The sequence below is a fragment of the Bufo bufo genome, chromosome 4, assembly GCF_905171765.1.
Source record: "Bufo bufo chromosome 4, aBufBuf1.1, whole genome shotgun sequence".
NCBI classification, from domain to species: domain Eukaryota; kingdom Metazoa; phylum Chordata; class Amphibia; order Anura; family Bufonidae; genus Bufo; species Bufo bufo.
The window spans coordinates 236,031,874-236,176,052 of NC_053392.1; the positions used below are offsets into that span (position 1 = coordinate 236,031,874).

At 43.4% G+C, this 144,179-nt stretch overlaps 1 protein-coding gene across 2 annotated transcripts; it reads right to left on the reverse strand.

Moving 5' to 3' along the window:
• Positions 1-3,928: 3,928 nt before the first annotated feature.
• TPRG1 (tumor protein p63 regulated 1) lies at positions 3,929-118,553 on the reverse strand. 2 transcript variants are annotated; one of them, XM_040428382.1, is made up of 6 exons: positions 118,455-118,553; positions 94,624-94,806; positions 89,066-89,157; positions 73,028-73,204; positions 9,733-9,886; positions 3,929-4,244 (listed from the first exon to the last, which is right to left on the reverse strand). In XM_040428382.1, exons 2-6 carry the CDS (start codon positions 94,801-94,803, stop codon positions 4,050-4,052), a joined length of 798 nt encoding a protein of 265 aa, XP_040284316.1. In that variant the 5' UTR covers positions 94,804-94,806; positions 118,455-118,553; the 3' UTR covers positions 3,929-4,049. The 2 variants fall into 2 exon arrangements, with proteins under 2 accessions (XP_040284316.1, XP_040284315.1); XM_040428381.1 differs by having other exon boundaries at positions 94,624-94,812; positions 118,453-118,543.
• Positions 118,554-144,179: the final 25,626 nt, after the last annotated feature.

A 144,179-nucleotide genomic window follows, 5' to 3' on the forward strand; every position in this document is an offset into this window, starting at 1 on the left:
GCCCAGTACCAGCGACGTCACTGACATCATTGCAAATCCTCAGGACCCAAAGCAGATTTGTGCAGCCGATTTATTGTATTTATGTCACCGAGGATTAACAATTCTGGCTACAGGTATGATTGCTTCGATATGTACAGTATATATGGATTTAAATAAGAATATTTACCTTCACTGTCAACAAGAATATCTTTTTAAACGTTGGAACACATACAGCAGATTTTCTAAGACTGGCATTTCATATTCCAGTCTTAGGGTGCTACCACACATTTAGGTTTATGATGCAATTTTTGCAACCAAAACCAGGTATGAAAACACGTCATGCTACAGTCACGTCTTCGGTGAACGTTTCCAGCCTGTTGGCGTTTACCCGATTCGGCGTTGCTGGATTCCACAGACCACCATCGTATCCCTATTGACTATAATGGGATCCAGCGGTGGTCCGGAAACTTTCCAGCATAAATGCCGGGTTTTGGCAGGACAAATACAGCTGCGTTTTGTCCGGCCGACAGCTGGCATTTATGTTTGATCATTTCTAATAGAGATGTGAATGCAGACTAAGATAGTATCTATCATTTATACTTTGTCTCCCTTTATAATCCACTCCTGATTTTGGCTTTAAAAACCTGACCGTATGGCAGGACCCTTGGTAATAGTCTGGTGGAGCGAGATGCATCATGTTTATAAGAGGAGCAGGCATCTTAATGAATTTGGTGCATTTTCTGGAAGTCAGCGTGCCAGAAAATCTAATTCAAAACAACACCCTTTACATTGGGCACTGCCAATACATTATACATGTTGAGGACATAACGTATCTTCTGGCCGAGTGTCTGGAGAAGTGGTGGATGGGGTGTTTATTTGTCCAAGGTTCCTCACTTTGAGGTTTTACTAAAAGCAACCAGGGTATGTGAATGACAGAAATCTGTGCAGTTGTCTCTCTCTGGATTAGGGTTTGTTGAAAACCCACTTTTAGGGCCTGTGTTGCTGGAGTGGGGAGAAGAGGGTGGGCGCCACTCCATCTGGACAGTCAGGGTCTTGGGCTGTCCATATTAATTAGTCCACAGGTATGCTGGACTTATTTAAGGTCAGGAGCCCAGTCACACCTCGCTCTCAGCCTGGGAACAGGTCATCTGCTTGGAGCCTGAGAGAACACATCAAGTGGTACGGACGTGCTGTTGCGTGTGGTGCCTGGTATTAGGCCGGCGCTGGGTCAGCGAGGTTATGCTGTTGTATAGTTAGAGCTGGACAGGCAGAGGATTTTTGTTATATTTTATTTTATGTTCTGTACCACAAACTGACAAAATTCAGTTCAAAGGTCAGTTGAACGTAATTCCCATTGTTTTGACTGAAATTTCTACGGTGTCCCTGGTAAAGTGTGCCAGTATATCCAGGAGACGACAACCCTGCTACCTAATCCCTTATAATCTATCGTTTGGTTTATTGGCATCTCATTTTTGTGGAGAAGTTGTGAGCATGCTGGGACACATACTGCACGTTATCTGTGCTGAACTACATATATAAAGCAGGATCATTATTCTTACCCCATGCTTGATGTTTAGGTTTATCTGTTTTGAAGTGGATGACGAAATGCAATGAGGCTCTACTTTGCTGTATTCAGCCCTTAAGCATTGTGTGAAACACAATTAGATCATATTTCTAGATCTATACTTTTATGTGGTTTTCTCAGGTTTTTGTAATCATCTATTTTCCCATAATATAAAGTTATAATAAATGTAGATTAAATTCTCTACAGTAGAAAATCAATTTCACAATAGTTATCTGAAATCATATCCTGTTCAGTGGAGCACCTGAGATTTTACATGGATATCACAGTAGAATGAATCATCCATATGCACAGAGCCAAAAGATTTACATTTGCATTGTGCTATTGACTCCCGAGGGCAGGGATGATTTTTCCTGTGAAACAATCATAATAAAACAGGAATGGCATCAGTCACTATAAATCAACATTACTCAAAAACATTTCTACATTCAGGAAGATTGCCTTCGCAATACCATGTAAAATCTATGCCATGGGATTGCCTTATGACAGGCAAACTTACCGCCAGACTGTACTAGGTTTAAGGATTTGCATAATCTATTTTCTTTATCAGTAAATTGGTATATAGCCATTAACTACATTTTAACTATAGAAAAAGGCTGGCTATTTCCATAGCAAACATTGCAGGCTTTATTCACACTATTTCTTTCTCATCATTTTTCCATTGCTTCTTCTGTTTTGAAACCAAAAAATTAAACAGAAACCGGATGGACCCCTTATATGTAAATGGTTGCAAAATGGACCTAATCAAGTCATGATGGGCAGTTTTTAAATTAGTTAAACACCCACTGGTTAAAAAAAATACACCAAAAAAGGCGCATACAAAAAACTGCTCCATAAATCAGTGCGCAATCCGCACCAATTTTGGAAGCGGATTGTCAAATTCCACCGTGTGAATTAAATAAGCCAGCACAGCCGTCTGCAGATGAGGTGCTGGCTTATTTAATATCCGAGTCATGTCTCAAGGCTTATTTAAAGAGCTGAACATTGACTTATAGGATAGCTGCCTTACATCTGGTGGCATCAGAGGCAGAGCTCGTTAAGAGCTCATTTGCATCCCTTCCCTCCCAGAATTTTGGAGGAGCATGAATGGCCTATAAGTCAAACGCCGATTAAGGCGCTCTGTCCCCAAGGAGAGATAGTACCCCCTTAAAAATGCTATGTACCATCATGCTGCTTTTTGGGCACAGTATGAAGGTATAATCTATTAAACTATTTTCAAGAATAAAAAAGATTATAGAAACAGATTTGGAAAGCGAGATATTGGAATTGCAATTTCAAGTGGAACAAAGAACACACAAAAAACACACCAAGAAATATATATTTAGTTTTATTAATTGAAAACATATTAAACATGGCAAATGTTTTATCGATATATAAATGATTAATATTAAAAATAAACTAAGCATATCAGATGCAGTGGTTAAGGGCTTTTCTACAGCGATGTGCACACCCTTCAGTGGTCCCCTAGCATTAACATTCAGCTAGTCATCCCTGGCTTTAAAGGGAATCTGTCACCTATTTTGAGCCTATAATACTGTTAACATAGCAATGTGCAATAAAGTACCTTCATTCCAGCATGTGTCCTCTTTCTTTTATTACATTTTTCATTCAGATGAAAAAGCGATTTTTCTGATATGCAAATTCAGCCTCAAGGTGCCCAGAGGGGCGTTATTACTCTGCTCTAGTGCCCAGTAACGCCCCTCTGCAGTGCCCAGCACGCCTCCTAAGAAATAAATGTACTCCTACATCCTTGCCGAACGGCGCCGCCCCCTCCACTATGTCATTTAATTTATTCACTGCACCGTCCTTGCTTCCTCCTCTCTTGGCCTCCGAAATCCCACGCAGGCGCAGTATCGCTGAGTGCATGTACGATACTCCTGCTCCTGAGGGCAACAGCGCTCTCATTACATCACTGGGCTCGGCGCATGTCCAGTGACACTATTGAGGCTGTTGGTCCTCAGGAGCAGGAGTATTGTACAGGCGCAGGCACTCAGCGTTACTGCGCCTGCGTGGGATTTCGGAGGCCAAGAGAGGAGGAAGCAAGGACGGTGCAGTGAATAAATTAAATGACGTAGTGGAGGGTGCGGCGCCGTTCGGCAAGTATGTGGGAGTACATTTATTTCTTAGGAGGCGTGCTGGGCTTGGAACAAAGGCGGGCTGGGCACTGCAGAGGGGCGTTACTGGGCACTAGAGCAGAGTAATAACGCCCCTCTGGGCACCTTGAGGCTGAATTAGCATATCAGAAAAATCGCTTTTTCATCTGAATGAAAAGTTGAATAAAAGAAAGGACACATGCTGGAATGAAGGTACTTTATTGCACATTGCTATGTTAACAGTATTATAGGCTCAAAATAGGTGACAGATTCCCTTTAAATGAAGCATCAGCGTCCGAGACTGATCTCTTCTATACATTAACAAGTAACAAGATAATGTGTACAGCAAGGAAGAATATTTGAAACACTTGACGCTTTAACAATATTGGCTTTACTTAAAATCCAACACTGCCTCTTGCAAGCGAATAGCCAAGTTTGTTGCGGTTTCCGATGAAGGACATGAATCCAACGTATGTCTCAATCAGAAGTGGTTGATTTAAGATCAAGGCTCCATTTGCTCGCCCTGGCACAGGGTTAGTCTTGTGTGATTCTTGGACAGCTTTTACCAATTGATCATTAAAGAGTGAAATCTGCAGACATAAGAAGCAAGACAATGTTTGAAAATTACATGTTCAGATCGCTATTCATACAATTCATATGATGTGTCCATCCATCCATCTAGATAGTGAAGGAGTTAACATTAAGTTTAATTCATAGTTCTTTACATGTTCCCTTTTAATTCTTCCATTGGACATGCTGATAAGGCACACACCGCCCTCTAGTGGAAATGTTAAAGTTCACATTTTTTATGTCAATCTGTTTTAAAGTCCATAAAGATAAGTAAAACTAACATGAATTTATTTAAAATAGTGGTGATCCGTGCTGTAGTATGACCCTGAAGAGACACGATTAAAAGTATGTGCTTGTTTCTATTTGCAAATGCTCCAGAGTTCATGTTTCAGGAAAAATGTCATCCTCCTACAGAGTATAGTGGGTGAACACTCCAAACAGAGTTTTCCAGCCCACATAACTAAATTCCACACGGCACCTGTCATATGAGCAGCACTGCTCTATACCAAATATGTGACTTCATTGGAAGAAATTCACTTAGAACTCACTTTCACCTACTCAGCAACTTAAGAGATTTACTGTTCTGGAGAACACCCCCTGATAATTCACTATGGGGGATACTTCACTAGAGTATCTTTGATAAGTATATGTAGAACATAAATATGTGGAGTAAAATCATCTATATGGCTAATATCTGAGGACAGCATACAATTGTGATAAAAAACTCTGATGAAAATACTTGGCCACTTACTTAACCACCTCAGCCCCCAGTGCTTAATACTTGGCCACTTACTTAACCACCTCAGCCCCCAGTGCTTAAACACCCTTAATGACCCGGCCACTTTTTACACTTCTGACCTACACTACTTTCACCGTTTATTGCTCGGTCATGCAACTTACCACCCAAATGAATTTTACCTCCTTTTCTTCTCACTAATAGAGCTTTCATTTGGTGGTATTTCATTGCTGCTGACATTTTTACTTTTTTTGTTATTAATCGAAATTTAACGATTTTTTTGCAAAAAAATGACATTTTTCACTTTCAGTTGTAAAATTTTGCAAAAAAAAACGACATCCATATATAAATTTTGCTCTAAATTTATTGTTCTACATGTCTTTGATTAAAAAAAAATGTTTGGGTAAAAAAAAAATGGTTTGGGTAAAAGTTATAGCGTTTACAAACTATGGTACAAAAATGTGAATTTCCGCTTTTTGAAGCAGCTCTGACTTTCTGAGCACCTGTCATGTTTCCTGAGGTTCTACAATGGCCAGACAGTACAAACACCCCACAAATGACCCCATTTCGGAAAATACACACCCTAAGGTATTCGCTGATGGGCATAGTGAGTTCATAGAACTTTTTATTTTTTGTCACAAGTTAGCGGAAAATGATGATTTTTTTCTTTTTTCTTACAAAGTCTCATATTCCACTAACTTGTGACAAAAAATAAAAACTTCCATGAACTCACTATGCCCATCACGAAATACCTTGGGGTCTCTTCTTTCCAAAATGGGGTCACTTGTGGGGTAGTTATACTGCCCTGGCATTCTAGGGGCCCAAATGTGTGGTAAGGAGTTTGAAATCAAATTCTGTAAAAAATGACGAGTGAAATCCGAAAGGTGCTCTTTGGAATGTGGGCCCCTTTGCCCACCTAGGCTGCAAAAAAGTGTCACACATCTGGTATCTCCGTATTCAGTAGAAGTTGGGGAATGTGTTTTGGGGTGTCTTTTTACATATACCCATGCTGGGTGAGATAAATATCTTGGTCAAATGCCAACTTTGTATAAAAAAATGGGAAAAGTTGTCTTTTGCCAAGATATTTCTCTCACCCAGCATGGGTATATGTAAAAAGACACCCCAAAACACATTCCCCACCTTCTCCTGAGTACGGAGATACCAGATGTGTGACACTTTTTTGCAGCCTAGATGGGCAAAGGGGCCCATATTCCAAAGAGCACCTTTCGAATTTCACTCGTCATTTTTTACAGAATTTGATTTCAAACTCCTTACCACACATTTGGGCCCCTAGAATGCCAGGGCAGTATAACTACCCCACAAGTGACCCCATTTTGGAAAGAAGAGACCCCAGGGTATTCGCTGATGGGCATAGTGAGTTCATGGAAGTTTTTATTTTTTGTCACAAGTTAGTGGAATATGAGACTTTGTATGAAAAAAAAAAAAAAAAAAAAAAAATCATCATTTTCCACTAACTTGTGACAAAAAATAAAACATTCTAGGAACTCGCCATGCCCCTCACGGAATACCTTGGGGTGTCTTCTTTCCAAAATGGGGTCACTTGTGGGAAAGTTATACTGCCCTGGCATTTTCCAGGGGCCCTAATGTGTGGTAAGTAGGTAAATGACCAGTGAAATCCGAAAGGTGCTCTTTGGAATGTGGGCCCCTTTGCCCACCTAGGCTGCAAAAAAGTGTCACACATCTGGTATCGCCGTATTCAGGAGACGTTGGGGAATGTGTTTTGGGGTGTCTTTTTACATATACCCATGCTGGGTGAGATAAATATCTTGGTCAAATGCCAACTTTGTATAAAAAAATGGAAAAAGTTGTCTTTTGCCAAGATATTTCTCTCACCCAGCATGGGTATATGTAAAATGACACCCCAAAACACATTCCCCACCTTCTCCTGAGTACGGAGATACCAGATGTGTGACACTTTTTTGCAGCCTAGGTGGGCAAAGGGGCCCATATTCCAAAGAGCACCTTTCGGATTTCACTCGTCATTTTTTACAGAATTTGATTTCAAACTCCTTACCACACATTTGGGCCCCTAGAATGCCAGGGCAGTATAACTACCCCACAAGTGACCCCATTTTGGAAAGAAGAGACCCCAGGGTATTCGCTGCTGGGCATAGTGAGTTCATGGAAGTTTTTATTTTTTGTCACAAGTTAGTGGAATATGAGACTTTGTATGAAAAAAAAAAAAAAAAAATAAAATCATCATTTTCCACTAACTTGTGACAAAAAATAAAAAATTCTAGGAACTCGCCATGCCCCTCACGGAATACCTTGGGGTGTCTTCTTTCCAAAATGGGGTCACTTGTGGGGTAGTTATACTGCCCTGGCATTTTCCAGGGGCCCTAATGTGTGGTAAGTAGGTAAATGACCAGTGAAATCCTAAAGGTGCTCTTTGGAATGTGGGCCCCTTTGCCCACCTAGGCTGCAAAAAAGTGTCACACATCTGGTATCGCCGTATTCAGGAGACGTTGGGGAATGTGTTTTGGGGTGTCTTTTTACATATACCCATGCTGGGTGAGAGAAATATCTTGGCAAAAGACAACTTTTTCCATTTTTTTATACAAAGTTGGCATTTGACCAAGATATTTATCTCACCCAGCATGGGTATATGTAAAATGACACCCCAAAACACATTGCCCAACTTCTCCTGAGTACGGCGATACCAGATGTGTGACACTTTTTTGCAGCCTAGATGCGCAAAGGGGCCCAAATTCCTTTTAGGAGGGCATTTTTAGACATTTGGATACCAGACTTCTTCTCACGCTTTGGGGCCCCTAGAATGCCAGGGCAGTATAAATACCCCACATGTGACCCCATTTTGGAAAGAAGACACCCCAAGGTATTCAATGAGGGGCATGGCGAGTTCATAGAAATTTTTTTTTTTTGGCACAAGTTAGCGGAAATTGATATTTTTTATTTTTTTCTCACAAAGTCTCCCGTTCCGCTAACTTGGGACAAAAATTTCAATCTTTCATGGACTCAATATGCCCCTCACGGAATACCTGGGGGTGTCTTCTTTCCGAAATGGGGTCACATGTGGGGTATTTATACTGCCCTGGCATTCTAGGGGCCCTAAAGCGTGAGAAGAAGTCTGGAATATAAATGTCTAAAAAATTTTACGCATTTGGATTCCGTGAGGGGTATGGTGAGTTCATGTGAGATTTTATTTTTTGTCACAAGTTAGTGGAATATGTGACTTTGTAAGAAAAAAAAAAAAAATTCCGCTAACTTGGGCCAAAAAAAAGACTGAATGCAGCCTTACAGAGGGGGGGGGGGGGGGGGGGATCAATGACAGGGGGGGTGATCAATGACAGGGGGGGTGATCAATGACAGGGGGGTGATCAGGGAGTCTATATGGGGTGATCACCCAACTGTCATTGATCACCCCCCTGTAAGGCTGCATTCAGACGTCCGTATGATTTTTACGGATCCGATCAGTCTATCAGTGGATCCGTAAAAATCATGCGGACATCTGAATGGAGCTTTACAGGGGGGTGATCAATGACAGAGGGGTAATCAATGACAGGGGGGTGATCAGGGAGTCTATATGGGGTGATCACCACAGTCATTGATCACTCCCCTGTAAGGCTGCATTCAGACGTCCGTATGATTTTTACGGATCCGATCAGTCTATCAGTGGATCCGGAAAAATCATGCGGACATCTGAATGGAGCTTTACAGGGGGGTGATCAATGACAGGGGGGTAATCAGGGAGTCTATATGGGGTGATCACCTCCGTCATTTATCACTCCCCTGTAAGGCTGCATTCAGACGTCCGTATGATTTTTACGGATCCGATCAGTCTATCAGTGGATCCGTAAAAATCATGCGGACATCTGAATGGAGCTTTACAGGGGGGTGATCAATGACAGGGGGGTAATCAATGACAGGGGGGTGATCAGGGAGGCTATATGGGGTGATCAGGGGTGATCAAGGGCTAATAAGGGGTTAATAAGTGACGGGGGGGGGGGGGGGGTGTAGTGTAGTGGTGCTTGGTGCAACATATTACTGAGCTGCCTGTGTCCTCTGGTGGTCGATCCAAACAAAGGGGACCACCAGAGGACCAGGTAGCAGGTATATTAGACGCTGTTATCAAAACAGTGTCTAATATACCTGTTAGGGGTTAAAAAAATCACATCTCCAGCCTGCCAGCGAACGATCGCCGCTGGCAGGCTGGAGATCCACTCGCTTACCTTCCGATCCTGTGAACGCGCGCGCCTGTGTGCGCGCGTTCACAGGAAATCTCGCGTCTCGCGAGAGGACGCACCGGCGCGTCCACCCAGAACAACAGGACCGCCGCAAAGACGCAATCCTGCGTACGGCGGTCCTGAGGAGGTTAAATCGACACCATTTTTTTTGTAAAATCCCAATATTCATAAACCCTTGGCTGCCCCGTCCACACGCAGATGATTGACAACTTTCATAATACTGTGTAGAGGAAGAATGCTGACAGTGGAAGGGGGGGAGCTAGGACCTCAAATATCGGGACTCTTAGCTTGTGCAGAGTGAACTCCTGCGTCCAACAGGGATTTTAAGAAAACAACTGGGTCAATTCAAATAATTGAACCAAGAGTTTTCATCAGTGTATGCGGTCCTCAGTGCAGGAGAAAACTGGTGACAAATTCACTTTAAAATGTACTGTAACTTCAGACTATTCAACAGGGTGTATTATTTAGTACCGTGTCATTTACAGTATGGAGTACATTAGGTCATATATAAAGCTAAGATTATATTTTTTACGCTCAACCATTTACCTGGCTGAATGCAGAGAATTTTTCAGAAGTCGGACTTAGAGGGTGATCGATGAAGGTAGTGTATGGCAGATCACCAGACAAAGGGTTCCAGCGAGACAAAAAGGAGGCCTCACGCAATTTATCCCAGTGGATACGCAGACCTTCTCCATCTCTCCTGAAAAGATGAAATAACAGGTCTTTAAATACTTATGAAATGTGTCATTATAAAACAATTCTAACATGATCCACAATGAGGGACATTTATCAATAATGCCGTAATTTGCGCCAAAAAAATACTAAATTACAAATCGCAAGTAGTGATTTATTTCATCTCATATATCAAAAGTCCCACACCACTTTTAAAATATAAACCTGATTAGCCGCCTATTTCTATTTGCGACATCTGAACACCAATGCCACTAAAATGCAACTTTTTTAAACCAAAATGCTCCATTTCAGCCAACCCCTGCCAGACCGCACTTGAGACTTTTGAAACACATTTGTGACTTTTAAAGCATATTAGCAACATTTTCACTAGTAAATTGCGACTTTTGTCTCAAACTCAGGACTTTTTTGTTATTGTTTTGTTTTTATTAAATGTCAATTTGCTCACAGAATCCTGTCGTTTAGCTCATTTATATTAGATGCCTCCTGTTTTAATATTTACCTATCACTTGTTCCCACAATGAGTTGGTTTTCTTTTCTATTTATTCCATAAATGCGAATTTTTACAGAAAACACCACCACATAGGCTGGCTTAATTGTCCGCAACTATTTGACCCATTTCTGCAGTTAAGAGGATGATAAATGAGGCGAAATATGCGCCAATTTGATAGCCCCACCCACTTTGACATTTATAATTCACTTCTGGCATGATGCATTCTTTATGGTGAAAATTCTGGAGAAAACAGTTGATATATTTGGAGCAAATCAAAACGCCATTCTTTTTGGCGCAAAAAGATTGGCAGGCATTTATATCACAATGATCATTCTAAAGTCAATAGAAATCGACTGCTGTGCCACTTAAAGGGAACATGTCACCATGAAAATACAACGTAATATGGCAGCAGCATATTGCAAAGCAGAAGGGGCTGAGTAGATTAATATACAGTTGTGTGAGAAAAGATTCAGTATACGGTAACTTGTATTATACGGATTTACAGGAGGCAGTCCTATTGTAACACCTGGCGAAGCTGCACTCCCCCTGCATGCAGGACTTGCAGCTAGAGTACCCAGGTGGGAGGTGGAACCAAAGTTCAGGAGATAGTTGAAGAAGTTTTAGGAGTGCGCACCACAGGTCCTGGTCTGCAGTAGAGAGATAATCTGTAAGGTGTCCTGGACTGAGAAACAGGGGTTATCTACAGACCTAAAAAATTGGAACAAGCTGAATTCTGAGAGGAAGAACTGTGCAACAGGCTGCAGGTTAAAGACATAAGCTGTATGTCAGCCCTAGAACCGGGGAAGTAGATTGCGATAGAAGAACAGCCTGATCTCAGTACAAGCACCGGATTACAGTGGAGTGTAAAGCCTCATTCACATGTCAGTGTTTCTAGGTCGTGTGCTGTACGTGTTCTCCATGGACAGCACACGTTCCCATTCATTTTAATGTGAGTATTCAGACATAAGTGTTTTAGCACGGTCCCTGCTTTCAAGCATGAATGCATGTTCTATTTTGTCCGTGTTCACGGATCCATCACGTCCATTATAGTCTTCCGGTCCGTGAAAACCATGGATGCAACACAGATCATTAAGAAGAGATGCTTTGAAAATTATTTTTCAGCTGTTCAGTGACAGTGAAACACGGGTGCAACACAGACAGACAACAAAAAACGGACACATGGACCCAACACAGATCTTTCACGGACAGCTGACCACCTTCATCACTGACCACCTTCTCACGGATTTGAGCACAGATGTGTGAATGAGTCATCAAGTATAAAGGGGCACCTGGTATAAGAACTGTTGAACTGTATCCTAAAGAGAATATTTACTGCTGTTCATTGCTATGGTTGCCCATGCCCACAGAGTAGTGTTTCCAGAGACTGTTCACAATCAGAAGTTTAAAACTGTTATCTTCAGTAAAGAACTGTCAAATTACACCACCAGCCTCAGTGGTCACCATTAACTGCAATGCTAAACTATGGCCTCTTTCACATGGGCGAGATTTCGAAGCGCGGGCTGTGCACATGAGCGGTGATTTTCACGCATCACTTGTGCATTGCGTGAAAATCGCAGCATGCTCTATATTGTGCGTTTTTCACTCAACGCAGGCCCCATAGAAGTGAATGGGGCTGCGTCCAGGGGCTTTGTTAAGTCAAAACATTGTTTTGTCCAGTCCCGCGAATGATATGTTATGCTGGTAGCATTTTTGGCTATTCCAGTGCCCTTTAAGGCCTCTTTCACACTACAGGTTTTTTTTTCCGTTTTGCGGGCCGTTTTTTGCGTCCCGTATACGGAACCATTCATTTCAATGGTTCCGCAAAAAAAAACGGAATGTACTCCGTATGCATTCAGTTTCTGTATTTCCGTTCCATTGAAAGATAGAACATGTCCTATTATTGCTTGCAAATCACGTTCCGTGGCTCCATTCAAGTCAATGGGTCCGCAAAAAAAAAAACGGAACACATACGGAAATGAATCCGTATGTCTTCCGTATCCGTTCCGTTTTTGTGGAACCATCTATTGAAAATGTTATGCCCAGCCCAATTTTTTCTATGTAATTACTGTATATGCCATACGGAACGACGGAACAGAAACGGAAACGCAACGGAAACAAAAAAACGGAACAGATCCGTGAAAAACGGACTGTAAAACACTGAAATAGCCATAGGGTAGTGTGAAAGAGGCCTAATATTGATTGGACCTGGGCAACCGCACAGATTATCCCCCACCCCCCTTGTACTTGTTACGCTGATCCCGCTACTTGCGGGCTGCGCGGGCATGAGTTCAGTCACTTCGGTGCGCAATCTTGTCCTGCGGCGCGGGAAACAGAGACCCGCCACGGGAAATCACGGTTCTCGCGGGATCATGCGCCGCATGACGGGATTGCGCACCGAACTCATGCCCACGCAACCCGCAAGTAGCAGATCAGCGGAACAAGTACAAGGTGTGCACACATCTTCCATGACACCAGCCTGTAAGTGTAAATGTAGTTCTTCACCTCCACTAACAAGCAGCAGACAGTTATCAGCAAGGAACTGTTCCTTCCTGATAATTGTATGCAGAGTTGGCGAGGGACACAAAATGCACCTTTACATTTTTATTTTTACAAATTTTATTTCAGCATTAAAGGATTATCCCAATTTCCAGCTAAAGAAAGTAGTCCCCTATCCACTATTGCATTGGTGAGGGTCCTATGGGTTCCCCATCCGCCTCTTTACTCAGATCACTCACGATAATGGAAGCTCTGTATCCTGTGAAGCCCACCTGAAATGAACGGAGTGGCTGGTCAGAAATTGAATTGTGCACAATTACTCTATTCTTTTCTATAGGAGTGCCAGAGATAGCCAATTGCTGTACATAGCTATCTCCGGAACCTCCATAGAAATAAAATCTGTTATTTAAGTACGTTAGCTTGTATGTTAATGCTTATTCTGCAAATTTTAACACAGTGGGCTTGTGCCCCGGATGTTTTCAGACCCTAGCAACGCCCCTGCAAGCATCCGCAAGCAAGTGCGGATACGGTGCGATTTTCACGCATGGCTGCTAGGAGATGATCAGGATGGGGACCCGATCATTATTATTATCTTATAACATGGTTATAAGGGAAAATAATAGCATTCTTAATACAGAATGCTAAGTAAATTAGGGATGGAGGGGTTAAAAAAAAATAAAAATAAAAAATTATTAAACTCACCTTATCCACTTGTTCATGCAGCCCGACTTCTCTTCTTTCTTCTTTTTTGATGCCCAGGAAGAAAAGAACCTTTGGTGACGTCACTGCGCTCATCACATGATCCATCACCATGGTGATGGATCATGTGATGGACCATGTGATGTGCGCAGTGACTTCATCAAAAGGTCCTTTACCCAGGTCCTGAAGAAAGAAGAGGAGATCCGCTACGCGACCAAGTGGATGGGGTGAGTTAAATTTGTTTATTATTTTTAACCCCTCAATGGACATTTTACTAAGCATTCTGTATTAAGAATGCTATTAATTTTCCCTTATAACCATGTTATAAGGGAAAATAATAAAATCTACAGAACACCTAACCCAAACTTCTGTGAAGAAGTCTGGGTTCGGGTCTGGGTACCAAACATGCCGATTTTTCTCACGAGCGTGCAAAATGCATTAAAACGCTTTGCAGATGCACCCGCATCCTATCCGGCCCTCACACGCGACGCCCGTGTAAAAGAGGCCTATCAGTGATTGACAGCTACAGAGGCACGCAAAAATTTGGGCAACCCAGGTCGAAATGACTGTCACTGAACAGTTAAGCAAGTTGAAGATGAAATGATCCCCATAAAACGATTACAAGCTGTGATACATTCCCAAGGGGGTGTTACTAAATACTAACCATGCGGGGTGACCAAACTTTTGCTTCTGGCCCTTTTCCTTTTTTTATTTTGAAAATGTAAAAGATGAAAATAAAAAATTGTTTTTGCTGAAAATACAAAAGGTGCTTTATTGAGATAATTTCATCTTCAACTTGCTTAACTGTTCACAGTAACAGTCATTTTGACCAGGGATGCCCAAACGTTTGCATCCCACTGTAACTCTAACTCTGTATGCACAGCCATAGAGGGAAGGCTGTCAGTCACTGAATATGACAGTCCCCTTAAGTTCAAAGAATAGAATGAACCAAGAAATAAATGAATAAATTACAAGTTATTCTGCTGCCTGCAGCTCAAAAACCATGTTTAACCCGAGTCATTTCAGGTGATTTTTCAGAATAAACTGTGATGTGTGTACATGGAACATATCACTATTTCTGGCCACTATGACTGCATCCAGGCTGCTCTGAGACCATATAGTAACTTTTCATTTCTATAATGATTAACATAAAATGGACCCCCCTTCACGCATTATGATGTACCTGTACGTTATAATGTGTGAGGGGATGTATGGAGCGGGCCCGCTCCATATGCGGCGGATGCCGGCTGTATCATACAGCTGGCACACGCTCACACTGACAGGGAGCGGCAATCGACCCACCCCGTCATTTAACCCCTCTGGTGTCGCGATCAACGCTGATGGCAGCACCTGTGGATGAAGGCAGAGGGAAGCAGTGAAATTGCGGGGCTCCAATCGGTTATTATGGCAGCCTGGACGCTGTTGAAGTGATCCTGGCCTGCCACGGCATCTCCATACTGAGCAATGCACGAGGCATAGCTCTGAATGGAGAGAGTAAAACTCCTATTTACCCTAATAGATCTCTATTAGGGTGAATAGGAGAGGGGATCAAAAGATATCTGTACTAGCACTCTATGGGGGATAATAGAAAAATAAAATAAAAAAAAATATTAAAAAAGGAAAAATGTAAAAAACAAAACAAAAAACAACAACACCAATATATTAAAAGTTTAAAACAAACCCCCTTTCCAAATTTTTCAGATAAAAATATGTGACTTCCGGTTCCGGTGCCATCATAATCGGCAGCACGCGCTGAGAGCTCCGCTACCCGAAGCAGAAAAGCTACTAAATCCCCGACATACTGACTGTTAATTCAGCGTTGACAGTCAGGAAAACCTCACTTCACTTCCAGAGTCTGGTCTATGGACAGATTCGTCGTATTAATGGGGAGCAGAGCAAAGAAAAACCCCGGGAAAACGCACAAGGAGCCAGCAGACTCCAATATGGCGACCCAGCCAGGAGGGAGGGGGAGGGGGAGGGGGAGGGGGAGAGGGAGAGGGAGAGGGGGAGAGGGAGAGAGAGAGAGAGAGAGAGAGAGAGAGAGAGACACAATTTGGGCATAGATTATAAAACATCTAGCGGTAGAGGTTGCAGCGCGTATCTTACCTGACCTCCAGGAAGCCCTGTCATCTACAGTTGCGCAATCGTTCGCGCTCTGCAAACAGAGGTGACCCACCACACCACTAGGCTGGAAGAGCTAGAAGCCAGAATGCAGGTCCTGGAATCCCACACTGAAGAGGTACAGTCGCAGCTATCTAACGCCCTAGCTGAAAACAACAGGCTATGAGACAAGTTGGATGACCTCGAAAATCGCTCAAGGCGTAGCAACATCCGAATAGTGGGCCTTCCGGTAAATATCCCTGCCAAAGATCTGGCTAGAATTTGCGAGCATGAAATTCCAGATGCTCTGGGAACCAATGCTCGATGCAAAACAGAACGAGCCCACAGAGTGGGCCAAAACCCACGACTGAACAGGAGTGGAGCTGCAGATAAAAGCCCGCGAAATAACAGGCCAAGACAGATCATTGTAAAGTATCTGGACTTTTCGGACAAAGCCGCCATACCACGAGCGTATAAGCAGGGGGGAAGCCAGCTGTTGATACGCAACCATCAAATCCTACTCTTCGGGGACTTCTCCGCAGAAGTTACCAGACGGAGGAGAGCGTTTGCCCCCATCTGTACTACACTCTTCAAGGAGCAAGTCCGATTCTCATTGATGTTCCCGGCCATCTTAAGGATTTTCCACCCATATGGGACGACGACATCGTTCACAAATCCAGCGGAAGCAGAGCGGGCCCTGCAGAATCCGAAGCAAGCAACTCCCAGTGCTGACATTCCTGGAGGCCTCTTCATCACCCGGACATTCTGATGCTCAAAAGGCGGACTGAATATAGAAAGGGCAATATCGCAAGACAGATAAGTAGTATTGAACGAAGAGCTCATATTACTGCACTGTTTGTTTACCGTTAAGTTTGATGAGACTCTCTTCTTATCAGAGACTCAGATGCACACCCATATTTGGCGAACATCGTATACAGTACCCGAGTCTCACAAAAAGAGCAAATTTGATGATAAACCAAAGGTTACTATGATAGAGCTACGTCCCAGTGACTCCTAACAATCCCACTAGCTGGGGAAAATTGCACTGGGATACTTGTGTCGGTTATGTAGGACTCAGGGCTATCGCAGAAATAATGTCTTTATATGTTGTTTTTCAAACTTATAGTATGCTAAATGATTGAAGGGTATACACTGGTATATAAGCCGATTGATGGCAAAAAGTGAAGCCCTAAAAGAAAAATTATCCAGTTCTACTTTGGGGGGGCAGCAATGGGAGGAAGTTTTCCCCCAACTGCTCCTTAACAAAGCTACAGTTCAAGGTTCAAGTTCAGTTATTAGTTATGGGTGGGGGGGGGGGGGGGTTCACATGCTATCCTCATTAGCACCATAAGGCAGTTGAAGTCAAATAGAACAGGAACAAATGGCTGACTCTTTAAAAATTATCTCCTGGGAACATGAAAGGGCTGAGATCACCATACAAACGTACGATGGTACTAAAGCATCTAAAGAGGTTGAGGGCTGATGTAGCCTTATTACAAGAAACGTATCTAACGCAAGATGATTTTATAAGTATGAAACGTCTGTGGGTGGGTGAGGTTAATGGATCGCCGGCCGTAGGGAAGAAAGCAGGTGTCATCACTTTGATTAAGAAGGGATGCCCTTACTCAGTAGTGGCCCATACTGCAGACGATGTTGGGCGTATATCACATTTGCACCTAACGTCGCCTAGAGGAGACGTCAGTCTTTATAATGTATATGGGCCGAATGAACCTGACACACGATTCTACACATCACTAGGCCAACGCATCATATGTGATCTAATAGAATTAAGAATCCAAGGAGGCGACTTAAATGAGGTAGTCAACCAGGAGGAAGATAGGAAAAAAGAAGGACCGAGGCGCAATAAAACAAGCCCCAAGGAAACTAGACTTTCACAATTTATGAAAGACACAGATCTCATAGATGCTTGGAGGACAGATAATCCTGAAGGCAGGGAGTTCACATACTTCTCTCATACACACCACTCTTGGTCGCGGATTGATTATATCTTGATCAATAGAAGTAATATGGGTCGTTTATGTAATCCCATGATTGAGGGCATGGTAATCTCCGATCATGCCCCTATCTCAATCTTATTACTCCAAAAGGGGTCAGACAAAACTCCAAAACTATTAAGACAAAACTCCAAAGGGGTCAGACTTCCTCTGGCGCTTCTCTTCAAATATGATGAAGGATGAGAACTTCAGAGACCTACTGCGGGGTTGGTGGCTGGAATATAAACAAGATAATGAAAACTCAGCAGGCCCCCCAACTCTTATGGGATGCGGGGAAAACTGTACTTAGAGGTAGAATTATGGCTCACATGTACACCATGAAACAGGGGACTAAAAAGAAACTTGCCCAGATGAGTGATACGCTAAGGGCGACTTACACCGCTTTCTGTACAGCTCCATCGCCCCTCCTACAGAAACAATGGCAGATTGCCAAGTTAACATACGAAAACTGCCTCTTGACTTGGGAAAAGATATTGCATTCTAAATGGGAAGCTCAATTATATCGACATGGAAATAAAGCAGGAAAATTATTGGCTAGATTGGCTTGTGGGCAGCGACCAGCAAATAAAATAACAGCTCTTAAAGATAGCTTGAAACGTTTAAAAACCCACCCAAAAGATATCAACAAGATCTTAATGGACTCCTACACTAAACTATACGAAAGCCCGGGATGTTCCTCTTCAGGGAGACAAATATGGATGGGTAATAACGCAATGCCAAAGTTGGGAGAAATAGACAGGGAACGGTTAAATGCGCCAATCACACCAGAGGAAGTAGCTAGTGTCAACAAATATATGCCTTTGGGAAAAGCCCCTGGCCCGGATGGGTTCACAGGAGAATTCTTCAAAACATTATCAAAAGATATAGCCCCAACGCTTTCCCAAATTTACAATGGCTACTTACAGGGTCAAGGTATACCACAACAAACCAACATTAAAGTGCTACCAAAACTAAACAAAGATCCCTCCTCTGCATCCTCAGATCGCCCAATATCTCCAATTAACATAGATCTTAAAATGGTCTCAAATATCCTAGCCGATAGACTAGCATAACAAGCATTCTACCAAAATTGATCTCGCCAGCGCAGGTAGGGTTCATACAAGGAACAGCTGCATTTACAAATATTCGGAAAGTACTAGCGGTCCTAGACGAGGTTAAGATACGCCCGGCGATTCATCCATCCCCAGCCATAATATCCATGGACGCTGAAAAAGCATTTGATAATGTTGACTGGGGATGGATGGACTATGTTTTAGACAATGTGGGACTAACAGGTTATTTCAGGGTATTCCTTAAGGCATTATATACATGCCCAAAGGCTAGAATAAGTACACCGGGTTATATCTCTGCTCCGTTTGCACTACAAAAAGGGACAAGACAGGGGTGTCCTCTATCCCCGCTCTTATTTAATCTGGCTAATGAACCGCTATCTCGTAGATTGGCTTCACACGAAGCAATCAAAAGGTATAAAAGGTAGGCAACTCACAGATAAAACATGCCCTCTTTGCGGACGATTATTATTTTTGGAAAATCCTCAAAGTGACTTAAAAACAACCTTCGATCTCCTTGAGGAGTTTGGCAAGGTGTCGGGTTTCAGGATCAAGCAATCTAAATCTGAGATTTTGTTCCTCAACGGTAACATTACTAGAAAGGATACCCCACAACTAGAGGTCCCTATTCAAATCGCACAAGTATCTCTAAAATACTTGGGCATCCATATAGGTAAACGTCCCAAGTCTCTCTATTTATTAAATTACCCCCCACTTTTCAAGAAAATAATGTCAGAAATAGATAGGTGGATGACCCTCCCGCTGTCATTAGGAGGTAGATGGCAGCTTTTAAAGATGATTTCTATCCCAAAACTATTGTATCCCATCCAAACCATACCCCTGCTTATTAAACATGCAGATATCAACAAGCTTGAGTCAGCATTTAGAGCTTTTTTGGGCAGGTAAAAAAATCCAGAATAGCTCTAAATAAATTACAGCTACCCAAGAATATGGAGGGATTGAACTTCCCCAGTATACGCCTTTACAATCTGGCGGGTGTCGTCCGTCATTGTATAGATTGGATCTTTAGTTCCCGCTTTTACTCAAATATCACACTAGAATCTCACTTGGTTCACCTATGGTCATTAGGGGCACTGCTACATACGAAACTGGCGGCGATATCTTTATCTGTGAGAAATAGTCTATTAGTAAAAGATACACTTGCCACATGGAAAGAATTATGCAAAATATGTCATCAACCTGCTAGATTATCAAATCACATGAATATATGGGGTCATCCAGCGTTTCCAGCAGGATTGGAGTCACAATTCTTTGTGCATTGGCGGGAAAAGGGGGTGAGAACGGTGAGAGATATGTGGAACTCACAGGAGCGACGACTCTACTCATACCTCGAAATCCAGGCAAAATATGGCTTAAATCACACACAACACCTACTTTCCTATCTTCAAATCACAGGTTTTCTTAAGGGCAGGGCACACGACATACGGGAAAGTTTATCCTCTAACAAACTAAATCAGCTGATAGGGTTCGTCTCGCTCACCTCTGCCTATCAGAGATTCATCAGGGACTCAGGGAATTCAAACTGAAAAAAGGTTTCGGAAAACCTCTTTCACCACCGGCAGAAGGACTTTCCCCACATTACAGTCAAACAAACTATCCCACAAGGGTGGGACAAAATACGAAAGGTAACATAGTAACATAGTACATAAGGCCGAAAAAAGACATTTGTCCATCCAGTTCGGCCTGTCATCCTGCAAGTGAAGTATGGAGAGAAACGCATTTTCGCATGATCCATAAAGCTATATATGGTTTTCAATTCTTGAGTCGTAATGCAGACCAATCAAGAATTAGGGGATGTCCGAAATGCCATTTAACAGGGTCAGACATGCTACACGGAATATGGTCCTGCCCGGAGACACCAAAATTTTGGAAGCAAATTAAAACCCAAATTAAGAATCACTTGAAGGTGAACATACCATTATCACCTGATCTTATCCTATTCCATGCTCCCATGAAAGGGACTTATTTTGCGCCGGTGGTCCATATAACGTTACTAGCAGCCAAGAGATGTCTCTTTAAGGAATGGCTTCAGCCACGACTCCCATCAATGTGTTCAATCACCTAAAAAAATGCTTTGATATGGAGAGAGTCGAGGCAGAACAAACTAAAGGGAGACAGATTTCCACTTTTCTTGCCAGATGGGAAAACTTTATTAAGGCAGTTTATTCGGGAGCAGAGTTGGAGAAGGTGATGAAACCTTTCATACATTCGGAATGGTATCTGAAAAGGAAGGTAGCAGGAACACTAGATAAACTTCAGATAGACTGAGGCTATGTCGAAGTTTTAGCTATTTATGTTCAAGTGTTAATGGGATAGCATAATTTGGGGAATGGGGGATGGGTGGGGGGAAAGGTTTATAGTGCAAAATATTGATATTGTACATCTATTGACTAAAGATTGTTAATATGTCAATATTCTCTGAACATGTAAAAAAATTTATCATAATTGATTGTACTACAGATAATATTGAGTATGGTTTGCGGAAAACTGAATAAAAACTATATTAAAAAAAATATGTAAACGATGAAAAATAAACATATGAGGTATCACTGCGTCTGAAATATATACAGTCATGTGAAAAAATTAGGACACCCTTTGAAAGCATGTGGTTTTTTGTAACATTTTTAATAAATGGTTATTTCATCTCCGTTTCAACAATACAGAGAGATTAAAGTAATCCGACTAAACAAAGAAAACTGAAGAAAAGTCTTTTCAAGATCTTCTGTAAATGTCATTCTACAAAAATGCCTATTCCAACTGAGGAAAAAGATAGGACACCCTTGCCCCTAATAGCGAGTGTTACCTCCTTTGGCTGAAATAACTGCAGTGAGACGGTTCTTGTAGCCATCTACCAGTCTTCGACATCGGTCTGAGGAAATTTTACCCCACTCCTCAATGCAGAACTTTTTCAGCTGTGAGATGTTTGAGGGGTTTCTTGCACGTACAGCCCTTTTCAAGTCACCCAACAGCATCTCAATGGGATTCAAATCTGGACTTTGACTTGGCCATTCCAGGACTCTCCATTTCTTCTTTTTCAGCCAATCTTTGGTTGATTTACTAGTATGTTTTGGGTCATTGTCATGTTGCATGGTCCAGTTCCGCTTCAGCTTTAATTTTCTAACTGATGGTCTCACATGTTCTTCAAGCACCTTCTGATACACAGTAGAATTCATCGTGGATTCTATGATGGTGAGCTGACCAGGTCCTGCTGCAGCAAAGCAGCCCCAAACCATGACACTTCCACCTCCATGCTTCACAGTTGGTATGAGGTTCTTTTCTTGGAATGCTGTGTTTGGTTTACGCCAAACATGTCCTCTGCTGTTGTGTCCAAATAATTCAATTTTGGACTCATCTGTCCAAAGAACATTATTCCAGAAGTCCTGGTCTTTGTCAACTTTATCGCTGGCAAATGTCAGTCTGGCCTCGATGTTTCTCTTGGAAAGCAAAGGTTTCCTCCTTGCACACCTCCCATGCAAGTTAAACTTGTACAGTCTCTTTCTGATTGTAGAGGCATGTACTTCTACATCAACAGTAGCCAGAGCCTGCTGTAGTTCTCGAGATGACACTTTAGGGTTTTTGGATACCTCTTTTAGCATCTTGCGGTCTGCTCTTGGGGTGAACTTGCTGGGGCGACCAGTCCTGGGCATGTTGGCAGTTGTTTTGAAAGCCCTCCACTTGTAGACTATCTTCCGGACAGTGGAATGGCTGATTTCAAAATCTTTTGAGATCTTTTTAAATCCCTTCCCAGACTCATAGGCTGCTACAATCTTTTTTCTGAAGTCCTCTGACAGCTCTTTTGCTCTCACCATGGTGCTCACTCTCACTTCAACAGTCAGGAGCACACCAAACTAAATGTCTGAGGTTTAAATAGGGCAAGCCTCATTCAACATGCAGAGTAACGATCTACTAATTATGTGCACCTGGTGTGATATACCTGTGTGAGATCTGAGCCAATTTAAGAGGGAATACATGTGAGGGTGTCCTATCTTTTTCCTCAGTTAGAATAGGCATTTTTGTAGAATGACATTTACAGAAGATCTTGAAAAGACTTTTCTTCAGTTTTCTTTGTTTAGTTGGATTACTTTAATCTCTCTGTATTGTTGAAACGGAGATGAAATAACCATTTATTAAAAATGTTACAAAAAACCACATGCTTTCAAAGGGTGTCCTAATTTTTTCACATGACTGTATATATATATATATATATATATATATATATATATATATATATATATATATAAAAATCTATATAATTCCTGTACGGTAGACGAAAAAAAAAAAAAATGAAAAACACGCGTTTCGTCATTTTTTGTGAACTTGTCCCTTCAAAATTTCTTTTAGAACCATGATCAAAAAGATGAACATACCACAAAAAATTTATAAAACAAAAAAAAAAATGCATTCGTATTGAGCCGCAGAATAAGGAGATCAAGTCATTTTTAGCACACAGTGAACGCTGTGAATTCAAAACCCCAAAAACCTTGGCAGAATTCAGTATATTTTTAATAAATTTTGCCACACAAATAATTTTTTCTAGTTTTCCAATACAAGACATTTAAATGGCGGCATTAAAAAATGCATTGTGTCCCACAAAAAATAAGCGCTCATATAGCTATGTCAACGGAAAAATAAAAAAGTTAGATATTGGAATGTGTGCAGGAAAAATCCAAAATGCAAAAATGAAAATAGGCCTTGACATTAAGAGGTTTAAGTAACACTAAACTCTGAAAAACAAGAAAAAACAAAACATTTTTCTTCAGCGACATCTGGATTCTGCTACAGAAAGCCGTTTTAGAGATTTTCTGCAGTCAGAGAAGTGCCTCCTTCCTCCCAGCCCCTACATCTTCAGCTGGGTACCAAGTCTGTGAACTAACATTACCTCACAGTAAAAACAGGAAGTAAAAAAACAAGGGGTGTGGCTTTACTCCCACGCATTTCAGTGAGTGGACACCCAGAGCACTATGAAAGGGTAGGAAACTAAAAAGCTTAGCAGCTGCTTGCAAAACCTCCTCCTGTGTTTGTGCAGGTATACTATACAGTAGTAGTGCGGTGAAAGAAAGTGCTACCCAGATTTTCCAGGTGCCTGAATGTCAAGTTTGCCTATATAGGCAGGAAGAATTTATCACTGTCTATCTGGGCAAATTTGACATTCATCAGTGCTTGAAAGCTGGATTACAAGTCATGTGGATCTGTGCACTCTGTATAATGTTACAATTACACTATGCAAGTAACCCAGCTTTCCAAGGACCCTGAAATTCAAATCTGCCAGCTATGGCACTATTTAGGAATGAGGAGATGGATTTATCTTTATAAATTTAGAATTCTGCAGTCTCCATTACTCCACATGGTTGTAACACAGCCTTCCCAGGACCCTGAAAGGCAAATCTGCCTAGCTGTGACACTATGTAGGTAGTTGATCTCCAGCATACCTCCACATGCTACCCAGCTATCCAAAGCTGCTGACAGACAAATCTGCACAATTACGCAGTGAAGGGCAAAATTACCGCTGCATGACTAGGCAGATTAGCTAATTAGCTGTCTAGAAAAGTTGAGTGATATACCCTGTACAGCTGTAAAAGAGCAGCGATTACCTGCATAAACACTACTTGGTACAACTTGTACTATGACTGGTTCTATGTATTGTATAAATTACAGCTGACACTTACCACATTTATGTTATACTATTGGTAACTAGGAGATATCTTCCAACAAAATTTCCACATTCGCTGTGTAGATAAAAATTACGTAGTCTAATCTCATCCCCCTCCTCCTAAACGTCCTGCATCACATGCACTAGCATCAGTAAGGGGAGAGGGAGGGGGAGAAGACATATGGCAGCCTGAGAGAAGAATACACTGCTTTTCTAATTTATCTATCATTATCTGTAGTTGTGATATCGGACAAAACCGGAGCAAGAAAAATAAGGAGATTATGTTATGGTTTGTTGTTCTTTTTTTATTCTGTGTTTAGAGAGGATGTTGAGGATTAGAAAAACATGGCTGCTTCCTAAACAGCTCTACACCTGTTCAGGGGTTGAGTTTGTCCTGCAGCTCAGCTCCATTGAAGTTAATGAAGTTGAACTAAAATATCACAGAAAACCTGTGGACAAGTGTGGCACTACTTTCTGGAATAAAGCAGTAATTGTTATTTTTTTTTTTCTCCTGGACAATTCCTTTAAAGGGAATCTGTTACCTCAGAAAAGCCCCATAATGTGCAGTAATATATGTAATAGAACACCTGCAGCGGACTCCAGATTAGTAATTTGTATGTTGTTACTCAGTCCCATTACTCTGCTTTGCGCCAACAAACCGGCTGTGGAATACATTAAGAACACTTCTCCTGGAGTCCTCTGCATTATGTGTGCATGCACTGTATTCTTCTCAATGCATTGCATGACTGGCTTACACGCGCACGGCAACGGTAAAGGGGGTGCATATCAAAATAAAAATCACTGATCTGGAGTCAGTGACCGGTGTTCTATACATGTATTTTATTGGGCTTGTCGGAGGTGAAAGATTACCTTTAAAAGGGTATCCACTACCAGACATACCCTTTAAAACCAACCTGAGCCCGTAAAGCCCAAAGCAGTCAACTTATGAGCCGTCTTGGTGCTTCTAATTGGCCAAACAGGCCCCAGTGTGGCACTTTATACATGTTTTTGTGCACAATTTACTAGCCATTCTTAATAGTGTTAATCATACACACTGGCACAGTTTACTGATGTGTCTGCTCCTAGAATCTGTATGAATACACTTTTTTCCTGACTTGCACAAAAAAAGGTGGGGCTAAATGCTCTATTTTGTGCCAAAACTGCGCTACAATTCTGGCATAAAATTCTGTCTTAACATAAGCCAACCAATAGTTGGCATAGAGTTAGGGGGTTATTTATCATGCTGAAATACGCCTAAATCTGCGACTTCTCCCTGCTCTAAAAAGTGGGTTAGGCGTGGGTGGGGAAGGCGGCGGCCCGTCTCATTCATCATTTTCTTTGCCTGGTTTAGGCGTAGAAAAATGGTCTAAATGTAAGACAGCTACTGTAGGAAGCTGTCTTACGTTTAGAAACGGCACCGGATCCACCACCAGCAATGGGGCTTTAACGCCAGTCTTAATAAATTACCCTTCTTAGTGTCTATCCCTGCACCACATTTATCAATCAAGCCTGAGCCAGTGTGATAAATCTGGTGCGGGTCTAGACAGTCTAAGTTTACGCCATCTATAGGATTAGTAAATATGGGCAACTATGTTTTGCTACCAAAACCTAGTCAGCACAATTGAAGGAGAGTGGTACATTGCTAATAATGATATGGTTGTAACCACCCAATGTGTTACCACAGTGAATTCTTCTAAGTTCTTCCCTTACCTAAGAGACACACTATACTATCCATCAGGATATTTACAATACATTAGCTATAATAAAGTATATATAGTTATTGTATGAGATCCGAAACCTAATAATTTCTGCATGTAATCCTCTTTAAAAGATTAGATATCTTGCTGGAAAGAAATAATGAATTGCGATGCATGCCATTCCCTCTCCATAACACAGCAGTTTTATTTCAACATCGCCGTGTTTTCTTTGCATCTGGTAACAAAACCCCAGCTTAGTGAAAACGCGGTATGTGCGGTTAATGGAAACTCTTGGCAGCAGTCCACTGAAACAATACGCACAATGGGGAGTCAGCAGCTTTGTGTGCAAGTACGCTATTGTACAAATTTACTTACCGCCACACTCTTCAGTATTTGACCATCTGTCCTGAAGTACAGGCATGTGTTATGTTACAAAGCCTTCCATTACCAGTAATATTAAAGAAATGTTTCTGGCAAGGACCATATTATCAAGCTTCATTATAAGACACTTGACAAATGGAATTTCTCCATCTTGGAATGTTATGGGGCTTGTCTCAATTTCTGTTGCAGAAAGATTCATTTTCGGAAAGTTAAAACTAATATCCAGCAACACCACTGGTCATTAACCTAAAATGTATGTGATCAAATGCAAAGTGCTTCTGAAAATTGACTTTTCTAAAACAGCAATAGTCCAGGAACATGGTGACATTTATACCAGAGATGAATTAGTCATGTAACCACTTCTGCTGCACATCATGATATTATATGTTATATCATTGCACATCTGTCCAAATGAAAAACAAATGCAGCCAATATAACAGATAGGAATTGGTAATTGAACCATAATACTCTAAGAATTAGGATCAATGTTCCCCCTAAGCCTTTGTAATTAGTGAGTGGAGCAGTTAGGGACCTGGCCATTGTTCCCTGTAATACAGAACTGAATATTGAAGGGTTTATCCAGTAATATATAATGCTGACATATCCTCAGGATAGATCATCATCATCAGATTAGTGGGGGTCCAAGTCCCGGCACTCCGCCTATCAGCTGTTACGGGGAGCCTCTGCGCTCACCGGAGCTCTGTTGAACGCAGCCGGCTCCCAGCATCTCTCCCAAGCACAGTGCTGTACATAGTACAGTACACCGGCTGTGCTTCGTATTGCACTTTAGCCCTAGTCACTTGAATGGAGCGGAGCTGCTACTAGGTCATGTGACTGATGTACAGTGACATCACATTGCCTAGGAAAAAGCCACAGCGCTCATGGAGTGCCGGCCTCTTCTGACAGAATGCAACCGGGGCCCCCGCTGATTTGATATTAATGACCTATCCTGGCAAGTAGTATTAAACAGCTTCTAACTGTAGGACAGTTACTCTCCGCATTCCTGGTGGTTTTCGGCAGATAGGAAGTTAATGTCAGAATAGTCATAGCTGACGTGCAGCAAGTAAGGCTAGTTTCACATTAGCGTTGAAACTATCCGGCAGAGGGACAGCCTGCCAGAGTTCACCATATCCAGCATAGCTGGAAGAGGCCGGAGCCTGTTTCCGGCCGAATCCCGGCACACATGCAGGATCCCCACCAGGTCCCATTATAGTCAATGGGCTCCAATGTGAAAAGGCAGTATCCAGCTATAAACTCCTCTGCCGGATAGTTTTAACGCTAGTTTGAAACTAGCCTAAGTTTACATCCAATTCTATGGGGAAACCACCCAACACACTGATATATCAGAATGATAATCTCAAATGTACAGTCCTGATCAAAAGTTTAAGACCACTTGAAAAATGGCAAAAAATCATATTTAGCATGGCTGGATCTTAACAAGGTTCCAAGTAGAGCTTCAACATGCAACAAGAAGAAATGGGAGTGAGACAAAACATTTTTTTGAGCATTCAATTTAATGAAAACAATGAATAAACTGAAAATGGCTTTTTTTCAGCTGATCAAAAGTTTAGGACCACACCTCAAAAAAAAAAGAAAAAAAAAAAACGAAACCCCCCCCAAAACAGAAAATCCAACTTCCAAACATGAACTCAGTAATGAGTAGCTCCGCCGTTATTGTTTATCACTGTTTCGGCATGCTTGATGCAAGCGTTTCCATGAGGGGAGTGGGAACATTTCTCCAAGTGGTGAAGACGGCCGCACGAAGGCCATCTACTGTCTGGAACTGTTGTCCATTTTTGTAAACTTCCCTTGCCATCCATCCCCAAAGGTTCTCAATTGGATTTAGATCAGGGGAACACGCAGGATGGGCCAAAAGAGTGATGTTATTCTCCTGGAAGAAGTCCCTTGTCCTGCGGGTATTGTGTAGCGTTGTCCTGTTGAAAAACCCAGTCGTTACCACACAGACGAGGTCCCTCAGTCATGAGGAATGCTCTCTGCAACATCTGGACATAGCCAGCGGCCGTTTGATGCCCCTGCACTTCCTGAAGCTCCATTGTTCCACTGAAGGAAAAAGCACCCCAGACCATTATGGCGCCCCCTCCACTGTGGCGCTTAGAAAACATCTCAAGTGGGATCTGCTTGTCATGCCAATAAACGTTGGAAACCATCAGGAGCATCAAGGTAAAAAAAATTCTCATCAGAGAATAAAACTTTCTTCCACCTTTGAATGTCCCATGTTTGGTGCTCTCTTGCAAAGTCCAAACGAGTAGTTCTGTGGCGTTCAAGGAGACGAGGTCTTTGAAGACTTTTTTTTGTTTTTGATGCCCTTCAGTCTCAGATGCCGTCTGATGGTTATGGGGCTGCAGTCAGCACCAGTAAGGGCCTTAATTTGGGTCGAGGATCGTCCAGTGTCTTGACGGACAGCCAATTGGATCCATAACCCTTGACTGACTTTTTTGTTCCATAACCCTCAGGATCATTTAAGAAATTCCAAATGACTGTCTTACTGTGTCCCACCTCAGCAACGATGGCGCGCTGTGAGAGACCCTGCTTATGCAGTTCAACAACCCGACCACGTTCAAAAAGGGAGAGTTTTTTGCCTTTGCCATCACGTGTGACTACCTGACAGAAAATGACAATGAATCCACATCTTTGCACAGATTTGGCCTTTTAAAAGGCAAGTGGTCCTAAAATTTGGATCAGCTGAAAAACAGCCTGTTTCAGTTTAATCGTTATTTTCAATTAATTGAATGCTCAAAAAATGTTTTGTCTCACTCTCATTTCTTCTTGTTGCATGTTGAAGCTCTACTTGGAACCGTTAAGATCCAACAATGTAAAATATGATTTTTTGCCATTTTTCAAATGGTCTTAAACTTTTGATCAGGACTGTACAAAAAGATTTAAAGTCCAGATACACCTTTAGTCAATTTACTAGAATACCTTCGGGAACATCAGTTATTGCTCAAATCACTTCGTATGAAAGCCACTGCATTTCCACAATCCAGATGGATGCGAGCAAGGTCCCACATCTCAGTCCTACAAATTCCTTAGCAGAGATGGGTTTTCAACATCCTCTTCTCTGAAGTCCTTTGACAATCTACCGGCTTATGTAATGCTGACAGATTTGCAGGGTAAAAGTCTAAATCCCCACAGCTCTGCTCAGCATCCAAATGCTTTTTACGATTATGGTATGCAAAGAGGTATTTTCCAAGGAAAGAGAAATGTGTTTCTAGCGCCACCTTGCGGAAGTGGCTCTCTACGAGTCAAAATCCGACTTTTTAACAATCCTTGGGATATGACCAGGGAAAATAGCCTAGCCAAATAGCTATCCTTAGACAGCTGTTTTGTGGTGCTTGCCCCTCATCTGTACAGAGTAGGATTCTGTCTCTCTGAATGCTGCTTTGACAGAGTGCTGAACCTCCTTAAAGGGAGTCTGTCACCACATTTGAGCATATTAGACTGATCAAATAGCGTTATATGTGCCACCCAGAACTTAAAAACGGTACCTTTGTTGTATCTAATGGAGTTTTCTTTCAGCCAAAAATGAACTTTTAAGATTCTGTAAATGCGCCCTCAAGTGCCCAGGGCGGCGTCTCAATCGTTCGAGCCCCAGGCAGCACCTCCTCAACGGCTCATAACCCCGCCCTCCGTGTGCCTCTGCCCGCCCGTTTACTCTCCTCCTCTCTCCTTTTCCACTGCGCTACGAATTTGACCGCACAGCCGCAGTGGAAAAGGAGAGAGGAGGAGAGTAAACGGGCGGGCAGAGGCACACAGAGGGCGGGGTTATGAGCCGTTGAGGAGGTGCTGCCTGGGGCTCGGACGATTGAGACGCCGCCCTGGGCACTTGAGGGCGCATTTACAGAATCTTAAAAGTTCATTTTTGGCTGAAAGAAAACTCCATTAGATACAACAAAGGTACCGTTTTTAAGTTCTGGGTGGCACATATAACGCTATTTGATCAGTCTAATATGCTCAAATGTGGTGACAGACTCCCTTTAAAGAGACCAGCCATGTATGGAGACTTACTGGAAGTACTCCGTGGCAAGAAGACTTAACCCCTTAGTCACCACACACATTTTCTAAAAATCGCATTCCAAGAGCTATCACTTTTTGTTTTTTCATCAATGTACTTGAACGAGGTCTTATTTTTTGCAGGACAAGTTAGAGTTTTCAATGCACCATTTTGGGTACATGTAATGATTGATTAAAGCAAGTTGTTTAGCTAAAACCCCCTATGTTTACGTCAGTAAAAAGGCATATTAGTGGTCACTAAGGCGAGTTGAAACACAGTCCTGACCACCAGCTGGCCAGGAAACAGCAGAACACTCCGACGCTCTGCTGTTTCCCAGCCGGCTAGTGGTCGGGACTGTGTTAGTAATGGTGAGATGAGACAACCCCTTTAATGGCAGTTCTCCATGGTACTTATAGGGAACCATTTCCACAGGGTGGCAATAGGAAGATGGTTCTCTTTCCTTGAGATATACTTCTTTGTTTATTGTTTTCCCATAGAGCATCAATAAGTCACCATACCATGGAGTCTCCATACAGGACTGGTCTCTTTAAGGACAGACAGTACCCTATCATTACACTTAAAGGAAATTACTACAAGAATGAGACTATATTAGCCATCGGTAAATAATCTACATTGCATACACCACACTCAAAGTATTTTTTTTTTCCAGATCTATGTTAACAAAACATATTCACTGTTAAAGAGGACCTTTCACCTGTATAAACTATGTGAACTGAGTATGCTGCCATATAGAGCGGCGCCCGGGGATCTCACTGCACTTACTATTATCCCCGGGCGCCGCTCCGTTCTCCCGTTATAGGCTCCGGTACCTTTGCTTTTTAAGTTATAGTAGGCGGGTCTTCCCTTGTCCTGTGGGCGTCTCCTTCTCCTAGGCTGCAGCGCTGGCCAATCGCAGCGCACAGCTCACAGCCTGAGAAGTTTTTTTCTCCCAGGCTGTGAGCTGTGCGCTGCGATTGGTTAGCGCTGCAGCCTAGGAGAAGGAGACGCCCACAGGACAAGGGAAGACACCGCCTACTATAACTTAAAAAGCAAAGGTACCGGAGATAATAGTAAGTGCAGTGAGATCCCCGGGCGCCGCTCTATATGGCAGCATACTCAGTTCACATAGTTTATACAGGTGAAAGGTCCTCTTTAAATGAAAAAGTATTCCATTTTCTGGTTTGTTTTATTTCAAGATTCTTGCTTGATGTCAGTCCATGAAGATAAGCTGACATTTTTCCATCATCTAGAATGTCCTGGAGGCAGGAGACTTGACAGTTGGGAAAATATATGTTCCTTTATTATCTCTAAATAATGGCTCATTATTTCTGTCTAATTTAGCTTACACCTAATAGTTAAAGGGGTTATGCAGGATTCTAATACTGATGACTGGGGGTCGAACTGCTCTGCTGCTGAAAGTGCGACAATGCCAAGTATTAGATTGGTGAGGGTCCAACTCTCAGTGCTTTCACTGATCAGGAGTTGCAACCCTAAGGCGAGAGCTGCGGCCTGTTGTTTTCCAGGCACAGTGCCATATATTTTGGAGTGGCTGTGCTTGGTACTACATATAAGTCTGTCCTGCTCACTTAAATAGAGTGGAGCTGCAGTACCAAGCACAGCCACTACAAAATGTATGGCACTGTGCCTGGTGAACAGGCCACAGCTCTTGCCTCAGGGTTGCAACTAAAAAGCTGATCTGTGAAGGTGCTGCGAGTTGGACCCTCACCAAGCTTATAATAGCCTATCCCACGAATAGGACATCAATACCAAATTTCTTTAAAAACTTTCATCTAAGGTTGGGTTCTCATGTGTCGGTTGTGTTGTGACTACAGAGAAAAGCAGTTTAATTGTTAATAAATGGATTCATGTCATCAGAAAATATCCAAAAAGTTGTTAATTAAGTTTTTATGTTAAACATATTTTTAGAGAATTTTTGTAGATTTTTATTTTTAATTTTTCATGTCACTATATATATATATATATATATATATATATATATATATAAAAAAAATCCTAAAGTGCTGCAATTTAGGCCACTATGCCTCCTGCTCTGTATAGATTACTTTTCAGCCTAGGTAATGGTCACAGCTTATCTATTACCCCTCCCTGCACAATGAACTCTGTACAGGTCACAGAGCATGCCTAGAAATCTCTTCCATAGCCAATGAGTTCCCTCCAGTCTATTGTGTCTATGGTCCATGTGGCCGCTGTAAAACAATCTTTAAAGGCTGTTAACAATCACTCAGGCAAGAAGGCAGCCCCCATAATCATGTACAGAAAATAGAATAAAAAAAATGTACAATAGGAAAATATTCTTGGCTTCCACTACTTTGGTGCAGGTGCTTAAAAGTAAGTGGGCATGTCAAGTACACGCACAGATACAAGCTGCAGAATCCCAAGTATCTGTACATGTGCTGGAAGCACCCACCTTGGCCTCTTTCACACGGGCGTCCCGGATGCAACGTCTGTGCATTGCGGGAAACCGGCGCGAGCAGGCACACAATTTCAGTCAGTTTTGACTGCAATTGCGTTCGGATGTTCAGCTTTTTCTGCGCGAGTGCAATGCGTTTTGCACACACGTGAGAAAAAACTGAATGTCATTTTATTATTTTCCCTTATCTTCTATATTCATTTAGCAGGACCTGCGTTGACATCAAAGGTCCTTTTGCAAGTCCTGAAAGAAGAAGAAAGACGACGATGCCGGCTGCGCCAACAAGTAAATGAGGCGAGTTATTATTTTTTAACCCCTCAAGGCACATTTTAGTAAGCATTCTGTATTAAGAATGCTATTTTCCCTTATAACCATGTTATATAGACTTTAATGGGGTTGCTCGTCCCTATCATCTCCTAGCAACCATGCGTGAAAAATCGCACTGCATCCGCACTTGCTTGGAACCCAATGGATACGGATGATGCCTGGTCTCTCTCTTTACACTGCCAATACCACGGAGCCAGAAGCCTTAACTGTCACACCTGGGTTGCAGGACAATGTTATTTAGGTTTGCAGTGAGCAAACAGGACTGTTGGCATTTTTTAAAATTTTGGGAAACTTTGGGCAAAATTCTTTTGACAACATAAATTCAGTATTCTTTTCTTCTTCACCGAGACTCTTTTCTGCACCGCATTCTCTACTATTTACAAACAGTTAAAAATAAATAAATAGATAATTTAGTAAAAAAAACAAATATACAGCTGATTTTAGTTTTTTAAAGCATTCACCAGAAGCAATGAAATAAAATCATGGCCAAAAGGTAAAGAAAGAGCTAGATTTATGACAAAGGTGCTGGGTGTGTACAGAAAGGTATGCAGGCAGATAGAGACGCTGGAATAAAGTGCTGTGTGGGGATGACCAGCATCTGTAACCCTGCCCAGCTGTAAAAAAGAAGGTCTTCCAGCTCCACCTAAAGAAATGTGACTCCTTGTGTACATTAAGAAGACAAAGGAAGGAACAGAGCTGGCATCTCTGAGGGTATTAAAAGCTGTTTTGCTGACTGAATGACCTCAAAATGAAATATTTTCCATGACGAGAATAAAAGACGCTGGCACGGTGTCAGACACCAAGATTGCACAGTGTCTCGAGTCTATCCATGCCCTCAGGCTCTTACAAACCTTACAGGCAGGTGCTCCTTTATCTACTCTTTGCTCACCTGGCTGTAAACCAGCATGCTCCCAAGACCTCACCTCTTCTCCATTAACTGTTTGTTAGCTTTGGCCAGCAAGGAAGTGAGTTATTAAGTGGAGTGAGTAGCCCGAGGCTGCAAGATCTGGCTCCAATATAAAGTCCTGGTGCCAGAAAACACTAACCTGGAGCAATATGCTTATCTTCACTTTAATCTAGTATAGGGAAACACTTTGGATATTCGGTAATAGCTACAAGAGTCCACTTATGCGCCATCCACTCACCATCATACATCTTTCCATATTTTGTTCTGCACAAGCCACTTGCAATATAATTGAGATACAGTACCTGGCCTACAGATATGAGCACTCAATACACCCCCTTTTTCTCACTTTTCAAAAGTTGATGAAGGTGCAAAAGTATTTAACACAGGAAATACATTTCATGCACAACATGCACTCCACTTTTTGGTAGAATTTCCACCAAAAATGTGGTGCATTTTCCTTAGGAAAACTCCCCCATTATGTTCTTACTTTTTTATAAGCATCGACACTGGAGTTAAAGGGGTTTTCCTAGAGTGGAAACTAATTTCCAATGGGCTGGGCAATTATTAAAAACAAACAAACATTCACTTGTTCAAAGTGTTCCAGATCCAAAACTGAGCTCCCATCTCTAAGGCTTCTGGTCCCCACTGGGCTGAAAGTTTGATGTCCTGTTAAATGAGCCCATCGCCTTGGTGGGCCAATCAATGGCCTCTGCAGTGAGGAGTCAGAAATGGCACCTGCCTGCTGAGTCGCAGCGTTTATGTGCTTTTCTTGCACAGGTCACAGCTGACAACCACTCTCGGAAAACCCCTTTAAATCCATTCAAAACAGGGTACCAGTATTGTATGATGTCAGAGATGGGATTTGTGCAGGTCTGAAGCTGGCCTTCCCAATGTATTAGCCACTTCACAGGCTTAAAAGGTATCTATTACTACCACCAGTGATCCCAATCATGATCCTTGGCTCTATCTTCAACACATATGGTGTGTAAGAGACAGTTTATACGTGCAGCACACAGATCCAGGACTCAGAAAACACATTGCCATTAGGGCTTATGCACACGACCGTATGTATTTTACGGTCCGCAAAAAACGGATCCACAAAAAAAAAAACAGATGACATCCGTGTGCATTTCGTATTTTGCGGAACGGAACAGCTAGCCCTTAATAGAACAGCACTATCCTTGTCCGTAATGCGGACAATAATAGGAAATATTATATTTGTTTGCGGAATAGATATATGGAAACGGAATGCACAAGGAGTAACTTAAGTTTATTTTGCTGACCCAATGAAATGAATGGTTCCGCATGCGGTCCGCAAAGAAAATGGAACACGGACACTGAAAGAAAATACGTTCGTGTGCACGAGCCCTTAATGTGGGGAAAATAATTGCAGGTCACAGAAGACAGATTATTGGGGGGGAAAGATCCAAAACAGAAAGACACAATGATGGGTTTATGGATTGTGTAAACTGATGTAGAATCAGTCCAGTGAGGGCTGCTGACTAATAAGCTAAAACCAACACATGTAGAGGCACTTAAGCACTTAAAAGATAAATTCTATTATGACTGGAGTAAGTGATGTAGTTACTATGTACTGGAGAGAACATGTGGCCGTCATACCCAGAAAACAGCAGTCTGAGATGCTGAGCATTCTTTAGTGTTCAAGCACTGAGCCCTGGATGGGGAAGGGGCCTCTGCACTGAGCTCAGAAGGACAGGATTCACCTAGTAACAATAAGTGGACAGCAAAATTGCTAGAAGGGAGACCCCTAGTGGCAGAGATTTCAGGTGTTTTTTGGGTGGATAACATGAAAATTTTTAATCAAAGTGATTTGCATATTCAGTTTCACCTTTGAGAAAAGTGGTTTGAAACGTGTGCGCCCATTTAAGGACGGTGGCTACATTATTTCGATGTAAGCTTAGTTATAAAACAGATTTACACAACAGGCTAGATACATGCAGCATTCTACCTGTCTGTAGCCCTGTAAAATGATGCTGTAAGACAAGGACACTCTGTTAGTACATCAGGTAAAGTACACAGTGTTTTCAGTTCAGCTCTAACTGGGCAATGGTCCAAGTGTTAATCCTGCAGATAGGCTATCACTGTCAGGATGAAGAATTCTTTTTAGGACGTACCACAGGCTTGTAACACACTACACTGCTAATCCAATAAATCAGACTTCAGGGCTTCCGCCAGTATTTTCATTACATTGCCTGTAAGGTTCAGAGAATGGATAAATATCTATAGGAAGGTAATCAGATTTTTCTGTGGAAATGTACGATGCTTTGTACTTTTCAGATCCACCTTATGAATGCATATGATGATTATCAGAAATGATCTGTAAAATACCTTCCATCTGACAGCGCTCATGTTTATTTTCTAGAGAGATAAGTATCATATGGCACAATACAGTGAATTATTATTCACACAAGAGCTCTACAATGTTATAGATGACCAAAAATTTCATACGTCAATAGGAGAAAACGGATATAATAACACAGAGACGTATACACAGAAGATATAATTCAGTCTTTAAGATACGCCATGATCTATGGCAAGGGTCACCAACCTCTGGCACTGGATATGGTCAAGCTGGATGTTAACATTTTTAAAGCAGTTTTTGCAGGCAGAAGTAGATTCAAAGAGATGAGAAGACTCAGGGAGATTAACAAAGAACGGAATTTTAAACTGGTTTATGAAATCTTCTGCACTGCTAGATGATGCACCTAGTTCATGATGAGGCATAGGCCTCGTCATATAATTTGCGCATTGTCCAGTAGGCAATGCGCCAGAATGAATTTCTATCTTCATTTGTGCCTAAAAACAAGCACAACTTAAGATAAATTTGTTGGGCCCGCTGACCTAGTCCACTCCCTGCCCTCACCACACCGCCTATTCAGAAAGTGGCAAGGGTGGTGCAGACTTTGTTGCGAATGGCATTTAAAAAGTTCCAAATTTTTTGCAATTTTTTTTATGCCACAAAAGTGGTGCATGGGTAAGGCATACCTCTCTCTCAGGGTTTGGTCAGTGATTTTCTTCAGTAAGGCCTCTTTCCCACGAACGTATTCGTTCCGTGGCAGTATTGCGGGCCGCATATGGTGGTTCCGCAATACACGGGTCACCAGCCGTGTGCATTCCGCATCACGGATGCAGACCCATTCACTTGAATAGGTCAGCAAATCCAGAGATGCAGTGTGGAACGGAAGCACCGAATGGAACCCCACAGAAGCACTATGGAGTTCCGTGCTTCCGTTCCGCAAAATATAGAACTTGTTCTATCTTTTTGCGGAACAGATGGATCACAGACCCCATTCAAGTGAATGGGTCCACGATCCACATGCTGCTGCCTTACGGTCGGTGCCCGTGCATTGCAGACCACAATTTGCGGTGCACAGCACGGGCCCGGCCAGCACACGGCCATGTGAAAGAGGCCTAAATGTGAGCCAAAACCAGGTGCGAGTCAAAAACCTAGAACAGGAGCAAATCTTTCCATATAAATTGGACATTTGTGTGGAATTTCTGCAAAACAGCCAACACCCATGTGCAGGTAGCCTAAAGGGGTTTCTCAGCATTAATAAGTCAGAGCAATTGGACTTGTATTTTCTCTTGATGTTTCGCTAGTCATCCAACTGGCTTTCTCAATTAAAATTCTAAATGAGAAAACCAGACTAACAAAGCGCCTTCAAGAGAAAATACAAGTCCAAGTCCAGTTGTTATGACTTATCACTACTGATATACCATGACCTGGATGAATGAGCACTTTCACAAATTTAAAGGGGTTGTTACTAGCTCACACAAAACATACATTTTAAATAGCCCTCATAAAAAATAAATTAAAAAAAATTCTTTGTTTTGATATTGGCGTTATATATACTTATGGCGCCCCCTGGTGTTCATTTGATTCTCTCAGAATGTCCATCTATTATGTCCAGAGGTAGTGGTCACATATGCTCAGTAGCTCAGTCCCAAAGGATATCCCTGTGACGGGATCAAATGGAGAGGTCTTTGTTTTGTATGCTGCATCGTGCTTTGAATGAAGCATAGAAGGGGTTAAACGGAAATAAAGCATCAAAGTGACTTGTTATGTTGACCCCCCCCCCCCCCCCCCCTCCAAGGTATTTATCTTGGGGAAATTTGGCCATTTTAAGCTTTTGTCTTTTCTTCCCTTGTTTGTTTGCATAAATGAAAAAATGTGTGCGTTTGTATATTTTACACACAGAAAACCCCTGCTATACTAAATATAGCTTAAATGAACATCTATATTTTTACATTACATGCCAGCTATTAAAAAATACAAAGCTCATATCTCTAGCCGATACCAAACCAGAGATAGGAGCAGCTAAAGAAGCCACCTCCTCTCCCCTTCAGTCTGGAGGAGAATGAGGCCTCCTGCACATGAACACATCACACAGGCGCAGGCAGTAGGCGGTACTGCGCCTGCGCGAGATTTCAGCCGGACTAACTGAAGATTCAAGGTGCCTGGTTTCAATTAATTAACTGACGTAGCAGAGGGGGCAGTGCCGTTAAACTAGACTGTGGGACATTACTACATTGCAAGGAGGTGTGCTTTGGCTATAAACTAAGGCGGGCTAGGCACTGCAGGGGGCAGTTAATGGGCTCAGAGGGTGAAGAATAACGCCCCTCTGGGCACCTTCAGGGTTCATTTGCATAACACAAAGATTGCTTTTTTAGCAAAATGAAAGCATAAAAATAAGAAAACCACTGCAGGAGAAAAGGTAATTTATTACACATGGCAATGGTGAGATCTTAATATGGTCAAACCAGGTGACATATTCCCTTTAAGGCTAAAATTAATTATGTCACCAAGTGGTTAAAAATAAGATAGTGTCCCTGAGTTGTGTGCCAACAAGATTTATTGCAGACACATATTAAAAATGTACAATAAAAAAAGTGACATTTTTTGGGAGGGTTTTAACGTGACTGTTAAGAGGTTAAGGGAATGTGCGCCCTACAGGCATACCGAGTTTCTTCAGGTATACAGGTGAAAATTTGAATATCGTGCAAAAGTTTATTTATTTCAGTAATGCAACTTAAAATTAGAATAATTGTGAAAAGGTTCAATATTTTAGGCTCAAAGTGTCACACTCTAGTCAGCTAATGAATCCATATCCCCTGAGCAAAGGGTACCTCAAAATTGTGACTTTGGGGTTTCATAATCTGTAAGCCATAATCATCCAAATTATAACAAATAAAGGCTTGAAATATCTCGCTTTGCATGTAATGAGTCTATCTCATATGTTAGTTTTACCTTTTAAGTTGCATTACTGAAATAAATGAACTTTGCCCGATATTCACATTTTTCGAGTTTCACCTGTAGGTTCAGGCTGTAGTTCGTGTGGAGTGGACAGAGCAGTGCTACTCTAGGCAGTCAGATGAACACTTTGGTAACTGTGCCTGCCGGGTGCAGGAAAATGTCGGCGGACACGAACTGCTGTTGTCACAACAGAAAAAAAAAAAATAATGTGTATTCCATACACAAACTCAGAATAATGCTGCAGATAGTAAAGTGCAAAAAAACTAACAAAAAAAAACCATAAATGCAGAACATCAGATACACAGATCTGGTATTAATCAAAGACAGTGAAGAAAAATCAGTCTCAGAATCTCATTGTAAAGAGTCAAAAAGTACAAAAAAATAGTATTAAACAGTCAAGAAACACAAAATGAAAATGACACATAAAACAAAAAACACAGAAGGGAAGAGAGGAGGGAATTTAAAGGGGTTTTCTGGTTCTAAAAAAAAAAAAATTACACCAGCATTGAACCTTACTGCATTATATGTCAGATGATGATGTTCTGAGTGCATTTGGACTCCTCCAGGGTAATTGCGATATGTGACCCACATCCTGTGGGAGTGTCTGTAGCATCAGGTCTCTGACTCTCCTTCCACTCCCAGCTTGAATGTCACAGATCCAGGCCTGCTTGAAGCCCTGCCCGGAAAATCCTGTCCTAAGACACAGGGTCGGGTCCAGGAGAATGAGAAAAACACCAACCTCAGATGCAAGGTCAATGTTGTGTCGTCAAGGCACAGCATAATAAACCTTGCCAAGTCTCTTTTGTCGACATGATGCCATTGGGATAGGGAACTAACAGCAGTAAATGTCGTATGACCATGACAGAGTGCAGGAAAACGGTCACCATTAGTAAGCGATAACGTGTTGATTCCCGTCAATTGATGCTGAAAATGACAAAACCAGAATACCCCTTTAAGACGGCAAAGTACAACAGAAAGCACTTAGGTATGTATTCTATAATGTCTGACATTGGTTAGTCACTATATAATCATCCCAGGGGATCCATATAAGGTACAACCAATCCATCTAGTTAGGTGTGCCATATGATGGACGTCGGATTCTGGAATGGAGCTCACTCAGAGGGAGCTTTCTGCTCTTCCAGCGATTTCGCCGCAGTCAGCATGTGAAATACTTTGGCATTTTTAAGATCCATCCTTGCTGTTTATATCAAAAGGCTGAAAATGCATGTTCATGTACTCCTGTTCACAGCTTTGTGATGACGGCTGACCACGACTGCAACTTCACGGGCAAGAGACAAGAACATCTCTGAAACACAACAGGTGGCTCTAACAAGGCAACCGTGGTGCACATGGCGTGGAAGATTTATGGTACATGCAAAGGTCTGCACCCTGACTCTAATAATGCGTTATGGTGTTGAAGCTGGAAAGCCCCTTTAGGTTCTCCTCTGTCAGGACTCTGTTGATGGCACAAATAGGTCAGTTGCGCTAATCTTCCTTTAAAAAAATAAATAAAAGCAAATCCGGAAAAAAAGAATCCCGATTGCTCCAATTTGTCGTTTGGATCCGTTTCACGACACATCCATCACAACAGTCATAGCTCAGTTAATTTTTATTTGAACAGGACTATGCTTTATGATTTTTAGTATCAATCCAACAATATTACACCCTTTATATATTTTTTTTTCATATAACCACAGATTTCTTTTTTACTTTTTCAGATAACCATGTCATTTACAGCAGGCTTCACGCTATCCCACATAAAACAAATTGGGAAAAATGGGACTAATATTGGGATGGCTGCTTTACATCATACCTAACGTACAATCAATGCTATTAGTGGGTTAAACCTGTATTTGCTCGGATAATGACAGACGTTGAAGAGAAATGCCAGCTTTTGGATTTAGCTGGGGTGTGTAAATACTGTAGCTTCCATTATTATTATTTTTTCAGTTTAGTTAAGTATTATAATAAAAACCCACAAAATTCCAAAGAAAAGGTGTCATAGCTGGACCAGTCCTGACATGCTGTTCTCGCAGCACACGGCCCTTCTTCAGCATGCACCTCTTTTCTTAGTTGGAGAATGGTCATTAGCTAACATGACAGGATTTCCTTTACTTGTCAGCAAGTGGAAAACCAATACAGGCCCACAGAATGTTTTCGCTGAATAGACTGCATACATGGCTCATATTTATCTTTCACTCCTCAGGGAGACTAACCTGTGCATTGTACCTACATCCTGAACATCATGGATAGATCAATTACAATGAATATACATAACCAGCAGAGCTTTTCATTTCATCGGCTCGGGACCTTTACATATCACTAAAGGTTTTCTATTAGGCTCTTTTCACATTGCGTCTGCAGTGTTCATCCGACTGACGGCGAGAAGCATCCATCACAGATGTTAGAAAAACTTATATTGCGTGTTATATACAGTATTTGTGTACAGGATGCCTCTGTATGGCATGGCAGTCTGTTGCACTACTCCATAAAGTAATTTAAATAGAAACCACTGTGTATAATGCAGTGTAGAACACTTTGGGGGACATTTAATAAGCATGTTGCGCCAGAATTATGGCACAAAATACGTAAAAAAATACACTGCCTGTCCCAAAAAAAAAAAAAAGTCGCCACCTGGATTTAACTAAGCGAATAGTTATGAGCCTCCTATTGGATAATTACTGCACGGGTGATTATCTTTTAGCTGGCAACAAGTTATTTAACCCCAACTGGTGCAAGGAGTTGCTTCTCCTTTCTTAAACAACCATGTCGAAAGACACATCTCGTGGTCGTGGAAAAGATGTTAGTCTGTTTGAGAAGAGTCAAAACATTGGCATGCATCAAGCAGAGAAAACATCTAAGGAGATTGCAGAAACTACTAAAATTGGGTTAAGAACTGTCCAACACATTATTAAAAACTGGAAGGATAGTGGGGACCCATCGTATTCGAGGAAGAAATGTGGCGGGAAAAAAATCCTGAATGTTCGTGATCGGCGATCACTTAAATGTTTGGTGAAATCAAATCGAAAAAAAAAAACAACAGTAGAACTCAGGGCTATGTTTAATAGTGAAAGTAAGAGCATTTCCACACGCACAATGCGAAAGGAACTCAAGGGATTGGGACTGAACAGCTGTGTAGCCGTAAGAAAACCACTAATCAGTGAGGCAAACAGAAAAAAAGGCTTCACTTTGCTAGGGAGCATAAAGATTGGACTCTGGAGCAATGGAAGAAGGTCATGTGGTCTGATGAGTCCAGATTTACCCTGTTCCAGAGTGATGGGCGCATCAGGGTAAGAAGAGAGGCAGATGAAGTGATGCACCCATCATGCCTAGTGCCTACTGTACAAGCCTGTAGGGGAAGTGCTATGATCTGGGGTTGCTGCAGTTGGTCAGGTCTAGGTTCAGCAACAGTATGTGCTCCAAGAATGAGGTCAGCTGACTACCTGAACATACTGAATGACCAGGTTATTCCATCAATGGATTTTTTCTTCCCCGATGGCACGGGCATATTCCAAGATGACAATGCCAGGATTTATCGGGCTCAAATTGTGAAAGAGTGGTTCACGGAGCATGAGACATCATTTTCACACATGAATTGGCCACCACAGTGTCCAGACCTTAACCCCATTGAGAATCTTTGGGATGTGCTGGAGAAGGCTTTGCACAGCAGTCAGACTCTACCATCATCAATGCAAGATCTTGGTGAAAAATTAATGCAACACTGGAAGGAAATAAATCTTGTGACATTGCAGAAGCTTATCGAAACAATGCCACAGCGAATGCTTGCCGTAATCAAAGCTAAAGGCGGTCCAACAAAATATTAGAGTGTGTGACTTTTTTTTTTGGTTGCGATTTTTTTTTTTTTGGGACAGGCAGTGTATATCAACTGTCTTCTCCAGAATTTTCACCATAGAGAATACATTATGCCAGAAAATGAGTTATAAATGTCAAAGTGGGTGGGGCTAATAAATTGGCGCATATTACGCCTCATTTATCATCCTTTTATCGGCAGAAATGGCTCCAAATGTTGCGGACAATTAAGCCAGCTTATATGGTGGTGCTTTAGGTAAAAACAAATTCACATTTATTGCAGAAAAATTTGACTGTGTCAAAAAGTCGCATTTATGAAAAGAAAAAACAACTCGTCGTGGGAACAACTGACGGGTAAGTAATAAAACAGAACGCATTTATTTTTAGTTTTGTCAGTAATTTGACATTCAACAAAAACAAAATAATAACAAAAGCATCCCGAGTCTGAGACAAAAGTTGCAATTTACCACAGGAAACGTCGCAAGTATGCATCAAAAGTTGCAAGTGTGGTCCGGCAGGATTGTCTGAAATGGCGCATTTCAGTTTAAAGAAAGTCCTATTTTTGTGCCATTGGGGTTAAAATGTCACAAATTAAGAGAAATAGGTGGATAATCAAATTTATATATTTTAAAAAGTCTGATTTTAAAAGTGGCGTGTGTCTTTTGATATATGAGGTGAAATAAATCACTTAATTTGTAATGTTAGTATTTTTTTTTGGTGCAAATTACTCCATTATTGATAAATGCCCCCCTTTGTCTTCCACTGGTATCATGGGGTCCTATGGGTCGGTTTAACATATGAGCCAGGAGCTTTCCTGATGTCTAAGCCTTCATAGCCAGATTCCATAAGAAAGGAAAGCTTATTCCATTCTCATTTATTACTGCCCATTTATTCTGTGAAATTTTCATATACAATGTTGAAAGCAGTAGGACTTATGATGCCATACATATGTAAAGATGCAATGCTTCTAGGGGAGAATATATTTGTACATAGGTCACCTGAGGGGTCCTATACAACACCACACTAATTCGTACAGGCTTCATGCACACCCTTAAAGGGTTTGCCCAGATTTTCAATTTTTTTTTTACCTCACGTGTCTGCCTCCGCTGTTTCGGCTCCATGGCTACCCTGCTCTCTTCACTGGACTTCCGCTCCCCATCTGTCAACAGCATGGATGGAGTGTCACTTGTGCAGTGAATGGCCTCCGCAATGAAGTGTCCCAAAGTGGCATGACACGTCATCGCTGAGGTCACTCTCTGGCTGCAGGGGTGCACGTGACCCTATCCATGTGGAAGTTGACAAATGGGGACCAAAAGTCCAGCGCAGACAGCCTTGGAGCCACCGAGTTGGAAAAGAGCAGGGAGCAGGGAAGATTTTACCGCTGGCTGGAGCGGAATTTAAAAAGGGAAAAAACTAGACAACCCCTTTAATGTCTTTGGATTAGTTCTCTTTCAAACATTGAAGAATGACTACATGTAAATTATAGCGGACATGATTAAAGAGAAGAACTGGTGCAAATGAAACAATATGAACGGTAGCTATGGGAAACTCCACATTTCCTACCCCCTAGTATGACTATGGTAGGGTAACGGGCGCTCCCAATGAAGTGATGATTCAGCAGATTGTTCAGGTATATGCATGCTCAGCATAGCGGCAGAGCTTTAATAAGCAGCACATTCAGGGTGATGGAACAACCAGTCATGCTAAACACATTTCCCGGCCTCTACTATTTCATCTAATCGTCTGCCAAACCACTACAGCCGTGCTAAACCCCTCTGACACCGTAGCACCGACTGACATAGCAATTTCTCTGCATGCAAAGACAGCAGATTTCCACTCCTGCCATGAAACCGCTACAAGACTTCTATATGGCACTATACAGGTTATTCTGAGTTTTAGAAATATCTAATAACTGATTTCTATTGTTATATTATTCCTTCTACAAATAGCCCATCATTGTAACTTTAACTGAGGGAGATTATGACTGCTGAACATTACTAAGGTTCAAATACTGGTCAAACTAGATTGATAGGAGGAATAAGTTGTTGGCATTTGTGATGCTCCATAAGGAATGTAATGAAATGGCCAACAATCCAGTATATGATGAGCCCTGTCAGCAGACTACACTGAGCTGTAGTGCTCATACCACGCCCTGGAGAAACATGGGGCATTCTTGGAGCTGTGCCATCAAGGCATGGTCATTAGGGACTGCGAGGAATTTGTTGCTTGAAATCTCAATAGTGGCATCTGGAACCTGATCCCATGTGGACGGCTTTAACTCATAGCCCTCTTAGCGACCATGCAATACAAACAGTATATTTAATATTTGTTAGGGGAACAGGAACAAGCAAGCTTAGAGATTTGACTTCCACTCTTAAAAGAGCTCATGGACATGTCTAATTCACGGCAAATGTTGTAACTATGGCCAACATTTGTCACATGGGGCTATTTTAGTCCATTTCTAGATTTAAAGGGATTATCCAAGTGATTGCTAAATGGGGAGGAAGGGGTTAAATTGATAAAACAAAATATGCTTAACAGTTCAAAACCCCTCCACTCCAATCCTTCCCACCGCTGCAGCCATGACATCTTTTGATTTTATTACATTGCACAACATCAATTCTGAAAATAATGATTCATGTCAGAGATCTGCCAGATTAAGTTGCACACAGGCTTGAAAATATAGTCCTTTTTTGCCCTCCCGGGCTTTCTCACAGTCACATGCAGAGGAAGAGAGTCACAGAAGGCTTATAGAGCTGTTTCGGAACAACAAAGGCCCGGGAGGGCCAAAACATCTTTGTTTTCAAGTCGTGTGCAACGTAGCCTGTCAAATCCCTGACTCGTGAGTATTTTCAAAGCTTATGTTGTGCAATACAATAAAAATCTATTGTCATGCAAGGCAATAAAAAAAAAGTCTATTGAGAATCTATTTGGAGAGTGCTGTAGTTTAGATTTGGATGAATTATGGGCATTAGCCTCAACCCCGAAACATCTCCATCCATCACCTGAACAGCAAGCCATACATTTGGAATCTGATATTAATACTCTACCCTATCATTTAGGATGATTAAGCTCACCTTATATAGTTGTGCAACTACCCAGATATAGACTGGGAAACTGAAACTTGTATATCTCATAAAGGAAACAGATTCTTGGCAATAACCAAAGACAATTATCTCTCCCAACTGGTTCAGGACCCGACTAGAGGGACGGCCATACTGGACTTAATATTAACCAATAGACCTGACAGAACAACAGACGTGCAGGTTGGGGGACACCTGGGAAATAGTGACCATAAAGTAATAACCTTCCAATTATCATTCAAAAGAGCGTTTCTACAGGGAGAAACAAAAATACCAAACTTCAAAAAAGCTAAATTTAGCCAACTAAGAGAGGCCACAGCCAAAAAATGGGATATCTTTAAAAACATCCTAAAATCTCATTGTGAGAGGTACATACCGTATGGGAATAAAAGGTTAAGGAACAAAAAGAAACCAATGTGGATAAACAGAACTGTAAAGAAAGCAATAAATGACAAAAAGAAAGCATATAAAACCCTAAAACAGGAGGGTAGCACGGAAGCACTGAAAAACTATAAGGAAAAAAACAGAACATGTAAAAAACAAATAAAAGCGGCCAAACTAGAGACCGAGAGATTAATTGCCAAAGAGAGTAAAACTAACCCTAAAATGTTCTTCAATTATATAAATGTTAAAAAGTATAAATCTGAAGGTGTCGGCCCTTTAAAGAGTAATGAGGGGCTAGTCGCAGAGAGCGACGAGGAGAAAGCAAAGCTGTTAAATATTTTTTTTCTCCAATGTATTCACTGAGGAAAATAAACTGTCAGATGAAATGCTGAATGCTGAAATAAATTCGCCATTAAAAGTGTCCTGTCTGACCCAGGAAGAAGTACAACAGCGACTTAAAAAAATCAAAATAGACAAATCGCCAGGACCGGATGGCATACACCCCCGTATCCTAAGGGAATTAAGTAATGTCATAGCCAGACCCTTATTTCTGATATTTGCGGACTCTGTACTGACAGGGAATGTCCCACAGGATTGGCGCATGGCAAATGTGGTGCCAATATTCAAAAAGGGTCCAAAAACAGAGCCTGGAAACTATAGGCCGGTAAGTTTAACATCTGTTGTGGGAAAACTGTTTGAAGGTTTTCTGAGAGATGCTATGTTAGAGCATTTTATGGGAAATAAGCAAATAACGCCATATCAGCATGGCTTTGTGAGGGATCGGTCATGTCAAACTAATTTAATCAGTTTCTATGAGGAGGTAAGTACTAGACTTGACAGCGGCGAATCAATGGATGTCGTGTATCTGGACTTCTCCAAAGCATTTGACACTGTACCTCATAAAAGGTTAGTATATAAAATGAGAATGCTCGGACTGTGAGAAAATGTCTGTATGTGGGTAAGTAACTGGCTGAGTGATAGAAAACAGAGGGTGGTTATTAACGGTACACACTCAGATTGGGTCACTGTCACTAGTGGAGTACCTCAGGGGTAAGTATTGGGCCCTATTCTCTTCAATATATTTATTAATGATCTCGTAGAAGGCTTGCATAGTAAAATATCAATTTTCGCAGATGACACTAAACTGTGTAAAGTAATTAACACTGAAGAGGACAGTATACTACTACAGAGGGATCTGGATAGATTGGAGGCTTGGGCAGATAAGTGGCAGATGAGGTTTAACACTGAGAAATGTAAAGTTATGCACATGGGAAGGAATAATGCAAGTCACCCATACATACTAAATGGTAAAACACTCGGTAACACTGACATGGAAAAGGATCTAGGAATTTTAATAAACAGCAAACTAAGCTGCAAAAAACAGTGTCAGCGGCTGCCAAGGCCAATAAGATAATGGGTTACATCAAAAGAGGCATAGATGCCCGTGATGAGAACATATTCCTACTACTTTACAAATCACTGGTCAGACCACACATGGAGTACTGTGTACAGTTCTGGGCTCCTGTAAACAAGGCAGACATAGCAGAGCTGGAGAGGGTCCAGAGGAGGGCAACTAAAGTAATAACTGGAATGGGGCAACTACAGTACCCTGAAAGATTATCAAAATTAGGGTTATTCACGTTAGAAAAAAGACGACTGAGGGGAGATCTAATTACTATGTATAAATATATCAGGGGGCAGTACAGAGATCTATCCCATCATCTATTTATCCCCAGGACTGTGACTGTGACGAGGGGACATCCTCTGCGTTTGGAGGAAAGAAGGTTTGTACACAAACATAGAAAAGGGTTCTTTACGGTAAGAGCAGTGAGACTATGGAACTCTCTGCCTGAGGAGGTGGTGATGGTGAGTACAATAAAGGAATTCAAGAGGGGCCTGGATGTATTTCTGGAGTGTAATATTATTACAGGCTATAGTTACTAGAGAGGGGTCGTTGATCCAGGGAGTTATTCTGATTGGAGTCGGGAAGGAATTTTTTATTCCCCTAAAAGTGGGGAAAATTGGCTTCTACCTCACAGGGTTTTTTTTTGCCTTCCTCTGGATCAACTTGTAGGATGACAGGCCGAACTGGATGGACAAATGTCTTTTTTCGGCCTTATGTACTATGTTACTATGTAAACGTAGGCACAACCCTAGTGTACACAGGTGGTAGTCGAAGGTTGGTGATGCCAGTGTCGTCTAATCTTTGCGTGGATGGGTTGCCAGCCCCTGAGAGGTAAATGGTAATTTTGGAAAGGATGGGGCCCACGTGGAGATCCACACCCTCAATGAAGACACTAAAATCGGCGCAACTGAACGACCAGGCGAATTCGAATTTCTTTTTATTCAAGGATGACAACGCATTTCGGAGCATATAAAACTCTTTTCAAGTCTAAAAAAAACAACATGGATATGTATATATGCATTTAAAAAGAAAAAAGACAAAAGTGCATATACAAAGAACTAATAAAAAAAAATAACAAATGCATCTAGAGGAAATTCCTCATCATAAAACTAGCAGTATGGAAATAAATAAAATATAATAAATAAAAAAATTAGATATATATTTTTTTATATTTTCAATGTATATATTCTTCATACTTTTTTGCGATCATCCGCTCAATTAGTAACCATAGATCAATAATCTTTGATTGAATCCCAAAAATTTATTGAAATATCCATCTAATTAATTTTTCGCCTATACCATATAATTTATTTATATATATATATATATATATATATATATATATATATATACACACACACACATACACACACACACATATTTCATTTATGTATTTTCACTCTGCAAGTAATCACTATAATTTCTTTAATCAGTTCAATGTAGTAATTTATATCAATTTTTATTAATTTATGCATCCTTTTTGCAAATACATATTACCACAGTTTTTTTTAACGAGTATTGGCCAAAGAGCTAATCTCATTCTTATTTTTTTTTATTTATTTATTATATTTTATTTATTTTGATACTGCTAGTTTTATGATGAGGAATTTCCTCTAGATACATTTGTTATTTTTTAATAATTCTTTGTATATGCACTTGTCTTTTTCCTTTTAAATGCGTATATACATACATATGTTTTTTAGACTTAAAAAATAAGGTTTTACATACTCCGAAACGCGTTGTCATCCTTGAATAAAAGAGAAATTCAAACTCGAATTTGCCTGGTCGGTCAGTTGCGCCGATTTAGTGTCTTCATTGAGGGTGTGGAAGCAGAACCACCACCTGCAGATCCATAGGCACAGTAGAGTACAGAAATGTACAGAATCAGAGTCGAGGAAGGCCTGTTCAGAGAAACAGATGTTACGGAAGGATAGATGAACATGTTCTAAGTCAGGGGTGCACAACCTTTTCTGGTTAGGGGCCACCTCATCAGCCTGAACCATATCCAAGGGCCGAAATTAAAACTTAAAGTGGTATTACCAACTGAAATACTATGTTTACAGCATATTGAACATACAGTATATGTCAGAAATATCTAGTTACACTTCCAGGATTCCAATCTGATGGAAGAATACATGAAAGATACATGTGAGCAGCCACAAGACCTAGACATACATTTCTATTACCAGAGGGTTGGGGGCCGCACGCTATGGTATCGAGGGCCGTAGGTTGTGCACCCCTGATCTAAGGTCATCTCTTCTACCAAAGGTGCTGTAATTTCCTGGCCTGAGAGGGCAATTACTCTCATAATGAGCCCTACCAGTAGAGGCACAATTTTTTCCCCGTTTGTGCTGACACTCCTCCTCAGACACCTTGACTAATTCTACTTGAAAGTGTGCCTCTTGAGAAGCGGATAAGGAAGCAAGTAAGGGCTTCTGGAGCGAATGCATCAGCTATGGAATTCTATTCTCCCAATTAGATTCTCTGAGGTTTTCTCTAAAGGCATAGATCTATGTAAGATGCCAGAGTGAGTACATTTTCCAGAGTGGTTCTCTTTCTATTCAAGCTTCTTTTTGACTTGACCTGCCAGACTGTCCCAGACGGCTGATACTAGGGCTTCATTATCTCAGGACAATTTTAAAGACAGGGTGTTGAGCTGGATGACATACTGGCCCACAGTCACGTTTCCCTTCTAGAGATGCAGCAAGGATGATGCAGCTAAGCAGTTTGACCAGGATCCTCAAAGACTGGAAGGTAGTCAGGAATTTGCGCAGGTTAGTAGTCACGGAATCTCCAGATTGTCAGAGGGGTTTGGTCCAAGCAAATGCTTCACCAGATAGATGGGATACTATTAAGGAAGGACACATTGGCAAGTCTGTAGGTAACTGGTGGGCTTGTAGTTCAAAATGTATGGTACTCCGATTAAGAAAGCTTTGGCAAGTCTTGGGGTCTCCTTTATAACATGACAGCAGTGGCAGGTGCAATCTGGTACCACTGAAATGAGATGCAGAGGTACAGGAGCTGAAGCCTGAGGAGACTGAGCTGGAATAGAGACAACCATGCAGTCTTGAATTCTAGCGATGGCGTTTATATATTGGAGCAACTGTTCCTGGAGATGACAGATCTGGCAAACCCAGCTTGGGGATGCCAGCAGCTTCCCTAGCCAAACTAACACCTCAGGTGTGGACCAATTGTGCCCTTAAATGGATTTGGTTTGGGGCTACTCCTGAGGTCTCTGGTTTTCACTCTTTCACCTCTGTATAGGTATCTGGACATCCCTACAAGGGTCATAATGCTGCTGCCTCTAGCAGTAGTCTCCTCAGAGGCTGCTGACCCAGGCAGATCAAGAGACACCAGAGTGTGGCTGTAAGGGTACAGGCAAAACATGGTGAGAGTAAACAGAGTGATCGGGCAGAGGTTAGGACAGGCTGCACATGGTCAATACGGTAAACAAGAACAATACAGTAGCACACCTTTGCAGGACTAGATAAGCGTCCCATGGAGGAAGGCATCCTATATACTTCAGGGAATGCCGACATCGGCTAGTGACAGATTTGCCCGTGAGTACTTGCTTTTAAGAGCTGGGAAGAGTGTGCGCACCATAAAGGGGAAAGCACCAGGAACCAGGTGGGGTTCGGTAAGTACACTGGAGGCTGCGAGATGCCAAAGTAACATTTTTATGATATACCGGTATGTGGAAAATGCATTTTGTAATTTTACTGTCTTCACTCTAAATGGTAAGCTATATTTTGGTCAGTATTTATCATTGTTTTCCCTATTAATAGATGTGAACAGTACACACAGTATTAATATTTAGATTAATCAGAATTCACGCAAATGTACACCATTATGTACAAAGATTGCAAAACTGCCTCTCTGATGACATGTAGCAGCCCAGAGGCAAAGTACATTGATGCCAACCATATGACCACAAGATAATATTTTTGTTAGAAAGCATAATGTAGCCAGTATAGTTCACACACAAAACAGTTATTGTCATAGTTAGTGGTGCTATTGGAAGACAATTAAAGGGCAAATTGCAAAAACAAATACTCTTTGGTAAATACACAATGGAAAATAAATATAGAAGGATATTGCAAAATAATATGAAAAGGGAAAGAAAAACAGTTTACACCCACAACAGTGAAGGGAGCTAGGGAAATATTAGGAGAACATTTGGTCAGACTATCTAAATCATACCACAAGTGTGTCATGCTTGTCCCCAGCATTGTCCCCATGCTGCGTGTGGCTAGCCACAATAAAATCATGAAAAGCCACAAACTAGAAGCTTAACTTGTTCTGTGACACAGTGGACTTAGAAATCATGTACAGTGTCGGACTTGGGAGCCAGTAAAATTCATTCTGGGATTCTACTGTAAAGCTACATGCAAATATTATGTGCGGGAGACATCAAGATGCTACAAGATCATTGATAATGGGGGCCCCTACTGTGACTTTAAGAGGGCAGGTCCCGGGGAAAGAGGATACAGGCTAGCCTGCTTCTGTACCTAGAAATCATCTCAGCCACCGGATGCGTCTATAACGGTGAACTGGGTAGTTTGCTAAATAATCTACCCAGCTTTTATATGGACGCATAGGCTGGTTGTGATGTGCAATCAGTTTACTGTGCCATCTTCCACTTGTGCAGGAAGTGGGGGAACTAAGGGCCTACTGTGGGAGTCACCTGTTCCCCTATGGGCCAGTCCGGGCCTGCTGATGTACACTTTCAAATTTTCACTATTCACAGTTAAAGAAAAAAAATAAAAATGTGTTCTTGCTAAAAGAAAGTGGTAACCAGATGAATGAATCTAATTTATCTTGAATATCCCCAAAAATTGGATTCCCCGTGAATCAGAAACGTTTGCGATTCCATTAGGACAAATTGCTTAAAATGGCATCTGTCGTTTTACAGATAATGAGCTAGTACAGCAAGGAAGATCATATGACTCTTGGCAGTGTTCTGGCTCTAAAGCTTGCAGTCAGCCTCAGCCAATCTGTTGGGACGATACCATCGTGTCTTAGGCACTATATACGATACCAGCCAGGGAATACATATGTATACTGAGCTTGTTCTCTGATGTGACAGGACGCCTGTCAGAAAGAGAGCAAAGAAAGCTTTATCTTTAGACACATAATAGTGTACGGTCTGAAAGGGACAGTTTTAGAGAAGATATCAGACAGTTAGATTTAATTTACTGATAGAGAAGTTTTAGCTAGGGATAAAACATGGTCAAGTTTGTCACTGAACCATTTCCACAGCTATATATGTTGCTGTCACAGACATTAGTATTGTTGTCAAAGATATACAGGGTGGGCCATTTATATGGATACACCTTAATAAAATGGGAATGGTTGGTGATATTAACTTCCTGTTTGTGGCACATTAGTATATGTGAGGGGGGAAACCTTTCAAGATGGGTGGTGACCATGGCGGCCATTTTGAATCCAACTTTTGTTTTTTCAATAGGAAGAGGGTCATTTGACACATCAAACTTATTGGGAATTTCACAAGAAAAACAATGGTGTGCCTGGTTTTAACGTAACTTTATTCTTTCATGAGTTATTTACAAGTTTCTGACCACTTACAAAATGTGTTCAATGTTCTGCCCATTGTGTTGGATTGTCAATGCAACCCTCTTCTCCCATTCTTCACACACTGATAGCAACACCGCAGGAGAAATGCTAGCACAGGCTTCCAGTATCCGTAGTTTCAGGTGCTGCACATCTCGTATCATCTGAAGGCAATCGTCTATGCTGTGAAGATACGAGATGTGCAGCACCTGAAACTACGGATACTGGAAGCCTGTGCTAGCATTTCTCCTGCGGTGTTGCTATCAGTGTGTGAAGAATGGGAGAAGAGGGTTGCATTGACAATCCAACACAATGGGCAGCACATTGAACACATTTTGTAAGTGGTCAGAAACTTGTAAATAACTCATGAAAGAATAAAGTTACGTTAAAACCAAGCACACCATAGTTTTTCTTGTGAAATTCCCAATAAGTTTGAGGTGTCAAATGACCCTCTTCCTATTGAAAAAACAAAAGTTGGATTCAAAATGGCCGACTTCAAAATGGCCGCCATGGTCACCACCCATCTTGAAAAGTTTCCCCCCCTCACATATACTAATGTGCCACAAACAGGAAGTTAATATCACCAACCATTCCCATTTTATTAAGGTGTATCCATATAAATGGCCCACCCTTTAGTTGGATATAGTCCTAGGTGACCTCAGAGTATCATACACAATTTTTAAGGGCAATCTGAGCACTTTCGATTTGGGTCAAATTTATTTGTACACAAATCAAAACTGACAACCAGTTTGTTTTAACCAGACCCCAAACAAAATTCAAAATTTCCTTATCTCTAGTAATTACTTTGCTCAGTGAATAGTGTAGTCTACAGTTAGTCACTGGTGTCACAGTGATGCAAATCCTAGAAGAAAAAGGTGAACATCTGGCATTGTATAATGGTAAAGTTTAAGACAGTAGATTTGGCTTAGGTCCTGCAAAGTGGAGGTATAAAATGAAAGTGTCTCATGAAGTCAACCTCTCATTTACAAGAAGTCAGATGATTGCCGCAAGTCTGGCTCCCCCTTTCTAGGCATTCTAGAATTCTGCTATCATCTGGAAAGACATGCCGCTGGGAAAGTGGTAGCTACAAGGGAAACATGTTGGCCATGCAAATTTATTGCTGTCCGTGTAACACCGTACATGTATTGTGCTGGACCGTAGTCCAAACCACTTTATCTCTGGTTTCTATTCCTCCTAGATCGTATGCAGGGCCCTTGCTATCACACTAGATGTGATACACTTGTAGTGTGGATGTCAAGTCAACTGGTATATTAAATCTTTTGGGATTTTAGGCACCTTCCCCTATGGGAAGATGCCAGAGTAATAGGTTATCTAGTTTGCTAGTTCCTGCAAGGGTGTGCCGTATCTGTTTATTTGCCCGTGTACCTACTCCTGCTTGATTTCTGGATTGTGACCACCCCCTGTGCCGGACATCCCTACTGATGACCCTCCACTGCCTTGACCCTAGACCCTTTACGGCATTGCCTGTACACCACTTGCCCTGACCTCAGACTGTAACTGACAATGGATTTTGCCTGACCTCTCAGTGCTATTGTCAACCACACAGAACCATACTATTCCAGCAGATAGCAGCCTGGTGGCTCCCCTGCAGTGGAGTCCAGATCCTTGTATAGGGGTTAAAGGCTAAATAGCAGGGGACTGCAAGGATAACACCCTTTATTTCAGCCCAAAGTTAAATATGTTGGTAAGTTCAGTGGTTCACACTCACTGCTGTAACATGCACATGATCCATGGATATCCCCATGATATGATCATTAGGGGTCTCACCTCTGGGACCCCCTCAGTTCTGAGAATGATGGGGAAGCAGCTCTGGGTTGGTGCTGCCAAGCCCTGTGCTGTAAAGTTAATGTGGCCAAGTTGTAGCTCCCTGCAAAGCCAGGTGGTCAAAAGCACTACAGTGAAAGTAGAACTTAAGAGGGGATTTAGCACTAGACCATCACTACACCCCCTTTATTTTTAGGATCTCTGGGGATCCTAGAAGACAGACAATAAAATCGATGACAAGTTTTACACAGCCCAGTCTGAGGAGACCCTGATTTAAATGTTTGCCCACATAATAAATTTTTTTGCCCAGTCATTTTCTTAAAATCCCTGATGAGCAGCTCCAGCAGGACCTGAGCACTGGATTCTGCTCAATGTAATGTACGCTCTTAGAGTCCTTGTATTCATGAGCTGCCAGCTCCCCCTTTGATTGGCAGATTTCAGAGGCCAAGGGGAACCACAGCTCATGAATGCTAGGACTCCAGTAGGTCAGGTGTTCAGGTCTCCACTGGAGGAGCTCACCACTGATATATATATATATTTTTTTTTTTATGATTTTGATTCAGGATCTGTCACCAGTGTATGCACAGATAGGGCAGCATAAAATTGGTGACAGATTCCCTTTGAGGAATGTTTCCCTTTGCATATTTCTGCCTTTTGATAAAAAATAAAAAGATTTCCAGGACACGCCATCTCCCAGATGTAAAGTAAAGCTATTTTGCTTCTGAAAGAAAATATAATCTTGAACGTAGTGTCCAGTCTGTTGTCAGCGAGATACTGTGGAGGAGAAGCTGAGCAGATTGATGTATACTGTAGTTTTGTGGGAAAACATTCAGTAGAACTAGCAATTGTTCATTTAGGATACCGGTGGATTGACAGCTATTTTGGTTTGCACAGTCACACAAGGAAGACAAAGAAGACTGTCAATCAATGCGTAGGACCACCCACAGAAGAAGTAGAAGTTTAAAAGTAGGTTTCAGTTAGTTATCCCATGTCCACTGGTTAAGGAATAATTGTTATATCTGTGATGGGACCCCCACCAATCAAGAGAACTGGGATCCCGATTCCACTGTGAATGAAACGGCAGGTTAAGCAGCAGCATCTGCTGAATGGAACAGCAACATGCATGCTTGGTATCATTGGGGGTCCCAGTGATCAGACCCACACCAATCTAACAGTTATCCTCTATCCAGCAGATACGAAACAACTTCTTATAACTGTAATACCCCTTTAAATGAATACATCACTAGTTCTACCGACTCTGTTCTCACAAATATGTATCCCCATCTGCTCAGCTCCTTCTGCTCAACAACATGCAGTCTGTAAATTGGACTACAGGTGAAAAATTAGAATAATCGGGAAAAGTTCATTTATTTCAGTAATGCAACTTAAAAGGTGAAACTAACATATGAGATAGACTCATTACATGCAAAGCGAGATATTTTAAGCCTTTATTTGTTATAATTTGGATGATTATGGCTTAGGCCTCTTTCACACTTGCGTTGTCCGGATCCATTGTGCACTCCATTTGCCGGAGGTGCCCGCCGGATCCGTAACACCGCAAGTGAACTGAAAGCATTTGAAGACAGATCCGTCTTCAAAATGCGTTCAGTGTTACTATGGCACCCAGGACGCTATTAAAGTCCTGGTTGCCATAGTAGTAGTGGGGAGCGGGGGAGCAGTATACTTACCGTCCGTGCGGCTCCCGGGGCGCTCCAGAATGACGTCAGAGCGCCCCATGCGCATGGATGACGTGATCCATGCGATCACGTCATCCATGCGCGTGGGGCGCCCTGACGTCACTCTGAAGCGCCCCGGGAGCCGCACGGACGGTAAGTATACTGCTCCCCCGCTCCCCACTACACTTTACCATGGCAAACAGGACTTTAGTGTCCTGGCAGCCATGGTAACCATTCAGAAAAAGCTAAACGTCGGATCCGGTAATGCGCCGAAACAACGTTTAGCCTAAGGCCGGATCCGGATTAATGCCTTTCAATGGGCATTAATTCCGGATCCGGCCTTGAGGCAAGTGTTCAGGATTTTTGACCGGAGCAAAAAGCGCAGCATGCTGCGGTATTTTCTCCGGCCAAAAAACGTTCCGTTCCGGAACTGAAGACATCCTGATGCATCCTGAACGGATTTCTCTCCATTCAGAATGCATGGGGATAATCCTGATCAGGATTCTTCCGGCATAGAGCCCCGACGACGGAACTCTATGCCGGAAGACAATAACGCAGGTGTGAAAGAGCCCTTACAGCTTATGAAACCCCAAAGTCACAATCTCAGGTACCCTTTGCTCAGGGGGTATGGATTAATTAGCTGACTAGAGTGTGAAACTTTGAGCCTAGAATATTCAACCTTTTCACAATATTAATGCAACTCCTTTTAAGTTTCATTACTGAAATAAATGAACTTTTGCACAATATTCTAATTTTTCGAGTTTCACCTGTAGATGTTCAAAATGACAGGCTACCATTAACTAGTGTCATAGCATTAGCATCTACACTGAACAGTGCATTCAATGTGCTACAGTTATGTACATGGTGCAGAGGCAAGCCAACGTATTGGTACCGATATGGTGCTCCCCTCACTTTAGTGTCCAGGTTCCTAAATTCATGTTTGAGACACACTATCCTCTTTCCCAGGATTTGAAATCACAAGACTGGACACATGTGGCACTGAATACCATATTATCACATCTTTATGTAGAAACATGCCTGGTATCAAAATTTATAATAATTATAATTTTAGCTAGCTTTAATTATGGTTGTTGTGTTTTCTGTCTTTTTTAATTAGTGTTAGCCATATTAAGAGCTAAAACATACACCTCTTTTATACAAAGGTTGTCTTATATCCTTCTCCGCATGTCATCATATTAAAGGTGCCAGTTCTCCTCCCATTTCCCTATGGCAAGTCTGGAACTTCCACAAATATAGCAGGAGTAGTAGGTAATTTATTTAGGATTACATCTAAACCCAGTGATACCGTAATAGTCACACTATGTATATATTGTACCTTTGTAGTATTAATACAGCTACTATGTCTTGAAAGGGGTTGAGTCATCAATGGAAAAGTAATCGTGTATATTACAGTATACCATTATGCCCTGTTGCACAAAACACAAATCGGCGATTATCCTATGTTCCCAATAAAAAAAATTAAAAAAAAGCTTTTAGGTCCTTTCTGCACACCACGGATACGCAAAACACAGATGCGGTCCATGTTCTATCTGCGTTTTTTTTTTTTGCGGACCCCTGCACTTCAATAAATCCGTGGCACGCATTTTGATCCATATGTTCGTTCCAAAAAAGGACAGAACATGTCCTATACTTGTCAGCAAAATGCAGACCATGGGCCATGAAGTTTAAGGGGTCCACAAAAAATCCAAATGGAACATGGACGATGTCTATATTTTGCGGATCCGCAATTTGCAAAAAGCAAAATACATAGGATCGAGTGGATGAGGCTGCACTTCAGAGCGTCTCTCCCTCAAGAAGATCCAGCATGTCTATGTGTTACCTGTAAGTCCCCTGTAACAAAATTTTAGGCCTTTTGGCATATGCACCCTGCATGGATTCCACTAGCGAATCTGTCAGACTGGCTGCCTAAAGGCTTGGTCTCCAGTACCTCTTCTGAATGAGCTTTTAAGCTGATTTATGACCACTCTGGTCATAAATCAATTTAGGAGAATGTTCAGGAGAACTTTGATTTGATCAGCTCCACCTAAGGCTACTTTCACATATGCGTTTTGCATGCCGGTTTTGAGATCCGGTAGGTACATCCCGATGCATCCTTTTCTTTCGGATGCGGTTGTATTAAATTGAAACCGAACAAACCGGATCCCACACTAAAAACATTCATTAATCAAAATGGATCAAAACAGATCCAACACCATTGACTTACATTGTTTTAAGAGCCGGATCTGGTTTGTTCGGTTTCGCAGACCAGACACAAAACCGCAGCTTGCAGCGGTTTTGTGTCTGGTCAGAAAACTGAACTGATCTGGTTTGTTCAGTTTTGTCCCAATTGACAATGAATGGGGACAAACCGGAAGAGTCTTCCCCCGGTTTTGAGATCCTATGCTGGATCTCAAAACGAGAATGCAAAAACGCAGATGTGAAAGTAACCTAATCTACAGTATCTCACAAAAATATTTACATTTTTGTAAATATTTTATTATATCTTTTCATGGGACAACACTGAAGATATGACAATTTGATACAATGTAAAGTAGTCAGTGTACAGATTGTATAACAGTATAAATTTGGTGTGCCCTCAAAATAACTCACACAGCCATTAATGTCTAAACCTCTGGCAACCCCTTAGTGAAAATGGCCAAATTGTGCCCAAAGTGTCAATATTGTGTGTGGCCACCATCATTTTCCACCACTGCCTTAACCCTCTTGGGCATGGAGTTCACAGTTTGCCACTGGAATCATCTTCCACTCCTCCACGACAACATCATGGAGCTGGTGGATGTTAGAGACCTTATTCTCTTCCACCTTCAGTTTGAAGATGCCTCACAGATGCGCAATAGGGTTTAGGTCTGGAGACATGCTTGGCCAGTCCAGCACCTTTACCCTCAGTTTCTTTAGCAAGGCAGTGGTCGTCTTGGAGGTGTGTTTCAGGTCGTTATCATGTTAGAGTACTGCCCTGTGGCCCAGTTTCCAGAGGGAGGGGATCATGCTCTGCTTCAGTATGTCACAGTACATGTTGGCATTCATGGTTCCCTCAATGAACTGTAGCTCCCCACAGCCGGCATCTCATGTAGCCCCAAACCATGACACTCCCTCCACTATGCTTGACTGTAGGCAAGACACACTTGTCTTTGTACTCCTCTTCTGGTTGCCGCCACACACTCTTGACACCATCTGAACCAAATATGTTTATCTTGTTCTCATCAGACCACAGGACATGGTCCCAGAAATCCATGTCCTTAGTCTGCTTGTCTTCAGCAAACTGCAGGCTTTCTTGTGCATCATCTTTAGCAGAAGCTTGCTTCTGGGACGACAGCCATGCAGACCAATTTGATGCAGTGTATGGTCTGAGCACCCGACAGGCTGACCCCACACCCCTTTAAACTCTGCAGCAATGCTGGTGGCACTTATACCTCTATTTTGAACAGACAACCTCTGGATAGGACGCTGAGCACGTGCACTCAACTTCTTTGGTCGACCATGGCGAGGCCTGTTCTGAGTGGAACCTGTCTTGTTAAACCGCTGAATGGTCTTGGCCACCGTGCTGCAGCTCAGTTTCAGGGTGTTGGCAGTCTTATAGCCTAGGCCATCTTTATGTAGAGCAGCAATTCTTTTTTTCAGATCCTCTGAGAGCTCTTTGCCATGAGGGGCCATGTTCAACTTCCAGGGACCAGTAGAGTGTGAGAGCGACAACACCAAATTTAACACATCTGCTCCCCAGTCACACCTGAGACCTTGTAACACTAACGAGTCACATGACACCGAAAAGGGAAAATGGCTAATTGGGCACAATTTGGCCATTTTTACTTAGGGGTGTGCTCACTTTTGTTGTCAGCGGTTTAGACATTAATGGTTGTGTGTTGAGTTACTTTGAGGGCACACCAAATGTATACTGTTATACAAGCCGTACACTGACTACGCTGAGGGGGTGTACTCACTTTTGTGATATACTGTACATGTAGTCTATGCTATTCACTATTATTTTCTTTATTCGTCTCATAAGCAAAATATTGAGCAACACTGGCGGCCACAAATGCACAGATTCAGATTTACACTATATATATATATATATATATATATATATATATATATATATATATAGACACCATTAATGAGCAATGCTGAGTGCAGGGCAGTCATGTGTAATGGATTACTGGAATAACTCTTTCCTCTGAACTACATCTCTGCCTATAATAAAGAAGTACAGAAACCCTCCATACAGCACTGATATACAACAAAGCATTTTCTCCATGACATCGTACCTGCAGCACAAAACAGCCCAGGTACATTTTCAATAGCCAGATCTCAAATCTGCCAGTTCCTTGGAAGAAAACGTGTGACAGCTTTAGTGGAAGGAATGTGGGACAGGCAGAGACACGCAGAGCCTCCATAACTTACATATATACACGTATTCATTCACAAGCTTCTTCGTAATTATCTTCCTTTGGGGAGGTTGCACTGAGCCAGTGGCACAGTATATTAACAAGATATAATTACATGATAAAAGCACATCCCTCAGACCCCACGCCCCATAAAAAAAAAAAAACACAGCCCTAACAACAGGGTGCCTGGAGTTATCCTAGTTCTGACTGCACAATTACAGAACTTGGAAGAGTCAAGTATTTAATTTGAGATTACCTCCTGCCTGTAGTACACTCAGCCTCCCCCACCTTAGCTCAGGGATAAATGCTTGGAAAATCTGATATGCTGACTTCAAAGCTACCAGACCACCATAAAAGATGACCCATTTTTGCCCTGCTGCGCCAACGCATGCAAGATGAATCTACAGGTGGAAAGTATGTGCCCTATGCAAACAACTCATTCCTCGCTTCAGACAAACCCCACACAAGAGACCTTGTTAACACACGGGTAATAAAGGGTCAAACAAACATTGGTTGTTAACCGAATGCTGGCTTGCACGGAGGTATAATATTTCAGTAGGACGAGATTCACATCTGCACTGGTTAGGAGCCTTCATCGCAGATGGCATCAAATTTGCCAGAAGAAATAGAGTGTGGGCAGTGTTATTTTTCTGGGGTAAAATCGCGGGCATCATGATGGAACACAACGGACCCCATTATAGGTCCAGCAGGTGGTGCAGGTGCCCGTTAAGCGATGGATTCAGCTATTTTTTTGAGCAGTGCATAATGTGATGGGAAAATTAATCCAGCCAGCAAAGGGAGCAATATGGATAATAACAATACATTAGTGTCTTGTATTAACTTTCTCTACATGATAAAAGCCACTTGCTGAAGTGAGACAACCCCTTTAATGGAATTTTACTGTATATTGATGGCCTATCATCAGGATAGGCCAGTGATGGCGGACCTTTTACAGACCGAGTGCCCAAACTGTAACCCAGAACCCACATAATCATCGCAAAGTGCCAACACGGTAATTTACCCTGAACACTACAGTCCAATGTATTATATCTTCCATGTACTTTATCCTTTAGCTATAATAGCCTGCCTATATTCAGTGCGCTGCTTGTGCCATTCATAGTGCATCCTGTGCTGATGAATGGCAGGAAAAGTCTAAGCCATATTGGTACACCATAGACTTTTTCCAGGGCATGAGTGCCCACAGAGAGGGCTCTGAGTGCCACCTCTGGCACCCATGCCATAGGTCCACCACCACTGGGATAGGCCATCAATATCTGAATGGCAGAGGTCGGACTCCCTGCTATCAGACACTGGAACTACACAGCTGCATCTCCTGGATAGAGCTCCTTACTGCAGCGCTGCTACTATGGAAGTAAATTTGTGTAGTTCTGCTATTGACTTCTGGCACTGGTGCAGAACAACAGATTAGCACCAATAAAATACTGATGGCTTATGCCAAAGATAGGCATCAATATAAAAGTACTGGCAAGTCTCTTTAAAGGGGTTCTATACTGTAATGTAATGGTGTCCAAAGGCCCGAATAAAACCAGAGTACAACACTGTAGTATACATGGAGAAGGTCTACTAGATAAAAATCCAAAGATATTTTGCATGGATATAACTAGTGTTGCTATATTACAAAAGTTTAGACGTTTTTTATGGTCATCCTCTCCATCAAACAGCATTATCAACACCTTTGGGAAGCAGGGGGCATAGGAGACTATATGGAAGAAAGTTTAGTATTTGGACCATGCATGTAATTAGGCTGCTTTCACACTAGGGGAGAGTTACTAATCAAAATGTAAAATCTGAGCGCAAACTAAGCGGACAAATAAGAGGTGTCAAATTAGACTAGACAGTCTAAGGCTACTTTTACACTTGCGTTCAGAGCGGGTCCGTCTGATGTCTGCTCAGACGGATCCGCTCCTATAATGCAGATGTTTGGATCCGTTCAGAACGGATCCGTCTGCATTATAGTTAAAAAAAAATTCTAAGTGTGAAAGTTGTTCAGACGGATCCGTCCAGACTTTACATTGAAAGTCAATGGGGGACGGATCCGTTTGAAAATTGAGCCATATTGTGTCAACTTCAAACGGATCCGTCCCCATTGACTTACATTGTAAGTCTGGACGGATCCACTTGCCTCCGCATGGCCAGGCGGACACCTGAACGCTGCAAGCAGCGTTCAGGTGTCCGCCTGCTGAGCGGAGGCTGAACGCTGCCAGACTGATGCATTCTGAGCGGATCCGCATCCACTCAGAATGCATTAGGGCTGGACGGTTGCGTTCGGGGCCGCTTGTGAGACTCTTCAAACGGAGCCCAAACGCTAGTGTGAAAGTAGCCTAAGGATGCGCCAGATTCATCAGCCAGCATCACCCAAGCTGTTTAAGTTTACTCTCTTACTTTTAGACAGTACTACTAATTCTGCCATTATGTGTTGTCATGATTTCCCAAATTATACATCCAACAGATGCCACTGCATAGGAATACATTGGTATCTGTCATCCATAGGCTACCACATGGTATATAGTCTTTTAGTGGATGGGGTAGCACAATTGTCTACACAATTTTAAACAGCAGAAAAAGAGGTATCCCAGTGGACGCACACCAGCCTGGCAGAGGCCAAAAACAACGCTCTTGGCTTCTGTAGGGTAAAGGAGGCCTATGGATATGTGTCAGGACACATACAGCAATTGGACACTGCTAATGCTAAACATGGTGGGAAAGCAGTGCCAGCACTATTATGATGGCGATTACACAGGTGGGAGAACATACAGTGCACATACTTCTACTAGCTGTGTACTACAGAGTCTGGTTCTGCAATGGATTCTATGTGCACAACAGATGAATTTTAGGACTTTAGTGACCTCTGCAGGAAAGAATCGGTAATACATAGCAGAGAACACCAACATGTTACAAGATGGTCATTCCCATTTTGCTTATGCTTGTTGCACAAGTACATATATGCTTACCTGGTGCTTGTCGTATAGTTGGTTCTGGAAAGGCAAATTATTCTTAAAGAGAAAATCACTTTAAATTTCTTTTTAATACCGCCTGATCTGCAGAAGTGTATGTAGAATAACCTGCTCTACAGTTACTTATCTGCACCACTGGAACATCCCAGAACGACATACCTGTGGTTGTTTAAGGGGGCTTATGAGCTTAAGAAAAACACAGAGAAGTACCTACTGTACGTGTGACTGAACGCTCACCACGTGATGCCACCTTTATCATGTTCCTTCTCTTCCCCAGCTCCGTCCACCACCCCTGTTTACAGCATTTCATCAGTTTTGTGCTGCCAGGCTTGCTGTGGTGGGACTACCATGTCAAGGACTACAGTTCCCATGATTCTTCACCCCTCTCATAGACATTGCCTCAATTTACAGCTGCCTGCATGAGGTGGATTCAGGAGTTTGCGCATGTGCCAGAGAGGGGGACAGTTCTGACCTCGTCCACAGAAGAAGGAACGTCCCACCAATAGCCAGGGCCGGAAACCTGGTGAAGGACGTGACATCGGCTGAAGGTGAAGGTGGAGTTTTTGGACAAGGTTCCAAAAACAATCTACGCAACTTTGAGCAACTTCAGAACGGTAAGCACATTACAACATTTCTCCTACCGGTGTGTTCTGCGTAATTAACCCTGTAGGGACGGGCCCAATTTTTGCTTTTGCGCTTTCAATTTTCCCAGCTAAGAATTTTAACATTTTCCATTCACATAGTAGGAGGGCTTAATTTTTGTGGGACAGGTTGAATCTGGTTATCGAATATTTAATTTACCAACCCTGTATTGGAAGGGGGGGAGGGGGGGGAGAGAGGATGTGGGGTGAAATAGAAAAAAAAAAAATAAAAAGTAATTCTGCCTTTTTTTTTTTTGTTTTGTGGGTCAGTGTCATTATACTTTACATATTGATAAAAAAAAAGGTAAAAAAAAAGATAGTGGCAGAGAAAACACAAAAGACATCTGCCCCCCCCCACACCCCCTCTACTTGGCAAAGTTACAAATGGCGATCACTAAATACATTTCCAGACTTTACCAGGGTTTCTAGTTAAAGGGGTTTTGTCACTTCAGCAAATGGCATTTATCATGTAGAGAAAGTTAATACAAGACACTTACTAATGTATTGTTATTGTCCATATTGTCTCCTTTGCTGTCCGGATTCATTTTTCCATCACATTATACACTGCTCGTATTCAGGGGTTATGGCAGATAACAGGCGGACAGAATGGGAGCAACTGCAGGTTTGCCTATGTGCGCTCCCATGGTCCCAGCCTTTTCTTATAGTGACAAGCACGGCCATTGCTGGAAAGAAGCAGTGTAGGATGAGACTGCAAAAAGCCAGCAAAGGAGACAACATGGACAATAACAATACATTAGTAAGTGCCTTCTATTAACTTTCTCTACATGATAAATGCCATTTGCTGAAGTGAGACAACCCCTTTAAATATAATCACGCTTTGCAAAGGAAATTCTTTCAACCCTTTTTTGCTGGAAATTCATTTAAAGGGATTCTGTCACCTCGTATAACACAAATTCAGATTTTAAACCAGTCATGCTCCACAGTTTACCTTGAATCGGCTGTGCTGTTTTTTTTATTGTAATCCGTCCAGCAGTTTTGCAGAAAAACGACTTTTATAAAACCCTGAAGGTGCCCAGAGGGGCGTTATGTTCCCCTTTGTGTGCCCAGTAACGCCCCTCTTACAGTGCCCAAAACGCCTTCCTCCAGAATCCCAAACCGCCCACAGCGTCTCATCCCTCTCCTTCCCCTCCCTGACGGCCGAGCAAAGTCTCGTGCAGACGCAGTACCCACTGAGGGCTGCGCCAGTGCGATTTCGCTAGCCTCCCATTTGTAAGACAGGCTTTCTTTTTTTTTTACTTGGGTAGTCTCAGGGAATACCCCTAAATTTACTAGTCCAAATGTCAAACAGGGGGTATTCTTCTGAAGAGGCCTACAGGCTTCAGACCCAGTCGGATGAGGAATGGGAACCCTCATCTGACGAATCTAGCGGGTCAAAATATGAACCTGTAGAAAGCAGTGGCAGTCTGACCCAAAGTTCGGACGAGGAGGTTGAGGTCCCTGATAGCACCAGGCGTACCCGGCCCCGTGTCGCTAGACCACAGGTTGCGCAGGATCCGTTTCAAGGGCAGCAGAGTGGTGCTGGCGCTGTCGGATTACGTGGTGAGGCATACACCAGCAGCGCAGCCCATCCTGGACCTAGTACCAGCACTGCCGTACAACATGGTGAAGTGGCGAGCACCAGAAGGGCAGTTGAAGCTGGTACGGTGGCACGTGCAGTAGTCACACCGTCGCAGCCACCGCAAAGACAGGCCCGTAGAGCCCCTAGAGTCCCTGAGGTGCTGGCAAACCCTGATTGGCAGCCCCCAACTTCAGCCGCACCTGTAGTTCCCCCTTTCACCGCCCAGTCTGGAGTTCGGGTTGAGACAGCTCAGATCGGTTCGGCCCTGGGATTTTTTGAGCTGTTCTTGACTGCGGAGCTCTTAGACTTAGTCGTGGCAGAAACAAATCGGTATGCCACTCAATTTATAGCCGCCAACCCGGGAAGCTCTTATGCCCAGCTTTTCCGGTGGAAACCCGTCCAAGTTTCCGAATGTAAAATTTTTCTGGGCCTTCTCCTCAACATGGGTCTAACCAAAAAGCATGAATTGCGGTCATATTGGTCGACGAACCCAATTCATCACATGCCCATGTTCTCTGCTGCTATGTCCAGGACACGTTTTGAGACCATCCTGCGTTTCCTGCACTTTAGCGACAACACAACCTCCCGTCCCAGATGCCACCCAGCTTTTGACCGGCTCCACAAAATTCGGCCCCTCATAGACCACTTCAACCAGAAATTTGCAGATTTGTATACCCCTGAGCAAAACATCTGCGTAGACGAGTCCCTTATACATTTTACCGGGCGCCTTGGCTTCAAACAATACATCCCAAGCGGTATGGGGTCAAATTGTATAAGCTCTGTGAAAGGGCCACAGGCGATACCCACAAATTTCGGATCTATGAGGGTAAAGATCAGACCCTGGAGCCGGTCGGTTGCCCTGACTACCTGGGGAGCAGTGGGAAGACAGTCTGGGACTTGGTGTCACCCTTATTTTTACACAAGTGTGCCCTTCTTCAGGCATTTGTTCTTAGAACAGATTGGCTGCTGTGGCACCGTGCGACCTAGTCGCCGGGGCTTCCCCCAACGGCTCGTTACCACCCGTCTTGCAAGGGGGGAGAGGGCTGCCTTGTGTAACGAAGAACTGCTCGCGGTGAAATGGAGAGACAAGCGTGACATTTACATGCTCTCCTCCATTCACGCAGACACGACAATCCAAATTGAACGGGCAACCAGTGTCATTGAAAAGCCCCTCTGTGTCCACAACTATAATGCGCTCATGGGAGGGGTGGACTTCAATGACCAGATGTTGGCTCCCTATTTAGTTTCCCGACGCACCAGACGCTGGTGTAAGAAGGTGTCTGTATATTTAATTCAATTGGCGATGTACAATAGTTTTGTTCTCTACAGTAAGGCTGGGAGAACACGATCCTTCCTCAAATTTCAGGAAGAGATCATCGAGAACCTCCTGTATCCAGAAGGTTCCGTGGCCCCATCCACCAGTGTAGTTAGCCGTCTACACGACCGACATTTCCCCAGTGTCGTTCCTGGTACCTCAACCCAACCGTCACCCCGAAAAAGATGTTGTGTCTGTAGCAGGAGTGGAATAAGGCGTGACACCCGCTATTTCTGTCCTGACCACCCTGCCCTATGCTTTGGAGAGTGTTTCCGGAAGTACCACACACAGGTACACTTAGCATAGGGATTGCATCTCACAGGACAGGCACACAGGGCTATTAGGGCCCTTTTACTCACAGCTGCTGCAAACCTCTCCTTTCACCTGGGATAAAGTGCATAATGTACTTCGCCACATCTTTGGGCGATTTGCGCTTTGCACATTGTCCCATGGGGAAGGAGAGGTTTGTCCTATAAAAAGGTAAAAAAAAAAAAAAAAAAATCGCCGGTAAGCAAAAAAGTTAACGTTCAGTTCAAAAAGTTAAATAAAGTTTATATGTTCCGTTCAAATTTTATTATAAAGTTAATAAATTTATTGCGTTGCGGCCTGGTTTTTTTTTTTTTTTTTTTACCTTCCAGGTGGACCAACCGATCGACAAGCTGCAGCACTGATGTGCATTCTGACAGAAGCATTGCGCTGCTGTCAGATTACACAAAAGTCGGTGTATGCGGCGCTGCAAGACGAGATTTCTCCTCTGCAGTAAAAGATACGTTTGCCGAGGCATATGAGCTGAGGAGGCGGCGGTGTTCATATGCTTTGGCAAACACTTTGTATATAAAAAATAAAAATAAAAAATCCCGGCAATGATTTATTCATTCACATCGATTGATGTGAATGGAGAAATCTGGTTTGCCAGGGCATACGGGCTAAGTGGGTATGGATGTTGGGCGGAGCTCCTATGTCCTGGCAGATGCCTTTCCCCTCTTTTTTTTTGGCAGAGATTTTTTCATCCACATTGATCGATGCGAATGAAGAAATCTGTGCTGTTAATTTTTTCTTTCAGCCCAGAGGCTGAACGGAAAAAAAAAAAATCTCATTACCCGTATGCTCAATATAAGGAGAATAGCAGAAACTCCTAATGCTGGCCATACATGTAATGATTGCGGAGACCCTCAAATGCCAGGGCAGTACAAACACCCCACAAATTACCCCATTTTGGAAAGAAGATACCCCAAGGTATTCACTGAGGAGCATATTGAGTCCATGAAAGATTTAAATTTTTGTCCCAAGTTAGCGGAAAGGGAGACTTTGTGAGAAAGAAAAATAAAAATACATTTCCGCTAACTTGTGGCAAAAAAAAAAAATTCGATGAACTCGCCATGCCCCTCATTGAATACCTTGGGGTGTCTTCTTTCCAAAATGGGGTCACATGTGGGGTATTTATACTGCCCTGGCATTTTAGGGGCCCTAAAGCGTGAGAAGAAGTCTGGGATCCAAATGTCTAAAAATGCCCTCCTAAAAGGAATGTGGGCCCCTTTGCGCATCTAGGCTGCAAAAAAGTGTCACACATGTGGTATCACCGTACTCAGGAGAAGTTGGGCAATGTGTTTTGGGGTGTCATTTTACATATACCCATGCTGGGTGAGAGAAATATCTTGGCAAAAGACAACTTTTCCCATTTTTTCATACAAAGTTGGCATTTGACCAAGATATTTATCTCACCCAGCATGGGTATATGTAAAATGACACCCCAAAACACATTGCCCAACTTCTCCTGAGTACGGCAATACCACATGTGTGACACTTTTTTGCAGCCTAGGTGGGCAAAGGGGCCCACATTCCAAAGAGCACCTTTCGGATTTCTCCAGCCATTTTTTTTACAGATTTTGATTTCAAACTACTTCGCACGCATTTGGGCCCCTAAAATGCCAGGGCAGTATAACTACCCCACAAGTGACCCCATTTTGGAAAGAAGACACCCCAAGGTATTTCGTGATGGGCATAGTGAGTTCATGGAAGTTTTTATTTTTTGTCACAAGTTAGTGGAATATGAGAATTTGCAAGAAAAAAAAATAAAAATAAATCATCATTTTCCGCTAACTTGTGACAAAAAATAAAAAGTTCTATGAACTCACTATGCCCATCAGCGAATACCTTAGGGTGTCTACTTTCCGAAATGGGGTCATTTGTGGGGTGTTTGTACTGTCTGGCCATTGTAGAACCTCAGGAAACATGACAGGTGCTCAGAAAGTCAGAGCTGCTTCAAAAAGCGGAAATTCACATTTTTGTACAATAGTTTGTAAACGCTATACCTTTAACCAAATCATTTTTTTTTTTACCCAAAGACATGTAGAACAATAAATTTAGAGAAAAATTTATATATGGATGTCTTTTTTTTGCAAAATTTTACAACTGAAAGTGAAAAATGTCATTTTTTTGCAAAAAAAATCTTTAAATTTCGATTAATAACAAAAAAAGTAAAAATGTCAGCAGCAATGAAATACCACCAAATCAAAGCTCTATTAGCGATAAGAAAAGGAGGTAAAATTAATTTGGGTGGTAAGTTGCATAACCGAGCAATAAACTGTGAAAGTAGTGTAGTGCAGAATTGTAAAAAGTGGCCTGGTCATTAAGGGTGTTTAAGCTAGGGGGGCTGAGGTGGTTAAAAACATTGAGCCGTTCTATCACAAAGGGTTAACTGTTTTTCTAGCTGTGTGAATCCTACTTTTTATTTTCACTTTGTGTTCTAATATCTCTAAATTAATCTATAAATATATATGCAGTAAGGGCACATAAATGGACAATTAAAACACCCTGTAACATGTGGCATAACACATGTGTATCACCTATAGACCTTTAAAGCAGACTGCAATGTGTCTGAGGACCAGCACAACAAGTGCAGCAAGCCCATGAGGATCAGTGTAGTGGAAATGTACTTTGAAGAATCAGGCCATAAGTGAATGTATAAAAGGCTCTTTTATAAATGCAGTTTCTGGCAGGTCGGATGGCTGTATGTTGACACTTGTGGGTAGGGATGAGCGAATCGACTTTGGATGAAACATCCAAAATCGATTTGCATAAAACTTTGTTCTAATGCTGTACGGAGCAGGAACTCCGTACAGTATTAGAATGTATTGACTCCGATGAGCCGAAGTTATTGCGAGACTTCACACAATAACTTCATAAATTAATTTGTACTGTAAAAAAAAACATTTCCCGAACTCTGGTTCGATTCGCTCATCCCTACTTGTGGGCATAGGTGTCGACTGTAAGGGCTGTTTCACACGAGCGGATGCCGTGCGTGACATCCGCTCCGTGAATGACAGCCAAGACCCGATGCGGACAGCAGAAGCACGGAGCAGTAACATGACTGATAATGCTCTTTGCCTCTCTGTGATCTCTTTACTACGAAATCACAGTGAGATAAAGTTGTCACTGTGATTTCGCAGTAAAGAGATCATAGAGAGGCACGGAGCATTATCAGTCATGTTACTGCTCCGTGCTTCTGCAGTCTGCATCGGGTCTTGGCTGTCATTCACGGAGCGGATGTCACGCACGGCATCCGCTCGTGTGAAACAGCCCTAAGGTTCAGACTTGAGCTTTATCTGGCCTAGTAGTGGTATAGGTAATGGGTGTCTGAGCTGTCGGCCCTCACCTTGCAGCAGTGTTTGTAAAGCAGTATTTTGCTGATCACTCTGCTGTCTTGTCTCTCAGGTGCTTCCTTGAAGCCAAATCTTTTTGGCCTCTCTGGAGAATCATATATCTTTGCCTGGAACAGGAGCTCTTGCATGTGCTTACTCTCCTCTCTAAAGGGTGTATTAGATACCCTGATCACACAGACTATTGTCAGGAGGGAAGTGTTCCCTCCCTGCAATCGCCTGCACGCTTGCTGAGGAGATCACTGCTATTACATGCAGCGATCTCCTCAGCAAAATGGGGAGGGGAGATCACTATGCCACCGCTCGTCCCAATGGTGTATAGTGGTTTGCCGGCGGCAGACCGTATTTAGAAAGCACAATCTGCCACCGACAAATCCTGATCTTTCAGCATACTGAAAGATCTGGATTGCCCAATGAATGAGTGTTTGCTTGTTTATCGGGCAATCGGCAGCAGTATTACACTGCAAGATGATCACTAACGAGTGACGTTCATGCGAACGCTCATTAGTGATCATAAGGCAGAAAATCTGCCCATCTTATACACCTTTAACACTACTTTCTCCCCCTCCTGGCAGGAAGCAGGACCAGTCCACTCCTATCAAGAGGGGAGGAAAAGGGTGGTTAACCCTGTTCCTGCCAACCACAACTCCTCTTGCTGTTTGCTGGGGACAAACACAGAATTTTATGGAGCTATCTGAATGCAAGTCACTAATATTTAGATGAGATTCCGCATTAATTTCTCATAGGAGTCACTAACAAGATGAAGCAACTTTGAAATCTAACAATGAATAGGTATGCTTAACATGCCTCACTACATGCCTGTATTTGTTAAACAATACGAGCTCTTAATACACCGTGTGAACCAGAAATTACTTTGACTCCTGCCTGGCTAGTGACCCAACGCGTCCCTATAGTGCTACCTTCCATCCGGGGTCCATACGCTGTGTGGTATGTATACGCTGTGTGGTATGTATGTATAAAATGGCTTTTACAAATGCCATTATCAATGCCACTGAGCTGAAGGTGCCTCTGATGAAAGATGGCACTAGACACGCGTAGGGTCAGTTTCATTAGCTAGTGAGGCAAGTAGGGAAAAGTCTGTTTTTAGGGACAGAAAACACGATACTCCTCCCTACACATTCTGTTCTGATGGAGAATCTAGCTCACACGCACCGTCCCCATTTCTATAAAACCTATTAGGAAAATTGCTGATATACTGTAGAGTCCTCGCTGAATACAATTAGAACCCAGCTCAGCGATGAAAAGGTCTACCGCACTGCATATTTTACCAGAGTTTTAAGAGTTGCACACTTACTTGTCTAAAGACTTTTCTGGAAATATGAATGGTCCACGGCATATCCGGTCTATGAAGTTGAGAGGAACCTTCTGGATTTGTTGGCAGCACAGCATGATGAAGTCGTACTTGCAGATAAAAAGGTTATTGGCCGTTATTAGGACAACACGTTCCTTCTCATTGTTCCAGTGATCAATTCTATGGGGAAGAAAAGACAAGAAATACATCAGAGCACTAGTGGCAACATAAGAAGCTCTATACTGTACATGCATTTTGGAGTTTGACCTCAAGGTGGCAGCATTTTGTCAATCTAGATAACCAGAGGGAAAGAAACTGCATGCCAGCTTTTTAATTTGACATTATGGTGATTATTCATTCTGAAATCTTGTTAAAAAATATCTCCCATCTGGATTATGAACAAAACTGTAAAACCTCACAAGTTTCTGTGAGTGCCTGTCTTCATTTAGAAAGATTCTGACAGCCCCAGAGAATGTGAAAATAGGAGAAAAATATATATAATGCAAGCAGCTTTTTAACTAGGAAGAACATTTTACAAATCCCACACAAATCCAGACTATCAAGTGGGAATAAGAAGTCCCTGTATATAAAGCAGGCACACTGATACTGAGAAGTTGTCCGGCTAAATAGAATCCTAGTATCATTGTGCGTCTTATGCCATTATTGCAGGATCTTGGCATGCCATTGCTACATCTGCTGGTGGCTTATGTCTGCAAGACAAGGCATCATCGCACGATCCCACATGTCAACATGCTATTGGTCTCAGTGTGCCGTCTCAGTAGGAGTCAAATGTCAGAGTGACCTAGTAGAAAGAGTCCAGATGTCAATGTGCCATTATTGTGGAGGTCATTTACGAACAGATACACACAACTTTTGTGGCATATGTCTGGCGCAAATTCAGAATCTGCGACTTCCTCCGTGCTCACGCCAGGTATAAAAAAAAAGGGGGTGGCGTGGGCAGGAAAGGGGAAGCTGTCTTACATTTAGAATTGGGGGTTGATACGCCAAAGTTATGTAGAGGCCGGTGCATCTACACAACTTTGGCAACCCTCTGCCAGCGCAGGGGTGGTCTACAACGCCGGTCTTTACACCATTGTTGTAGCACCCTAAAATATACCAGATTTGCAGGACTCAAGGAGTCAGTGTGATCTAGCTGAAGGCCTCAAGTGTCATGAGTTCTATTACTACAAAATGCCAAATGTCAGAATAACCTCATTGTGGGTCCATACTACTAACAATATGAACCTTCTCTAACATCAGTCATGTCTCATCTCAACAATACTGTATTGGTATTGCTTTGTAATAGTCGGGCCAGAAGGGAGGATCTCAAAGAAGCTTGGAATTAAATCCAAAAGGCATTAAAGGGGCTGCCCGCTTTATTTATATTGATGACCTATCCTCAGGATAGGTCATCAATGTCAGATCGCTGGAGGTCCGACTCCCTGCACTTCCGCCGATAGGCAATGTGAAGAGAAGATAGCTCTTGTACGAGCGCTGCCTTCTCTGCACCGTTTACCGCTGCAACTGCAGCAGTGAAAAGCTGTAATTACAACTAAGCCGTTCCATTCACTTCAATGGGACCGCTCCTTCCTATTAGGATTAATACTACAAAGCCGTCCCATTGAACTGAATGGGACAGGATAGGTGCAATTTCAGCTGCTCACCACTGTGGCCAGCAAGCGTGGCCTTCTCTTCAAACAGCTGATCGGCGGGGGTGTCGGGAGTCGTACCCCCGCCGATCTGATAGTGATAGCCTATCATATAAATAAAGCGGACAACCCCTTTAACCCTTTCTACCCTGGGCCAGTTTTCGCCCTCTTGCCCAGGCCATTTTTTGCAAATCTGACATGTAATCACTTTATGTGGTAATACCTTTGGAACACTTTTACTTATCCAAGCTGTTCTGAGAATGTTTTCTCTTGACAGTGGTGAATTTGAGTCAATATATTTTTCCTTTATTTATAAAAAAAAAATCTCAATTTTCTAAATTTGAATTTCTCTACTTTTAAGACAGATTGTAATGCCTCACAAAATAGTTATCAGTCATTCCCCATATGTCTGCTTTATGTTGGCATCATTTTGTAAATGTCATTTTATTTTTTTAGGAAGTTAGAAGTTTAGAAGCCATTTTTTTAACATTTTCAACAAAATTTCCCAAACCATTTTTTTAAGCACTAATTCAGATATAAAGTGATTTTAAGGGGCTTATATAATGGAAACCACCCATAAATGACTCCATTTTAGAAACTACACTCCTCAAACTATTCAAAACTGATGTTACAAACATTGTTAACCCTTTAGGTGTTCTACAAGAATGAAAGAAAAATGGAGGCGAAATTTCATTTTTATGCAGATTTTTCATGTTAATAATTTTTTTCCTGCAACACAGCAAGGGTTATCAGCAGACTAAACCTCAATATGCATTACTCTGATTCTGCAGTTTACAGAAATACCCCATATGTGGTGGTAAACTGCTCTATGGGCACGTGGCAGTGGTCAGAAGGAAAGGAGCACCATATGGATTTTGTGCCGGAAAAAAAAAAGACCCTGACGCACCTACAGTGGAAATCCTCAAAGAGTGACCCCATTTGGGAAACTATACCCTTCAAAGAATATATTAAGGGGGATACTAAGCACTTTGACCCCCTAAGCGTTTTACGGAATTTGGAAACACTTAGCTGTGAAAATTAAAGTTTCTTTAGCCCCAATTTTTTTCATTTTCACAAGGGGTCCCAGGAGAAACAGGAGAAAAACAGGAGAAAAAGCACCCTGTAATTTGTTACTCATTTTCTCCTGGATACGGCAGGTAAACTGCTGTGGGGGCACGTGGCAGGATTTAGAATGGAATTTTTTGGACGATTGTCTTCGGTAGGGTCTAATTTTTTTGCAGGATGAGATGAGGGTTTGATTGGTACCATTTTGGGGTACATACGCCTTTTTGATTGCTTGGTATTACACTTTTTGTGAGGGAAGGTGATAAAAAAATGGCTGTATTGGCACTTTTTTTTTTACTGCATTCACCTGACAGGGTGGATCAGGTGATATTTTTATAGAGCTGGTCGATACAGTCGCGGAAATACCTAATCTGTATACTTTTCTCTTTTTTTTCCTATTTTTATTATTACTTAAAGAGGACCTTTCACCAGTTTTTACTTTATAAAAGCGATACCTTTCATAGATGTCAAATCGATAATTTTTTTCATGATATGCTCCTTTGTTGCACCGCTGTGCCCCTCGTTCTGTTTAGGCGCCCTGTATGCTAATTAATGGCATCGGAACAGGGAGGAGACATCAGCTTTTCTCAGTGGGGGGTCTCTTCTAACTGGCTGTGGCGCTGTCCCATCACAGCGGAGCGCGTCACAGCCATTGAAAAAAACAGCTCACCTTCTCCCTGGCTGTGACGCTCTCCGCTGTGATTGGATCGCGGCACAGCCAGGGAGAAGGAGACCCTCATTGAGAAACTCTGGCGTCTCCTCCTGTACCGATGCTCAGTATTAGCATACTGAGCGCAAAAAATACAGGGGGGCACAGGAGCGATATTTAAAAAAAATCCGGCAAAGTGGCAGCATTAGCGGGTACCCCGCAAGTAAAGGTATTTATCTCAATTAATATAAAACCGTGAAAAGGTCCTCTTTAAATAAAAAATATATATATCTCCCCCATATGTTTGGTATCGCTGCGTCCATAATGACCCGCACTACATACCGGTAAATATAATATAAATTAACCCATACAGTGAACGCAGTAAAAAGAATAATAAAAAAAATAATAAAAAAAAAAAAAGGCAGAATTGCCACTGAAAAAAGTTAAGCAATCAAAAAGTTTAATTTACTCCAAAATGATAGCAACAAAAACTACAAGTCGTCCTGCAAAAATCAAGCCCTCTCACAACTCCATAGAAAGAAAAATAAAGTTGTGTGTGTTGGGAAGTAGCGATGAAAAAAAGGTTCTTTATTTTAAAAAAAAAAAAAAAGAAGGGGTTTTATTGCACAAAAGAAGTAAAAAAAAAAAACATGTATTTGGTATCGCTGTAATCGTACTGACCCAGAGAATGAAGATATTATGTTATTTATACCGAAAAATGAAAGCCGTAACATTTATAATGCAAAAAACTCAGCGGCAGTATTGCTATATTTCCCATCTCCCTCCCAGGAAGAGTTAATAAAAGATAAATCAGAAAGTTATGTGTACCCCAAAATGACATCACTAAAAACTAAAACTTGTCCTATAAAAAAAACAAGCCCTCATACAGCTATATAAACGTAAAAAAAAAAAAAGGGTATAGCTCTTGGAAGGTGACAATGAAAAAAAGGGAAGAAAAAGGCTTGGTCAGTAAGGCCCAAAACAGGCTGGTCACTAAGGGGTTATTCGCTTGTCGACCACCCACTGACCCTAAACTTCCTTGCATAGATCACATCTGCACGCTAATCGTGCAGCTGCTGCAGCAGGGAGCCTGAGGTCAGTGACAGCAAGGCTGCCCATAAAGAATGAGTGCTGGGTATAGAGATCAGGAAGTGGCAATGCAGCTTCTTACTGCTTCAGTCCCAGTGATCATGTGATTGATTGAGCTGCTGGGTCTTACATCTCTGCAAACCACTCTGAGGACTATATTCTATTCCCTCTGTAAATGGGACTATTATGTCATCCCCAGTACAGGAGACATCAGACAAAGCAAAAAAAAAATTTAATATATATAATATATAAATAAAAGACAAATTAAATAAATAAAAAAGGTCACCACATACCATGTCACAGCTTCTAGCCCTGCCCCTGCGAGCATTACCAATATGCCCCATATAACAAAACAACAGTTATGGATAGGGGACATCATTTAAAAGATTTTAGATGTGCTTTGTGCAATTAATAAAAAAAAATAAAAAAACATCTGAAAAGTTTTTTTTTTTTTCCATTTTCCTATGTATAAAAAAAAATTACTAAAATAAAAATGACATAAAATATAAAGCCCCAGATATCACGAAAAAATAAATAAAAAAAGGAGGGGCAAAAATTATTTATGCATGTACTAAAAAAATGGAAAATGCACCTGGTCACAAAGGGAGTAAATGGCCTGGTCTTAACTGGTTAATGGTTACACAGTAACAAGGATGTCCATCTGCTCATTTTTCCATCCATGCGACTGATGTTCTTTCCTCTCATCATTTTATCCACTAGGACAGCTCCCAAAATGCAGTACAAAGCTCTTGTGGTACTCTATGCGAGGAGGCTCTATACCACAGGGTAAGAGGCAACTTAGTCCTCGTTCACATTTCTATTAAAGGGGTTATCGGATTCAACATCATACAACAGCTCAACCATGTGCCGGGCCCCTCAGAGCGAATATACTTACCCCACTCCCGGTCCCCGCACCGTCACTGCTCCCTGTACACGGATGAGCAGCCAATGGGTGTTGTGGGTGATGCTAGTGAGGCTCGTCCCTATCTGCCATTGGCTGCTCCCCTCCGACACTGAATGTTTTCATCTGTGTACAGGGAGAAGCACAGGCGGCGGTGCAGGGACCAGGAGCGGTGCAGGGAGCGGGGTAAGTATATTCCCTCTGAGGGGCCAGCCACATGGGGGATGGAGGGGGAGGGGGCTGTTGTATGATGTTGGATAACCCCTTTAAGGAGATCTGGCGCAAATGCTGGCTGTCAGCTAGATGAAAAAAATAAAATAAAATAAAATAAAACCATGTTGCTTGCAATGTTTGTTTTGTCTGACTGAAACCTGGCATTTATGTCTGAAAGTGACTGGATCACTGCCGGACCTCATTAGTCAATAGACATCTGACAGTGAAGTAGAGAATCCAGCGAGATCCAGAAGGCTGCTCTGAGCCGGAGATGTGAACATGGCCTTATCTTTGACCGTGAATACTGTATAATAAAATAGATAATTTGGGCTGCACTCACTGTCCAGGTGATGAGGTGCTTAGGTGGAGTGGATATAATCCAGACATAAAGAGAGAACCAGACAAAATTAAGTTATTTTTATTTTATGACAAATCCTCCAAAAAGAAGCAAAAAAGGAATAAATTGCCAATAACATGCCTCCAGCTTTCCCCGCAGCGCTCATACACTGCCACGGGGACCATCTCATTTACCTCTTCCTCCTACTTGTGACCAAAGTCAGTCTGTGACCGAAACATCAAAGAAAAACAGTCACAATCTAATTATTGGCAATTATTCCTTTTTTGCTTCTTTTTGGAGGATTTGTCATAAAATAAAAATAACTTCATTCTGCATATAACCCTTGAGTGTGCAGTAGGCCTGCACAATATATCGCCAAAGCAATCGCAATAAATCGCAATCGCCAATTGGCCGACCCAAAAATGCTGCAATTGTATTACCATATTTTTCGCTTTATAAGACTAACTTTTTCCCCCCAAAAGTGGGGGGAAAATGGCAGTGCGTCTTATAAAGCGATGGTTGACTTTTTACGTGGCTGACACGGATGTATCGCCGGCCGCTATGTTGCACAGCGCGGCCGGCGATACATCAGTTACAGTGCGGGGAGGGAGGAGGGGCTGGAGGCAAGTCGGTATTTTAATGAACAAATGTTCTTCTATTTATTCTGTCTATCTGTTCTGTGCAGTGCTATTAAGAAAATGGCAAGTTTTGTATTTTGTACTTTTGCAGTAATGCAAATTTGTTATTTACTTTAGTAAAAGAGGTTTTATTTTGAAAAACACTGTGCATTTCAGTTCCTGAGTTGAGCATAACTACATTTCAGCATTATCAGTAATTTGGGTGCTTTTTGCCTTGAAAATCCAAGCAAATAGACCTCTAGCACAATTCCCTTAAAATATTGCATCGCATACAGGGAGTGCAGAATTATTAGGCAAGTTGTATTTTTGAGGATTAATTTTATTATTAAAACAACAACCATGTTCTCAATGAACCCAAAAAACTCATTAATATCAAAGCTGAATATTTTTGGAAGTAGTTTTTAGTTTGTTTTTAGTTTTAGCTATTTTAGGGGGATATCTGTGTGTGCAGGTGACTATTACTGCGCATAATTATTAGGCAACTTAACAAAAAACAAATATATACCCATTTCAATTATTTATTTTTACCAGTGAAACCAATATAACATCTCAACATTCACAAATATACATTTCTGACATTCAAAAACAAAACAAAAACAAATCAGTGACCAATATAGCCACCTTTCTTTGCAAGGACACTCAAAAGCCTGCCATCCATGGATTCTGTCAGTGTTTTGATCTGTTCACCATCAACATTGCGTGCAGCAGCAACCACAGCCTCCCAGACACTGTTCAGAGAGGTGTACTGTTTTCCCTCCTTGTAAATCTCACATTTGATGATGGACCACAGGTTCTCAATGGGGTTCAGATCAGGTGAACAAGGAGGCCATGTCATTAGATTTTCTTCTTTTATACCCTTTCTTGCCAGCCACGCTGTGGAGTACTTGGACGCGTGTGATGGAGCATTGTCCTGCATGAAAATCATGTTTTTCTTGAAAGATGCAGACTTCTTCCTGTACCACTGCTTGAAGAAGGTGTCTTCCAGAAACTGGCAGTAGGACTGTGAGTTGAGCTTGACTCCATCCTCAACCCGAAAAGGCCCCACAAGCTCATCTTTGATGATACCAGCCCAAACCAGTACTCCACCTCCACCTTGCTGGCGTCTGAGTCGGACTGGAGCTCTCTGCCCTTTACCAATCCAGCCACGGGTCCATCCATCTGGCCCATCAAGACTCACTCTCATTTCATCAGTCCATAAAACCTTAGAAAAATCAGTCTTGAGATATTTCTTGGCCCAGTCTTGACGTTTCAGCTTGTGTGTCTTGTTCAGTGGTGGTCGTCTTTCAGCCTTTCTTACCTTGCCCATGTCTCTGAGTATTGCACACCTTGTGCTTTTGGGCACTCCAGTGATGTTGCAGCTCTGAAATATGGCCAAACTGGTGGCAAGTGGCATCTTGGCAGCTGCACGCTTGACTTTTCTCAGTTCATGGGCAGTTATTTTGCGCCTTGGTTTTTCCACACGCTTCTTGCGACCCTGTTGACTATTTTGAATGACACGCTTGATTGTTCGATGATCACGCTTCAGAAGCTTTGCAATTTTAAGAGTGCTGCATCCCTCTGCAAGATATCTCACTATTTTTGACTTTTCTGAGCCTGTCAAGTCCTTCTTTTGACCCATTTTGCCAAAGAAAAGGAAGTTGCCTAATAATTATGCACACCTGATATAGGGTGTTGATGTCATTAGACCACACCCCTTCTCATTACAGAGATGCACATCACCTAATATGCTTAATTGGTAGTAGGCTTTCGAGCCTATACAGCTTGGAGTAAGACAACATGCATAAAGGAGATGATGTGGTCAAAATACTAATTTGCCTAATAATTCTGCACGCAGTGTATAGTTGTCGCAAATTTTAGGGCCCTAATCGCAATCGCACAAAATTCCCATATCGTGCAGCCCTAGTGTGCGGTGGTTCTTTCTTTATTAATAGTGTATAATATTTGGCCCCCAAGCATGTCCAGTTGCTTTGTAAAGAAAGGTCTTGGTGCTAGCTATAGACAAGATCAACATCTCCAAAGCTTCCATTTTCTCAGGTTTTAGGAAATATGGCTCGTGTGCGTTTGTTTGTCTTGTTGCTGTTACCGGGTGACCTTTGGCTGTAGCTGTCACAATGCAACTCAAGATAATTTTTATCACTCCGTCTAAAAGGTTTGCCACCCCATCCAATGCTGGCCATCCACATTAGACAGCTGTCAGACGACAGCCCATCCTTCCACTCTCCCCAATCATAGGTATGTGTTCTCAGTAGTGAGTGCGGGATAAGCCTTTGCTAGACACCTCTGGAGAGAACATTGAAAAAAAAACTGCCCCATCCATCCTTTCCATAGATAGTTGGTGGGGTAAGACAACTGTTTGCAATCATAAAAAGTGAATGTGGAAGTTTATATATTTTGGGATCTAGAGAACATGATTAATATCCACTTACTCCATCCTTTATACCTTGCATTTTGATGGTATCTTTGCATGCAGTATTTTTATCCAAAAGTTGGAGTGGAGTTTAAGAGGAGGAGACGTACAACTGAATTCCTCACTGAGGAGTCTCTTTAAGGCCGAGTTGACATGGGCGAGATTTCCTCACGGGTGCAATGCGTGAGGTGAACGCATTGCACCCGCACTGAATCTGGACCCAATTATTTCTATGGGGCTGTGCACATGAGCGGTGATTTTCACGCATCACTTGTGCGTTGCATAAAAATCACAGCATGCTCTATATTGTGCGTTTTTCACGCAACGCAGGCCCCATAGAAGTGAATGGGGCTGCGTGAAAATCGCAAGCATCCGCAAGCAAGTGCGGAGCGATTTTCACGCATGGTTGCCAAGATGACAGTCTATTCACTGTATTATTTTCCCTTATAACATGGGTATAAGGAAAACTAATAGCATTCTTTAATACAGAATGCTTAGTACAAGGTCAATTGAGGGTTAAAAAAAAAATATTAAAAATTAACTCACCTCCTCCTCTTGATCGCGTAGTTGCCGATCTCTTCTTTAATCATGAGCTGCCGGCTAAAGGACCTGTGGTGACGTCACATCACATGGGCCAATCACATGGTCCATCACCATGGTGATGGACCATGTGATAAGCTCAGTGACGTCACCACAGGTCCTTTGACAGGTCCTGAAGAAAGAACAGGAGATCGGCAGCTACGCGATCAATTGGAGGAGGGGAGTTCATTATTTTTTAACCCTCAATTGACCTTGTACTAAGCATTCTGTATTAAAGAATGCTATTATTTTCCCTTATAACCATGTTATAAGGGAAAATAATTACATCTACACAACACCGAACCCAAACCTGAACTTCAGTGAAGAAGTTCAGGGCTGGGTACCACATTCAGTTTTTTATCACGCGCGTGCAAAACGCATTGCACCCGCGCGATAAAAATGGAACTACGGAATGCAATCGCAGTCAAAACTGACTGCAATTGGGTACCTACTCGCGCGGGTTTGCCGCAATGCACCCGGCACGCATCCTGAGCCAAAACGTGACGCCCGTGTGAACCCAGCCTAAGGGTACTTTCACACTAGCGTCGCTGGATTCCGGCAGGCAGTTCCGTCGCAGATCCGGCAATCTGTGTGCAAACGGATACCATTTGTAGACGGATCCATCTCTCCGGTTGTCATACGGAAAAACGGATCTGGTATTTATCTTTCTCACATTTTTAAAGGTCTGCGCATGCGCCAGATCCGGCGTTAATGCATTTCAATGTAAAGTTCCGGAATTTTCGACGGAGAAAATACTGCAGCATTTTCTCAGTCCAAAAAACGTACAGTGACTGAACTGAAAACATCCTGAACGGATTGCTCTCCATTCAGAATGCATTAGGATAAAACTGATCAGTTTTTTTTCCGGTATTGAGCTCCTAGGACGGAACTCCATACCGGAAAAGAAAAACACTAGTGTGAAAGTACCCCAACACCGGTTGAGGATCAAGCCAATTGTCAGGAACAAATATTCGCATGTACTCTCTTTCCTGATAATTGGCCCATGTAAAGATACTACTGATCACCCGATAAAAACAAGCAAACAACTCATTTGTTAGGTGACTGCATCTTTAATGCGGCACCTAATTGTCATTTGTAGCACCCTACTCTGTGTAACCATGGGATGTGCAGACAACAAGAAGGCGAATAGAGGATGAAAGATCAAAATAATGATAATTCGCCCCCGTTTAACTTTGCATTGGGATGTGTAAAGGCACTTTAAACAAGAGCCGATCGACTTGCATATTGTTGTTCGCCGCTCGTTATTGGCACTGGGCCATGTAAAAGGACCCTTACTAACATAGAATGGAATCAGTGTGTAATTACACAGTGTGCACCTTGTTCCCTAGCATTAAGCAATACGGCACATAAACATGGTGTACTCACATTGATCTACCGCCCCCTATATGTGACGGCAATTCTGCATTTCATGTGTTATGTGATGAGAGAGCAAGCATGGGTAAATCTCAATGACATTGTAATGACCTAAAGCCCAGTCTGCCAATTCTTTTATTTATTTTCCTGGTATGGACATAAACTCAAGATAAATGACCAAAGGGCATAGGACCATATCAAAGCCCCATACGTAGTGCAGCCTGGGCTCTCTCTTCTAATGCCAGCTGAACATGAAATAACAGTAGCAATTCTCTAGGGTGAAAACCCACAATCAGACAATATATTCTACTAGAGCTGCTGAGGAAACTAAACAATATAAAAAGTGCAATAAAATGATTAGTTGCTATGGACAAAGTTTTTCTTTAAGGGTATGTTGACCTTTTTGCCACCAGAATTCTGTTGTGGATTCTGCGCCAAAATTCTGGTGGCCGCCGCGTTGTGTCTGCCTCCCATTTTTTTTCAACTGTAAACTTGTAAAAAAACAAAGATGCCCATACACAAAATACTGCCACTGCCAACCACAATCCCGCCCCACAAACATGCACACTCAGACTGTTCACTGACTTTATGAATAAGCAGCTGCCACCTTTCTTGGGACTCCCTGTACACATTAAGGGACACGTTTATTAAGAACAACGTTTTAGATGCCGGTCTTAATAAGCCCTGCACTATCCAGAGCAGATTCTAAATGTAAGACAGCTTCCTTGCTGTCTTACATTTAGACCATTTTCTATGCCTAAGCCTGGCGTAGAAAATGATGAATGAGCCGCGCCTGTCCCCTTCCCTGCCTACGCCACCCCCCTTTTTTCAGACCTGCCGCCAGAGATACACCACAAAAGTGGCATATATCTGTTCATAAGTGACCCCCTAAGTATGTGGCTGATCCCAGTTTCAAACAACTTTTATTTAATCACCTAACAGCTGTCTATTAAGGGTGGGCGGTCCAGGTCCTCAGTCTGCAGAGACATCTTTTGGTAACAGAGTGGCTCCCGGCGCACTCCTGCTTTAAAGAGGACCTTTCATCTGGCAAAACATTGTGAACTAAGTGTCATGATCTGTACAGCGGCACGCAGGGATCTCATTGCACTTACTATTATCCCTGGGCGCCGCTCCGTTCTCCCGCTATGCCCTCCGGTATGTTCGGTCACTTAGTTAGTGTAGTGTTTACAGAAGCATGTGCTATTTGCTCACTGAATTTCACACTTTACTTTGTATAGGATGTGACTACTCAGTGAGCAGATAACACCAGAAGCTGACTGGCCATAGAACCCACAGGGAAATTTCCCGATGGGCTGATGCTCAAGGGGTCACCCGAACCGACCTCACAGCTGCAATTAATGCTAGGAACATCAAGTACTTATGGACCTGGCCAGCGGCCGCAGGTGCCCTCAAGAATTCAACTGTATAGCCGTTCTTGGGACAGTAATACAGTTGGATACTGCGGCAGTGGCAGCAGTATTTTGTGCTGCACTGTGGTACTTGGCTCTGCCGAGGTGGTATTTTGTGCTGTACTATGGTAATACCGGCCCCATCTACTTCTGTTGTCCCTGCCTAATTGTATTGGGATACAGGAGTAGAGCGAACTAGGGGGACTGGTGGGTGTTGATAACACCTCAATTCCGCCTGTTTCTGTAAACCCGTAATGAACGCCAATAATGGTTGTTCGGTGAGAAGATGTTTAGTTATTGCTCCTGATGAAGGGACATGCCTGTCCCGAAACGCGTTGAGCCGGATATATACCCTAATAAAGACAAGTGAACAGAAGCACCCATGTGATTGGCTGCCTTCATCTTGTAAGATTCTAGAAGCGATCCAGGCTGGGGGGGGGTGTTTGGTTTACAGGTGTATTATGCTTATCCTAGTAAACCACCCCCCTCGTGAAGTGAGTAAATAAGTATACGATACTTCAGTATTTTTATTATACTTGTATCCTTTTAAAACGGATTTTACTTATTTGTTTGAACTCATTCGCATTATTCATTTACTACACATTGACGTGTATGACACTACAGGCAACGGTCTCTTAGGCACTTGAGACCCAGTGTAGTGTGTTTATGCTCATTTCTTTCTACATTTGTTTCTGTGTGTTATTCTCTATATTTTTTTTTCTATATAAAAAATAAATAAATTTCTCTGTATATTTAAGAAACCTACACCACACTAAAACATCTTCTCACCGACCAACCATTATTGGCGCTCAATACTGTTTTACAGAAACAGGCGGAATTGAGGTGTTATCAACAGCCACCAGTCCCCCTAGTTCGCTCTACTCCTATATGCCACACATGCAGACACTCTAGTCTGCCTGGCAAACCCTGAGCAGCCTTTATACCACTCTGTCTTCTCCACTTCACTCCTATAAACCCCTGGCGCCTCAAGTTTTTCAGATCCGGTGGAGTCCATTCCATCAGATCTGACTAACCCTCAAACTCTCTCTTCCTTTAATTGTATTGGTCCAGCCTACTTGTGTTGTCTGCCTTCTGTCAATTTTTACCCACCTAAAACTTGGGGCCATGTTTTTTTCCAGGGACTCTCCAAGTTCCCAGTCCGCCCCTGGATGACACAGACATTCACAGTACCTGCTGCTGCCATATAACTGCATTGACAGTATCTTTCACTCTCATTGAGCTCAAAATCTCCTTCCTCCCTACACTGGCCGCTGCCGGCATTTGGACTATTAGATGCCCCTAGAGGATTTCAGAACAATTTACAGAAAAAAAGTTGGTGCATTTTCACTTGTTTCACTAATTGCACAAAACGAGTTAGGATTCCTTATCAAAGAACTTAGAGGTGATATGTCAGCCTAGAGGATCCGATCATTTTATTTTTCTAGGATCCTCTTTTATACAAGATGAATTTTATATAGAAAATAATTCGACAAAGTGCAGCTGATGGTCCGAAAAATACAGTAAATAAAATAAAAAAAAAAATGTATAAAACATATTAGGCATCCATACGACCCTAATAACCTAATGAATTAATTTATCAGGTTACTTTATCAGTTAATGTGAAACATAAAACATTATAAATAAATAAAGAAATAAAAAATAAAATAAATCACCCAAAATTACACCATAATTTATATGTACCCCCAAAGAATGCCAAAAATATTAACATTTCTTTCACATAAAAGCCCTATGCATCTATGTCAATAAAAAATAAAAAAACGTTATGGCTGCTGAAATGCAGAAACTAAAAAAATCATTAACCTTTTCAGGCCTAGTCATTAAATAGATAAACCTGTAGTAAAGAATAGATACCGTATTTTTCGAACCATAAGACGCCCCCCCCCCCCCCCCCTCCCAAAGTGGGGGGAAAAATGCCCCTGGGTCTTATGGGGCAAATACTAATGAAGCACTTCCATTATGGGAGCGCTTCATTAGTACCCGAGGACCGGGAAGCGGTGAAGGCTCTGTACTCACCGCTTCCTGGTCCTCGGCTTGGCTATTGGCTGTGCTCTGTGATCTCACACTGCGCGCCGCAATACACAGCTGACAGCAGGATGAAGAGGATCGCGATGGTGAGGAGCGGTGGCGTCCAGGAGCAGGAGAGATAGAGAGTTTTTTTAATTTTATTTGCACTGGGGGCTGATATATAGTGGTTGATATATGGGGCTGCTGGCTGAATATATGGGGCTGAAGGTTGGGGGGGTTGATCTGAGGCATTGGGGGTCTGATCGGAGGTCTGATTGACATTGGGGTTCCGATTGGGGCTGTAAGCTGAGGTCTGATTAACTTTGGGGGTCCGATTGCTGGTCTGATGTGTAATGGAAAATATTTTTTTCTTATTGTTCTCCTCTAAAACCTACGTGTGTCTTATGGGCCGGTGCATCTTATAGGGCGAAAAATACGATAATTACTTACCCGACAAATCCCACGTAAACTGCTCCAGTTCTCCTAGAGAGTTGTTTCAAAAGTACAAAAAGGCAGCGCTCACCTGTGTTGTCCTTAGAGGTGCGGACATAGCCCAGACTCAGTCATAAGTCAACTTAATCGAAAAATGTTAATGTCCAGCTTCCAATAAAAAACTGTAGCTTTATTGTTATGCAGTAAAATCCAAACACGTATCACATACACAGTCCACGTGTTTCTGACCATTAAATTTCAGTCCTTACTCATTACATGTAAAATTGTTAAAGTTCACATGCCTTTAGCCATGTGTTGCACCAATCAATCAAGATACCAGCATCACATGGTCCATGGGGTAGGAGAACTTACAGAACACCAAAGAAAACCAAAAAAGTATAAAATAATGAACATGAAAATAAATCCCTTTACCGATATTGCAAAATCAAGTCTTGTTTCCTGTTCAGGCCTGCTTCCCAATTTGAACATCCAGTATACCTCTTGGCTCAGGAGTTTTCGCTTATGATCACCCCCTCTGATTGGAAAAGAAAAGCTGCCGAAATGCCATCCGGCCCCATTAACTATAATGGGGTCCTGTGGTGATCCAGCCACGATCTGGCAAATATTTAGGGAACCGGCCGGACTGCGTTTCCCGGCATTCTATGCTGGAACAGCCTGCCAGCAGTATAAAGCATGCCTAACACACTGATTTTCTGTGCTGATTTGGGGCGAAAAAGCACAGAAAAAATAAATAAATAAATAAATATTTTAAAAAAAAACGCATGAAAAACTGTGTGGATTTTTTGTCTTGAAATCCGCACCCGTGTGTGTGCAGGAAGCCTAAGATTACAATATAGTGCTGTTACTTTAAGAAATGCAAACCACTTCCCTGGATATACTGTGTACAGTGCATCCTTCAACAAGCTGTTCCCTGCCACCTGCTCAGTGCTTTAATTACAAGACGTAGCTCCATTCTAGACTACGGTGTCAGCTATGGTGGTTCAATGTTTTTGTCATTCTGTTTCTTCAACAGCAGCCGACTGGGGATATGTTTAACTAGAAACAAACAGAAAACATGATTCCAGTGCCAGTGCAGAGCTGGCACACAGCACTCATTGTGCCAGACCATTTACAGCAAATCATTTCTCACTAACAAACAGAAATGAGCACTCATTGTGTCACAGCGGAACAGCCTTGAAGACGGCTTGTACATGGTTTCTACGCTGCAACAACACACAGCGACCGACTTCAGTGCTACCAAATGTGACACTCACTCTGTTAGCAGCCAGGCACTATTCACAATCTCCTTCTCCTTTGATAACAGCTGGTTTGTCAGATCTTCAACGGCCTGATCAAAGGCTCCCGGCTATGAAAGAAAGGCAAGAACATTTAAATAGTGAGAAGTCAACTTGACTTGTCCTAGTTTTATCAAGGATTACAACACATTCTTCTAACAAACCTTAACATAATTCACTTTTCCTTAAAGAGGACCTTTTCACTGCTCCGGACATGCCTTTTTTTTTTTATTAGTTTCATGCATTCCCAAAGTAATAACAGTTCTGGAGCATCTTTTCTTATGGCTCTATGTTGTGCCATTCCTGTATTATTTCTACTAGAAGTTATGAATGAATTGCTAGCAGTTGGGGGTGTACCTGCACAGCTTGACAATGGCAGCACTGATTGGATAGAGTGAGTCTGTGCAGGTACACCCCTCCCCAACTGGTTACCTCCCCCTCTGTACCCTTACTGCAGACTGCTAGCAATTCATTCATAACTTCTAGTAGAAATAATAAAGGAATGGCGCAACATGGAGCCATAATAATAGATGTAAACAGAATGGTTATTATATGGGGGATGCATGAAGATATTAAACAGGCATGTCAGGAGTGGTGAAAGGTCCTCTTTAAGATCCCTTTCAGACGAGCGAGTGTCTCACTGCGGACTCACAGCGAGGTACCCAGCCTGAACTCCCAGCACTGCTGGGGTCACATGACATTATATTGATTTATGATGCTATGTAACCCTTACAGTTCTGGAATGTATTAGATTACACTGACATAATGTTGTCAGTGTTATCCAATATATTCCAGAACTGTAAGGGTTACATAGCATCATAAATCAATATAATGCTATGTGACCCCAGCAGTGCTGGGAGTTCAGGCTGGGTACCTCGCTGCGAGTCCGCAGTGAGACACTCGCTCGTCTGAAAGGGGCCTAAAGAAGATTTCTAAGTTATTTTTATTGATGACCTATCCTCAGAATACGTCATCAATATCAGATCAGCGGGGGTCCGATACCAGGCACTAGGCTTGAGAGAATCGAGCCTAGTCCGACTCATGGCATCCGACACATTGCATCCGCAGCAGTGAGCAGGTGTACTTACACTTAAGTCGTCCCATTCACTTCAATGGGACAGCTCTGTAGTATACACTTGTATAGGAACGAGCTGTTCCATTTATTTCAATGTAATTACACCTGCTCACCACTGCGGATGCGATGACAAGCAGGTAAACAATGAAGAGGAGGCAGCGGTGGTGGGGGTGCAGGGTAGTGTTGAGCAATCAAGCTTCGGATCAAAGATCCGAAGTCGATTGGTTTAAACACTTCATTTTAATGCTGTATGGAGACCTGCCTCCGTACAGCATTAAAATGTATTGCCTCTGACTTCAGTGAATGAATTCGGTATTCATGTCTGCACGTTTAAAATTCGGAATCCAAAGTCGGGTTTGGTATCGGTTGGTATCTCAGTACCAAACCCAACTACAGATTGCTATTTTAAAATGTTTTTAAAGACGCAGAAATTAATACGGAATTCATTCACCGAAGTCTCGTGCAGCTTCGGCTGAAACGAATTTTCCCTACATGGAGGCAATACATTTTAATGCTGTATGAAGACCTACGATCCGAAGCTTGATTCACTCAACACTACCTGCCACCCCACCAACCAGCTGGTTGAAGAGAAGGCGCATGCCATACCAGAGCTGCCTCCTCTTCATTGTTTACCTGCTTGTCGTTGCATCCGCAGTGGTGAGCAGATGTAATTACACCTAAGCCATCCCATTGAAATGAATGGGACAGCACGTTCCTATCCAAGTGTATACTACAGAGCAGTCCCATTGAAGTGAATGAGACGACTTAGGTGTAAGTACACCTGCTCACTGCTGCGGATGCAATGTGTCGGACCCCCGACGATCTGATACTGAGGATAGGTCATCGAAAAAATAAACAACTTGGACAACTCCTTTAAGTAACCTAAATCTGAACTCATTCCTGGAGGCAAATAAATAATACTTTACCTATGCAATAATATTTGTATATACCTATACAGAGAGTGAGCAGCCGCTCCGAAGACAGTCTTTCAACAGTGAACATACCGGATGTGTATTTTATAATGGTCCCTGGTTTAAAAGGCTATAAGGAATGCTGTGGGTTTGTAGAGAGGTCGTGTGACTTATGGTCATTGGTCTCTAACACTGGGAGGCATTGTACTGTGTGCAGATAAATATGAAGAATGCATTAGTTCTTTAGCAGGAATAGTTATGGAGCAGGGCCTACTGTGTATTCTGGGTATATAGAAGACAAAACAACATAATATTCACATTATATGTCGGGTATACACCAAGTAACATTTAATTTCTTGCATAGAACAATGCAGTAAACATTTATCATCTTGATTATGACAATTTTCCATAAGCGGATTTGTAAAGTGCAACCGCCTGCATTACATCTACAAATCAATGTGTGTATCCTACATTTTATGTGGCTTACGCCGTATTTTGTCATCCATGTGCTGTCCCATCTGTATGTCCGTCCTGCAAATCATAGAACATGTCCTATTCGTGTCTGTTTTTCTAATGATGGTGAGTGATGGGGGGGTTTAAAAGTAATATCAGGAAGTATTACTTTACTGAGAGAGTAGTGGATGCATGGAATAGCCTTCCTGCAGAAGTGGTAGCTGCAAATACAGTGAAGGAGTTTAAGCATGCATGGGATAGGCATAAGGCCATCCTTCATATAAGATAGGGCCGGGGGCTATCCATAGTATTTAGTATATTGGGCAGACTGGATGGGCCAAATGGTTCTTATCTGCCGACACATTCTAGGTTTCTATGTTTATGTTTCTATGAGTGAAAAATAAAAACATTGCACATGGAAGGTGTCTGTATATTGCGAAGTGTAGTTTGCGGACCACAATACGGCTGGGCCGTGTGCATGAGGCCTTATAGCTGCTATATACATTAGTAGTGCATGGCGCTTTCATGGGCATGAAGATCTAGAGCTGGCTTCTGAGTTAATAGCCCTTGCAGATTCAGTTTTAGAGTAAAAGCACTGTCACAGTGGTTTGTCACTTTCTACCTTGGCAGGGTGGTCTCTTTTCACTTCTGTTACCCAGGACTTACATCCTACATCGAGCTCAATGGGCCTGGGCCTAGTCCTATAGGTAATTATGAGGGCAGAGAATTTTCAGGGAACTGAATAGTATTTATTAGGGATCGACCGATATTGATTTTTTAGGGCCGATACCGATAATTTGTGAACTTTCAGGCAGATAGCCGATAATTTATACCGATATTCTGGGTATTTTTATTTTTGAGAGAAAAAAAAATTTCCTACACAAATCTGCTGAAAATTAATATGTTTATTGTTAACAAGTATTTATATTTTTTTTTGTAAATCTTTTTCATTTATACTTAATATTTTTGTGTTTTTTTTTTTTACTAACTTTTAGCCCCCTTAGGGACTAGAACCCTTGTCCTATTCACCCTGATAGAGATCTATCAGGGTGAATAGGATCTCACATGGCCCTGCTGCTCTGTGCTTTGTGCACACAGCAGCATGGAGCTGAACATGGCAGCCAGGGCTTCAATAGCGTCCTGGCTGCCATGGTAACCGATCGGAGCCCCAGGCTTACACTGCTGGGGCTCCGATCGGAGGAGCAGGGGAGAGGGGATCCTGTGGCCACTGCCACCAATGACTAATACTGGGTGGGGGGTGCACTGCGCCACCAACGTTTTTACTATTGGGATGGGGGTGGGGGGCGCACTGCGCCACCAATGATTAATACTGGGGGGCTTGGGGGGGGGGGGGGGCGCACTGCGCCACCAATGAAGATAAGTCTCTCATTCATATACAGGAGGCGGGAGCTGGCTGCAGAATCACATAGCCGGCTCCCGACCTCTATGAGCTGTAGCTGAGATCCGCGGCACCTGAGGGGTTAACTACCGCGGACCGCAGCTATCGCTCATAGAGGTCGAAAGCCGGCTATGTGATTCTGCAGCCAGCTCCCGCCTCCTGTATATGAATTAATGAAAGACTCATCTTCATTGGTGGCGCAGCAGCCACAGCCCCTCCCCTCCTCTTGTCTTCTCTCTTGTCATTGGCTACAGCGGCATCACAGGGGGAGGGAGACACTGCTTCCTTCTCCCCTGTGCTGCGGAGGGAACACGGAGAGCGCTGAGAGCAGCGCGTTCTGTGTTCCCAATAAGTTATCGGAATATCGGCAAAATAGATGCCGATAACGGTCAAAATCCTCAATATCGGCCGATAATATCGGTAAAAACGATAATCGGTCGATCCCTAGTATTTATTCAGATGTAATTTGTATTAACGTGTTAGTTGAGATGTGTGACTCAGAGGCGGACAAATCAGGGAGACACAAAGGAAATGCCGCAGAGATTTTCTATATGCTGAGAGGAGCAAACATTCCCTGTGTGAAGGAAGCCATGGTGTACAGGGGTTGGATCCCAAGTAACCACACATTTATTACCTATCTGGACGATGGGTGATAAATGTTTAAGGTGTAGCCTACAGGATGGGCAGAGTCTAAGGTACCTGAAAACAGGTTCCTAAAGACGCCATTTTTTTCTATCGCAAAAACAGTGTAATGTGTTTCGGTCAGTGATTTCCATCAGTGATTTTGAGCCAAAACCAGGTGCATCTCTAAACACAGAACAGGGGCGGATCTTTCCCTTATATCTTATGTCTGTGGAGGCTCCAATGTCCAAAACACCGACATGTGAATGAGGCTTAAGTCATAACAGTGAGGATGAGGATTAGGTTCTGAGCTAAGGAAATCTGTCACCTCTTGAATTAACATTTTGCTAAAATCTGTATTGAGCAGCTCCAGTGTAAACTTCAATAGAACGCAAGTGCTGGACAGTCCTTACCTTCATGAGGTCCTAGGAGCAGGGAGAGCTGGGTGCTCAAGAATATATGAGGGCTCTAAGGCAAGCGCTCTCTATTGAACAGATGGACCTGCTCAGTACACATTTTAGCAAAATGGCTGGGTCAATTCAAGAATTTTCATCAAGGTTTCTGTCGCCCGTTTATGCTGCCCTCAGACAGACAGGGAACCATAGACAGGTTCTCTTTAAAGGGGTTATCCAATATCATACAACATCCTCCCCATGTGCCGTGCCCCTCAGAGAGAACATACTTCCCCCACTCCCTGCGACGCTCCTGGTCCCCGCACCACTGCTGCTTCTCTCTGTACACTGATGAAAACATACGGTGTCAGGGGGAGCAGCCAATAGCAGGCGGAGGATGAGCCTCCCTAGCATTGCGGGCGACGCTAGGGAGGCTCCCCCCCGTACCCGCCTACCACTGGCTGCTCCCCCCGACACCAAATGTTTTCATCCATGTACAGGGAGAAGCAGCAGCGGCGGTGCGGGGACCAGGAGCGGCGCAGGGAGCAGAGTAAGTATTTTTCCTCTGAGGGGCCCGGCACATGGGGAGGCTGTTGTACAATATTGGATAACCCCTTTAAGAACGCTGGAAGCAGATAACAGTACAGTCTATTATGCATGCTCTATAAATTACATATTTGTTTTACCCTAGCAACAAAGAACTTTCTCAAGATAAATTTTTGGTTGGAATGAGTTTCCGAAGCCTGTGACTTGTTTGTTTCTTGCGCTTGATTACTCTTGGTGTCCTGGTTGGTTTCAGACTCAGGATAATCTTGTGCTCCAAGTGCCACGGGACGAAACTCTCCCCCTTGCTCAGACTGGGCCATTTCTGAAAACTGAGTAAATTAAAAATAAAACAACATGAAGAACACACGTGATGATGACCTGAGTGAGCACTATAAAAACATTATCACCATGTAATTTTCTGAATTACCCCTCGTAGTAGAGAATAATGCTACCTGGAACAAAGCAGCCCTGTCAAGCGGTCACACCCAAGAGAAACAACAAGAGTGAGTGTCCATTGTGTGCTGAAGGCGTTCACCGTGCACGCAGTCTCAGCCACCTTCATAGTTTTGTTTAGTTCTGTATGCGCATATGATAAATAATTCATTTTTAAAATAAAATAAATGTACAAAACATGGACACATGCCTGCAGCTGTTAACGCGAGTATGTCACCAATGTAAACTGCTGACAGCACTAGGTGGTGGCTGGGGAGAGCAGGAAAAACATATCTTTTGTGAATCTTTTATTATCAGGAGAACTGAGAATATGAAGTTTTATTGTTCCAGATTCCGCTCCTGGAAGTGCCCGGGAGGTGGAGTTTTACTTGTAAGGGCTCTCTGCATTGAGCTGCTTCACAGCCCCTCCCCTCTGCTTAGAGTGACAGCCATAGCCTCCAACCAGAAGACCAGGACAGCTGTTACTCAAAGGGAGTGAAGCAGCTCGATGCAGAGATTGGAGGGCACTTCACAGTGAAGCTCCACTTGCAGGAGCAGAGTTTGGCAGAATAAAACTTCATATTCACAAAACTCCTGATAATAAAAGCTCCACAAAAGGGACCGCTCTCCCAAGCCCATACCTAGTGTTGTCAGCAGTTTACTATGGTCAAAACTGCTAACAGACCCCCTTTACACTTAATAGTATCTAATGGACAGAAGCTAAACAGAATACTGGATTAGGGCCTTCATGCATTAAAATCATGTTATAGGAATCTAAAAATGCTTGCATCATACTTGTTAGGCTCTATTCACACCACATTTGGGGTGTTGAACGCCCACTCTATATGTTGAACATGTCAAAGTTATAGCACAAGGTATGCAATTGTATGGCATACTTCTGCGAGTCCCATTTTCAATAAAAAAATAAAAAAAAATACATTACGCACAAGATATACCTTTTTTGAGGGAAGCCTTTATATTGTAAAGCATAGTTGACTACACTTTACAATACAGGGTATACCAGTTCACAACTCAAGAATACACTTTTGACATATGACTGTCCGTTACCTAGAAGTCAATGGATATTTAGGTCTCACATTTCTACTATATATCTGTATATGGGATAGAAACTAAATAGATAGTATTCTCTATTAGACTACAATTGTCTAGACCAGGAATGGGCAAACTGTGGCTCCCCAACTACAAATCCCATCATGCCCTGCTGTAGGCCGATACTGGGAGTTGTAGTTTTACAACAGCTGGAGAGCCGCAGTTTGCCCATCCCTTGTCTAGAAAGCTAGGAGTGTTCATATGTACTAAAGTCAATCCTCGGGGAAAAGAAAAAAAAAAAAAAGCTTGTATCCTTAGCCTTACTGAAGTGCAAGCATATAAGCTCAAACACAAGGGAGCTATTGAATTTGTGAATCACCGTTTCTGAAAGAAAAAGAGCAATGAACTAAGCGAGTCAGTCACCATCACATGTCCGGTTATGCATATCCTGGCACATAATTTATGCACACGGCCGTATTGCCTCATGCACACGTCTGTGTGCATTCCGTATTTTTCTCATAATGGCTATTCTCATCTGCAAAAGGAGTGGATAGCAGATGGATGGAAAATCATGTGCATGAGCCCTTACTGCAGATTTAAAAAGCTACAAAGCATAAGCTCAGTAAGCTACTTTCACACTGGCGTTTTGGCTTTCAGTTTGCGAGAGCCCTGAACGGATCTCACAAGCGGCCCAAAACGGCTCAGTTTTGCCCCAATGCATTCTGAATGGAAAATGATCCGCTCAGAATGCATCAGTTTGCCTCCGTTCCGTCTCCATTCCGCTCTGGAGGTGGACACCAAAACGCATCCGTCCTGGCACACAATGTGAGTCAATGGGGACGGATCTGTTTTCTCTGACACAATAGAAAACGGATCCGTCTCCCATTGACTTTCAATGGAGTTCATGGCGGATCTGTCTTGGCTATGTTACACATAATACAAAACTGACCCGTTCGTGACGGATGCATGCTGTTGTATTATTGTAACGGATCCGTTTTTGCAGATCCATGACAGATAACCCAAAACGCAAGTGTGAAAGTAGCTTAAGACCAGTACACTCCAGGGTCCATGCCTGGTGTTAGATATCAACTTAATTATGCCATAGAGACTTTATCCCAGCTAAACAACTTCAGGCATGATTATCTATTGTTTCTCTGAAATTAGTGTAACAAACCTCTTCATTCATATTTCCTGCTGGACACAGATATAATAATGATACATACAGTGATCCCTCAAGTTACAATACTAATTGGTTCCCGGACGACCATTGTATGTTGAAACAATTGTAACTTGAGTAATCGGTTCCAAAGCCCCGAAATCCAAGATAAGAGAAAATGAAGATTTAAGAAAAAAGGAGATGACTAAGACAGATAAGGCTCCTTTCTCACTGGCGGTAGCAGGGTCCGACAGGCTGTTCTGGGGGAACAGCCTGCCGGACCCTGCTACCGCAAGTGTGAAAGTAGCCTTAAACAAGGCCTTACATATAACAGTCAGGAATAGCTGCTAACTAGTAACTAATCCAGCTATTGTACCAGAGAAGTGACCTTGATTGGTTGGATCGGAGTCTGATGTGGAGTCTGGTTTCAACTTATGATGGGTCAAAAAAGACCATTGTATGTTGAAAATATTGTATCCTTAGGCAGGGGCGTACATAGAAATCATAAATCATTGGGCCCCATAGCAAAAATCTGAATTGGGCCCCCTAACCCCACCTACTACCCACCCGTGGCCCATTCCACTACTAATTTAACCGTTAGGGATAAATAACTAAAAAACAAACTAAAAAATATTTTCCCATAAGGTTTTGCTCTGGAAATTATATACGTATATTTAAGTAGACATGGTTCCATGCGTATGTAGCCTACTGCTGACAATATAAAGCCTTAAAGGGGTATTCTCGTTTCAAACTATTCCCTATCCACAGGATGTGTACACTGCTCAAATATCTCCGGAATTCCCATAGAAATTAATAGAAGCACACAAGTGCGACTGGCCCCTCCGTTCATTACAGGCTTCAGGGCCTCCATTCTCACGGTTTGGGGGTTAACTTGAAAGAACCTGGATAACCCTTTAAAGCAGGGACGTCCAACCTGCAGCTGTCCAGCTACTGCAAAACTACAACTTCCATCATGCAACAGCTGTAGGAACGCAGGTTGGACATCCCTAACTTAAAGTACACGTAAACTAAATGAAGTTTATTAGAACCTATTATAAGTGCCATAAGATGACTTTTTCTAAGATGTATTATTATTTTCTGAAATTCAACTGCCTGTAGTGCTTAATAATCTGTACACCGCTGATATGATAGTGGTGTACAGAAGTACAGATTTCACTAGGGCTGCAGCGAGTGATGCACAGCACAAATCACTGCTCCTGCCTGCCAGCTAAAGATTTATATGCGAGCAGAGCTGAAGGAGTGCAGGGCAGGAGCTTGCATAGCATCGTTCCTCCTGCTTGTGCCCACTCTGCACAGCACCACCCCTCCATGAACTCTTCTTAATGCTAATGTGACAGGGGGAGGCTGCTGGGGCATCATCGTCTATATAAGCATCAACAAGCAGCGTTCATGGGGGGGGGGGGGGGTTCTCTATATCATAAGATTATTTAGAGGGCAGTGTGCCCCCTCTACCCTCGAACTCTGCTTGCTGATGCCCTCTCACAATAACACTCCCCCATTAACTTTTTTTTTTTTTTTTTTTTTTACTTTTGACAGTGCACAGCTGCACACTACTTACTTTGTCCGTAGCTGTGCAGGGCACGCTCTCTGGAGACATTACCAGTCTCTGGGTGGTTATAAATCACTGAGCCGGGCAGGCAGCGCAGTGGAAGACAAGTCCAGCATTTCGCCTGCTCAGTCCTGTCTCTGTTAACTGAGCTAGGCTAACCAATCAGCAGCAGGCTATTAACGCTGCTAAATGCTGATTGGCCAGTTCAACACCCAGCAGACAGAGAGGAAAGAGCACTGCCATAGGCTGGCTGGGGACTGTCTGTCACTGCAGGAGCCGGCAGAAAGATTGATAAAATATGTAAGGTGAGGGGGGCCCTGAGCACTGGGTAAGCAGGGCCCGTCTGAGCCCCAGAGAAGTGATAGTGGAGCCACAGCAGCTACACTGGCGATCAAAATTAGAGAACAATTTATGAACACTTGATTTTTTCAGAAATAATGTAATCGACTTTGATCATCATTTGAAGGTTTTTTTGTAAGGGGTAAACCATACCATTAGAACAGTGTTTCCCAAAATAACCAAAGTATTTTAACATAAAACCTTTAGTTTGTTTTTTTTAAACCTGATGATCATAATTAGAGAACAGCTATGACTGTAGCACAGAGAAAGACTAACTGAATTTTCTGCAGGTTACACCAGTCACAATCAGTAGAAGTGTACAGACCCTTGCTTTGAATGACTTCAGCACATCTGCGGCCACAGGACATCATTAGTCTCTCACACTGCTCTGGTGGGATTTTGGTCCACTCTTCTTGCAGCCTCTTCAGCAGTTCTGTGACTGTTGTGGGTTTCTTGACCATAACTTTGTCACCAAGGATTTTCCAGAGGTTTTCTATTGGGTTTAGATCAGGACTCTGGGCTGGTCATTTCATTGTTTCAATGTTTTCAGTTTCAAGGAACTGCTTTACCCGTTTTGGTGTGTGACAGGGGGCATTGTCCTGGCTGATTAAGTGATGAACGCAAGTAGGACCGGCCTTTGGGGTGTGCGGGCTGTGCGGCCGCACAGGGCGCCATAGCAACAGGGGCGCTGGGCGGCCGACAGCTCGCAATGTAATATGCGGCAGGCGAGGCTGCACTTGTGTTCTCCTTCGGGGCGCCCCCTCCATCTCCCCCTCCCCTGTCTGACCTGATTCCTCCTCCCCTGTGTCTGACCTGCCTGCTGCCCCCGCCGCTGCCAATAAGAAGAGAGACGGGAGGAGGAGGGGAGGGGCTGTGGCCACTGTGCCACCAACGTTTCTTATAAAGTTATACAAATACAGGAGGCGGGTGCCGGAATCAAATAGCCGACACCCGACCTCTGTGACAGGGAGCTGCGATCAGCGGCAGTTGAGTTAACCCTTCAGGTGCGGTACCTGAGGGGTTAACTGCCGCTGATCGCAGCTCCCTGTCACAGAGGTCGGGTGTCGGCTATTTGATTCCGGCACCCGCCTCCTGTATTTGTATAACTTTATAAGAAACGTTGGTGGCACAGTGCGCCCCCCTCCCCCCCCCCAACACCCCAGTATAAGAAATGTTGGTGGCACAGTGCGCCCCCCCCCCCCCCCCCCCCCCAACACCCCAGTATAAGAAACGTTGGTGGCACAGTGGGAAGTGCCAATGAGGGTTAAAAAATAATAAAAAACATTAACTCACCTCCTCCAGTTGATCGCGTAGCTGCCGGTCTCCTGTTCTTTCTTCAGGACCTGTGGTGACATCACTGAGCTCATCACATGGTCCATTACCATGGTGATGGATCATGTGATTTATCATGTGATGAGAACAGTGATGTCACCACAGGTCCTTTGACAGGTCATGAAGAAAGAACAGGAAACGATCAATTGGCGGAGGTGTTTATTATATTGAGGGGGGGCGCACTGCACCACCAATGTTTATTATATTGCGCCACCAATGTTTATTATATGGGGGGGGGCGCACTGCGCCACCAATGTTTATTATACTGGGGTGTTGGGGGGGGCCCACTGCGCCACCAATGTTTATTATACTGGGGTGTTGGGGGGGCCCACTGCACCACCAATGTTTATTATACTGGGGTGTTGGGGGGGCCCACTGCACCACCAATGTTTATTATACTGGGGTGTTGGGGGGGGCGCACTGCGCCACCAATGTTTATTATACTGGGGTGTTGGGGGGGGCGCACTGCGCCACCAATGTTTATTATACTGGGGTGTTGGGGGGGGACGCACTGCGCCACCAATGTTTATCATACTGGGGTGTTGGGGAAGACGCACTGCGCCACCAATGTTTATCCTACTGGGGTGTTGGGGGGGGGCGCACTGCGCCACCAATGTTTATCATACTGGGGTGTTGGGGGGAACGCACTGCGCCACCAATGTTTATTATACTGGGGTGTTGGGGGGGGGCGCACTGCGCCACCAATGTTTATCATACTGGGGTGTTGGGGGGGGCGCACTGCGCCACCAATGTTTGTTATACTGGGGTATTGGGGGGGGCGCGCACTATGGGCCAGTGCACAGGTGCGGTGATCGGATGGATGTTCTCAGCTGGACACCGGCCGACACTGCGCATGCGCTGGGAGCCTCACCAGCGGTTAGGGTAGGGAAAAAGCATTGGCCCGTACGTAATTTTTCCCTTCCCTAACCGTTGGTGAGGCTCCCGGTGCATGCGCAGTGTCGGCCGGTGTCCAGCTGAGAACATCCATCCGATCACTGCGCCTGCGCACTGGCCCATAGTTTTTCCCTACCCTAACCGCCGGCGAGGCTCCCGGCGCATGCGCACTCTGCTGTGAAATTTCCCTAACCTGTCGTTGTGCGCCTGCGCGACGCTGCACACCTCCTTACGTCATGTCCGGTGCGACCGGAAGTGACGAAGGTAGGGAAATCTCACGAAGTAGGGAAGTATAACATTACACCGGCCTTTGGGGTGTGCGGGCTGGTAACTTGTGCGCCACAAGGTTAGCACGCACAGGGCGCCTGAACACCTAAGGCCGGCCCTGAAAGCAAGAAAGGAACCATGGGCCAGATTTATCATTACTCTGAAAGCTCACTCCACTTTCACATATGGCTAAAGTCAGATTTATGATCGGCCCTGTAATAAATGTGGTTTGACAGTAGCAGTTTATCTGTCAGTAAGCAGCTTTACAAAAGTCGCACGTCCTTACGAAAAAGTCGCATGTTCTATTAAAAAGTCTTATAAGATAAGCATGGTCCTCACTGGAGTGAAATTGCGCATTTTTTTGCGACTTTTTAAATAGTCCCAATAGTAAATCTGTGTAGAGATTCATTTACATAAGAAAACACGCCCACTTTCAGAAAACTGGCAAGCATAGTGCAGAGCAGAAAAAAGTCGCAAATTTGTGCGCAGTTTTAGCATTTGTGCATTTTTTTTAGACTTTTTCACTCCATTATTCTGACTTGAGCTAATGATAAATCTGGCCCCATGTGTTGTTGAAGAAGGTTCTGATCCACACTTGCATTCACTCTGCCATGTAGCTGTATGAGAGGTCCAACATTCCCCAAACCATGACACGTCTTCCTCCATCTTTCACTGACTTCTTTACATACTTTGGGTTCAGTCTTTCCCCAGTTTGTCGACGAACATAATGTTTCCCATCAGACCGAAATAAATTAAACTTGCTTTCATCACCAAAATGAACTCTGGACCACTTCTCTGTCCACACAACATGCTCCTCAGCAAAGGAGAGAGTCTAGCCTTTTGATTCTTTCTGCTAATGAGAGGTTTGGTCACTGCAAAATGGGCCTTCAGTCCAAATGTTCTTAAGGGTCCATTCACACGTCCGCAATTTCGTTCCGCAAAATGGTGCGGAACAGAATTGCGGACCCATTCATTTCTATGGGACAGGACGATGTGCTGCCCGGATCCGGAATTGCGGATCCGCAATTCCGATCCCGAAAAAAAATAGAACATGTCCTATTCTTGTCCGCAATTGCGGACAAGAATAGGCATTTTCTATTAAGTGCCAGCGATGTCAGTGTTTTGCGGATCCGCAAAACACACACGGACGTGTGAATGGACCCTAAACGTCGAGACACTGTATGACGAGGCAGATCCTTAACCTGTTCAGTGCTCCAGCTGTGGCGTTGAAACGATTACCCATGGAGATTCTCGGCATTATCCTGTCCTCTCTTGCATTTGTCTTTCGAGGGCGACCAGCCTTCTTGGGGGGACTTGAATGAGTTTGTGATGTAAAGATGCAATATTCTAGAAATCACAGACTTGGAACGACCAACTTATCTTGCTACTGCTGATAGGGTCACCCCTTTGGCCTTTATCTGGACAACCTGCTGCCGGAGGGTTTCAGTCACTTTGGAACGGCACACCATTTTGGCAAAGTCAATGAAAACTGGAAAGTTAGGTTGCCAGTTAAATAGGGTTTGTCAGATCATTAAGGAAATTAGCACCAGTTGCCAGATTAACACCAATAACTTGCAGGTATCTGAAAGTTTTCTCTATGTTTGATCAGTGTTCTTTTTCAATCATCTCATTTACATTTTTAGAATTAGGGCTGAAACTATTCAAATCGATGAAATTGAGGCAAAAAAATCCTTGATGCAGTTTCCCTGCATCGAGCAATCGTTTGAATCACATGACCACGGAGCGTGAGTGAAATGAAGCTTCTCACTCACCGCTCCGTGGCCTCCCAACACGACACTGCGCTGCAGGGCCGTGCGTTCACACATAGTAAGCGCGCTGGCTGACGCGGTGTCTGATGTCAGGTCCCAGTGCATGCTGGGATGAAGACGCGTCTCCTGCAGGCTCTATGTGCCAGCCGCACTGCCATTAAAGGTAAGCATAAAGTCAGCGGCAGCAGCCGCAGGCCAGGGGGGAAACTGAGGCACCTGTGAATTGGTAATGACATGTTATTGGTGTCGGGGGGAAGGGGAAGGGGGGGGGTGGAAGACAGGTTAATTGGGGCACCAGGCTGTGATTTGGCATGTATAAAAGGGATATGAGACGGAGGTGGGGGGATGGAGAGGGGTTAATGGGGGCATCTTTGATTTGGCATGTATAAAGTTATTGGCGGGGGAGGGGTTAATGGGGGAACCTGTGATTTGGCCTAGAGGGGCTGATCTGGGGGAGTGGGGGACATGGTGGATGGCATAAAGGCACAGGGGAAGGGGGACATCATGGCAATCTAGATGGCATGGAGGGGCTGCTGATCTGATGGCAGTGGGGGTCGGGGCACATGGTGGATGGCATTGGAGGCACTGGGGAAGGGGGATATCATGGCAATCTGGATGGCATGTAGGGGTTGATGGCAGTGCCATCATGGGGGCATTGGGGGACATGGCATGGAGGGGCGGTCTTATGTGTGTGCAATTATTTGAAATAAAAATATTGTTTTTATAAAGCAATGTTATTTTAAGAAGGTTTTTCTCATTAGATTACTCGATTAATCGTAAAAAAATAGATAGAATACTCGATTACTAAAATATTTGTTTACTGCAGCCCTAGAATAAATACAATTTATGAAATAATCTTAAAATACTGCTATTTTACTCATGTTAGGATATATTCACATAGGACTACACTATGACCTTGACATTTTGGAAATTGTGTATTGTTCTCAAATTTTGATCGCCACTGTATGTTAGGCTACTTTCACACTCGCTTTTTCTGCGGATCTGTTCAGATAATACAACCAACCATCTGCATCCGTTCCGTTTGTATTATCTTTAACCCCTTAAGGACCCAGGACGTACCGGTACGCCCTATTTCCCGAGTCCTTAAGGACCCAGGACGTACCGGTACGTCCTGACTTAAAATCTGTATTCCGGCGCCCCAGGGGTTAATTGGAACGGGATTTCGGCTGAAATCATTCAGCCGGCATCCCGTAACAATGCAGGGGGGGGGGGTCATTTGACCCCCCCGTATCGGCGATCGCAGCAAACCGCAGGTCAGTTCAGACCTGCGGTTTGCTGCGCTTTTTGCAGTTTCTGATCGCCGCGGTCCCTGACCGCGGGGATCAGAAACTTTAGAGTGGCTAAAATAAATATTTTTCAACCCCCCCCCCCGCACCCCTGCACGATTTTATGCCGGAGGGGGGTGCGGGGGGGGGGGTGTCGCATGCGGTGGGGGCGTTGCGGGAGGCGGGCGGTGCGGCAGGCGGGATCGCGATCCCCCGCCCGCCTCCCCATGAATGATCGTTGGCTTCTAGTGGTTATACCAGGGTGCCAGCACATTGCTGGCACCCTGGTATAAACGGCTGACATCTGTGAAGATGTCAGCCGTTTAACCCTTTCCATACCGCGGTCCGTACGGACCGCTGTATGGAAAAAGTTAACTGTCATCGGTCAGGGAGCTCCCTCCCTCTCAATCGGGGGGCTGCTGTGCCTTTGCAGCCCCCCGATGGAGAGGGAGAGAGCCCCCAGAGAGCCCCCCTCAGCCCCGTGCTTACCCTTCCCCGTCTGCGAAGTTCTGAGCAGACGGGGAAGGTTCCCATGGAAACAGGACGCCTGCTCAGGCGTCCTGCTGTCCATGGTGCTGAACAGATCTGTGCTAAAAGCATAGATCTGTTCAGTGTAAGTAAAATACAGTACAGAACAATATATATTGTACTGTACTGTATTATACAGACATCAGACCCACTGGATCTTCAAGAACCAAGTGGGTCTGGGTCACAAAAATGTAAAAAAAAGTGAAAAAAGATTTAAAAAAAAACATTTATCACTCAATAAAAATTAAAAAAATAAAATACACTACACATATTAGGTATCGCCGCGTCCGTAACGACCTGATCTATAAAACGGTCATGTTACTTTCCCCGCACGGTGAACGCCATAAAAATAAAAAAATAAAAACTATGAGAAAATTGAAATTTTGCCCACCTTACTTCCCAAAAAAGGTAATAAAAGTGATCAAAAAAGTTGCATGTACGCCAAAATAGTACCAATCAAACCGTCATCTCATCCCGCAAAAAATCATACCCTACTCAAGATAATCACCCAAAAACTGAAAAAACTATGGCTCTTAGACTATGGAAACACTAAAACATGATTTTTTTTGTTTCAAAAATGAAATCATTGTGTAAAACTTACATAAATAAAATAAAAAGTATACATATTAGGTATCGCCGCGTCCGTATCGACCGGCTCTATAAAAATATCACATGACCTAACCCCTCAGGTGACCACCGTAAAAAAATAAAAACGGTCACAAAAAGTGTAATAGCGAGCGATCAAAAAGTTATATGCACCCCAAAATAGTGCCAATCAAACCGTCATCTCCTCCCACAAAAAATGAGATCCTACTCAAGATAATCGCCCAAAAACTGAAATAACTATGGCTCTTAGACTATGGAGACACTAAAACATTTTTTTGGTTTTAAAAATGAAGTTATTGTATAAAACTTACATAAATAAAAAAAATTGTATACATATTAGGTATCGCCGCGTCCGTGACAACCTGCTCTATAAAATTACCACATGATAAAACCTGTCAGATGAATGTTGTAAATAACAAAAAAAAAAAAAACGTGGCAAAAAAGCTATTTCTTGTTACCTTGCTGCACAAAAAGTGTAATATAGAGCAACCAAAAATCATATGTACCCTAAACTAGTACCAACAAAACTGCCACCCTATCCCGTAGTTTCTAAAATGGAGTCACTTTTTTGGAGTTTCTACTCTAGGGGTGCATCAGGGGGGCTTCAAATGGGACATGGTGTCAAAAAAAACAGTCCAGCAAAACCTGCCTTCCAAAAACCGTATGGAATTCCTTTCCTTCTGCGCTCTGCCGTGTGCCCGTACAGCGGTTTACAACCACATATGGGGTGTTTCTGTAAACTACAGAATAAGGGCCATAAATATTGAGTTTTGTTTGGCTGTTAACCCTTGCTTTGTAACTGGAAAAAAAATATTAAAATGGAAAATCTGCCAAAAATGTGAAATTTTGAAATTGTGTCTCTATTTTCCATTAAATCTTGTGCAACACCTAAAGGGTTAACAAAGTTTGTAAAATCAGTTTGAATAGCTTGAGGGGTGTAGTTTCTTAGATGGGGTCACTTTTATGGAATTTCTAATCTAGGGGTGCATCAGGGGGGCTTCAAATGGACATGGTGTCAAAAAACCAGTCCAGCAAAATCTGGCTTTCAAAAACCAAACCGCGCACCTTTCACTCTAACGCCCTACTGTGTGCCCGTACAGTAGTTTACGGCCACATATGGGGTGTTTCTGTAAACGGCAGAGTCAGGGCAATAAAGATACAATCTTGTTTGGCTGTTAACCCTTGCTTTGTTAGTGGAAAAAATGGGTTAAAATGAAAAATTTGACAAAAATATGAAATTCTCAAATTTCCTCCCCATTTGCCAATAACTCTTGTGCAACACCTAAAGGGTTAACAATGTATGCAAAATCAGTTTTGAATACCTTGAGGGGTGTAGTTTCTTAGATGGGGGTCATTTTTGGGTGGTTTCTATTATGTAAGCCTCGCAAAGTGACTTCAGACCTGAACTGGTCGCTAAAAATTGAGTTTTTGTAAATTTCTGAAAAATTTTAAGATTTGCTTCTAAACTTCTAAGCCTTATAACATCCCCAAAAAATAAAATATCATTCCCAAAACAATTCAAACATGAAGTAGACATATGGGGAATGTAAAGTCATCACAATTTTTTGGGGTATTACTATGTATTACAGAAGTAGAGAAACTGAAACTTTGAAATTTGCTAATTTTTTTCAAATTTTTGGTAAATTAGGTATTTTTTTGTGCAAAAAAAATTATTTTTTTGACTTCATTTTACCAGTGTCATGAAGTACAATATGTGACGAAAAAACAATCTCAGAATGGCCTGGATAAGTCAAAGCGTTTTAAAGTTATGAGCACTTAAAGTGACACTGGTCAGATTTGCAAAAAATGGCCTGGTCCTTAAGGTGAAAATGAGCCCGGTCCTTAAGGGGTTAAAGGGAACCTGTCACCTCCAAAACACATTTAAAACCAAAATCATTACCTTACAGTAGCCCCCAGTGTGTTCCCAATCATGTTTTTCATTCCTCCACTGGTTGTTGTATACTTTATAAAAAAACGCTGTTTTAGGCCTCATGTACACGACCGTTGTTGTGTTCCGTGTCCGTTGTTCCGTTTTCCGTGATTTTCTGCGGACCCATTGACTTTCAATGGGTCAGTTGAAAACTCGGAAAATGCACCGTTTGTCATCCGTGTCCGTGACCCGTGTTTCCAGTCAGTCAAAAAAATATGACCTGTCCTATTTTTTTCACGGACAACGGTTCGCGGACCCATTCAAGTCAATGGGTCCGTGAAAAAACACGGAGGCACACAAGATTGTCATCCGCGTCCGTGATCCGTGTCCGTTTTTTTCCTATCATTTGCAAGGCAAACTTGACTTAGATTTTTTTTTTTCACTTTTCATGTCTGGTGATCCTCCAAAAATCAAGGAAGACACACGGAAACAAATCACGGAACAACGGAACCCCGTTTTGCGGACCGTGAAAAAATACTGTCGTGTGCATGATGCCTTAGTCTGCGTTTTTCGCTATCCTCAGAGTCAGCTTGAAGTCAAGGGGGCAGCGTCAAGTCAAGCTATGCCCGCCCCTTACACGTCCTCCCTTCACTGTGATTGACATCCTGCTGGGAGGCTGCCGTCGTGCAAGTCTCGCGCATGCGCTGTGCGCTCCTTGTCACTGCACGATCCTGTCTCCGGCTCCCGCACTCAGCCGGCCACTTTCATCTCTGCGCATGCGCTGGGCTTTTCCATCGAGCACGCGCAGAGAGAGGAGAGGAAAGCGGCTGGCTGAGTGCGGGAGCAGGGATCGCGTAGTGACAAGGAGCGCACCGCGCATGCGCGAGACTTGCACGACGGCAGCCTCCCAGCAGGATGTCAATCACAGAGAAGGGAGGACGTGTAAGGGACGGGCTTAGCTTGACTTGAAGCAAGGAGGCTGCTGCCCCCTTGACTTCAAGCTGACTCTGAGGATAGTGAAAACGCAGACTAAAACTGCGTTTTTATAAAGTATACAACAACCAGTGGAGGAATGAAAAACATGATTAGGAACACACTGGGGGCTACTGTAAGGTAATGATGTTGGTTTAAAATGTGTTTTGGAGGTGACAGGTTCCATTTAACCCCTTAAGGACTTAGGACGTACCGGTACGCCATGTTTGCCGAGTCCTAACTTTAAAATTACATTGCGGCGCGGCGGGGGTTAATCGGAACAGGATGTCCGCTGAAATCATTCAGCGGGCATCCTGTCACAACGTCGGGGGGGGTCATGTGACCCCCACATCGGCGATCGCCGCAAACCGCAGGTTAACCGCCTCACGTCCGCCCATAGGATATAAACGTCCTATGGGTGGACGTCTATTTCTGACAGCACGTTTTAAAACGTCCTGTCAGAAATAGCAGCTGCACGCTAATCGTGCAGCTGCTGATCGGGTTGCCCGCTGTCAGTGACAGCAGGGCAACCCAGAGAGGAGGCAGGGACAGTGCCCAGGTGTCCCTGCCTTCACGATCGCTGCAGACACAGCGCTCACCGAGCGCTGTGTCTGCAGAGCAGGAAGCGCTGTGCGCTTCCTGTTCCGGCCCGGCGGTCATGTGACCGCCGTGACCGGAGTGTGCAGGAGCTGTGTGAGGTCTCTCAGAGACCTCGATCAGCCCTGCTGTGAGGCTGTACAGCGCAGGATTGCTGCTGTACAGCCTCTATAGGGGTGCATTTGTCCTGTAACTGGGGCTACTATCTCAGCCCCAGTTACAGGAGAAATCAACTGTGAAAAAAAAAAGAAAAAAGTGAAGCAAATGTCCCCCAGAGGTCTTGTATGACCTTATGGGGGACGAAAAGTGTAAAAAAAAAATAAAAAAAATAAAGGGTTGAAAAAATCAAATAAAATAAAGTTTCACATGTAAAAAAAAAAAAAGTTCCCAAGTTAGGAATAAAAATAAAAAATTAAAAATAGAAAAAATAAAGTAAAATAGACATATTTAGTATTGCCGCGTCCGTAAAAACCAGCTCTATAAAAATATCACATGACCTAACCCCTCGGATGAACACCGTAAAAAATAAATAAAAAAAACTGTGTCAAAACAAGCAATTTTTGTCACCTTGCATCACAAAAGGTGCAACACCAAGTGATCAAAAACGCGTATGTCCCACAAAATGGTACCAATAAAACCGTCACCCTCATCCCGCAAAAAATGAGCCCCTACATAAGAAAATCTCTCAAAAAATAAAAAAACTATAGCTCTCAGAACATGGGAACACATTAAAACATAATTTTTGGTTTCAAAAATGCTATTATTGTGTAAAACTTTAATAAATGAGAAAAAGTATACATATTAGGTATCGCCACGTCCGTAACAATCTGCTCTATAAAAATGTCACTTGACTGAACCCCTAAGGTGAACGCTGTAAAAATAAATAAATAGAAACTGTGCTAAAACAACCAATTTTTTGGTCACCTTGCCCCATAAAGTGTTATATTGAATGATCAAAAAATCATATGTACCCAAAAAATAGTACTAATAAAACTGGCACCTTATCCCCTAGTTTCCAAAATGGGGTCACTTCTTGGGAGTTTCTACTGTAAGGGTGCATCAGGGGGGCTTCAAATGGGACATGGCATCTAAAAACCATGTGGAGTTTCCTTTCCTTCTGCGCCCTGCCGTGTGCCCATACAGCAGTTTACGACCACATGTGGGGTGTTTCTGTAAACCGCAGAATCTGGGTAATAAATATTGAGTTTTGTTTGGCTGTTAACCATCGATGTGTTTAGAGAAAAAAATTGATTAAAATGGAAAATCTGCCAAAAAAGTGAAATGTAAAAATTTGATCTCCATTTTCCTTTAATTCTTGTGGAACGCCTAAAGGGTTAACAAAGTTTGTAAAATCGGTTTTGAATACCTTGAGGGGTGTAGTTTCTACAATGGGGGTCATTTATGGGGGTATCCACTATGTAGGCCCCACAAAGTGACTTCAGACCTGAACTGGTTCTTATAAAAGTGGGGTTTTGGCAATTTTCTTAAAAATTTGAAGAATTGCTTCTAAACTTCTAAGCCTTCTAACGTCCTAAAAAAATAAAATGACATTTCCAAAATGATGCCAACATAAAGTAGACATATGGGGAATGTTAAATAATAAATATTTTATGAGGTATCACTTTCTGTTTTAAAAGCAGAGAAATTGAAATTTAGAAAATTGCGATTTTTTTTAAATTTTGGGGTAAATTTGGGATTTTTTCATAAATAAAGGTGAAATATTTTGACTCAAATTTATGACTATCATGAAGTACAATGTGTCACGAGAAAACAATCTCTGAATGACTTGGATAAATAAAGGCGTTCCAAAGTTATTACCACATAAAGTGAGATATGTCCGTTTTGCAAAATTTGGCCTGGTCAGGAAGGGGGCAAAGGGCCCAGATGGGAAGTGGTTAATTCAGACCTGCGGTTTTTACCTTATCCGGCGGGCGGCGGTGCCATCGAGTCCCCATGCGGCTGTAGGGGGGACCCGATGGCATGGAAGGCAGCGCGATGCCTTCCTTAGGCATCTGCACTGCCTTCCGGTGACGAGCCTGTGAGATCCAGCCCCCTGGATCTCACAGGCTGGAAGCTGTATGAGTAATACGCACTGTATTACTCATACAGCCAATGCATTCCAATACAGAAGTATTGGAATGCATTGTAAAAGGGATTAGACCCCCAAAAGTTGAAGTCCCAAAGTGGGACAAAAAATTAAGTAAAAAAAAGACATATTAGGTATCGCCGCGTCCATATCGACCGGCTCTATAAACATATCACATGACCTAACCCCTCACATGAACAACGTAAAAAATAAAAACTGTGCTAAATAAACCATTTTTTGTCACCTTACATCACAAAAAGTGTAATAGCAAGCGATCAAAAAGTCATATGCACCCTAAAATAGTGCCAATCAAACCGTCATCTCATCACGCAAAAAATGAGACCCTATCTAAGATAATCGCCCAAAAACTGAAAAAACTATGGCTCTTAGACTATGGAGACACTAAAACATGAATTTATTTTTTGTTTCAAAAATGATATTATTGTGTAAAACTTACATAAATAAATAAAAAAAAGTATACATATTAGGTATCGCAGAGCCCGTAATAACTTGCTCTATAAAAATATCACATGACCTAACCCCTCAGATGAATACCGTAAAAAAATAAAAATAAAAACGGTGTAAAAAAAAAGCCATTTTTTGTCACCTTACATCACAAATAGTGTAATAGCAAGCAATAAAAAAAAGTCATATGCACCCCAAAAGAGTGCCAATCAAACCGTCATATCATCCCGCAAAAATCATACCCTACCCAAGGTAATCGCCCAAAAACTGAAAAAATTATGGCCCTCAGACTATGGAAACACTAAAACATGATTTTTTTTGTTTAAAAAAAAGAAATCATTGTGTAAGGCCTCATGCACATGACCGTTGTGCCGTTTTCCTTTCGCGGACCCATTGACTTTCAATGGATCCGTGAAAAAAAAAAAAAAAAAAAAAGGAAAATGCACCGTTTTGCAGCCGCATCCGTGATCCGTGTTTCCTGTCCATCAAAAAAAAAATATGACCTGTCCTATTTTTTTGACGGACAACGGTTCACGGACCCATTCAAGTCAATGGGTCCGTGAAAAAACACGGATTCACACAAGATTGGCATCCGCGTCCGTGGTCCGTGGCCGTAGGCTACTTTCACACAGACTGATCCGCAGATCCATCTGCATAAAAGCTTTTTCAGAGCTGTTTTCACTTCGTGAAAACTCAGATCCGACAGTATATTCTAACACAGAGGCGTTCCCATAGTGATGGGGACGCTTCTAGTTAGAATATACTTTGAACGGTGTACATGACTGCCCCCTGCTGCCTGGCAGCACCCGATCTCTTACAGGGGGCTGTGATCCGCACAATTAACCCCTCAGGTGCCGCCGGCCCCCCTCCCTCCCCTGTAGTACTGTAGATTCATTGGTGGCCAGTGGGCCCCCCCTCCCTCCCCCTCCTAATTAAAATCTCCCCCCCTATCATTGGTGGCAGCGGAGAGTACCGATCAGAGTCCCAGTTTTAATCGCTGGGCTCCGATCGGTAACCATGGCAACCAGGACTCTACTGCAGTCTTGGTTGCCATGGTTACTTAGCAATTTTTAGAAGCATTATACTTACCTGCGAGCTGCGATGTCTGTGACCGGCCGGGCGCTCCTCCTACTGGTAAGTGACAGGTCTGTGCTATAAGCAATGCTATATAAGATGCTATATAGTTCAATCCACAGATCCCCCTCCCCATAACAGTGCCATCCACAGATCCCCCTCCCCATAACAGTGCCATCCACAGATCCCCCTCCCCATAACAGTGCCATCCACAATTTGTTTTAATATGGCCTTTGAACATAATTTTTCAAGTAAAATCATATAAACCCCTTTTTTTTGTCATTTTGGTGTTTTTTCCCGATTAATCGATTAAATTATTGACAACTAATAGATTATTCAAATAATCGTTAGCTGCAGCCCTAATAGAAACCACCCAAAAATGACCCCATTTTACAAATATATTAAAAGAAAATAGAGATAAAATTTCTAAATTTCACTTTTGGCAGATTTTCCATTTGAATCCATTTTTTCCAGTTACAAAGCAAGGGTTAACAGGCAAACAAAACTCAATATTTATGGCCCGGATTCTGTAGTTTACAGAAACACCCCATACGTGGCCGTAAACTACTGTACGGGCACACGGCAGGGAGCAGAAAGAAAGGAATGCCATATGGTTTTTGGAAGGTAAATTTTGCTGGACTGTTTTTTTGACACCATGTCCCAATTGAAGCCCCCTGATGCACCCTAGAGTAGAAACTCCAAAAAAGTGACCCCATTTGGAAACTACGGGATAGGGTGGCTGTTTTGTTGGTACTATTTTAGGGTACATATGATTTTTGGTTGCTCTATATTACACTTTTTGTGAGGCAAGGTAACAAGAAATAGCCGTTTTGGCACCGTTTATTTTTTGTTACAGGTTAGATCATGTGGTATTTTTATAGAGCAGGTTGTCACGGACGCGACAATACAAAATATGACTACTTTTTTTGGTTATTTGTTTAAGTTTTACATAACAAAGCATAAAAAAAAAAAATATATGATTCTTTAGTGTCTCCACATTCTGAAAGCCATAGTTTTATTTATTTTTTGGGCGACTCTTGTGTAGGGGCTAATTTTTTTCGGGATGAGATGACGGTTTGATTGGCACTATTTTGGGGTGCGTATGCCTTTTTGATCGCTTGCTATTACACTTTTCGTGATGTAAGGTGACCAAAAATGGCTTTTTTATTTACACAGTTTTTATTTTTTACGGTATTTACCTGAGGGGTTAGGTCATGTGATATTTTTATAGAGCAGGTTCTTACAGACGCGGCGATACCTAATATGTATACTTTTTTTTAAATTTACTTAAGTTTTACACAATACCAGCAAATTGTGTTTTAGTGTCTCCATATTCTGAGCCATAGTTTTTTTTATTTTTTGGGAGATTGGCTTAGGTAGGGGTTCAATTGGGGTAGATTAGCACTATTTTGGGGGGCATACGCCTTTTTGATCACTTAGTGTTGTACTTTTTGGGATGTAAGGTGACAAAAAATTGTTTTTACAGTTTTTATTTTATGGTATTTATCGGACAGGGTGGATCATGTGATATATTTATAGAGCCACGGCGATACCCAATACGCGTTTTTTTACTTTATTAATTTTATTAAAAACTTCCTTTTTTTTTCTTTACTTTATTTCTGATGTTCACGTTTGGGGGTCTGATCCCCTCTGCAATGCATTACAATACATCTGTATTGTAATGCATTGCCTGTTAGTGTATGCCACTGAGTCATACATTAACAGGTTGCCTAGAAGACCCAGCCTGAGGCTGGATCTCCTCGGCTCCCGTAGAAGGCAGTTCCCGATGCCGTGCAAGGCATTGGGCAGCCTCTGCACGGCATTGGGCTGCCTTCTGAGACATCGAGTCTCCGCCACAGCAGCGCGGGGACTCGATGCGCTCACCCGACACAAACCCCTAGAATGTGAATACCACTCACATTTAAGGACAAGATGCTAGTGGCCATTTTATATCATGGAGAACCCCTGTAATGTCTTAAAGGGATATTCCCACTGCATACTTTATGTCATATTCATAGAATAAGCCAGAAATATCTGATGGACGCATGTTCCAACTCACTGTCCTGGGCTTACTCTAGAATACAGGTCCCATGACCCCTGGAGAGGTGGTCACACTTTTGAGCAACTCTCACCTTTCACTTCTATGGGGGTTGCAGAAACTACACAGCAGGCTGTGTCAGACACTGGCCCCATAGAACCTACGGAAACTTTCAGTAGAAACATAGCGGGCATTGCGCCACTATTGTGGCATTAAAAAGGTTGCAAAATATGTTGCATATGTGCACCATAATTTGTGACATTTTAAGCTTCTCAGAACTTTTCTGAAGTGTCAAGAAAAGGGGTGGGGCTTAGCAGGGGCAGGACTTTGTGCTGCCCGCTGGATTTACTATAATTACGCCAGAAAATTAGCGTTAAAGGGCTTCTGTCACCCCACTAAACAGTTTTTCTTTTTTTTTGGTTACTTATAATCCCTATACTGCGATTTATGCATACATACTGTAATTAATCATTTTGGTTCAGCAGATTATGTTAAAAACGTACTTTTAAAATATGCAAATTACCTTGCTACCACAAAGTAGGGCGGCTACTTGCTGGTAGCAGCCGCATCCTCCTATCCTAAAGACGCCCCCTCCGCATGTTGATTGACAGGGCCAGCGGACGGGATCTCTCTCTGCTGGCCCTGTTTGCATTCAAAATCTGGCGCCTGCCCCGTACCTGTCTTCAGTCGGCGCAGGCGCACTGAGAGGCGGTCGCTCGCTCGGCCGCTCCATCCTCAATGCGCCTGCGCCGATGACGTCACATCTACACCCGGCGCAGGCGGCATTAAGGATGGAGCGGGGCCGAGCGAGGCGATTTTTCCGCGCGAGTGCAAAACATTGTAATGCGTTTTGCACGCGCGTGAGAAAATCGGCATGTTTGGTACCCAAACCCAAACTTCTTCACAGAAGTTCGGGTTTGGGTTAGGTGTTGTGTAGATTGTATTATTTTCCCTTATAGCATGGTTATAAGGGAAAATAATAGCATTCTGAATACAGAATGCATAGTACAATAGGGCTGGAGGGGTTAAAAAATTGTGGTGACGTCACTCCGGTCATCACATGGTCCATCAGATGATCCATCACCATGGTAATGGATCATGTGATGGACCATGTGATGAGTGCAGTGACATCATCAAAGGTCCTTTTCCTCAAAGAAGAAGACAGAAGAGAAGCCGGGCTGCGCGAGCAAGTGGATTAAGGGGAGTTAAATTATTATATTTTTTTTTAACCCCTCCAGCCCTATTGTACTATGCGTTCTGTATTAAGAATGCTATTATTTTCCCTTATAACGAGGTTATAAGGGAAAATAATAAAGATCGGGTCTCCTAGCAACCGATCATCTCCTAGCAACCGCGCGTGAAAATTGCACTGCTTCCGCACTTGCTTGCGATTTTCACGCAGCCCCATTCACTTCTATGGGGCCGCAGAATATAGAGCATGCTGCGATTTTCATGCAACGCACAAGTGATACGTGAAAACCAACGCTCATGTGCACAGCCCCATAGAATTGAATGGGTCCGGATTCAGTGCGAGTGCAATGCGTTCACCTCACGCATTGCACCCGCGTAGAAATCTCGCCCGTGTGAAAGGGGCCTAAGACAGTTGTGGCATGCACACGGCCGGGATCGGTGATTTGCGGACAGCAACATGGATACAGATGAGTGCATGAGGCCTAATTTATTAAGAGGCATCTGCTGATCTCACACCAGTGCAGGGGTATGGGAATGCAGGTAGGGGTATGTCCCTCATGAAGATTTATCAAACTGGTAAAAAGGTAAACTGGCTTAGTTTGCCCATAGCAACCAATCAGCTTGATTCTTTCATTTTCCTAACAAAACTGAAAAAAATTAAAGGTGGAATCCGATTGGCTGCTAGGGAGAACTAATACAGTTTTCCTTTACACCAGTTTGATAAATTCCCCCATGGAGCCTTGACGACTTTTATGACGTGCAACGTTGACAGTTAAAACATTGCAGACTTCTGACACAGCACAGAAACCTGTCTGACCACACCGTGGAAGCCATCCGTGCTTCTCCGTTCTCCGTCTTGTTAGACCTCTTTCACAGGAACGAGTTTTCTGCACGGGTGCAACGGGTGAAGTGAACATATAGCGCCCGCACTGAATCCTGACAAATTCATTTTAATGGATCTGTGCACACGAGCGTTGTTTTTCACGCATCAGTTCTGCATTGCATGATAATCGCAGCTTTGTTCTATATTGCGCGTTTTTCCACGCAGCTCTAGCCTCACAGAAGTGAATGGGGCTTCAGTGATTTTTCACTGATGGTTGCTAGGAGATGTTTGTAATGCCTCAGGCCGAATGCACACGGCCGTGAGTGTCCGTGTATGCCGGCCTGGATTCCTGTTCAGAGCAGGAGTGCACGGTGTCATTGGGGCGCTCGAGTGTATTAACTGTAGTTGCAGAGGCAGCATGAAGCGCACGGCGTCATAGCAACCAATGACGCCATGCGCTCCTGCTCTGAACAGGAATCCAGCCCGGCATACCACGGACCGCTCTCGGCCTCATTCACACAGTCAGTGATTTTGAGCCAAAACCAGGTGCGGCTGTAAACACAGAACAGGTGCAGATCTTTCTCTTATACCTTAGGTCCTGTGGAGGCTCCAATCCTGATTTTGGCTCACAATCGCCAATGAAATCACTGACCAAACAATGACGTGTGAATGTGCGGTCCGCAAATTGCGGATTCGCAAAACACGGATGGCGTCCGTGTGCGTTCCGCAATTTGCAGAACGGCACAGACAGCCATTAATATAACTGCTATTCTTGTACGCAAAATGCGGACAAGAATAGGACAGGATATATTTTTTTGTGGACCAGGGAATGGAGCAACGGATGCGGACAGCACACGGAGTGTTGGCCGCATCTTTTGCAGCCCCATTGAAGTGAATGGGTCCGCATCCAGAGCCGCCAAAACTGCAGCTCGGATGCGGACCAAAACAACGGCCGTGTGCATGAGGCCTAAGTCTTCTCTTTTTTTTTTTTTTTTTTTTTTTACACGATTGAAAAACGCATCAAAACTGCTTGCACCTGTGTGGAAAAAACTGAACCACTAAACGCGATTCTTGCAGAGAAAACTGACTGAACTTGCTTGCGAAATGCTCCGAGTTTGACTGAACACACCCTGACGTAATCTGTATCGTTCGTGTGAAGAGGCCTTAAAGGGTTCCTCTAGGATTATATAAAATGGCCTTGAGTAACGTGGAACAGAACAGGTTGTGCCCACCTTCAGCTTTCTCGTCAGGCTGCTCAGACGTGACAACACCTCCCAGGCAGGCTTTCATCATTACCATGTATTGCTGGGCAGAGCTCCAGACAGTAAGGAGAGATCCTGAGAGACGTCACAGGCCTGGCTGCTATAGGTTACTCTACATACATCTGGGATGTCTGGACCACACACCTGTCACTTAGGCGACACATGGGCCAGGCACTAAAACTGCTTTCTGTCAGAGGTTTCCAGCCCATTCACACTTGCACAGTGGGTGCTGGCATGGCAGTTAGTAGAGCAGGGTGGGGCTTGGTGAAGTTTTTCTAAGTTCTCCATAGCCGCCTGTGAGGGCAGAGAATGGCGGCTGCTCCCCCATCTACATGGAGTGCACGGTGGGCACATAGTCTTACCGGTGTGTGACAAGCTGGAGGACCCCGGGCAGCTGCTCGTCTCCTCCTGTGACCGCACTGACTGCATGCGGATGATGAGAGTCACAACTCCTCCCACCCCTTGTGAATCGCTGCTACAAGGAAGTGCTCAGCTCTGCCGTTAAAGTGGAAGCTCCGGTTCTCTCCATAGAGACGGCAGCTGTGTCCACTTACCGCGGTAGGTAGGTTTGTGCGGGAATATCCTGGGAAGAGCTAGTGACATTATGTATCACGGTAATAGATAGGGCCTCAGGAAGAAAGCGCTGTATACGTATATACACAGTATACAAGAGCAGCTGCAGCCGATAAACGCAGTACAATGGGGGTCATTTGCAAAGACTGGATTTTACACAGGACATTTACTCCTTGCTTTGCCTTCAGCAGTCCCCTGCATCTGGCTGCAGTAGTTTAGATATATTTTTGCTACATTTAGGCCTCATCACACGACCGTATGTATTTTGCGGTCCGCAAAAAAAAAATGGATTTGCAAAAAAATACGGATGACAATCCGTGTGCAATTCCGAATTTTGCGGAACGGAACAGCTGGCCCCTAATAGAACAGTCCCTATCCTTGTCCGTAATGCGGACAATAATAGGATGTTCTATTTTCTTTGCAGAACGAAAAGACGGACATACGGAAACAGAATGCACACGGAGTAACTTCTGTCTTTTTTATACGGACCCATTGAAGTGAATGGGTTCCGCATACGGTCCACAAAAAAAACCCCGGAAACGGACACGGAAAGAAAATACGTTCGTGTGCATGAGGCCTTACTCCTGTTTCCCGATGTAGGAACGTTGGTAAGTTTTGTCGGAGCCGAAGTCCCAGCCCCCGCACTCCCCTCCACCTCGCCCTCGACAATCATTACGTATCAAACAAGGTGCAAAAACGCCTATGCGTTCAAAAAATCCGCAAAAGGGTGTCATGCCACATTTTTACACCAAAAATGGGTAAAAATGTTTGTATAATTATCCCCAATAAGTGTATACATGTGCTCAGGGTTGCCACCTTCCAGGAATTTCTGGACAGTCTGTAAAAATAGGCGACTTTTTTTTCCTGTGTCCGTGAAAAAAAAAAATTATGTGTCTGTGAATTGAGTAGATTATTTTGGTGGTAATTCTCATGATTTTACAGCTCACAGTAAATGCTGCTAATGAGTTCTTATCGGTATATTGACCATAGACCTGTTTTACTTCAATTTCCGTAGAAATTGTTGGCTGATTTTGGGATAATTTTGGTTGGCAACTCGGCATGTGCTGTCCATGGAGAACAATGGCAGTACACGTTTTGAGAATTAGGGTACCAGCTACACAGCGTTAGTGATGAGGGCGCCCCCTAGTGTAGCAGGCTGCCATTGGAATGAATGGTGTCGCAGGGCAGCTCACACGTTTGCTGCAACCACAACACTCGAATCGCAAAAAATCCAACACTGCTTGATGTCCGAAATCGCAATGCAGTCGTACCCTTTGTGACTAGGGATGAGCAAACTTCTGTTTACAAGTTTGGCGTACAAGTTTCGGTTATCTAAGAATTCCGTTATGGATTCCCCTACCATGACCATTTACTTATGGTCCGTGGTAGTGGACTCCATAACGGAATTTTTATAACCGAAGCCGAACCTTGTACGCTGAACTTGAAAACAGAAGTTTTGCTCATCCCTATTTGTGACGTGGGAGGCTATGTTTCACTAGGGCAAAGTCTGCATCTGTTACGGCAGCAGCGGAATCCAATGCGTAAGGGAGCATTCACACGACCGTGTTGGTTTGCGGGTCCGCAAATCATGGATCCGTGTGTTCCGTATGTCTTCAGTTATCTTTCCGTTCCGTAAGTCCGTATATTATGGACGGGGACAGGGTGTTTCCGTGTGTCATCCGTTTTTCACTGTCCGCTAAAAACTGAAATGGGGTTTCTTAGAATGTTTTCAGTCCAGGGGTCCGCAAAAAACGGATGACATACGGATGCATTTCCGTGTGCTATCCGTTTTTTACGGACCCGTTGACTTTCTATGGGGCCACTGACCGCAATTTGCGGCCAAGTATAGAACATGTTCTAAAATAAAAGGAACGGGCACACGAAACGGACAGCACACGGATGACATGGAAAGGCATTCCGCAATTTTTGCAGACCCATAGAAATGAATGGGTCCATGCATTGTCCGCAAAAATTGCGGAATGGACGCGGAAGAAAAACACGGTCGTGTGAATGCTCCCTTATCCATATTCAAAAAGCGCACCTTGTACACATAAGATTTTTGTTTTCCAGCAACGGATTTGAAAAACATTTGAGAAGTGACATTTTAGGCTAAGGGTACTTTCACACTAGCGTTGTTAGAATCCGGGAATTCCGTATGCAAATGTATATCTTTTTTTTTCTGGATACGGATCCGTTAGACTTATTCATTGAAATACCGGATCCGTCTTTCCGGTATCATCCGGAATAACGGATCCGGTATAAAAAATTTTCAAAGCTAGAAAGAACTGCGCATGCGCAGACCGAAATTTCAATACCGGCAAGTGCGGTAGTGTTCCGGAATTTTGGCCGGAAAACATACTGCAGGTATTTTGTCCAGTCAAATACCGTACAAGGGACGGAACTGAAGACATCCTGATGCATACTGAACGGATTGCTTTCCATTTAGAATGCTTTGGGACAAAACGAAAGCGTTTTTTTTTCCGGTATTGAGACCCTTTACCGGATTTCAATTCCAGAAAAGAATAACGCTAGTATGAAAGTACCCTTAGTTCACACATCAGGGGGCACATTTACTATAGTGTCTGCGCCTCTTTTCATGAGTAAGAAGCCTGTTTTCAACTTTCTTCTTTTTTCAGTCTCATTTGCCAACTGATTTTGCGCCTGTTTTGAGTTTTAAGAATAATTCAGAGGTTTTCAAACTTTTGCACCTATTTTCTGACCTATTTATGTAGGTGTGCCTGATTTAGTCGTGAAACAGTCTAATTTAGGGCTCTTTCACACCTGCGTTCTTGTCTTCCGGCATAGAGTTCCGTCGTCGGGGCTCTATGCCGGAAGAATCCTGATCAGGATTATCCTAATGCATTCTGAATGGAGAGAAATCCGTTCAGGATGCATCAGGATGTCTTCAGTTCCGGTACGGAACGTTTGTTGGCCGGAGAAAATACCGCAGCATGCTGCGCTTTTTGCTCCGGCCAAAAATCCGGAACACTTGCCGCAAGCCGATCCGAATTAATGCCCATTGGAAGGCATTGATCCGGATCCGGCCTTAAGCTAAACGTCGTTTCGGCGCATTGCCGGAGCCGACATTTAGCTTTTTCAGAGTGGTTACCATGGCTGGCCGGGACGCTAAAGTCCTGACAGCCATGGTAAGTGGAGCGGGGGGAGCGGGGGAGCATTGTACTTAACCGTCCGTGCGGCTCCCCGGGCGCTCCAGAGTGACGTCAGGGTGCCCCAAGCGCATGGATCACATGATCGCATGGATCACGTCATCCATGCACATGGGGCGCTCTGACGTCATTCTGGAGCGCCCCGGGAGCCGCACGGACTGTAATATACCGCTCCCCGCTCCTACTCTGGCAACCAGGACTTTAATAGCGTCCTGGGTGCCATAGAAACACTGAAAGCATTTGGAAGACTGTTCCGTCTTCAAATGCTTTCAGTACACTTGCGTTTTTCCGGATCCGGCGGGCACCTCCGGCAACGGAAGTGCAACGCAAGTGTGAAAGAGGCCTTATACTCCACTCCAGGGCAGACATCCTTTTCTGCCTCTGTTTTGAGTGGTGAGTTGCGCCACATTTTGGCTACTTTCATGGAGACGTGCAACCAATTTCAGCTCACTTGTGTCACACTTTCATACGCATACTAATTAGACCAGTCTTGATGAATATGAACCTGTCATACAATAAAACAACCTCCTAGATGTCAGACTTAAACCAAAAAAGAAAAACCTGATTTATTAAAGGGGTTGTCTCACTTCAACAAATGGCATTTATCATGTAGAGAAAGTTAACACCGGGCACTTACTAATGTATTGTGACTGTCCATATTGCTTCCTTTTGCTGGCTGGATTCATTCTTTCATCATTATATGGTGTTGGTTTCCATGGTTACGACCACCCCTGCAATCCATCAGTGGTGGCCGTGCTTGCACACTATAGAAAAAAGTGCTGGACTTGCACATTCCCACGGTCTCGACCACCAGAGAGGCTGGTGCTTTTTCCAATAAAACTGCACCTACCGCTGCTGGATTGCAGGGTGGTCGTAACCATGGAAACGAGCAGTGTATATTGTGATAGAAAAATGAATCCAGCCAGCAAAGGAAGCAATATGGGTAATGACAATACATTAGTAAGTGTCTTGTATTAACTTTCTCTACATGATAAATGCCATTTGCTGAAGTGAGACAACCCCTTTAAGGGATAATAAATGAGGCACAAATTAAGTGTTTGCCAATACGCCATTTTTTTTATTTTTTTTTCAAAAAGTGTTTGATCAATGATTTTGTCAGTGATTTTTTGTTCTGTGTTGTCAAAAACAAAGAGCATGTGCAAATCTTTCTACATATGTCTGACCAGGCTCCATTCCTGGTTTTGGCTCACAATAACGGACGCAAATAACTGACCACACACTGACCAAAATACAGATGTGTGAACTAGGCCTAGGCCCATGCACACGACTGTATCCATTTTGTGGTACCAGTCAGTTGCATGCTGCATTTTCCCCCTAGAATAGGACATGTTCTATAATCTGTGGAGCAGCTGCATGGTGCCATCCGTGTTTTGTCTGCATTTTTTGCGGACCTATAGGAATGAATGGGTTTGTGGTGTGATCCACCGAAAATGCGGACCAAGACTACAGTCATGTGCATGAGGCTTACAGCTGAGTTCCCACAGAGGGGGCATTTATTAAGAAACCTATGCCGCATTTTTCACCTTTTTAAATGCTTGTGTGACCAGATTTTATTGCACAGGCGTTTTTACGCCGTCCTTGCTACGCCTGGAAACGGACATAAACGAGGAGTAAAAAACGACCCCAGTCAGTGGTTTCACTTTAGGGTGCACAGCCTGCTGGAGGAGCGCCTAATTTATGACCGAGGCCTGCGACTCTGGCAGCGTAGGGGCTATAAAAGACCGCAGAAAAAGACAGTCCTTTGATAACTTACCCCCAAAAGTTTTTTGTACTTGGATTTTAGAAAAGATTCTGCATCTAAAATCTGCTAAAAAAAAAAACAAACATGTGCAGTACGCCTTCTGTACACGCTGAAAACTGCAGAAATGGCAATGATTTCACCCTCGCCATTGCAAAAGGGGTGCAGGATTTTCATGCACATGCAGCAGCCACTCCATGTGAACCTGGCCTTAATCCACCGACGGGTGACGTGAATAACGCTGACCTCATCGTAAAAATACCTGGTAAGGGGTGGGATATATGAACAGTCAGTTATTGAAGCTGATGTGGAAGTTGGCTAGACAAGAGTGTCTCCAAAACAGCAGGTGTTCCTGGTACCAGTGGTGAGGCAGCGATGGCCAGTTCGCAGTGTTCGCCTTCATCGGCTGTTCTCAGAACTGCCTGCTCCCGGTGACCGCATGTGTTTCAGAGCGGCTCGCGGCGCAGGCACAGGTAGGGACTTACCTCTGCATCGCCGGACTTGAGAATAAAGATGGCAGATCGCATGTGTTCGTCGCCATCACTGGTGGTGAGTACCTTGTATATGCTAGCTATGATAGAAATATGGCCGAACCAAAAGAACCTACAAAGGTTACATGAGCAACAAAACTGGCCCATGAAGCAATGGAAGAAGGTGGTCTGATGAATTACATAGACTGTTACATCAAGTGTGTGTGTGTTTTTCTCAACAGGATGCACTATGGGAAGAAACGAACTGGTAGAAGCAATGTTCTGCTGGGAAACCTTGGGTCCTGGCGTGTGGATGCTATTTTGACACATACATTGTTGCAGATAAAGTACAACTTCCCAACTTTTGGAAAACACAAAAAGGGACAAAATGGCAGATTTTTCATACTAGGCCACAGTCATGTTCGGGGGTAACTAGAACCCCTGAACAAACCAAAACCGAGTCATGATCAGGAGAACCTCTGAACCTCTCCAGTGTTCGCACACTATACAGGGAGTGCAGAATTATTAGGCAAGTTGTATTTTTGAGGATTAATTTTATTATTGAACAACAACCATGTTCTCAATGAACCCAAAAAACTCATAATATCAAAGCTGAATATTTTGGTAGTAGTTTTTAGTTTGTTTTTAGTTTAGCTATTTTAGGGGGATATCTGTGTGTGCAGGTGACTATTACTGTGGCATAATTATTAGGCAACTTAACAAAAAACAAAATAATACCCATTTCAATTATTTATTTTTACCAGTGAATACCAATATAACATCTCAACATTCACAAATATACATTTCTGACATTCAAAAACAAAAACAAATCAGTGACCAATATAGCCACCTTTCTTTGCAAGGACACTCAAAAGCCTGCCATCCATGGATTCTGTCAGTGTTTTTGATCTGTTCACCATCAACATTGCGTGCAGCAGCAACCACAGCCTCCCAGACACTGTTCATAGAGGTGTACTGTTTTCCCTCCTTGTAAATCTCACATTTGATGATGGACCACAGTTCTCAATGGGGTTCAGATCAGGTGAACAAGGAGGCCATGTCATTAGATTTCTTCTTTTATACCCTTTCTTGCCAGCCACGCTGTGGAGTACTTGGAACGCGTGTTGATGGAGCATTGTCCTGCATGAAAATCATGTTTTTCTTGAAGGATGCAGACTTCTTCCTGTACCACTGCTTGAAGAAGGTGTCTTCCAGAAACTGGCAGTAGGACTGGGAGTTAAGCTTGACTCCATCCTCAACCCGAAAAGGCCCCACAAGCTCATCTTGATGATACCAGCCCAAACCAGTACTCCACCTCCACCTTGCTGGCGTCTGAGTCGGACTGGAGCTCTCTGCCCTTTACCAATCCAGCTACGGGCCCATCCATCTGGCCCATCAAGACTCAATCTCATTTCATCAGTCCATAAACCTTAGAAAAATCAGTCTTGAGATATTTTTTTGGCCCAGTCTTGACGTTTCAGCTTGTGTGTCTTGTTCAGTGGTGGTCGTCTTTCAGCCTTTCTTACCTTGGCCATGTCTCTGAGTATTGCACACCTTGTGCTTTTGGGGCACTCCAGTGTGATGTTGCAGCTCTGAAATATGGCCAAACTTGTGGCAAGTGGCATCTTGGCAGCTGCACGCTTGACTTTTCTCAGTTCATGGGCAGTTATTTTGCGCCTTGGTTTTTCCAAAACGCTTCTTGCGACCCTGTTGACTATTTTGAATGAAACGCTTGATTGTCGATGATCACGCTTCAGAAGCTTTGCAATTTAAGAGTGCTGCATCCCTCTGCAAGATATCTCACTATTTTTGACTTTTCTGAGCCTGTCAAGTCTCCTTCTGTTTGACCCATTTTGTCCAAAGGAAAAGGAAGTTGCCTAATAATTATGCACACCTGATATAGGGAGTTGATGTCATTAGACCACACCCCTCTCATTACAGAGATGCTACATCACCTAATATGCTTAATTGGTAGTTAGGCTTTCGAGCCTATACAGCTTGGAGTAAGACAACATGCATAAAGAGGATGATGTGGTCAAAATACTCATTTGCCTAATAATTCTGCACGCAGTGTAGAAGGCCGCGGCCAGCGCTCACGCACCCAAGCAACCAGCATACATGGGTAATGTCCCACAGCCAACCTACCGTCTTTCCCCGAAAATAAGACCTACCTCTAGTTTTGGCCTATCCCTGTAATATAAGGCAACCCCCCGAAAATAAGGCCTCCCCGATAATAAGGCCCCGCCAGAATATAATGCCCCTGACGCTACCGTAGGGCGTCTGAATCCTCTGGACTGTACGGCGGCTGCCGCCGCGCAGCTCACTGATTGGCCGCAAGCGCATCCAGAGCTGTTCAGGCGGTGCGAGGTCTCTTTAAATCAGAGAGCCTGCGCTGCCGCCAGGAGAAGCTGCCCTGCTGCTCGCTCTGCCCTGACGGAGTCTGGCTGACTCGCGATTAGACAGTGAGTCGCACGGGGCAGGAGCTGCGCACATTGTGTGGAATCTGGCTGGCACAGACACACAGGGTGACTGAGGTGGTGGGGGGGAAATGTTTGATAAAGTAGTGGGGGATGTCTGGTGAAGGTGGGAGGGGGGAGAGAGACTAATAATCCACTGGCACAGGGGCGTGGATCACTTAAAATGACACAGGGGGATCAGAGGTGGGAATCAAAATGACACAGGAGGATCAGAAGGGGGTACTACCGTAAAATAGTAATCCCCCTCCCCTCTGATTCTCTTGTGCCATTTTGATTCCCCCCTCTGATCCCCCTGTGTCATGGAAAATAAGACATCCCCTGAAAATAAGACCTAGCGCATTTTTGGGAGCAAAAAATTTATATAAGACACTGTCTCTTATTTTCGGGGAAACAGGGTATACGGCAAGACAGTGTCACAGAAAACTGCACTGTGACAGCCACACCTCTAACTCCCCCAAAACATACCTATACATACACACCCAGTCCCCTAAAAGATCCCGTCCAATGCCCAGGCTGCTTGTATTACTTTATACTTACCTGCACCCACATCGCTTCAGATCCCTGCACGGCGGCCGCTGCATCTCCTACCTGAGGCTGGTAATTGTCACGGCCTGCTATTGTAATTATTCCCCTTTTATGCCAGCACACAGTAGCAATGCTCTCTTTACAGTAGTTATGCTTACATTCACAGTAGCTTTGCCCAGATGTGTCCCTTCACATTAGCTTTGCCCAGATGTACCCCCTTCAAAGTAGCTTTGGCCAGATATGTGCCCCCTTCACAGGAAGTAAACAAAAAGTAAATACTCATCTGGTTCCTCTGAGGCCTCTTTCACACGGGCGTGTGCGCCCCGTTGCCGTATTGCGGACCGCATTTGCAGATCCGCGATACACGGGTGCCGTTCCGTGGGCATTCCGCATCACGGATGCGGACCCATTCACTTGAATAGGTCCGGAGATGCGGAACGGAAGCACTACGGAGTGCTTCCGTGGGGTTTCGTCCCATACTTCCGTTCCGCAAAAAGATAGAACATGTTCTATCTTTTTGCAGAACGACCTGATCGCGGACCCGTTCAAGTGAATGGGTCCGCGATCCGATGCGGCTGCCCCATGGACTGTGCTCGTGCATTGTGGCCCGCATTTTGCGGGCCACAGCACAACCACGGGGTGCGCACGCCCATGTGAAAGAGGCCTTATAAATACAGCTCAGCTGCCAGTACTCTCCCACCCCTCATTGGCTTGGCCTCCAAAATTACCCAAATCTCAACCCATTTGATTATCTGTGGGATCCAAGACCGATCCGTAGAGGCCCACCTCACAGTTTACAGAACTTAAAGCACTTAAACCTCCAATCAGAAGCTCAAAAATGATATGTAGGTCATTACCTACTGTACTGGAATGATTAACTGCTGTTTATTTTCCTCAGATCTTTCTCCTTAGCAGTTTTCTATCTCTGATTTTATTCAGACCGAGCTTTGATCTGTGACTGCAGTTTCCTCAGCCTAGGCACTGTAGCTAATCACAAGGCACCCCCTTGCCTTATCAGGGGGTATTTTTAGATCAGAGGAAAATAAATAGTATGTAATCATCCCCTGAAAGTATTGACTTGCAAAGACTTTTTGGAGTTCCTGACTGGAGGGTCACTATAAAAGTTCTTCTACTAACATCTTGGTGGTAGATACCACAGGACACCTTCAAAGGTGCTGTGGAGCTCATACCTCAGTGAGTTAGAGCTGTTTTGGCAGCACATAATATTAGGCAGGAGATTTAAATGTAATGTGTGTTCAGTGTACAGATGTAGCATTCATTAAATGAATGTTCGTGGTGTGCTGCGCCATTAACCACCTCAGCTCCCCTAGCTTAAACCCCCTTAATGACCAGACCACTTTTTACACTTCTGCACTACACTACTTTCACCGTTTATAGCTCGGTCATGCAACTTACCACCCAAATGAATTTACCTCCTTTTCTTCTCACTAATAGAGCTTTTATTGGTGGTATGTCATTGCTGCTGACATTTTTTTGTTATTAATCGAAATTTACCGATTTTATTTTTTTTGCAAAAAAATGACATTTTTCACTTTCAGTTGTAAAATTTTTCAAATAAAACTACATTTCTATTAAAAGTTTTCTCTAAATTTATTGTTCTACATGTCTTTGATAAAAAAAAAAATGTTTGGGTAAAAAAAAAAATGGTTTGGGTAAAAGTTATAGTGTTTACAAACTATATGGTAAAAAAATTAGAATTTCCGCTTTTTGAAGCAGCTCTGACTTTCTGAGCACCTGTCATGTTTCCTGAGGTTCTACAATGCCCAGACAGTAGGAAAAACCCCACAAATGACCCCATTATCGGAAAGTAGACACCCTAAGGTATTCGCTGATGGGCATAGTGAGTTCATAGAACTTTTTATTTTTTGTCAAAAGTTAGCGGAAAATGATGATTTTTTTTTTCCTTACAAAGTCTCATATTCCACTAACTTGTGACAAAAAATAAAAACTTCCATGAACTCACTATGCCCATCACAAAATACCTTGGGTGTCTTCTTTCCAAAATGGGGTCACTTGTGGGGTAGTTTATACTGCCCTGGCATTTTAGGGGCCCTAATGCGTGGAGAAGTAGTTTGAAATCAAAATGTGTAAAAAATACCCTGTGAAATCCTAAAGGTGCTCTTGGAATGTGGGCCCCTTTGTCCACCTAGGCTGCAAAAAAGTGTCACACAATGTGGTATCGCCGTACTCAGGAGAAGTTGGGCAATGTGTTTTGGGGTGTCTTTTTACATATACCGATGCTGGTGAGAGAAATATCTCTTTTTCATTACAAAGTTGTAGGGGTGGGCGATATGGCCTAAAATTTATATTGCGATATAATTTTAAGCATGTGCTATATATTTTGTTTTCTATATTGGGGGGGGGGGGTGTTTAAACTTTTTTTTTTTACTTTTATTTAATAACTATTAGCCTCCTTAAGGGCTAGAACCCTTGTCATATTAACCCTAATAGAGCTCTATTAGATTGAATAGGACTTTACACTCTCCCTGCTGCCCTGTGCTTTGTACACACAACAGCAGGGAGCTGACCATGGCAGCCAGCCTCTCATGTGCCCCCCCCAGCCTCTGATCTGCCCCCCCCAGCCTCTGATCTGCCCCCCCCCAGCCTCTGATCTGCCCCCCCCCAGCCAATGATCCGCCCCTATGGTGACTCAAACCCCCCCCCCCCCCCCCAGTATTAATCATTGGTGGCAGTGGCCACAGGGTCCCCCCCCTCCCCCCATCATTGGTGGCAGTGGGCAGTTGCTATTAGCATTAGCAATCCGCCGCACAGACAGAAGAAGGAGCGGCCACGGCGCACGTGAGTATAATGCTGCTCACTAACATACCATCGCAGCCAGGACTTCAGTAGCGTGACTCCTGGCTGCCATGGTAACCGATCGGAGTCCCAGCATTACACTGCTGGGACTCCGATCGGAATTGCCCACTGCCACCAATGATGGGGGCAGGGGGGGACCCTGTGGGATATGGCCGGCACATTCATTGGTGGCGCAGTGGCCACAGTCCCTCCCCCTACTCTGTCCTCATTGGTGTTCAGCGGCAGCCGCGCACAGTGAGGAAGAATGGAACTCCCTATTTTGGAAAGAAGACACGCCAAGGTATTCAATGAGGGGCATGGCGAGTTCATAGAATTTATTTTTTTTTTTTGGCACAAGTTAGCGGAAATTGATTTTATTTATTTTTTTCTCACAAAGTCTCCCTTTCCGCTAACTTGGGACAAAAAGTTCAATCTTTCATGGACTCAATATGCCTCTCAGCGAATACCTTGGGGTGTCTTCTTTCCGAAATGGGGTCACATGTGGGGTATTTATACTGCCCTGGGCATTTTAGGGGCCCTAAAGCGTGAGAAGAAGTCTGGAATATAAATGTCTAAAAAATTTAACGCATTGGATTCCGTGAGGGGTATGGTGAGTTCATGTGAGATTTTATTTTTTGTCACAAGTTAGTGTAATATGAGACCTTGTAAGAAAAAACAAAAAAAAGGAAAAAAAAAAATTCCGCTAACTTGTGCCCAAAAAATGTCTGAATGGAGCCTTACAGGGGGGTGATCAATGACAGGGGGGTGATCAGGGAGTCTATATGGGGTGATCACCCCCCTGTCATTGATCACCGCCCTGTAAGGCTCCATTCAGATGTCCGTATGTGTTTTGCGGATCCGATCCGTGGATCCGTAAAACACATACGGACGTCTGAATGGAGCCTTACAGGGGGTGATCAATGACAGGGGGGTGATCAGGGAGTCTATATGGGGTGATCAGGGCTTAATAAGGGGTTAATAAGTGACAGGGGGGTGTAGTGTAGTGTGGTGCTTGGTGCTACTTATTACAGAGCTGCCTGTGTCCTCTGGTGGTCGATCCAAGCAAAAGGGACCACCAGAGGACCAGGTAGCAGGTATATTAGACGCTGTTATCAAAACAGCGTCTAATATACCTGTTAGGGGTTAAAAAAATCGCATCTACAGCCTGCCAGCGAACGATCGCCGCTGGCAGGCTGTAGATCCACTTGCTTACCTGCAGTTCCTGTGAACGCGCGCGTCTCGCGAGGTGACACGTATATGCGTGACTCTGCCTGAGTGAGCTGCCTCCGGAACGCGATCCTGTGTTAGGCGGTCCGGAGGCGGTTAAAGGGTATGTCCGGGTTCAGAGCTGAACCCGGACATACCCTTTTTTTTACCCAGGTAGCACCCCTGATGTTGGCATCGGAGCATCTCATGCTCCGATGCGCTCCCTTGCCCTGCGCTAGATCGCGCAGGGCACGGGCTCTTTTGTTTACAATAACACACTGCTGAGTGGAGGCTTCCGCCCGCAGTGTGTTCGGTGACGTCACCAGCTCTGATGGGCGTGCTTTAGCGCTGCCCTAGCCGTTTTACTGGTTAGGGCAATGCTAAAGCCCATCCATCAGTGCAGGTGATGTCACCGGGCTTCCTGGCACCCCCATGGAGAGCCCGGTACGTCACCGGAACTCTTGAAAATGCCTTTGCCCTGCGCGATTTAGCGCAGGGCAAAGGAGAGCATCGGAGCATGAACTGCTCCGATGCTCAAGTCAGGGGGGCAGCCTGGGTGAAAATGGAGGTATGTCCGGGTTCAGCTCTGAACTCAGACAACCCCTTTCAAAGGGGTTGTCCGAGTTATGAAAGAAATATATATATATATATCACTTTAAATCTGATGCGCAGCAATATATAACTAAGCTAAGCAAGTTTTAGGCAAAAAAATATGTATTTCCTCATTTCCCTGGTTCTCTTCTGGCCCTTTGTTTACCTGCAATAACAACAATCTCTGCCCCTCCCCCTGCTCTGCAAAGGGAGTGAATACATATGCTGCCCTGAGTGACATGTCTGCCTGCTGGCAGACTCAGCAGCATGTTGTATGTGTATAACTATAAGTCCCAGCTGTATAATGACACTGCTGATGCACACAGGATCTTCCCCCTACCTGTTCTTGTGCAATGCTCTGCAGAACTCCTCTAGTCTGTCAGCTCCTGTGCCTAGCATTTGTCGCCTCACTGCCTACAGCTACTCGGTAAAGCCTTCAGCCCTGAGTCTGTGCTGCTGAAGGGGTTAAAGTTTTTCCTGAAAAATCCAGGGAGAGAGTAGACGGCAGTGCAGGGGGGCGTGGCCAGCACAGTGATGTCTCGTGTGCAGACACATATCTGATCTCAGGCTTGTGCACGAAACATCATCAGAGCAGGGAGAGAAGCTGACATCACAGGTCATGTGAATCTCAGTGAAATCTGAGAAAGCAGCAACTGTATATGCAGTAAGTGCATGGTAAAGCCTTTACATTTGATTAGTTAGAAACGTACAAAGAACAAAAAAATAACTCAGACAACCCCTTTAACGTATTGTGCCTTTGCAATTTGCACTTCTCATTCACGTTGTATTAGAACATTCAGTGCTCTATCCTATTAATGTTGTACGGCAAAAAAAAATTTTTTTGCCATCTACATATGTACACTGCTCAAAAAAATAAAGGAAACACAAAAATAACACATCCTAGATCTGAGTTAATTAAATATTCTTCTGAAATACTTTGTTCTTTACATAGTTGAATGTGCTGACAACAAAATCGCACAAGAAAAAAAAATGGAAATCAAAATTTTCAACCCATGAAGGTCTGGATTTGGAGTCACACTCAAAATTAAAGTGGAAAAACACACTACAGGCTGATCCAACTTTGATGTAATGTCCTTAAAATAAGTCAGAATGAGGCTCAGTAGTGTGTGTGGCCTCCACGTGCCTGTATGACCTCCCTACAACGCCTGTGCATGCTCCTGATGAGGTGGCGGACGGTCTCCTGAGGGATCTCCTTCCAGACCTGGACTAAAGCATCTGCCAACTCCTGGACAGTCTGTGGTGCAACGTGACGTTGGTGGATAGAGCAAGACATGATGTCCCAGATGTGCTCAATTGGATTCAGGTCTGGGGAACGGGCGGGCCAGTCCATAGCATCAATGCCTTCGTCTTGCAGGAACTGCTGACACACTCCAGCCACATGAGGTCTAGCATTGTCTTGCATTAGGAGGAACCCAGGGCCAACCGCACTAGCATATGTTCTCACAAGGGGTCTGAGGATCTCATCTCAGTACCTAATGGCAGTCAGGCTACCTCTGGTGAGCACATGGAGGGCTGTGCGGCCCTCCAAAGAAATGCCACCCACACCATTACTGACCCAATGCCAAACCGGTCGTGCTAGAGGATGTTGCAGGCAGCAGAACGTTCTCCACGGCGTCTCCAGACTTTGTCACGTCTGTCACATGTGCTCTGTGTGAGCACAGGGCGCCAGTGGCAAATTTGCCAATCTTGGTGTTCTCTGGCAAATGCCAAACGTCCTGCACGGTATTGGGCTGTAAGCACAACCCCCACCTGTGGACGTCGGGCCCTCATAGCACCCTCATGGAGTCTGTTTCTGACCGTTTGAGCAGACACATGCACATTTGTGGCCTGCTGGAGGCCATTTTGCAGGGCTCTGGCAGTGCTCCTCCTGTTCCTCCTTGCACAAAGGCGGAGGTAGCGGTCCTGCTGCTGGGTTGTTGCCCTCCTACGGCCTCCTCCAAGTCTCCTGATGTACTGGCCTGTCTCCTAGTAGCGCCTCCATGCTCTGGACACTACGCTGACAGACACAGCAAACCTTCTTGCCACAGCTTGCATTGATGTGCCATCCTGGATAAGCTGCACTACCTGAGCCACTTGTGTGGGTTGTAGACTCCGTCTCATGATACCACTAGAGTGAAAGCACCGCCAGCATTCAAAAGTGACCAAAACATCAGCCAGGAAGCATAGGAACTGAGAAGTGGTCTGTGGTCACCACCTGCAGAACCACTCCTTTATTGGGGGTGTCTTGCTAATTGCCTATAATTTCCACCTGTTGTCTATCCCATTTGCACAACAGCATGTGAAATTGATTGTCACTCAGTGTTGCTTCCTAAGTGGACAGTTTGATTTCACAGAAGTGTGATTGACTTGGAGTTACATTGTGTTGTTTAAGTGTTCCCTTTATTTTTTTGAGCAGTGTACTATACTAGGGCCTTAGTCTGGTTTCAGAGGAACCTAATACAGGCACAGAGTACTAAGTCCACAACCCCCACCCTGACCGCAGTTCTAATAATCCAAATTAAAAGCATCATAGGGATTTGTAATCCAGTTTGGGTCATTAGCAATGCACCTTTATTACGCCTGTGTGGCATTAACAGTGTCCATGTTACAGCCGCAAGACCTTAATGCCTTAAAGTTCAGGTGAACCAAACTTAGAACACCACAGAACCCTATGGGTCCTACAGGCATAATACAGACACTAAAACTAGGGGCATCTAAATGAGGATTTAGGCTGGTAGTTAGTGTCCACTTGGTAGTCACAGTTTCAGCATTGCTTATCCATACACGTACACGTGTTGTACCCTGCTTCTCTACCATTTGTATTGGTCTACACCACTCAAGCCATTAGCCCATTTGTGAACAGCAAGTGAAATAAGATGAATAAGGGTGCCTTCACACGCGGCAGAAAATTCCGCAACTGAAAATCAGTTCCATTCATTTGAATGGGGCAGCAAGCACATGAATTTCTGCAACCCCCATTGAGGTGAATGGAACTGATTTTCAGTCGGGGAGCAGCATTGTGGCAGATAATTATGTGGCAGGCATCTATTATACGGGCTCTAGAATGGCAGCACTAGAACTATATGGGATCACTAGAGAACACATTTAAAAAGTCAAACTAAGGCTCCATTCACACGTCTGCATTTTGCGGAACGGAATTGCGGACCTATTAATTTCTATGGGGCAGCACGATGTGCTGCCCGGACACGGAATTGCGGGTCCACAATTCCATTCCGAAAAAAAATAGAACATGCCCTATTCTAATTGCGGACAAGAACAGGCATATTCTATTAGTGCCTGCAATGTGCGGTCCGCAAAATGCGGATCGCACATTGCCGCTGTCCATGTTTTGCAGATCCGTGGATCCGCAAGACACGTTGCGGACGTGTCAATGGAGCCTAAAAGAATAAAAAACAAAAAGCGAGTTTTCCTCCAGGAACCTTGATGGCATTTTGCATACACAGCACCATTTGTGACCCATGCGGTGTAGAATTACAACTGAGGCACATTTGAATGTCTCAACAGAAATCGAGACTCATCAGACCAGGCAACATTTTTCCAGTCTTCAACAGTCCAATTTTGGTGAGCTCGTGCAAAATGTAGCCTCTTTTTCCTATTTGTAGTGGAGATGAGTGGTACCCGGTGGGGTCTTCTGCTGTTGTTGCCCATCCGCCTCAAGGTTGTGCGTGTTGTGGCTTCACAAATGCTTTGCTGCATACCTCGGTTGTAACGAGTGGTTATTTCAGTAAACGTTGCTCTTCTATCAGCTTGAATCAGTCGGCCCATTCTCCTCTGACCTCTAGCATCCACAAGGCATTTTTGCCCACAGGACTGCCGCATACTGGATGTTTTTCCCTTTTCACACCATTCTCTGTAAACCCTAGAAATGGTTGTGCGTGAAAATCCCAGTAACTGAGCAGATTGTGAAATACTCAGACCGGCCCGTCTGCCACCAACAACCATGCCACGCTCAAAATTGCTTAAATCACCTTTCTTTCCCATTCTGACATTCAGTTTGGAGTTCAGGAGATTGTCTTGACCAGGACCACACCCCTAAATGCATTGAAGCAACTGCCATGTGATTGGTTGACTAGATAATTGCATTAATGAGAAATAGAACAGGTGTTCCTAATAATTCTTTAGGTGAGTGTGTGTGTGTGTGTGTGTATATATATATATATATATATATTTGATACTGTACGTCACTGCAGCCTTGTACTGAAGCTGGAAGCTATTGAGCCCTTGGTGATTGCTATACACACTTTATCTTCCATTACAGGATTTCTGGTTGGGTATCTTCATGACCCTCTCTGCAGGCAGATCTGGAACCTTTTGATAGGTTTACCTCCCTTGAGTAAATTGCTCCATGCCAAAGGTCCTGGCAGTTGATGGTAGAGCAAGAAGAGTGGGGGAATCTTCTTTTCAATGGGCAGGGAAATATATTTATCTAGGCTACATATTAGTTTGTGGAAACATTTCCATGCAGGATCTTTTTTTTTCATCTAAAATAACGGATCTCAGGCGGAAATGGCTAAAACGGATCCCAAATGTGCATAAACAAGCATAATGTATGCTAAAAATACAGGATCCGTTTTTTTCTCTCTATTTTTCTGTTCTTCCAATCAGATCAGAACAACGTCAAAATAAACGGTGATGTGAACCCAGACTTAGGCTACTTTCACACTCGCGTTTTGATTTTCTGTTTGTGAGATCCGTTCAGGGCTCTCACAAGCGGTCCAAAATGCCCTAATGCATTCTGAATGGAAAAGGATCCGCTCAGAATGCATCAGTTTGCCTCCGTTCAGTCACCATTCCACTCTGGAGGTGGACACCGAAACGCTGCCTGCAGACGTGTCCGTCTGACGAAACTGAGCCAAACGGATCTGTCCTGGCATACAATGTAAGTCAATGGGGACGGATCAGTTTTCTTTGACACAATCTGGCACAATAGAAAACGGATCCGTCCCCCATTGACTTTCAATGGTGTTCAAGACGGATACGTCATGGGTATAGAAGACATAATACAACCCGATCTGTTCATGACAAATGCATGTGGTTGTATTATTGTAACGGAAGCGTTTTTGCAGATCCATGATGGATCCGCAAAAAACGCTAATGTGAAAGTAGCCTTAGTCTGTCTTTACAGCATTGTCCAGCTGTCTACTTGTAGCAGCCATAAGGATCCACATCTAAGCCATGTGGTGCGTGAAATGGTGGTTCCCTCCGCCCCTGTGTAGTACTTGATTATTGGGTTCTTATACATCTGTTGTTAATGCTCTATAGAGGACCCCCTTTCCTCTGCCCTCACAGTTCGAGTGAAAACAACTTTGAATGTTTTCAAAAGATCCATATTACTGGATTAAGTAGAGAAATGGGTATGGGAACCAATGTATCCCATTCCTTCCTAACTTGTGGTTAATAAGGGCAGGGCTGCCACATTTTCGCAAATTAGGACTAAATATCACATTTGTGGTTCTGTTATTTCCAACTGCATCTTGCAGTGTGTTCACAATTTGCTGGCTAGGACATGAGTCTGTGTAACATCCAGGGCCGGTTCTAGGTGAAATGGGGCCCTGGGGCGAAAAACAATAAGTTCCCCCATGACACTTGACTTTTACAGAAGAAACTGTATATTGTGGGGCACGGTGTATGCTATATGTGTATAACAAACATATTTCATATGAAAACTTACAATTACTTGGCTTGATCCTTGGGGATCTCGGACGCAACTTCAACACTTTGGCCGGGGGTTCGGCGGAGCTGATGTGTTTTATCCTAATGAGAAAGATTTCATAATAAGGATTTGGAGAATGGGCAGAGAGATAGCAGAGCAGGGAGAGGCTGGTGCTGCTATTAGGGGGTCATACCATGGGGGAGTAATAAAGCCCACCATAATTCCCCCCCCCCAGTAGTAATAATTCTCCTTATAATGTGACAGTGCAAAAAATACCCCCTTGTAATGCCCCCAGTTGAGCTAATGTCCCCATAGTGCTCCCATAATGTGCCAGTATAAAATACCCCTATTTAGTGCCCCCAGTAAATGCCCCCATAGTGCTCCTCTCCCCCCTCCTTCCTAGTGCCCCCCATAATGTACCAGTATAAAATGCCCCATATATAGTGCCCCAGTAGACGCCCTCAGTGTCCCCCATAATTTGTAAGTGTAAAATACCCCTTCTCAGTGCCCCCATAGATGACCCCATAGTACTCCTCTCCCACCTTCCCCATAGTACCCACCATAATGTGTTCCAGTATAAAATGCCCCTATACAGAGCCCCCATATAAAATAACCGTTCTTTGTGGCCTCAGTAAATGCCCCTATAGTGCCCACCAATAATGTGGCAGTAAGAAGTGCCCCCAATCAAGTGCCAGTAAGAAGTGCCCCCACAGTCCCACCCAATAATGTGCCAGTAAGAAGTGCCCCCAATGTGCCGGTAATAAGTGCCCCCATAGATGTCCCCCAATAATGTGCCAGCAAAATGTGCCCTCATAGATGTCCCCCAATCATGTGCCAGTAATAAGAGCCCCCCCCCACCATCATGTGTCAGTAACAAGAGCCCCCCATATCATGTGCCAGTAGCCAGAGCCCCCCTGTATCATGTGCCAGTAGCCAGAGCCCCCCCATATCATGTGCCAGTAGCCAGAGCCCCCCCATATCATGTGCCAGTAGCCATAGGGCCCCCCCTATCATGTCCCAGTAGCCATAGCCCCCCCCCCCCCCCATCAACATGTGCCAGTAGCCACCAGTATTGACAAAAAAAAAACCACTTATACTTACCTCCTTGGCAGCGATGCGATGCAGGCCTCTTCCGGCCTGTGTCCCGTGCTGTACGGCTCAAGGCTCAGGCGGCGCGATGACATCATCGCGCCGCCTGCTCCGGCCTCTGATAGGCTGCAGGCACTAGGCCGACAGCCTATCGGAGGAAGGGGAAGGGACACACCTTCCCCTGCCCTGCTGCACAGGCATCTGTATCGCTGTCCTGAGGACGGTGATACAGATGACTGGAGATGAACGCTTCCACAATGGAAGCGCTCATCTCCGGGTGACACTGCCTATAGTTAGTTGCGGGCCGACGCAGGGGGGCCCCTAAGGACTCGGGGGCCCGGGGGCAATTGCCCCTCTTGCCTCTATGGAAGCGCCGGCCCTGGTAACATCTCTCTTGGAGGACTAGGCATAATAGAATGCTTGCTTCCATGTTTGTCCTTGTTGTCTTATGGCTGATTGCTTTTTTGTTTGCATGTTTTTAGAACTTCCCATTCTTGTTTCAATAGACAAGATGGAATTTATTGACCATAAAGTAGGCCTGTCTCAAGTGTTAAACCCCAAGGTTTTCTTCTGTGGGTTAAAGCCTATTTTTGCAGAAGACTGGTGAGAGATGATCAGACCCTTACAAAATGGATCTTTTTGACTCTGAGTGGTCAGAGACGGACACAGTTATAACTTAAACAAGGTGACTTTACTTGACTTGATCCGTCATGGATCTGCAAAAACGCTTCCGTTACCATAATACAACCGCATGCATCCGTCATGAACGGATCCGGTTGTATTATGTCTTCTATAGCCATGACGACATTGAAAGTCAATGGGGGACGGATCAGTTTTCTATTGTAGGCAGAGTTTTGGTGTCCAGAGCAGAATGAAGACTGAACGGAGGCAAACTGATGCATTCTGAGCGGATCCTTTTCCATTCAGAATGCATTAGGGCAAAACTGATCCGTTTTGGACTGCTTTTGAGAGCCCATGATGGATCTCCGAAACGGAAAGCCAAAACGCTAGTGTGAAAGTAGCCTTTTGCGCTTGCCGTCTTTGGGATGCAACAGGCTTAGGCTACTTTCACACTAGCGTTTGGGTGTCCGCTCGTGAGCTCCGTTTGAAGGGGCTCATGAGCGGTCCCGAACGCATCCGTCTGGCCCTGATGCATTCTCAATGGAGGCGTATCCACTGAGAATGCATCCGCCTGCCAGCGCTCAGCCTCCGCTCCGCTCAGTGAGCGGACACCTGAACGCTGCTTGCAGCGTTCGGGTGTCCGCCTGGCCGTGCGGAGGCGAGCGGATCCGTCCAGACTTACAATGTAAGTCAATAGGGACGGATCCGCTTGAAGATGACACCATATGGCTCAATCTTCAAGCGGATCCGTTCCCCATTGACTTTCAATGTAAAGTCTGGACGGATCCGCTCAGACAACTTTCACACTTAGAAAATTTTCTAAGTTTTAATGCAGACGCATCCGTTCTGAACGGATGCGAACGTCTGCATTATCGGAGCGGATCCGTCTGATGAAACATCAGACGGATCCGCTCCGAACGCTAGTGTGAAAGTAGCCTTAGTGGTTAGTCTGTAAGGACACATGCTTAGGATAACTTGGCACATGGTTTCTTTACGTGGCAACAAACAAATATAACACTGTCCCTTTTAAGAAGTAACAATTAACTACTCCTATGGTCTCCTGGGCTGTTGCTTCAGTTATCACAACTTTCTCTCCGTATTGTACAGTATTGGGAGCTTTAAAGGGACTCTGTCACCACTTTCTAACCCCCCCTTTTAAAAGTATTGTTCTCTCCATGGCGCCCTTGTGATTACAAAGGTTTTGTTATAACATAAATTCGCCGTCTCCTTTTGATAAAAATACCTTTTATCTAACCTGTTAATCTTGTGGATAAGGTGCCCAGGGCGTTTCTGAAGGTCTGAAGCTGCCGCCCGCCGCCGCCGCCGTTGGTGCCCAGCTCCTCCCCTGATCCTTTCAGCGCCGCCTGAATGTAAAGAAATCCGCCTCCGGCTCTCGCTCAGTGCCCCCTCCTCCTTTTCAAAGATCCCGCGCGTGCGCACAGGCCTGTGCCTGATGCGCCCGTGCGGACATTTAGAATCGGCCTCATTGAGCGAAGTGCGCATGCGCGCACTTCGCTCAACCTCCTCATAAGACGAGCACTGCAGCCAGCCACTCAGAGCCTGCGGCTCCATACAGCGCTTGGCAGGCTCTGAGTGGCTGGCTGCAGTGCTCGTCCTATGAGGAGGTTGAGCGAAGTGCGCGCATGCGCACTTCGCTCAATGAGGCTGATTCTAAATGTCCGCACGGGCGCATCAGGCACAGGCCTGTGCGCACGCGTGGGATCTTTGAAAAGGAGGAGGGGGCACTGAGCGAGAGCCGGAGGCGGATTTCTTTACATTCAGGCGGCGCTGAAAGGATCAGGGGAGGAGCTGGGCACCAACGGCGGCGGGCGGCAGCTTCAGACCTTCAGAAACGCCCTGGGCACCTTATCCACAAGATTGACAGGTTAGATAAAAGGTATTTTTTATCAAAACGAGACAGCAAATTTATGTTATAACAACACCTTTGTAATCACAAGGGCGCCATGGAGAGAACAATACTTTTAAAAGGGGGGGTTAGAAAGTGGTGACAGAGTCCCTTTAAGGTTGCAGTATCTCTTACTTAACCACTGCTCAAACTATCATCAGTTGCAGCATCTCTTCGGCATGACACACAGCATTGCCTTGGCTACTTCCAGGATACAGAGATTAGGTGGCCTCTCTCTACCCATCAGCTTGTGCCTCAACTCGGAGCTATTCGACTTTAGATACTCTAGCTAATCCCTGAAGTGTTGTGCCCTTATTTCCCGTACCAGTCATCTCCATTATCTAGCTACAAGCATGGTTCTCACACGAAATACATGGTGACTTTTATCGGCAATGCAGGCACATATGAACAAGGGACCAACACAGATGTCTTTAGCTGCCAAGTGAAGAAAAATCACTGCTCTCCTGTGATATGTTGCAAATAGAGATATAGTTTATTATCCTTTACAAAGACATCAAAAGGATTTCTGATCCAGATATTTTTATCATAATTTTTCACAGTAAATCGCCAAACGTTTTCGGTCCGAGTGGACCTTCTTCATCGGTGTAACCTGCGTAGATCATATGGCGTCAGGGAAGGCTGGATCATGATCCTTTTGATGACTTTGTAAAGGATAATAAACTATATCTCTATTTGCAACATATCACTGGAGTGCAGCAATTTTTCTTCACTTGATACGTTGACCAACTGGTCATTTCGCTAGCACCAACACGAATGTGAGTGTGCAGACCCCAACTTTGTTTACATTTCAGCTGCCAAGCGCACATGCAACACGTCATCCAGTTTCATAGGTGCAAATCTGCTGCCAGATGCCCTTTAATCTCCTGCAGCAGCTTTCTGTTCAGTCGTCTACCTGCTGCTGGCCATCAGGTCTGCAGAGCACTGCTGCCTCTTCTCTGAGCTTTCACTACAGCTCAAAAGGGGTTGTCCAGCCTTTGGGATTTTTTTTTTTAACTGTGGACAGCAGCATGTTGTACCTGTTGAAAAAAATCATACTCACCTGCTGTTCCACCTCTCGGAATTCATTCAGCAAACTTCTGGTCCCTGGCCTGCAGCTAATGACTGGCCTCAGAGGTGATGTGTCTCCAAGCGGCACATCACTACTTAACCATGTGCTGCTTGGGGACACATGGGGCCATTGTCGGGAATTTGATGATGGAAGAATCAATTTACACACTGGTCTCCAGCCCATCCTAGTTACAATCTAGGATGAGTTTCTTACCGTTGAACAGGACCGCACCATTTTAATTTACTGTCCTGATTGCTAATTCAAGCTATTTTTAAATTTATTTGCAATGAAGTTTTTTGTTTTTCTTAAACTGATAACTCCCTAAATGCATATGTTACAGTTCTATATTATACTATTTATACTATTTTTTATTATTGGATCCCTGTTTTGTTTCAAAATCACACATCTCTTTTTCTTTTTTGGATATTGTGCATGTGCTGATTTTGCTCCATTTTGTTTTAAAGGGCTTCTGTCACCCCCAAAACACATATATTATTTTTTTTTGGGCTTGTTAAAATCCTTATTTAACTACTATTCGCTATATAGGGATCTTACCTTTTGTCTGTAGCTTCTTTTCCTTAAAAAACGATCTTTTAAAATATGCAAATCACTTCACTACCAGCAAGTAGGGCGTCTACTTGCTGGTAGCCGCCGCAAAAAACCGCCCCCTCCTCCTGTTGATTGACAGGGCCAGCGAGCGCTCTCCTCCTCCGGCTGGCCCTGTCAGCATTTCAAATCCCGCGCCTGTCTTCATTCGGCGCAGGCGCTCTGAGAGAAGGAGGCTCAGCACTCCCTCAGTGCGCCTGCGCCGATGACGTCACCGAAAGAGAATTTATTTTTAGGAAACACATATAGTACACTTTGTGACAGTTACTATACATACACTTACTGGTGGTCAGTAATGAATTAAATTTGAATTTTTTTGGTTGTACCTCCCAATAATTTTATTATTAATTAATTAATTAAACACTAGCAAATGTATCCCAAAATGGTATGCTTGGAAACTACAACTTGTCCAGCAAGAAAACAAGACCCCCAAAGAAACAAAAAAGGTATTCATTTTGGTATGTTGCTGAAATATACAAGAGTTTTGTGTGGTCATAAAGGCCAAAAATGGGTTCATAAAAAAATTGAACAACCATACACATTTGTAGGAAATTTAGCTCCTAGGATTGCTCTCTCCAGAGTTAGGCCTCATTTTTGGTCAGTGTCCGATCCACATTTTTTGCAGATCGCACACGGTTCCAATTTTTATTATGGGTCCCCATTAAACATCCATGTGCTTTCTGTATCTGTCCAGCCTAGGCTGCAAATTATAGTACCTGTCCTAGTGTCTGTTTTGCGGACAAGAATAGGCCTTTTTACAATAAGCCCCACGAAAATTGCAGGATGCACACACATCCTTATTTTGCAGATCCGCAAAATGGATACGAACATGTGCACGAGGCCTTGGATACCTAACATCAATATGTTCACTCCAGTGCAGATGTTTCTCATTCAAAATGGCCAGAACCAGCTTGATTTTGGTTCTCATACAAAGCAATTTTACATCTGAAAATCTTCAACTGTCTGGCCACTTACTATATATTATAGCTTCCCTAGCTATCAGGTGAACGCCTACTGCTTGACACCTGAAAACCAATTTATACATACCAATTTTCAGGATAACCAGAGCCTATCTTCAGTTCTTCTCCAGGCTGGGAGCACTGGAACATGTGGTCTGGCCATAAGCACATCTTTCTTAAAATGGCTCATTAGTATACTTTCCATAACAAAATTCCTTCTGATGATCACCATCACCTAGTATGCGAACATCTGCCATTGATTCAAAATGTATGTTGTAAACTGTGCTGAGTGCATTTTTCCTAAATCAGGGTCATGTGTAGAACTTGGAACACATACTTCAATATAGTTAAAGCTCTAAGGAAGTATAATGGTTGTATTCTTGGCTAACGATAGACTATGGGCATATTAACTTACAGTACAACCCCTCCAAATTACCCTTATCCATATTTCAGCTCCACTATATATATATTGCCTACTGGCCATCTTCTTTGAGAAGACCACCCCCTAGAACAGTGATGGCTAATCTCCGCCACTCCAGCTGTGGTGAAACTATGACTCCCAGCATGCTCCATTCATTTC

What these genes read in the sequence shown, in the direction of transcription:
- TPRG1 (XM_040428382.1), bottom strand. Translation starts at nt 94,803, where the DNA reads ATGGCCCAGTCTGAGCAAGGGGGAGAGTTTCGTCCCGTGGCACTTGGA. An exon ending in GAAAGTTCTTTGTTGCTAGG is followed by an intron (nt 89,158 to 94,623) that starts GTAAAACAAATA and finishes TTTCTTTCATAG; the next exon opens with CCGGGAGCCTTTGATCAGGC. An exon ending in AGTGCCTGGCTGCTAACAGA is followed by an intron (nt 73,205 to 89,065) that starts GTGAGTGTCACA and finishes TCTTCCCCATAG; the next exon opens with AATTGATCACTGGAACAATG.